Source organism: Zosterops lateralis (assembly GCF_965231275.1).
Source record: "Zosterops lateralis genome assembly, chromosome: W".
NCBI lineage: Eukaryota > Metazoa > Chordata > Aves > Passeriformes > Zosteropidae > Zosterops > Zosterops lateralis.
This window is the reverse complement of record NC_139801.1, coordinates 21,077,151-21,221,329: the sequence shown is the minus strand read 5'-3', so window position 1 is coordinate 21,221,329 and position 144,179 is coordinate 21,077,151. Positions and strand designations below refer to the sequence as shown.

The following is a 144,179-nucleotide window of genomic DNA, read 5'->3' as shown; positions in this document are numbered from 1 at the left end:
CTTTTGGACCTTTTTGCCAATTGTAAACCCCCTACACCTTCGACTTGCTCCACTACGGTTTGCAGAGGCCACTGTGCTGGCCACATGTGCTCAGGGACAATCGTGATGTCTGCCCCTGTGTCTAGGAGACCCGTGATGGTCTTGGTCTCCTTGCCCACCTTTAGTTGGCATTCTTCCTCAGGCCTGTTTTCATCGATAACAATGACTGGGTTTACCTGTGGGCCTGAGTTGTGTTTCCTTGTTCGCTAAGGCTGTGGGTCAGGAATTAATTGTGCCACAATTTGCCCCTTAACGAGAAAAACCGGTGGGCGTGTGCAGTGCAGCCAGAGAACAAACCACTCCGGGTCAGAGTTCATCTTTCCAGGAGCGATTTCTATCTCTGGTGGGGTGTATTTACAATCCCCCACGACGACAGATTCAGAGCCAATTAGGTGCCAGGTACCTCTGTTCCTTGTGACCTTTGCAGTGTGCCACTCGGAATCTCGAATCCACAACGGGGAGACGAGGGCCAGGCGAAAGGGCACGTGCTGATTAGTTGTTGTCAGGGATGTACCTGGAGGAGGCAAAAATTGTTTATCAGTCACGTCAGGTGGTGGATCCTGCAATGGGGGATCCTGCGTCTTTTCTGGGAAATTTTCTTCCAGTTCGAGATCCTGTGCTGGACCTCGATCTCCTGCTGGAAGAGGAAAAATTTGGTTTGGTAAGTCATGTCTGGTAATGCTTTGTCCTTCATTCCCCATTCTCCCTCCCCCGGCTTGGGCCACCCAATTTTCATCTTCACGCTGGGTGGCCTCACGCTCACTCTCTAGTTTTTTGTTGTTTGTGAGGGTCTTGTCCCCTTTGCGCTCCCTTATTTGCACCCTCTTTGTCCTCCCTAAAGCGCTGGAACTCCTCCCTGAGAGGGCATGATTGCCACCAATGCCCTCTTTTCCCACACAACACACAGGGCTTGTCAGTGGACCCCTTAGAGGGTCGCATCGTTGGCCCTGGTGTGTGAGGGGTTTGTGTTGCAGGTAACGCCTCAATGGTCTCAGTGGCAGCGGCGACCGTCTGGTGGTGAGGATCCTTTTTTCCAGGGCGTACCGGTGTCATCATGGGCACTACTTCAGTCACGACCTGGATGTAGTCCTGCAGGGTGGGCTTTGGCTTTTTGAGCAAGGTCAGCATGGCTCTCTTGCAGACCTCATTCGCATGAGTGAAAGCCAGCGACCTCACCACTGACTTTCTGGCGATGTCTTCATCCACCTGTTGCTCCACTTCTGCAGTTAACCTCTCAATAAACTGGAGGTAGTGCTCACTGGGACCCTGGAAGATGTCTAAATAATATTGTAACGGCCCAGACGGCCGCATATCAAGGAAGGCTTTTTCTGCCAGGCTTGTTACTTTTTTTAACACTGGCCTCGGGATGTCAGAGGCTTGCTTTGCAGGGGTTTCCCAGTCACCCTCGCCCATTAGGTGTTGCATGGTAATTTTATTTTTGTGGATGTCCTCAGCAGTGTCAGGATTTAATAACATTTCTGGAAGGGCGTCCCTTAAAAGATCTCTCCAGGTAGCCTCCCAGAGTTGGTACTCTGCTCGCAAGTGGAGGCATCTGAATAGATGATTTAGATCAAATGGGACAACAACCGTTCTGGCTAGCTGGGTATTTAAAAGTCCCTGGAAGTATGGACTATCCCGCCCATACTCCTTGAGCACCTTCATTAAATCCTTAACAACCTGCTGGGGCATTGCCTGCCAGGTTATGTTTGTGGCTTGCCCACCGTTTGCACTCCGGTAGGTTACCGGAGCAACGGATGGGATACGGGGACTCTCACTCCCGGCGCTCTGCAGTTCCTCCTCTGAATCCCAATCGTGGGAACCGGGGGGGGGGGGGGGGGGGGGAAGCGTGGGAACTAGCTGGGGGAGCGTGGGAACCGATTGGGTGCGGGCGGGGTCTGGGGCGTTCCATGGGAGGGGTCCGATCGGGTGATGTAACTCTGGGGGCGCAGTTAGAGGCGGAGCGGCGGGCCGGGGTTTGGGAACGAGGCGGGGAGGGGAAAGGGTTTTCGCGGGGGTGGGGAGGATTATGGGCTAAAGAAGGAGAAACGGCGGGAAGGGAGGACGACTGCGCCACGTGGCATCCGCCATTTCCCAGCTGAGGGCTGGGGGTGCCATTCCAATAGAATTCCCTCCTCCCGCAAAACTGAAATGAACTCTTGGGCGTGAACTGGGAGAAGTGCGGGGAAGGGAGAGATCTCTGGCAGCCTGGCCAAGGCTGCACCGAGAATCCCAGACAGACTGCCTTTTCTGACTTGGGTTGGGGGATCTCGGCACCCTGAAGAGGCCAGGGCTGTCGGGCCGGGGTTTGCCCGCAGCACTCTTGAGGATGCCTTTGTGGGAGATGGGGGACCGGGGAGACACTTTGGGGGAACGGGGGAAACAGGAACTTTCTCTCTGGGACGGCTCTTTCTCCACCCCGTTTATTTTTCTGACTGCGGACTTAATTTTCTGAGACCAAAATAAATATTTTGCTGCTTTTTCATCTCCGGAGGTGGCCAATTCTGTGAATTTAGAAATTACTGAGTCCCAATGTTATGAATAAAAATGGGCGGAGAAAATATTAATCTCCATAAACGCCTTTATTAATCAGCTCTTATTAATATTTGCTCGAGGGGTTTTTGGCTGCCCGTGGTCGCCGTGGAGGAGGAGGGCTTTATCAGCTCTGCTGCAGGCAATTCAACAGAGCTGGAGGACTGGCCCTCGCTGGGAAGCAATCCCAGAGTCCTGACAGTTCTTTGTTTTCTCCTGTGGTCTCATCTCTGGTTTGGTCTTTTTAACTTACGGCTAGTAAGCAAAACCGGAGAAATTAGCTCTTCTGATTCTCTAGGGTCCACACGGCTGAGCATTAGTTCTTATCCGTTTTAATTTTACTTGGTTTTTATTTGATAAGGGTTTTTTTATGTTAGATTTCATCCCGAGACGCTCTCGGAGTTCTTAATTTGCATGCGGGATCACCGGGGCGGGCGCTTGAAGCTCTTTGCGGCCGCGTGGTAGTCTTTGCCGCAGCAATGGCGTTTCGGTCTCACGCTGCTTCACAGCGGCGGCAACGTTGTGGGGGTTTGGGCCGGGGCTTGTGCGGTGGGAGGTGGAACGTGGCACGTGGCAGGCGTGGGTTTCTTTCTTTTGAAACGGTGCAGCTGCGGCGGCCCGTACGGGGAGCATGGCAGCTGCGGGCAGACGGGGCGGCCGGGGCTCTTCTCCACGCCGAACCGGGGGGGGGCGCGGCCGGGGTTTCTCCACACCGAACCGGCGGCGGCTGACTGCGGGCGGCTCCGTGGGCTGGACGGCCGGGGAGCATGGCAGCTGCGGGCGGCTCCGCAGACCCTGGGTTTTCCCCCCCCGCCGGCTCCCGGCCGCGGACGGGGCTGGGGAGGGGCTTTTCCGCGGCGAACCGGGGTGGGGACGGGACGGCCGGCTCTCTCCTCTCTCCCTGTCGGTGGCAGAGCCGGCGGCTCCGCCGCGGCTCCCCCGCCCCGTCTCCGACCTGGGATGGGGGGGCGCGGCGCCCGAGAGTTTTTCTACGGGAACGGGCTCCCTGTTTTTAAGGTGGTCTGGGAGGAAAGGTGCCACGGATGTGGCTTTTAAACATTTTAAATTTCATTTTTATCACCAATATTGGGCTTCAGTTACTGTTTCTGTAGTAGTGTCTGGGAGATGAAGAAAGAGCTTTCTTACAAACCGTTTCAATTGTCCCTTTGAGAATCGAACTTTATTAACTGCCAAAACACCAACAAAACTCAAATAAACGTCTCTCTGAGCGACTGATAATTTAGCACCCATTATTGATGGTAAAATCAGTCACTCCTTCAGAAACCACCGTAAAAAAAACCCAAACTGAAACCGCGGAAACCGGCGCTTTAAAAAACCCGGGTCAAGCTTTCCCCTTCCCTGGTGCACTGTGGCACAACCAAAATCCTGCCTCTAAACACCACGACCCACGCCTGGGGAAGCGGCAGACAGGGAAACACAAAAACCTAAAGGAAAAATTCAACTTAAAATGCAGGAAGCCTTTCGAAACAAAGCGGAAGGGAGTTTTAAACAAGGAGTCCCCTCCCCAGGGACCGCGCGGCACGGCTTCCTAAAGCGGCAGCCTTAAGCCATCACCAAACAGCCCAAACCCGAATGGGACAAGCGTGTATCCCCCCGTGGGATACCTCCACTTACCCTGACCAGGCTCCTGCGTGGCAAAAGGACGGTGGCACTGGAAATCCACGCTTAAGAGGACCTCGTGGGTGTGACGAAGCTGTCCTCTTCTTCCCCTGGGAGCGCACCCAAAAGGCTGCTTCTACCAGGGGCACGAGACACACGAAAAGTCCACAAATTCCACAGGAGGAAGGACTTCTTCACGGAGCTCCTCGGAGGGGCTCTTCGTCAAGTGCCTCGCTGTAGCAACTTATGTCTGCTTCAGGCTGCCCCAGGCTGGGCACCACCCTACAGTGGTTCCTCCCAGGTGTCGCTGGCTCATCCAGCCCTGGCACCACTGCAACACAGGGGTCTTTGAGCCAGTGAAGCAGAGTCACTACTAAGGCGCAGATGAATTGAGAGACAGGACCCTCCTTTGAGACAGCAACTGAGGTTTATTCCACCTCAGGGCCGAGGCTCCGAATAACAGGGAGACAGACGGAGAGACCTCGAACACCTGAACGTTACAGTTTTAAAGAGGGGGAAGGAACACGTGGGACAGCAGAGCATGGGGACCAATGACAGGGATTCAGGGTGCATAATATAACTTGTAGGAGGGGGAAACTCTGACTCTAACCAATCACCCAGGACTCTTCCCAGAAGTTTCCAGACACTGGGAGAGGTCTCTGGTTGAATAGCAGGGCCAGGTGCCATGTAAACAACAAGATTGACAGGTAACTGCTTTATGGTCCTAAGAATAGGGAGAATAAGGGGTAACAGGGCATGAACTATGCAACATTAACACATAACATATCAGCAAAGGATAACCATTAGCACTCATCAACCCACTGCCACGCTACAGACTCTCTATCCTTAAAATAAAGCTGTGAAAATTGAAAGGCTAAAGAGATGAAAGTTATATTATGGATAATGTAGAAATATATGCTAATTACCCATGTATGCAGAACTTACAGTGCACTTTTGCAACCAGTGGTCTGCAGTCAGCCAGCAGTGACTGACATGAGGCATGATGCAATAAGCATGTGGGGAAAGCACTTGGCAATGTTTTAATACATATTTTCCTATCAAAGTATGATCCTGATTTTTAAAGTGATCTGACTAGTGCAATGAATCATATGCCAGAGAATCAGTCTGGGCTCATTCTCCTGATGTTCCTGGGGTACCCTGACCCTGTCCTGCCTCTGGGCCAAGGCAGGGATGCTGGTGCTTGGCAGAAAGTCTATTCCAAATTCCCTTCCCTTGCCTGGGATGCTTCTCACTTGTATTCACTAAAAGGTTGAGCTTTTAGAGATGGCACAGCCCAGTGCTGCGCTTTTTCTGGAGCACGCATTTTGTTTGTGCCCTGATGGGTCTGTGGAGCTGCAGATCCAGCTGATTGCCTGGAAGGTGAAGGCATTAATAGTGCTCTTCTCTGAAGCCTTGCCTGTGAGTTTGGGTCTCACAATGAGATGAGGCTTGCACAGAAAGCAGCAGTTACAGTGATTTATTAAAAAACTATGGATATTGATCTAATACCAATATCCAACTATGACGGACAAAGACTCTCTAACAGTTTAAAGTTAGAAAGTGTATGTTTATTACGACGCAGGGCAGCGTGCGGGATCGCTCCCAAATACACACGCGCAATTTACAGATGATCACAGGGTCTTTTATGTACAGGAGTATTGAATACACAAACTACAAATGCATATTCATAGCTCTGGTACCTCCCATTCCCCTCTTCGTATGGAAATTAGCCCAAAAAGCCATCAAGCATGCGTAGTTTGTTCTTTGAAATGGGTCGGTGGTCTTTTTTATAGGGTGGGGTCCCAAAATGATGAAGTAAGATGGGTCTTCCTCTCTTTGACTTTTTAACCTTTAGTGTTCGTGACAGCTAAATCCTGTTTTTTCCAGGACTGTTTGATTTATGATTGTATTGTATTCATGGGGTCTATTGATTATTCAGGATGCAAAAGCCTAGTTTGACAGCTTCCCTGATTTATTAGTTCCTTCTAAGATTTATCAGTTCCTTCAGTCTGGCTTCTGTTAGCAAAAGGGAAGTCCTAGCTACATTATCTCAGCACTATCTATTTTGACTACAGTCTTTAATTCTTCTAAATCAATGCCTCATTTTCCCCACTTCTCTTTTTTAAAGTGAGTATATTCTTTTACTCAAAAGAGTCTTCCTCATCAATCCAATCTGTACAGCTAGTGTCTCTCAAGACCAAGCCACACGCTTTTGATAATGAGGTTAAGGCTGCTATTCGTCGTAGCATCCTCCAATTCCAAACAAGCATCACAACAGATAAAACTAAACTTATACTAACCAGAATAAGCAACACAACTATAGGGTGGATTAAGGCATTTAGTATACCAGTTGCTGTTGGAGACCACCCAAAAAGCACATCCCACCAATGATGGGATAAATGTTCCTCAAGCCTCTTAAATACTCCTTTGATGCTTTCTGTGTCATGGTGAATTGTAATTAATGTCCTTCTTCCCTCTTCCTTAATTTCCTTTAAGATTTCTTTCAATCTGGGATGTTTCATCAATTGAGCAACTAAAGTCAAATTCATTCCTATGGGTACAGGCAGTATCTTCTGCACGGTAGTTAGGTTAGCCTTTATATATTGATGTGATATTACAGGTGCTTGATAGGAAAAATCACATCCCTTAATTCTGACAAAATTGCAAATACACAAATTGAATTGGGTCTCATTTATAATTTGGTTGTCTATTTTTATGATGCGGCATGCTGTCCTTAGACAGACACAACCTTGCCCTGTATACACCAGTGAAGTTTTCTGTTTGCCTGGATGCGTTTCAAAATGACAGATATTCTGGTCTGTATCCAAGCAAGTGTCTTTGTCACCTTCTAATGTCCCTTCACATATGTATCCTAACTGTCTTCTCGCAGTACAGGGCTCTAGATTAACAGTTTGCCATTTTCCTTCAATTTCTCGTGCCCACATCCTGTGTTCAGAAGGGTACAATACAGTTCCCTCATGGTTTAATCCTAAGGAGACTATTGGATGTATTAGGTCCACTGAGGCATCATGTATAGTTTAAACAAAGGCTGTCACTACACTAGTCACAGGGTTATAGGTGAAATTGACCAGCACCCACCAAGACTGGAGTTCCCTCTCCATATCAAAGGCATTATCCCAAACAATTTTGCGAATTTCATCAGGGAATGTTCCCTCTCCGCCTTCCCTGATAACTGTGGCAGCCACTGATTGCATCCACAATTGTGCCTGAGTACATCCTAGAGCCAGTGAAATGTTTTCACTAGCTGTACCTAGTGCATTAATTATTACCTCATGATCTCGCTCTTCTGTGTTTTCCCATTCTGGTAGTATTTGGGTCAATTTCCAATGATTGTTACCCAATGCAAGTAGAGAGGATTGCAAAGGTTGCTGTAGTTGGACTAGATCATTCCCTACTGAGGCTAATTTATTCATCAGTACCTCTGAATCTATTGTATTTAGTACTCCCAACCCTGTTCCTAACACCCCAGTGAGATCTCTCTTACTTCTAAAATTAGGAGGCATACTTTTTTGGAGCCAAGTGGTCCAGTCCATAAAGGGGTTTTTGAGAAATGGAGCACATTCTGGACGAATGTGAGAAGCATTTACCTGTACTCCCATTTCTACTCGTTTTAAAGACCACTTTGGGTTAATTATCAGCCTCTGAACTCCTGTCTTTTTAATAGCATATGGCCCAATTTTGGTAATTACAGGAGTTATGTGTTCCTCTACTTTTCGGATAGATGGCACCTGGGGGATCACAGCCTTTCTTGGCACTGGTGGAATCATCTTGGTTTGGTTCTTATGGAGCTCAGTACATACTTGAGTAATGTTAAAGTTGATGTCATACCCTCTTATTGCACACCCCTCTATTTTGAGTCTAAATTGAGGACATTTACTCAAGCATTTGTCACAGCATTCAGGACTAATCCGGATGGGTCTCATGGGCGGGTGGTAAGCCTCGTGGAACCCATCCTGTACGAATGCATACTTACACCCCCAAACATTTCTTCCTTCCCATAAGCTTGCATTCGTAACTCTTAGCATCTTATTCAAAGCCTTACGAGAGTAAGCAGCATAAGCTTTTCCTTGACATCTGTTTATCTCAGTCACATTGTACCTACATGGTATTGCGTTGACCCTTGCTATAATTATTACTGCAATAATTACAACTTTCCACATGATGTCCATAATAATTATTAGTCCTTCTATTTGTGGTTCCGAATGAGCTTCAGTTTCAGTTCGTCATCACCTGGTGTGATCTTCCAGATTCCTTCTGGGGCTTTTTTCACTCGGGAGTGATGGATCCAGGCCTTTTGTTCTTTAATTTTGATTGCAGTGAAGGTGGTGAGAAGCACCTGGAATGGTCCTTCCCACTGTGGTTCCAAGGTCTTTTCTGCAAAAGACGTCCAGACCACACATGTCTCCTGGGTCTGTGTGGCTATCAGCAGGTCATCCACGTACTGGAGTAGCTGTCCTTCTCCTGGTGGGGGTTCCCAAGACTCCAAATCCTTTGCAAGCTGTTCCCCAAATATGGTGGGGGAGTTCTTGTAACCTTGGGGAAGAACGCACCATGTGAGCTGAGTTCTTCGTCCAGTTTTGGGGTTTTCCCACTCAAATGCGAAAATTTTCTGGCTGGCTTCATGGAGAAGGAGGCAAAAGAAGGCATCCTTCAAATCTAAAACGGTAAACCAGGATAACTCAGGTGTTAAGTGAGTCAGCAGTGTATAAGGATTGGCAACTACTGGGTACAGATCTTCAGTTATTTTGCTGACAGCTCTTAAGTCCTGTACTAGCCTGTATGACCCGTCAGGCTTCTTCACTGGCAAGATAGGAGTGTTGAAATCAGACTGACACTCCCTCAATAGTCCTATCTTCAAAAAATGTTCAATAATTGGACTAATCCCTCTCCTATCTTCTTTTTGTAGGGGATATTGTTTAACCCTTACTGGCTGTCCTCCTTCCGTAAGTTTGATCTGTACTGGTAGTGCATTCTTTGCCTGGCCTGGTATGTCAGAGGCCCACACTCCCGGAAACACCTGATTTATTATTTTACTGAAATTCTTTTCTTTATTTGCAACTTTTATTTCCTTGGTTATCATCATTAAACTTAATAGTTTTACATATTGTTGATCCTTTACCTCCAAAATAATTTCCCCATTCTTAAATATTATTTTTGCTTCCAGCTGCTCTAGCAGATCTCTGCCCAAAAGTGCAGATGGAGCATTAGGCATATATAAAAATCGATGGATTCCCCATTGTTTCCCCAATTTAAACTTCAATGGTTTGCAAAAGTAAGCCCTCTCAGGTTGGCCAGTCGCTCCTTTTACCATAACATAGTCATTGGTTACAGGTATTTGGGCCTTATTCAGCACTGAAAATGTTGCCCCTGTGTCTATTAAGAACTTCACCTCCTTTTCTCTGTCCCCTAGTTTGACTATAACCAGAGGGTCCCCTAGGGTGGGGCCCTCCGGTCCTCCTCAGTCCTCTTTGACATGAGCAATCACCTTTTCCCCTTTTTGACCACCTTTTCTATGTTCATCACCCTTTCTTAATTCTGGGCACTGGTTCTTCCAGTGCCCAGTTTTCCTGCAGAAGGCACACTGGTTCTTTCCCAGTCGGGATGGTCCCTGTTTCGGTGGACCATGTCCATGCTTTCCTTTTTCCCTCTCTTTTGCTTCTGCTACTAATTTCTTCATCCCTTGTTTATATCCTTCTTCCTGATTACTAAAAACTCTCCAGGCCTCATCCAGTAAAGCTTCTAAATTCTGGCTGTCTGGACCCCGGATCTTCTGGAGTTTCCACCTGATGTCTCCTGTAGACTGTCCTAAAAATAAATTTATTAATTGCTGTGTTCCTTCATTAGATCCAGGATCCAGGGTGGTGTGTCGGTGCATTGCGTCTCGCAGGTGATCTAGAAATTCAGAAGGTGTTTGGGAGGGGCCTTGTTTGACAGCATATAGGGCTGACCAATTTATGGTTTTGGGGATGGCTCTTTCTAGCCCTTCTACTATCAATTCCTGGTATCTCCTTAACTGTCCCAGCTCCTCATCCTCATTAGGATCCCAGCCTGGGTCCTGCAGGGGAAATACATCTTTGACATCTTCCTGTGTTGTTCTACAATCATCCTCGGCTAGATCCTTAGCTACTTTCAAAACTAATTGCTTTTCAGTCTCTGTTAAGGCATCAAACAGCAATTGGAGGTCTGCCCAATCAGCTTAATGCTGCTTGATTATAAACTTCATTTTCTTAGCAACCCCTATTGGATCACTTCGATAGCCCTTAGCACTCTTTTCCCAAATCTCTAAATCAATTGAGGAAAAGGGGACCTTAATCAGTTTTGTCTCTCCCTCAGAGGTCATTGCTTATCTTAGAGGTGCTTGTATGACTCCTCTGGTTTGTTTTCGGGTTCTTGATGCTATAGGCCCTTGTGGGGGAAGTTTGGGAGCTGACGGGGGAGGTTCAGGTTCATCCCACTCACTGTCACTACTAGGTAGTGGTGGATATAGTTTAGTTGCTGTGGAAGATGAAGTGGGGGAGGTTGGAGTCAATGGTGGTCCTGAATCTGCATTTTCCACCACTATCCTCCTTTCCTGTCTTTTTGGGGGTGGTTTATGTATGTCTGCTGTCTCTTGTTCCAAAGCCTCTACTTGGTATACCTTGTCGGGATGTGTGCGCCTCTGATTTATCGAGCAGGTGCTGCAACAACGTTTTGGTTTCCCTTTAGTAGCTTTATTGTCCTTTTCAAGGGCCAATACTAAAGGATCAGATGGTGGTCTCATTCCACAATCCCTTTGCCACTCAGGGTGATTTCGGAGGCTGAAAAACATATCTGCATAAGTCACCTCTGAACACTTTTGTTCCCGCCGCAGGAAAAGCATTAACTGTAATAGTGTCTCATAGTCCAGTGTACCATTCGCTGGCCACTTCACTCCCTCATCAAGTTTATACAGTGGCCACCACTGTGTACATAACTTAACCAGCTCTCTCTTGGTTTCTGCACCATCATAGCCTGCCAGCTCTTTCCAGTGTGTTAAAATGCACCCCAAAGGGCTCCCTTTAGGGACCTCTTTACTCTCATTTGCCCCTATGCTTAGAGGTTTTTTTGGTTTTTTTTTTTTTTTTTTTTTTTTTTTTTTTTCTTTTCTTTTTTTAAAGTTTCTGAAATTCTGTCCCTGGGCAGGGGGAGCTCTCCTGAACCAGCTTTTCACTTCTAGTGCTTCCTATTCCTGGGCATATAGTTTAACCAGAAAAAAGGAAAAAAAAAAACAAAAAACAGCTTGTTACTCTTAAAACAAAAAGTTAGCAATATGTATTCTTTAAAACAAGGCCCGAAGCACCAGCTGTTGAAGAAAGAATTGTTTTAAAAAGGAAAAAATCTTTTTATTTAAAAGCAAAACCCCATACAATTGCCTAGACACTTAATCCAAATTACTGGTTCTTAATTTTTAGGGTTTCTGAAATTCCGTCCCTGGGCAGGGGAACTCTTTGAACCAGCTTTTCAATTCTTGTGGTTCCTATTCCTGGGCATATAGTTTAACCAGAAAAAGGGAAAAAAAACAGCTTGTTAATCTTAAAAAAAAATAGCAATATGTAAACAAGGCTCGAAGCACCAGCTGTTGAAGAAAGAATTTATGTTTACATAAAAAAGAAAAATTATTTTTATTTAAAAGAAAAACCCTACACAATTACCCAGACACTTAATTCAAATTACTGGTTATTAATGTTACAGAACGCAGCATGAACTATTTCGCCTGCGTTTCTCAGCAGCAAAAATCTTTCATCTTCTTCTGCTGGCATTAGACATAAGTTCTGGGTTCTCTGCTTTTCTTGCACAAAACTACCAGACAAAGTCCTTTCCCCCTTCACCAAAACCTGTTTATGTGACAGCAATTTTTTTAAGCTCACAAAACAATGGGTTCTGACGACTTCAAACTCACTTAGTTAAAGATTTTAACACAGCGTCTCCGATCAAAAACACTCCACAAATTTTCTGCACTGAGGAAAAAAAAAGGAGGGTTTTTTCCCCGATCAGGCAGTTCTGGCTCTTTTTACAATTAAAACTGCATTCCACAAACAAACAACAGTTAAAACAAACACATCAAGCTTTTTCAGAATTTCAAAGACAGCCTGAGGCTACAAATCCCGGCTCCCTGCTGGTCTCCAGGACAACTCAGATTCCTGCCCGATCACTGTGATATGTCAGGAATAGGCTTGCAAAAAGCACAAAAGAACACCCAAAACTCTTTTACACTTGCTTGTTTTTCTAATAAACAATAAACAGTTTATTCACCCACAGATGTTTTTCTACTGAACAACACACTGATTAAAATCACTCTATCAGTTATGCAGTCAGAACTTACAGCGCTCTCCATGACACCCTCCAGCCATGGCGTAAGCACCCCGAATCCCTCCACTTTTTCAGACAGAGATATCCTTCCGCGGATTGGCGGGGGTTTTAAAATCTCTTACAACTTTAAATTTGTAACACTTACAAGGGTTAGTAACACACTTTAAAAACAAAAACACTTACAACACAAACTTTCACAATTCACACACACACGGTACACAAATTATTCTCTTCGTAAGCACGCAATCACAAAGAAAACCCAAACAGACACGAATACACACACATCCAGTGCTCGCGACCGCAACTCAGAACGGGACCCTGTTCGCCTCAAAAATTCAGGCTAGCCTCTCAGATTATGAATTCCCAAAGTGCACCTTTAAACTACAAGCCAAATTGGAGCCACTTTGCTCCTATAACCAAAACCGGCAGCTTTGTGCCGCCGCTGCTCCCCTCCCCGGGATGCAGCCAACAGTGACCAGCTTTACCTGGACAAGCCAAAATTGGAGCCACTACGCTCCCAATACCAGCAGCTCTGTGCCGCTGCTGCCTCCCCCACTCGGGATGCAGCCAACAAGTGACCAGCTTTACCTGGAACACAACAACCATACAACACTCCTCGGAGATTCCAAAACCCAGTCAGGCCTCTGCTTTGCATAAGACGTCTCTTATGAGTTATAAGCCGCCTCTATTCAAAGGTACCTGCATTCAATATGTTTTTCTTTAAACATACCTTTTGTCCGTAGTTCCAGGAGGTTCTGGTCTTTCCCCGGGTGGACGAGAAGGTCTGAGGAGCCCTCACCCCGAAAACTCCGGGTGGGCGCCCTGAGGGGTCCCAGACCCCATCGGCCCCACGGCCAGAGAGAGCAGTTCTCCTGCCTGGCTGGCCAAAATGATTTATTAAAAAACTATGGATATTGATCTATTACCAATATCCAGCTATGACGGACAAAGACTCTCTAACAGTTTAAAGTTAGAAAGTGTATGTTTATTACGACGCCGGGCAGCGTGCGGGATAGCTCCCAGAAACACACGTGCAATTTACAGATCATCACAGGGTCTTTTATGTACAGGAGTATTGAATACACAAACTACAAATGCATATTCATAGCTCTGGTACCTCCCATTCCCCGCTTCGTATGGAAATTAGCCCAAAAAAGCCATCAAGCATGCGTAGTTTGTTCTTTAAAATGGGTCGGTGGTCTTTTTTATAGGGTGGGGTCCCAAAATGATGAAGTAAGATGGGTCTTCCTCCCTTGACTTTTTAACCTTTAGTGTTCGTGACAGCTAAATCCTGTTTTTTCCAGGACTGTTTGATTTATGATTGTATTGTATTCATGGGGTCTATTGATTATTCAGGATGCAAAAGCCTAGTTTGACAGCTTCTCTGATTTATCAGTTCCTTCCAAGATTTATCAATTCCTTCAGTCTGGCTTCTGTTAGCAAAAGGGAAGTCCTAGCTACATTATCTCAGCACTATCTATTTTGACTACAGTCTTTAATTCTTCTAAATCAATGCCTCAACAGCACATCATCTGCCTGTTTCCACAGCAGCCCTTGGTAGACAGCCTTGGCTTGGCTTTTTACAGGATTATGAAAAAATGTTAAGGATTCACCTTTCCCAAGGTATAAAATTCACAACTCCAAGTCCTTGCCTACAGCTTCAAACCTTTCCCCAACCACGTGTTCATCATAGCTGGAAGAGTTGATGTTTCCATTTCTCTGGAACAGGGAAAGAAGGCTAAAGAAAAGCTAAAGGAACACAGAATGCACTCCGAGCCTGTCAGATCCTAAAAGGGATTTAGGAGCCTAATTAGCAGCACTCCCACTTCACACAGCCTCCAGTGACTACAGCAAAGGAGTCCTCAACTCAGGACACCTGCAGGGCTGTGTGGAGACCAAAGCCACATGGCAGAAGGCTCCAGCCATTTCCACCACCTACAGAGTTCCCCTTCCAGCTTAATATTTTCACCACTCTAGGAAGAAGAAAATTGGGGAATTTTGCCTAGAGAATTTTTCCAAAAATCAGTCTAACTGTAGTAGCTAACCCCTAGAATTATTTTCCTCCTCAACCTTGGTTTTGGACCAGGACCATTCAAGTTTGATGTCTTAGAGGACTTTCCATGCATTTTTCTGACAGACATTAGCTGAGCCTTGTATTTCCTTCTCCTGTCTATGCTGGCTGGAGGAGCCAAAGGTTGAGTCTGTGGCCATCACTACATGATTTTTTACATCTGGAAGTACTGAGCTGAACAACCACATTCAGAGGTGTTGAAATGAGATGCACAGAAGCATTTGCCTAATGAGTTTGATGGACCAAGTATGAGACAGGCAGATGGGTTTTGAAGTCTGCTCCTCTAATGGATGAAAAGGTGCTGGAATCTGGCTGGTTTGAATCAGAGAGAATAAAACAGACTGTAAAAATGAGTGTGAATGAGTGATTGGCCTGTCTCTTTCCTACATAAAAATACCATTAGCTCATTTCATGTGCCACATGTTATTTACTGAGTAGGTCACTGGAAAGCCTGTGTTCTCCACTCAAAATGCTGCCACTAATGCACAAATACTTTTTTCCAGAGGGTAGATTGAGGCAGGAGTGGCTCTCCCCAGCATGGCTAACACTCTTATGGGGCAAACATCTGTTTCATCTGCAGTGGCAGCAGGCAAACAGCTTCTACCAGCACCTGAAACTTCTCAAAGCAGCAGCAGATCCGAAGCCAGCAGAGGTATTGGTGGCTCTGAGCCCGACTGTGCCCTGTGCATGCAGCAGGAGTTGTTCCACCAGCCCTGGGAGAATGAACGTGGGCAGAGCTGCAGGTCTCAGTGCTCTGCCCCTCACAGACCCACCCTGCCACGAGCAGTCAGTCAAACAGGGAGCCTGGTGCACATGTCAGACACATGATGGCTTCTGCAGGACCCAGAGCAGCACCAGGAGCTGCTGTGGCCACTGGATTCATTCCCAGCTAAGCTGTGTTGTGAACAAAACCAGCCCCCCAAGACGAGGTCTCTGCTCTGCCCACTGCTCACAGGCAGGCTAGGAGGGATGGACAGGCAGGATCCTGCTCAGTAAACAGGGCCTTAGGTTCCAGTGCATGATAAGGGAACATAAGGAATAGGTAGAGAGCTCTCAGGTAAAGGAAGAAAAGTGAACATTAAACCTGTTTGTGAAAATGGTTTTGCTGTAAAATAATCTCTTTCGAGCACATTGGCAGCCGTTTGTTCAGCAAAAATTCCCCAGCAACCTTAAGGAATGGACAATTTTTGGAAAGATAATTAAACAAGAGGTCAAAACATGTCTTGGGAAGCAGGATGGCAATTACTTAGCCTCGATGCTTGAGAACAGCCTTGAGACAAATTTATACAGCATCCTTTTGGGCAGTTTGAGCTTTCCTTTTCCCATTCCAGCGGCTCCTGTCCATCCCTCCCCAGGCCAGCCACGAACAGAGGAGGCTGACCAAGGAGCAAAGAGGAGAATGGGAAAGAGGAACCAGCACAAAACCTGTAGTCACGCTGCTGTAACCACTCGTTAATTAGTCCTGCTACCCTGAGATATCATTGGAGTCATTGAAATCATTACAATATTGGGGATGGTGGTGCATTTTGGATCCCATTTGGAGGCCTCGAGGCTGGGTGTTGTGGCTCTATGTGGAAGTGAAACAATCCAACACCCTTCTATATTGTACAGAGAAATCTACATGAATCACCCCAAGATATCAAGCCAGAGCTGAGCCCTCACATTTGTCTTATTCTCAAGGAAGATTCAGCTTCCCCCTGCAACAGACACACACATCACAGCTTTGATCTCGAGGGGAAGGAGTGCAAGAGAGATGCTCCCCTGACAGTGAATGCTGAGGGCTGAGGAGGGAACATGGGCAGCAGGTAGGGAGTGTTCTGTGCCAGATGGGCTGAGGCAGCCCCAGAACCTCTCCTGTGCTCCCCAGGCCCCTCCAGCAGCCCCCAAGCTCGGCTCACTGGTGCTGCCAGTCAGAAAGAAAGTTGTGAACCCCAGCCTCTGCAGGGCAGCACGGGGAAGTGCTGTTAGGCCAAGAAAAGCAGGCAGGATGATTCAGAGTTGCTTTTAAACTACAGGCTTCCTTCAAAGTGCCAGCCATCTGCAGTCACACGGGCTGCAAGACAAGCGCCTAGGGGAGACGACTCAGTTTCTTTACTAAATGAAGTGGAAGAGGCACCTTACTCATTCTCACCCACTCTAATTGCTGCTGTTTTCATCAACTTTCAGGCCTGAATGTTGAATAAGAAATAGCGTTCCTATGTCAAAAGCATCCTTGGTTCTTCACTCAGTGCAAAGACAATGCAATACAGAAAAAAATCTAAAGCTTTGGGCAGATTGCTGAAGATGCTGATTGCCTCTCACAGAGACCACAGGGCAGGATGAGTTTCTGTCTCCAGGACACTGCTGAAAACACACAATCTCCCCCAGACTGTTACATTTCAGGTGTTCAGACAGATTAGTGGGACTAATTCAGAGGAGTCTTGGGACTCTTCCCCTGGCATGGAATAAACTAATTGCTATGAAATAATTGCTTTGAAACTCTGACCTGAACTGCACAGCAGGAGCCACAGGTCATCCCAATGCATCATTTTTTAATTCCACATCAATGCTAAATGCATCTAGAATTCTGCAGCAATGGTACTTGACCATGACCTCTGTTATTGTCCCAGTGACCATTCACTCATATTTCTTGAGTGAAGAGGCTTCTTTTCAACTTCCAGGATGTGATTAGAGCTTTATCTGCTCTATTGAAAGGGCTCCCTTTATAACCTTTTGTTCCAAATGTGGAGAGTTCAGACTCACCTTGGTTAACACAAAACTGTTATTTTAATAGCTAAGCAAATTGTTCGGGTTCCTCACAACAAGGCATGTTAATGAATCTTGCTATTATTTTCGTAAACCTTCTTAGAGGGGACCCCGATTAAATCCAAAGCTTTTTGAACTGCTGGCCTAGACAGACTCTTCATACAGCAATTATTGCACAGAGGCTCTGTTCCTTCTCCAAAGGGCATGCGATCAAGGACCACACTCACGTGTTGGCTATAGGTGAGCTCATATTCAGTATTTTTTCCCAGTGGCCATCCTTTGCCCTCTCTCCCTGTGGCACTGCCCTGATTTGTGGGCTGGAATCTCCTGCCAGTGCCATTTGCAGCCAGCTGATTTGCATCATGCAAAGGGAGAAAAGGTGAACTTTGGAGAGCACCCACTGTGCCAGCAGCTGACAATGGTCATTCTGAGGATCATTAGTTAGACAATTTTAAATCCCTCTAACACACACTTTATTCATTTTTGTGCTCTCTAGTTACTTAATATGAAGGGCTCTGAGATATAAAATTATCTGTCTTGCTGAAGTCTATATATATTCTGCTGTATCAACCCAAGTGTTTTCATCAACTAAACTTGTAAATTCACCTGAAAATACTACACTGAGCTCCTTCAAATAGATTACATTTCCCTTAACCCGCAGTGGTAGGAAGGAAGGATTTTTTTTCCTTCTCTAATTCACTACTCGATCTAATTCTTTGAGATTTCTTTCAGATAACATAAACAATCCATAAAATTTTTGATTCTCTGCATACGTTCAAAACCCAGCAGGTTTAGTCACTGTTCTATTTGCATTAGCTTGAAGCATAAACACCAAAGACTTAAAAGAATCTCTATTCGGAGCAGGTAAAAAAAAAAAGGCAGAAAAAGAAAACAGCAACAAAAATAACTCCTTTCCTCTGCATCCTAATGCAAACCTAAATTCATTTTTAGTTTAAGGCACTGCTTGTTTTCTGCTGTTAAATGTACCACAGAGGCTATAGTGAAGCATTGGTTTAGAAGAATTAAGGACTTTAGTTAAAATAGATTGTGGGGGTGCTGAAATTGTCTCATAGGTATTTTAGTTGTAAGTTTGATGTGATTTGGACTTTAACCCTAGCCAGGTAAAGTTCTTGTCTTGGATTGTTCTTATCAGAAGTTGATAAGAGTTACTAAGGCAACCTAATCCTCTGCCCAGAGTTTCGGTCATCCTATTGTATTTTCCCCCATCCTATTGTATTCTCCCCCCCATGCCCATCATACCCCAGGCCCCAAAACCTTCAGGAGAGGTGTCTGACAGTGATTGGTGGGTCTCCCAGGACCACATCCCAAATTCACCTGATTTGTTAATGTTGTGTATTGCATTTTGGCCTTACCCACCTGGCTTTGTTTCATTGGTCTTGTAACTTGTGTCCACCCCCGAGATTTTGGGGGAACAAAAACCCCCTGCAATAGAGGCCGGGGGTCACTCCCCAGAGGCACAGGCCTGGAACCAGGGGCTGCCCCTGAGTTACCCGAATAAAACCTTTCTCCCTGAGCCTGGAGTGTCCCCTCTTTCGAACCACGGCCGAGACAGCTAAGGCAAAAGCACTGCGGAGCCAAAGACCCACGCAAAGGTACTGTTGGGCGTATCAGAGCTAGCAGGGTGGTCCAGCCGAAAGCTGGGCTGACCTGAGAGACAGATACGCGAAGCAACAATAGATATTGCTGAGGTAAGGTAGCTAAGCTTCCCTTTTTTTAACAGAAGCTGGATTGAAGGAACTGATACATCATGGAACCTGTCAAACTAGGCTTTTGCATCCTGAATAATCAATAGACTCCATAAATACAATACAATCATAAATCAAACAGTCCTGGAAAAAACAGGATTCAGTTGTCATGTAACACTAAAGGTTAAAAAGTCAAAGAGAGGAAGACCCATCTTTCTTCATCATTTTGCGACCCCACCCCATAAAAAAGACCACTGACCCATTTCAAAGAACAAACTACCCATGCTTAATGGCTTTTTGGGCTAATTACCATACAAAGCGGGGAATGGGATGCACCAGAGTTATGAATATGCATTTGTGTTTTGGGTATTCAATACTCCTGTACATAAAAGACCCTGTGATCATCTGTAAATTGCACGTGTGTATTTGGGAGGCGTCATAATAAACATACACTTTCTAACTTTAAACTGTTAGAGAGTCTTTGTCCGTCATAGTTGGATATTGGTATTAGATCAATATCCATATTTTTTTTAATAATTCATTAGGACAGAAGATTACAGAGATCTGCCATATTCTATGTAATGGAAAAGAGAGAAGCGTTCAAAGCTCTTGACAGATTATTCACACATTTAAGCACCAGCAGAACCAAGATGCATCAAATTTGCAGGATGGGAAAAACAATGGCTCCTTTTCAGAAGGGCTTGTTTCAGTTCAAAGTTTCCTCTCATCTGCAATAATTAACCAGCAATGAGATTGATCATGTCATTCAGACTGTACAGAACATTTGCATCTCAAGTGTGTGAGAAAGTGCTCCAGGAAGACCCCTACTAGAATAAATCTTTTATCAGACTCTAGTGCTGTTTCTGCTCCTAGAGGTGAATCAGCAACCAGCTCAGCTCACCGAGCTTTTATTCCTAAAGCTGAGGAGCAAAGGCCTGAAGAACATGCAGTCAGCTCCTTTTAAAGATCAAAAGTAAGAGACTGGGGTGCTCTGGGGCTTTGGCAAAGTCAATGAGCTGTTTTCCCATTTTTTGCTTCATTCTGTGTGTTGCCTGCAAGGACTTGGACCACTGCTCCAGCTGGGAGTGGGTCTTTCCACCCAAAAAACTCTTCCCTTAATGGGCACAGGGCAGTAGCCCAGATAAACTTTGCACTTTGTGATCAGAGGTACAGCTTTGGCCCCTTCCACCCCAGTCCCAGATTGCCTGCTGTCCCCTCCAGTTGCTTTTAGCAGGTTTTGCTTTTTTTAAACCACTTTTTCCTCACCTGCCTCCCATCCCTGCTACTACTGGGCAGTTTCCAAACTCTTCTCTTACTCTCAGGTGAGGAACTTGCCTTTAAATCCTAGCCCCTGTTTATTTTTTACTACTTTATACTCTTCTGCTCTTAAATCACTGTTCCCTTCCTCCTGTAGGATGCAAAATTTGGATTTAAAAAAGCCAAACCACAACAAAACCCCCAACAAGATCTTGTCTCAGTTTTGTAGAATGTCTCCAACCTGCAAGCTACACACACAATGGCAAGATGTAGATTTACTCTTTTCTGTAGTTAGGTATTATGTAAATTTTAAGATGAATTGAGAAGGAAAAACTGAATGGACATGAAAAATAAAGATCTGCACCAGCTCATCTTGCTTAGGCTTCTACAGAGCCTATGCTGGGGCAAAGGTGTTACTCAGATTTAACTCTGAATAAATTGCCTTCTGGATGGCTCAAACTCCTTCTCCAGATAAAGACAAAGCTTCCCTCATCCCCAGGCAGGATGGTGGTGGTGGCTTTGCAGGAAGCTGCCTGCAGAGGAAATCCACTGCCAGATCTTTCCCCACTGGAGCACACTGGGAGAGGTGAAACACAGGACTGGGAAGGTGGGGAGGGTGTCTGCAGGAGTGCTCAGGCTGTCTGACTGGGAGCAAGTACAAATCCCAGTAAAAATCCCAGTGGTATTTAAAGCCCTCAAAGGTGGGATGTGTTACATGAACCTCAGGGCTACAGAAGGTTTCCCACAATTAAATTCTTTCCCAAATTACTCCACTTCTGGTATATTTTAGCTTTAGTGGCACACATTGCAATTTTTTTGTCTCTGATGAGTTTGTCACTGTTTAGAGCAAAAATGAAGGCACAAATGGCATTTAGAACTTTCACTAGACAGATTAGAAGCATTAATTAAAACACGTTTGATTTCAGGCATGATAATTTGTTTTCTTTGCCATCAGCAATTTGCTGCCACCTTATCTTTTCCATGAAGCCTGACTGCAGCAGCCCCTCTAGCAGAGAGCTCAGTTCCCAGAATCCAGGGTCTTCTGGCACCAGAGAGGAGGGAGCTGGGCCCTTCAGATGGGAGGAGAACGTGACTTCACGAGCTGAAATAGCAGATTTTGGAGGGGGAACATTGTGCAGTTTGAAATCCTATTCAATAATCACATCTTGCTTCTGTTCACTACTGTATAGAGAACTCTTCAAAAGTTTTAAAGCTTTTTTTTTTTTTTTAAAGAAAGAAAAAGTACAGGTATTTGGGGAGAAAAAGTTTCCTCAGATTTCCCAAACCTTAAGTTATTGTCCTGTGAGATTACAGCAGGCTGTTTCCTACCCAGCTAAAGGGAAAAACAGAACCCAAAATAGAACAATAAGCCCCTAAAAGTCCCACATTTACAAATGAAGAGCATGAAGCACATGAAGAACTTAATGTGGGGAGCAACTTGGTGGATCTGCCCAGAGAAATGCCAGCACTGCTCCAACAGGGGCAAGTCATGAGAAAGAACCACAAAATTTTGTAAAGCAAAGGAGGTTTAAAGGAGGAAACAAACCCAAACCCTATTTCTGGCTGTACTACAGAGAAGACAAAAGTGCCGATCATTTTTCCAAATCCTGTAATCTGAAGTGGCACTTTCTGTTCATTTTTAATCAATGGATTGTTCCCCTCCTTAGAATGGTGCTGAGCCTTTTAACATCGCTTCAGAACCGAGACACTGCTAATAAATATTTAAAGTCTCAGAGCTTTAAGTGAAAGGAAGGATTTGTTGGGTAATATTTCATTTCCCTTAAACTGTTTATTCACCATTAAAACTGAAAATTTTAATTTTATGGGGATTGCTCAGAGAGCACAAAAACCCCAAGAGTCAGGAAGACAGTCTATAAACAACCACCTTGGAAATAAACTTCTGTGAATTGGACATAACTCAGATGAGATTTTTCAGGTGAGTTGTAAATTACCCACAGCCAGGGCACAGGTCAAAAGTATTTACTAGCATTGAGCTTCATTCCTCACATTTACCTGGCAGCAGTGTTTTAAACCTGGAGCAGAGAATACAGAGGCCTGAGGGTCAGTTTTGCTCATCTACAGCCCTGGGGAGGTAATTTATTTTATTTTATTTATTTATTTTTATTCTCTGTGCTGACAGAGCAGTTTTGTCTCCTGGCCTTGTACTAGTGCGAATGATTAAATCCAGGAGCATGAACCCAAACTTTGGTGCCTGCTTTGCACCAGAGAATGGAACACTCCCCTGCAAAGGGCCATGACAGATCTTCACATCAGCAAGTCCCTTCCAGCAGCAGGGAGGTGCTTGCCCTGTATACCAGTGAAAATCACCCCTCTGAAGCTCCCCTGGGTACCCAGCTGCCATCCTGCCTGAATTTTCAAAGCACTGCCCAAGCAGTGCAGAGGAGTTTAGCTGCCTCTCCTGGTGAATTTGGCTGCAAATTATTCTTCAGAGCAGAGCTCTGCTGGCTCTGAGAACTGGCAAGTCAGAGCATCCATTAGTGAACACTGCTAGCAGGAAAAGCACTCCAGGGCACTGGGTCAGGGAACAGAAGAGAAAACCCAAGTAGGTCACATTCACTAAAAACACCATTCTTAACTGTTCATCATATCACACACCTCTGACAGGCCGGGGATTTCAGGAGAAAAATTGTCTCCCTCTGGAACCAGAGCTGTGGGCTCATTCATCACGTGTGTTGATGTGAGTGGACAGTGGAGACTGTGTAGTCCCTCTCTGAATTTCCACTGTCACTGCCTCTTGGGAGGGCTCTCAGTGTCTCCAGCTGCCTCTGAAGTCCATCAGCTGGAAGGGATGTTCTAAGATCACATTTATTAAGCATAGAACAAGCTTTGAGTGCCACTGCTTCGAGTACCTGTGACTCAGGGAGCTGTTTGGTGTTGTCAATTAGGAATGCACAGCTTAGAAATATCCCTCTCTCTCCTCTGCACATCCTCCCCTTGGATTTTAGCGCTGATACCACAGATAGTTTTGTTCCTAAAAGGCAAGAAGGCAAACTAGAAAGAGCAGGAAGAGAGAGAGGTGGGAAAAGTGAATAGGACATAAGGGTGCCCTGAGACAAGAAGATAAAAACTACAGATGAAACATGATTAAGGCAAAGAAAAGGAACAAGGGAATAGCCACAAATGTTGACTTAGAAAATGGGCAGAACAAGAACACAAAGTTATTACTTGAAGCTCAGTGTTAGGTGCAAGAGCTTTGGCTATGGTGGGTTTGGATGTGCTGGTTGAGACTCATTTCATCCCAGTTTGAACTATCCAAAAAATAAAGTTTGACGTATAATGTGATCTGTCAATTGAGGCTGCTTTTCTAGTCAACAGAAAAGGAGAGAGAGACATCTCCCTCCTCCAACAACAGGCATCAGAGCAAGGCACAATGAACCCTCCCCTGTCAGAGAAGAAGGAATCAAGCTCAGCTGGATGCAAGGCTGGGGCAGGACAAGCCTCTATCTCACACACATGCCTGGCCTGACAGGGGTTGTGTCATCTCATGCCAAGACACAGCAGCAAGCCACATTTTCAGCTTATATTTAATTCAGCTCTTGCTCTGTACACTGATGTTTGAACCTGGTGATCTACCTGACCCATCAAAACCTGCAAGAGCTGAGCTTTCTTTCATTGCTTTATCCAGAGTTTGAAGTGGAGATGGTGAATTCTAAATTTAGAGTGCCTTCAGCAGCACACTGTGTCTACACGTGCTTGCACTCTGCTTTCTGAAAAGATGACAAAACCAAATCCAGATTTCCTTTTAATCTGGCCTATTTAAAATCAAACTGCAAAGAAAGATACAAAAGCTGCTACTGTGAAACGTGCTGCTCCATGAATTAGTAATTGTGTTTATCTTCTACATTGGGTTTTTTTGCCTGTTGCTGTTTTCTTACTGCCACTCAACGTGAAGAGCTTTCATTTGAATGAGACTATTTCAAAAACTTTTACACTCATGAAGAGTCAGGCACTTATTTACTTCCTGTAAATATTTCAGAGCCACAGGACCTCCCAGATGAAAGCAGAGTTTGCTCTGTGCTCCTGTTCAGGAGTCTAAAATCGGGATAAAATGGGAAGAATGGAGCTATGTGCTAACTGCAATGGATGGATCTAGAGGGAATTCAGCAAGGAAGCCTTTTCTTGGCACAATTATTTAATCATAAAAGCAGAGGAAAAGTGCCCAACTCAAAACTGAAAGCCCTGAGATTGATAAGGAGAGGAGAGGCTTTGAGAGATGGCAGAGCCAACACTGCTCCTGTATCGACTCTGCTACCAGCACTGAAAAGTTGATCCTTGATGCTATTTCCCATCACTGAGCCCAGACATCTCCTTTGGCCTAAATCCCCTCCCACAGCACAGAACTGAAGTCAGCAGCAGCATCTCAGCATGTCTGTGATCCCACCAACCCAGAAGCATGGGGAGGAGGGCTCCTAAAGCCTGCCTGGAAAGCTCAGGGCATAGCCTCACCTGGAGCAGGTCACTGCTGCCTCTGATGGCCAAACACACCTGAGTGTCTCTGGGGCTATGGGACTTTTACCAGAGCTGGAACTTTCTCCAGGCCGTTAATCATTACAGCAGTGACAGCACTGTGAGGGATCCCATGGCTGTGCTGCCTTCAGATTTGCATCATTTCCCACAATCAGAGCTGCAGAAAAAGCCAATGACTCCAAAGTAATCACATAAAGAATAAGAAAAAATAAAGATCAAGCATTACTTCCCCTGTTATGGTGTTGTTTGTTTTTTTGTGGTTTTTTTTTTTTTTTTTTTGGTTTTTTTTTTTTTTAGAAATAGCTTGTTTGCTCTTGGTTAAGGAAAGATTACTTACCACAGCTGTCTAGAGGGCAAGGTCAAATTGCTTCAGGTTTTGAGTGAGGATTTTTCACTTAAAAGAGTGTATGTGGAGACTAGAGATTATGAACAATCCTTTAACAAGATCCTCAAGCCATCAGGCAGTTTAACATTATTGATCAGTGCAGCCAGAGCACATTTTTAAAAAAATCTATCAGATTAAAATGGAAATAGATTTCTGGTTCTGACCTCACAAGCTTCAGTTCACTTGGCAGCAGAGAGTTCCTCTGAAGGAGGGGCAGCCCCCAGGTCAGAGAAGGTGACCCTGCCAGGAACCAGCTGCCCTGCAGCCCTGCCAGCTCCCTCTGCCTTGGGCACAAGCACAGGCCCAGAAATCATGTGTGGGATGTTTCTGTCCCAACAAAAAAGGGAATATTTCAATTAAAAAGCCCAAACCACATCAAACCAGAAGAGATCTCCTAACAGCTCGATGCTACTGCAAGCTCATTTAATAGGAAGGAACATCACTTGGGTGTTATTTTAAACACTTTTCTTTTGAGAACATTGAACACTAAGTCAAAATACATCCAGCTCTGATCAATGTCACCCACCTAAACAAAGCTTTCATCTCCAAAGGGCCTGTGCTGGGGATCACAATTCTGAGGATTTGTTTGAAAAATAAATGAAAAGAAGCACTTTGCTTTCAAATTAGTGCCCCAGAAGTTGACAGCAATAGTAGTAAACAATAGAAATTATTTGTATTAATAGCCATGTTTATTCCAATTATGTTGGCATTCTCTGTGAAGATTAACTGGCAATAATGTTGCAAAAACTATTACACGTGAAATATGCACCATAAACCTAAAATAATTTGACTGACCTATGTTCTAAAGTAAAATATTTACAGTAATGAGATTCTAATTAGCCTTTGTTATGGCAGGCCATTCTCTGCACTCATCTTTATTGATAGGACATGTATTGTTTCAGCATTTTAGCTCAATTTATTTTCGCATATTTGCATATCCTTATGCACAGAAAATGAGAGGTGATCATTACCTTCTTCACTTTGCATTCAGTTTACATCAACAGCACATTACCTCATCCTAACTCATTTATCAACCACAGAAATTTGATAACAAAAGCTACTGTCAGTGATGAATAAAGATCATTTCAAATGGAACAAGAAGAAACAAGATGAATTATAGGTTTCAGGACCTTTTGTTTGCTCAATAAAAGGAAGATAAAGGATTTTTTCCACCTAGATAAGACAGATCTCATGAGGCTGTAACTCATATTCAGCCTCTCCTCTTTACCTGCAGCTGCTGGGTCTGTGCTGCACACAGAGGTAACTCCAAACACCATGAACCAGAAATGTCTGTGCCCCTTGCCTCACAAAGGAATGTTCCTAATTTTCTGGACTGAGTGCACAGAATTTATGGTTCATAAGCTCAAGCAAAAGCTTTAACACCCACCCAAGGGCTATGGTAGCCTCAGAGCAATTAATGGTGCTGCAGCCTGCGAGACACCGGCACATCCAGCAGGGCACATCCCCGTCCCTGTGGATGGCGTTTGCCAGCCTGTGAGCACTCCCAGTGCCACAGAACATACCATGGGATTCCCGTGCATTGATGGCGGCAGAACATCCAGCTGGCTTTGCTGGGCACTGGAACATCTGAGGACGTTAAATTCAAGGGTTACCCAGAGTCAGTAAACAAGCACTTGCACTTTGGAACTATTGACTGTGTTACCCCAGCCTTTAGAGGGGCAACACGGTGTGACGTGGGAGTGGACCTTGACAGAGGACAGCAGGCAGCAGCTTGGTGAATCATGGAAAGCTCTTTATTATCTGACTCCAATAGTCTTATATACATTTTGTACAGAGGGCCAAGATTGGCCCAAGGAGGTTACAACCTCCTGACTCCATTGGAATGCAAAACATAGAGATAAATTCTAAGAATATAATATTGTTTACATGAAGCAGCGTGAGAAGCTGCTGCAAAGACTCAAACACTTGAAAGCAAGAAATTCAGGGACGACATTTACTGAGCTCCGCCGCCCAAACCAGCTGTCAGCGAGAGGTGTGGGCAGTGGGGAGTAGATGGCAAATATCTCCCTCATACTCTCCATATGTCTTCTAGGAGCTTGTCTTGGTGGTGAAAATACAGGTGAGTTCATTTAAAACCGAGCACACCTTTCACTTTTGGGTACAGGGTGTTACAGACACTGGCAAAGGGACAGTTTGTCACTTGGTAGTGCAACAGCTTGTGCAGTCTTGTGCAAGACAACAGCTCAGAGGCATTGCTGCATTTTATAGCACCTCTTTAAAGCTTTGGCTCTTTTCTGGGGGAATGAAATAATAGCTTTTATGCTGATTTTACACAGCATGTGTCACAGGGATTAATTTTAAGAATGGAATTTTTCTTAGGTTTTTTGCATCTTTAATATTTCAGAGCTCGATTCAGCCATTTTAGAAGGCTCACACAGAAGGGGAAAAGGACAGAGTGCTGCTGGTGGAGTGACAGTCACACCTCTTTGTGTGCCATCACTTTGTCCTGATGAACAAACAAATGCTCACCTCTATAAAACACTCATTGGATTTGCCACTGCAAGGATTATTTAAAGCCAAACCCAGCGGGATTTTAACAAAGTCTGTAGGATGCAGCCAAAGCTGGAGACAAGATAGAGCAGTTGATGGATGTGGGCAATCACACACAGTAATGCAGGCTGTTGCTTGATTTATCCGTAGCAGCAACAGTTCCAGCAGAGGCTGGTTCACATCCAGTGTGAGTTCCTGTTTGCTGCAAGGCTGCCCTTTCTTCTTTCATTAAAACATTGCTGGAAACAGGTTAAAAAAAAAGGCTCTTTCCAAAATGTTTGCTCAGCAATGAAAAGTGAGCAGAACCTCATATTTTTGCTACCACCCACCCAGGTGTACCCCTATAAAACAGAGTGGACAGGACAGGTGTGCCCTGCCAGCACCTGGCCCAGAGACCTGTCTCACTCTCTCAGACTCTGGTTCAGAAGTTGGTAAATGGTGTGTGAGTGTATTCTCAGTGTGAGGATGGTTTCCGGCCCAGTGAGTGCCATTCCTGTCACCCCATAGGGCCTGCAGCCTTCAGTCCAAATCAAGTTTTGCTTGTAAAAGCAGCATGTGGGATCTGTAAGCAACGGAGAAAGCCTAGAGGGATCTGAAGGGAGGTAAAGCTGAATTCATTAAAATGAGTTCTCTCCATTAAATGGGTTAATTGGGGCAGGTGCCTGGCACATCCCACCGGGAGGAGCTGAAGGAGCATTTTCAGTCTCTTGCAGAGACACCTGTCAGTGAAGGGGCTCCTTCCACTGAGGATGGCCTGGTATCAACCAGACCAACCTACCTAGGGCTCATTAGAGCTCCACTAACTCATCTTCTGCAGGCTCAGCAAGGCTGATCTCTGCTCTGAATTGGGAGCAGGACTCTCAGGGTTTAATCTGGTTGTTTCCTCACCCGAGATTCCAAGGCTGGCTGGTGGTTTGTGTGGGCACAAACGGAGTGATTTCCCCTCTTGACCTCTGAAGGATTTAGGGTCTGCTGTCTGACTCTGTGTCTCTGTGTTCTGTGCTGAGCTCGGTGCTCGGTGTTCCGCGCGAGAATGAAGTGGAGTCTCAAGGTCTTGGTTTTCTGGTTTCTCGCGTTGTTTATTAGTTCTTATCTTACAATTCTCTGTGTCCGGCTAAGATGTTCTCAGCTGCCTGGACACGAGGCGACTCCCCTCCTGTGTCCGGCCATGGTGTTCACAGCAGCTCGGACACGAGGGGACTCCCCTTCCCCTGTGTCCGGCCAAGATGTTCTCAACAGCTCGGACACAAGGCGACTCCCCCTGTGATGGGAGGTCGCTACCTCTTATACAGATAACTACGTACCCACTGTTTACAATTCTGTGCCAATGTCTATCACCTATACTAACAGGGTCATGTCTACTTTGATCCAATCCACTGAAACTACTTTGTGCCCACGTCACTGCAGAAGATGGATGCCAAGGGAGAAGTAGAAGAACCCAGGGCACCGCCCTAAAACCACCATCTTGTCCCTTTGCATCTACATTCTAAAAACCCAAAACTACAAAATCTTCTGCACAGTGATAACTACACTACTCTCTGTCACACATTTGTGACTTGCAATTCTTCTCTGTGTTAGATGTTTTTCTCATGGACTAAAATCAAAGATTGTGTCTTCCTGGGCTCTGTGCCAGGCAAACCCCCCTGCACAGACCCCAGACCCTCTTTTTTGGGTCCCAGGCCTCTCTACCGAGGTCTGTGACTTCCCAGGGCACCCAGAGGAATGCCCTGGACTCCAACACAGGACCTAGCTGTGAGAAGGGATGAGTGGCTGGTGCTTGTCCCTCATTCTCCTCTCTCCCTGCCTGGCCAAGATCATGCTGCCCCTAACCCTCAGTGGGGTCAGTCTGACAGGTGCCCAAGCCCTTCCTGCAGAGCCCCCAGATGAGGGTCCATGTCCCAGGTGGCCACCATGGCTCTGAGAGTTTCTCTACCTTGCCATCTGGTGACAAAAAGGGACATGCTAAGCATGCTGCAGGACTGTGGAGAGAAAGGAGAGGCTGGGCAAGCAAAGCAGGGACATCCCCTGGGTGAATGATGTGTTTTAGGGAGGTGAAGAAGAACCCTCAGCAGAGGTGGGTCAGGAACAAACCCTGCCAGGGGCTGCCACAGGACAGTCACTGCTGCTGCCCCTGCTGCTGGGACCATGGCTCTGCTAGGACAACACCCTTGGTAGCACCATGATGGCACTGCCCCTCACCAGGCTGCCACCACGGCAAGGCTGGTGGCCACTGTGGCCATCCCACCTGCACTGGGGTCCCTGTAGTGCCAGCAGCTCTTGCTGGTGGCCCTGACCAGGAGCATGGCCACTGCTTAAGGTGGATACAACCACCCCACTGCCAGGAGGTGGCCCAGGGGATGAGGAAGGCTCATGTCACCCCTCGTCCCTGCAGGAGATGCTGGGACCCAGGGCCATGGGCAAGGATGAGGAGTAGGGAGAGGAGGAAATGGCCCCTTGCTTCCAAGGGCCATAGCTGCTTGCAGAGGCAAATGGCCTTTCACAGTGTCCTGGGTTGCAGTGTAGGATGTACACAAAGTATTTATTCTATCACCATCTTCATGAACTGTTGAAACCAGGTGGGCTAGTGTTTTCCCAAGCCCCTGCCTCTTCTGCTAATGGCCTTTGGAGTGTCTTCTGCTAATGGCCCATTAACGCCTTTGGGGTGTCTTCTGCTAGTGACTTTTGGGGTGTCTTCTGCTAATGGCCCATGAGTCACAGGTAATTCCCTCCAGGGGTTATCTCTGTTTAATGGGCCATCAAGGACCCATTTCACACTTCTCATGCTATTGTGAGATGCTCTGCCCAGGGGGAGGAGCCAAGCATTCTCACCTGGATATAAGCTGGTATGTGGGACAATGCAGGGGCACTTATCCACTGGATTCCCAGAGGAGCAGAGCTACCAGACCTTTCTACAGGATCACTGCTTCAGGAAGAGCATCTCACCTGGACTGCTTCCACCATCCTGCTCAGGTTGTATTCTGACTCTGTCAGTGATCCTTTGTGTTATTGCATTTATTTTATTTTACTTTTACCTTTTTACCTTTCTTTTTTATTAAATTATATCTCTGACTTGGAGCCTCTCATTCATTTTGCTTTCAAACCACAACACACAGCCAATACAGGCAGACAAAGTAGGACAATTTCTGTGTCCAAACAAGATCTCACCAAGCAGCAGCATGAAAAAGCCTATTATTTTCCCCTCTCAAACAGCTTATTCCAGTCTGTGCATCTATGATGGGAGGTTCTCACACCATCTGCTTTAGGGTATTATAAGCATCAAACTTCAGCACTCCCAATCACCCTCTTGCCATCAGTCATTTTTGCTAATTGACTATTTTGACATTTGGCTCTGCAGATTTGATCCTTCCGATTGTGCTTAAGTTTGGCAATAAAGAAAGCTCAGGTCCACAATAACAGTCCTGAAATGTCTCTGGCCACAGGGCAATGGAGGGTGCACACCTGGAAAGGGCTTGTTTTCTGGGAGAAGAGAGCCCTGACAGCCCATCCCAGCTGCTCTGGCCCAGCCTCTGTTCCTGTCCCAATTTCAGTGTTCATTGAGAACAAAGAGGTGAGCTCGGTTCTGCAGAGGCAAAGGCGAGCCAACTCCAACAGGCTGGAAGAGGTTATTCCTGGGAACCTCGAGAGGGAATGCATAGAAGAAAAATGCAGCTATGAAGAAGCCCAAGAAGTGTTTGAAAACGAAGAGAAAACAGTATAGATGCTGTTGCAAAATGGCAGCACCTTGTTCCCTCCAGCCCACACCTCTCCACCCTTCAAGTGGGGCACAGAGGGGCAAGAGGAGGGAACAGCAAGGAAAAAACTTACAGGGCCATGGGCAGCATCTGGCATAGTTAATTCTAATTTGTGCCACATCATTTGGGCTGGGGAACTGCTTTGAAAGCTTTATCAGTCACCACTGGGATTATGGAGGTGGTGGTTTCCCTGCAAGTCTTTTCCTTCAGCTTTGGAGCCACCCAGGTACTACTTCAGTCAGACAACACCCAGAAATTAGAAAACAAAGGAAACTTTTTCTTTTTTTCCTTTGCAGATGCAGTTTTGGCAAACATACATTGGTAAGAGCTGCTTTCTTCATGTTCTAATGCTTGATATTCCTCTCTCAGTGCATAAAGACCTGATGTTTCCGTAACAAATGTATTTCAGCATCCAGAAACTGTACTGACAGAGCCAGTCAGAGCCTTGCACTCCAAATCCTGCAGCATCCAGCCTGGGTCTATCCTGTTGGTGTAGAAATGGCAAGCACAAAAAAAAAAAAAAAAAAAAAAAAAAAAAGGCTTAGCATTTTATTTGTTCAAGCAGGGTTTTCCTGAACAAATTTCAAAAACCTCACGGAACAAAACCAGTTCAGGCAGACTACTGGATCTCATTGAGCCCAGGGCGTGCTCTGGGCTTCAGTTTCAGCTGTGTCACAGAGTAAAATACCACAGCAATAATTAACATCCCTTCAGCAAACAGCAAATGCTCAGTTCTCAAGCAGAGATCTCCAGATAAGGCACAGCCTTGTGAAGGCACAGCGTGAATCCCTAGAAATCCCATATTAAAGTGGAGACTCAACATGATCATAGCAAACAACTGTTTGCAATTCACACCCTTACTTCACTGTTTTCTTTCCACATCTACTTCTTCCTTTTCAGCCTCCATCTCCAACAACTCCTTGGTCCCTTAAAAAGATTTCAATGCCCACTACACTATCTGAAACTAATTTTAAGGACATTTCAATAAATGAACTGTTTTGTAGCTTGGCAAAGTGCCCAGAACATCTCACTAAAAAGCCTTAAATAATTCAGATTACTCAGTCTAGACTATAAAATAAAAACATTACATTTGCATTGTAGGGCTGTCCTCTGAAAAAACAACTGATGAAACTCAACACTGCATTTGTCTCCCTGCCACTGTAACAAATTAGCTCATCAAAAATAAGAAATGCCATCTATTCCTCTGTCATCCGAGGTGCCTGTTTTGCTGTTCAGAGTGCAAGCTGCTATTCCCAGCATGTAGCCCACAGGAGCTCACCCTTGCACAGCAACAGAGCCCCAGCTGCCCTCACCAGGCAGTAACAACAGCTGCAATCCTCACCCTACCTGCAAACCTCCACACCAGGACTCAGACAAGCTCAAACCATTCTGTTCCTGTTTGCATTCTGCATTTCAGCCCATTCCTGAACACCCCATTAACTGCCACACTGTACTGCCACTTTACAGGACACAAACACAGCAAGGCCTTGCCCTTTCTCCTTGCCTTGGTACAACCATTTCAAAGGGCATCCCCTGTCACTTAACATCACTGATTTACTTTTCCAAAGTTTTAGATAACAAATTTTGCAATACTGGGTATTTTCATTAAAGTCTCAGGTTCTCAGCTGGAGGCAGCTGTGAAAATAAAAGCCCTGGCACATGAGAAAAAATCTAGACCAGGCAATAGTAGTACAGGACTGAGAAAGAAGGAGCAACATGAAGGTTCTCAATCCTAACACACAGACAGGTCTGCACACCCAGACCCAATCTTTCACAGAACAGCGTTAGTGTTAAAACAACCCAGATTAGGATACTTAAAGCACTCTTGAAGTAGCAAACCTTCTAAACTTGTCTAATTTGGCCAAGACATGAGGTCCTGCTGAGGTGTTGCATGAGGGAGACTGAGGAGGGTTTCTGCCGAAAGGAGCAGAATTAACCCACAGGGGACACAGTTGGGACTCCAGTAAAGCCCTGCTGCTGCTGTTGCCCCCGTGCTGACATTGTCTGTTGCACACTTGGCTATCTGGATCTGACCTCTCCATGACAAAGAAGGAGGCTGTGCTCTCTCTTGTTTGGCTCACACAGTGAGGCTCCAGTGTGTGGTGGGCACCAGGCATGGAGGAGCCTCGTGTTTGTTAACTCCCCTGTCTTCTCTCCAAGATGGGGACCAGTGCAACCCCAATCCATGCAAAAATGGAGCTGTTTGCAAGGATGAAATCAATTCCTATGTGTGCCGGTGCCCATCTGGGTACAAAGGCAAGAACGGTGAGATAGGTATGTACCAGGGCTCCTCCAGGGCCATGCTGCTCTGCTGGAAACCCCATGGGATCAAAGTGGGGTCAGAGTGGCACCCTTTTGGGGGCTGTTGGAGACATAGTGTGCTTTGTCGTAAGGCACTGTAGGAAGGTGTAAATTCAGCCTGTTGGCACTGGGGATGGCAGAGGGACATGCTTGAGGATATACCACTAGATATACCCAGCCTCAGTGGAGCCTCAGATCCCCCTCTGCTGAGCACCTGCTCTTAGGGAGGGCTCAATGGAGACTCAGGCTCAAGGTCTTGTGTCCAGCTGTGGCTGCCAGGGCAAATGTTGACATAGAGCCCTTCCTTTATGTCCTACGAGAAGCCTTCCTGGGACTGCTCAATCAGGGACAACCTGCTCACCTGCTGAAAGCAGAGTTTCCCACAGACCTCCCATGGAATTGCCATTCTCCCACTCCCCTTTCTCATGCCAGGCTGAGCAGCAGGTGCTGGGCAGGATTATCCTGACTTCCTCTCAATGGCACTCTGCTTAATTCATAATTATAATTATCAGCAGTAACTTTGATTCTGGAGGCAAATAAAAGGCAAATATTTTCCTGATGGGTTGAGGAGTTTATGAAAACCAAACAGCTGATAATTTAAGCAAGAGGGATATTCAGCTCTTATAATCAGGGGCTGTGCAACTCGCATAATGTGCTAGACTCACTGCACTAATAAAAGATTCTTTCCAGTTGTATTTCTGCTCTGGCAAGAGAGGAGTGTACATTAAAAAGAGCATTTCAAAGTTGCATCAAATTTAAATAGTCTCATTGCAGATTTCTTGGGGAAGTGAGGAGCAAAAATAGAGCTGGAAGTGAGGCGTGAAGAAGAGCTCTGCAAAAATAGTAAATGATGGGATTAAAATGGCTACAGGAGGGGAGGTGTCCTTGAGGAAGTAGGAGTGGAATTAATCTGCTGTGAAGTTATTTGAAAACTCACTGAGAATTGCAAGGGCCTCTGCAGATTTGTAGTTTCCCACCTCCAAGGTGTTGCCAGCACAGAGGAGTGAGGGGTGGGGTGGGAAAAGACAGGTGCAAGTCAGGGAAATCTCGCTCTGCCTCAGGCTGGGACTTGTTTCATCCCACATCCTGCTGAAATGGGTCTTTGAGCCAGGCTGTGCCGACTGATTGGTACATCAGGAAGAACATAAGGCTTGTCTTGAAGTTTAGAGCTCAGCAATAATCCCAGTACAAAGCCCCGCTTGGGTGCAGGGTTTGCTCCAATCTGATACAGTGTGTTCTCCCCCACTGCCAAAAGCATGAAAGTGGGGAAATCACGTGGCTTGTTACCAAATATTTGCAGGAGTCCTTTAGGGTCAGGCTGCCAAATTTCAGCCAGCATGCAGCTGCTGGAGGCAGGAGGCTGTGACAGGGCTCTGTGGGGCTCTATAAGCTCCTCAACCTGCCTGCTCAAAGAAGTGCTCACTGCTCCTTCATTATAAGCAGGGATAGGATTGCCCTTCTTTCCCATCATGTTTTCCATAGTCTGGATCAACCACAGGGGGTCACTGAGCCCAAACCCACAAGTCTCAACAAATCTCTGACCAGCTGCGTTTCAAAAGGGCTCTCACAATTTCATTTTAATTTCTTTCAGACTTCACTTGTGCTATTAAAAATGGAGGCTGCAAGCACTTTTGCAGTCATCAGCCCTCACAGAAGGTTGTGTGTTCCTGTGCTGCTGGCTATAAACTGCATGAGGATGGGAAGTACTGCGAACCTACAGCTTAACTTTTAAACTGTTTTTAAGAGATTTGGGTTAAAGTTTTTGTGATAAATTTTGGGTAAAAATTCGGGTATAAAATAATAACCTGATGTGTAATAAGGAATAAGGTTAATAAAATTGTGAAATCCAGTATAGGGCTAATCGTTTCCCCCCCAGCCTGCCAGTCTCAGTTGCAAAGACAGGATGAACATCATCAAGCTAGACAAAGACACTGGCCAACCTCGATAAGAATCACTTCCTTGTCAATGCAAGGAAGAAATTCCTTTGTGACAACGATGCCAATCTCATCAACCCGCTGGCAATCTCATCAACTCTCCGGCGAAACAAGCAAAATGAAATCAGCATAAGACTAACACATGAAATTGACATAAGAAAGAGTTTTTCCCGGAATGAGACAATGAGACCTGACGAGATCCGGGAAGGCCATCGAGAAGAAATTCGGACTATTCAGCCCATCCTGGACACCTGGACTGCCTAAGGGCAGAAAAACCCTATAAAATGCTGGACTGAAAGCTGCATCGGCATGGATTTGGGAGTCTTGTGCCCCGGTGCGGACCCCTATCCACCCAGCGCGGCGCTGACCATTTCCTATTTTTGTGGTTTTCTCATCTTTCTTGTGCTTGATATTTTGTTATTAATAAATTGTCTTTTATTTATCCGATATTTGCCATTGCATTTATAACAGATTTGGTGCCGTGACTCGGATTCGGAGGAAGCTGCGGGGACCTGCGACCAAGGAGGGTACCCCTGCCGAGTTCGGCGGCCTGGTGAGTGAGGAAACCCCGCGGCTCCACCCGAACCTCCGAACCAAATTTAGGAACGAGAAAGCCACAAAATTAGGACAGGGGAGAGAACGGATCCGGGGGCAAAAGAGAGCTTGGGAAGGCAAAGGGCCTTCGGAAAAGCTGCTGCTTGCAATTGCTCGTAAAACGTCTACGTGCACGAAGACATCCACGCAGGAAAAAGAGCTGTAAGTACTGCTGGTTGAGCGGGTGATCGGGCGAGTGTGTGAGACGTGATCTGATCACGAAGCGAGTGTGGACTTCAAGGTCGCATTTCCGTCTTCCCGCGAGGGGAACGGTCGGCCGCGAAGGAAGCGATTTCGTGTGAAACTCTCTTACATTGCTTGTCAAAACCGGGACGAAGGAAGTCTCGGGGACCGATCACAGAGTGGGCAAAAAGGGGAAGGGTACGTCCTGTTGAGCTCGGGAATTGGTAAACCCTTTTTGCCAGCGGACCAAGGTAAGGGTCCAAAAAGGAATCCGAAAGGATTGAGAACCGATCAGGAACCCCCGGCACAGCTCGCTGGAGGGGTGAGTGATCGAAAAAGCCCCATCCCCTGAAGAAGGAAAAAACACAACGCACAGGCAGAAAAAGTCGACTCGCAGGGAAATTTGATGATTTGGTAAGGAGAACTTGCAAAAACATGGAACAGAGAAAGAGTAAGCCCCAGAAAAAGACCTCAGAAAAGTGCCCCTCTGGTAAGGGAAAGGGAACCATGAAAATCCCTCGAAATAGTCCCTTGGGGTGGATGTTGGAACATTGGGGAGATTGTCCACAAAGAAAAGAGAAATCCAAGGAAAAAATTATTTATTATTGCATGGATGTGTGGGGTGGTGAAGAATTGAGGAACCACCTTACGTGGCCAGTAATGGGAACATTTGAAAGTTGGGTATGTAGTGAGTTAAATCGCTATGTGGAAAATAAGAGCCCCTCGGACCCGGAGGAGAAGGAATACGCCCAGCTCTGGTAAACACCCGAGCGGGCCTGTTTCCGATGAAACAGAAAGGGCGGCCCGGAACTGGGACCGAGCCCTGGGAACCCCTGGACCACCTACCACCTCCCTACAATGGGTTAAATTCCCCACCCTCTCCGGAGCAAGTGGTGCCCACGGCTCCTTTGGATCCTCCGAGCCAACTCTTGGGGGCACCGGCATCCCAGGTGGGGAGCCATGTCTCTCCTCCATTGTCCCCACTGGCAGCTTCCTTGCTGCCCTCCCCACTCTTGCCTCTTCCGTCCGGTTTGGGTCCGTCGGCGGCGCCCCCGCCGATAGACGCTATAGCCGCGGGAGCCCCTTCTGAGGTCCTTCCTGCACAAGCTTGGGAGCACTCTCATTCACTTTTGCCGCCGCCACCAGGGTTGGTCCGAGCGGAGGAGAGACTCCCTTTTGCCGCACAGGCGGCAATCCCGCCCCCGCAATCTGGGAGGGGGAGACAACCCACTGCTACCAGTTCTCCCCCTGCTAGCAGAACCCGACTGAAAGCAAGGATGGTGGGTGATGAATGGGGAGAGAGTGAGAATGAGGGACACAACCTACTTCCACTGAGGGAGGTACCCACGGCCCCTGGGGTAATTGGGTTTGTTAACGTACCCCTCAACACGGGAGATGTAAGGGCATTTAAGAAGGAAATGGGACGATTGTTAGACGATCCTTTTGGGGTGGCAGATAGGTTGGATGAGTTCCTGGGAAGCAGTATTTATACATATGAAGACCTGATGGCAATCCTAAGGTCTTTATTCAACAACGAGGAAAGGGAAATGATAAAACAGGTGGGTATCAGAGATTGGGACAGAAGAAACCCACAAGGGACACCAGGGGACCAGAAGTGGCCCAGCTCCAGCCCGAGCTGGAATGCACAAACAGAGGACGGGAGGAGGAGCATGGTAGACCTGAGAAATATCATAATCCAGAGCATTCAGGAAGCCGTCCCAAGGGGTCAGAACATTAGCAAAGCTTTCAATGAATGTCAGGGGAAAGATGAGTCCCCCACTGAATGGATTGAGCGACTAAGGCGAAGTCTACAGATATATTCTGGGACGGACCCCAATTCCCCCGTGGGGGAGGTGTTGCTCAAAACACAGTTTGTAGCGAAATCCTGGGAGGACATTCGAAGAAAGCTTGAGAAGATAGATGGCTGGCAAGACAAAAGCTTGCAAGAGTTGCTGAGGGAAGCGCAGAAAGTTTACATGAAAAGGGAGGACGAGAAGCAGAAGGTGCAAGCCAAGGTTTTGGTAGCGGCAGTGAAGGAGGTTCAGAGACAGGAACAGGCTTCGGGTAAGTATAAGACCTTACCCCGAAAGCCTTCAGGCCCCCGCAAGGCAACCCCAGGCACCAGAAGGGAATTGCCTGAGTGTTACTATTGTAAAAAGGCAGGACACCTACGGAGCGATTGCAAGAAAAGGATAAGAGATGAAAAGCTGTTCCAGGAGGATTAGGGGTGTCAGGGGCTCTTCACTTTGGGGACCAGGACATCTAACGAGCCCCTGGTAAAATTGAAAGTAGGTCCCCAGCGTCAAGAGATCATTTTTCTGGTGGATACCAGGGCAGAAAGGAGCACCTTGCAGCATTTACCAGAGGGATGCACGGTCAGTGAAGAGAAAGTTGTGGTGGTGGGGGCAAAGGGGGATCCTTTTAAAGTGCCAGTGATAAAAAGCGTAGAAATTGAATCAGAGAATAAAGTTTGCTTGGGAAATTTGTTGTTGGTGGAGGAAGCTGATTACAACTTGCTAGGGAGAGATATGATTATCGCCCTTGAAATTAGCATAGTTGTAAGAAGCTCCGATCTCGTGGTAAGAATGTTTAAGCTCACCGAGAAGGATGAGGCAGACATCAATCCAGAGGTATGGCACTCAAAAGGGGAGGTTGGGAAGCTAGAAATAGACCCCATTCACATCATAATCGAGAATCCCGAGGACCCTATACGGGTCAAACAATATCCCATTCCTCTGGAAGGAAGAAAGGGATTGAAGCGGGTAATCGATGACCTTTTGAAAGGAGGAACAATAGAACCATGCTGTCGCTATGTCGGACACACAAAGACACGCAGGCCACAGCAGGTCAAGCAGCTATGACTAAATTTTAATGTCTGACTCCATCCTTATATACATTTTGTACAGAAGGCCAAAGATTGGCCAAAAGGGTCACCACCTTATGAACATCATTGGTGGGCTTGACCATCAATCTCATTCCTCCTCCTAGAGAAGAAATATGTAAACACATAGATAAAGTTCTAATAATATAATATTGTTTATGTGAAGCAGCGTGAGAAAGCCGCTGCAAAGGCACAAAATTTCACTAGCAAGAAATTCAGGGCGACATCTCACCCTTTTACCATTAAAAAAGAAAAAACAAAAAAAAAGAAAATGAACAATGTTCAATTTCTGGTTGTGGAAGGGCCATCAGAGTGATCACTTGCGACCTCGACATCAGAGTCGTCACTCAGTGGTTCCTCCGCTTGTTGACCTTCATGTTGGTCACGGTCTCCTGGCTGTCTGTTGGCCAAATTCTGTCTCTGCGGTCTCAGGTCAGGACGAACACACTTTGCAGGTACCCAGCGAGCTCCAGTATCTGTGGAGACACAAGCATACCCTCGCCCCGAAGCGATAAGGTCATAGGGACCTTCCCATTGCTTGGTGACTAGATTTCGCACCCAGACCTTCGCTCGGGGCTGATGCGTCTCGTCCGAAGCCTGCAATGAAAGGTGGTGATTCAGGAAAACAGGGTTACTTGAGTTCTGCGGCACCGTAAGGTGATTAATTGTATACAAAGCCTTTTGCAACCGACTGTGTGGGGTTTCACCCTGCATTCCCCGCTTTTGCTTCTGGAGAACACGCTTGAGTGTACCATGAGCGCGTTCTACAATTGCCTGGCCGGTGGGGGAATGAGGGATACCCAACTTATGTGAAACACCCCACAACTGCAGGAACTGCCGCACCCTCTGTGAGGTGTAAGCAGGACCATTGTCGGTTTTGACAGCAGAAGGTATGCCTAAAACAGCAAAGGCCTGCCTCCAGTGGGCAATGACATCACGGGCCTTTTCTCCTGCATGAGCTGAAGCCCACATAGCAGATGAGAATGTGTCCACCGTGACATGCACATACTTGAGCCGGCCGAACTCGGCAACCTGGGTAACATCTGTCTGCCAAAGTTCCAAGGCCTTAAGGCCCCTGGGGTTTACCCCTGCCGGCAAAGGTGCAGCGACCGCGTGACAGTCATCACAGGACTCGACGATGTCACGGGCCTCAGTTGGTGTCAACTGAAACTGCTTCTGCAGCGTATGCGCGTTCTGGTGGAAGAACCCATGTGATGCCTTGGCCTGCGCGAGTGTATCAGGCTGAGGTGCTACCCACGCTGGGTTAGCCAACTTGTCAGCCCTCGCGTTACCTTCCGCTACGAATCCAGGCAAATTCGTGTGGCTTCGAACGTGCAGAACATAGTAGGGATGAACCCTGTCCTGAAGTGCACACCACAGGGTCTCCAGTAAATGAAACAAGGCAGGATTACTGACCTCTCTCAATACCGAATGACCCAACCGCTGAGCAATGTCGGCCACATAAGCGGAATCCGTGACCAAATTGAAGGGTTGCTGGGAAAATTTCTGAAAAGCCATGACGGCAGCCCTTAACTCAACCAACTGGGCTGACCCGTCCTCATGGCCTTCCAGGACCTTCCACTCAGATCCATCCTTCCAAGTGACAATGGCCTTCCCTGTTTTTCCCGATCCGTCAGTGAAGACGGTGGGTCCTTGCACTGGTTCCTGGCTATGTTTGGGCCTCAATGAAATTTGTGTGGATTTGGCCACCTGCAGTAGCTTGTGGCTGGGCAGATGATAAGTGATCTGCCCTGTGAAATTCTCCAGAGCACTTTGCAGTGACACACTGTTTGCAAAGCTCCAGTCGAAATCTTCCCGTGGTACCGGGAGCACAATCTGTGCAGGATCCACACCCATCAATTGAAAACACCGTTGTCGGCATTTGGTTATCAAACGAGCAATAAGCTCGAACAATGCCGTTGCCGTCTTCTGCGGCTGATGGGGCAAGAAAACCCATTCCAGGACATGCAAGGGGTCAGACCACTTGTCACTCCATTGGCCAATTATGGCTGTGGGATGTAGATCTGGAGTGGTGATGAACACAGTGACATCAATGGAGGGATCAATGCGATGAACCTGTCGAGCCGAAACAGCTCGCTGAACCTCCTCCAGCACCTGACGTGCCTCTGGGGTCAGTGTCCGAGGTGATTTCAGATCAGTGTCCCCCTTCAACAGATCAAACAGAGGAGACAACTGTCCTGTGGTCAGTCCTAAATACGGACGCAACCAGGTGATGACACCCACCAATTTCTGGGCATCATTCAATGTGCGCACTGAATTTTCAAATTGCACCTCTTGATGCTGGATCATACGCTCCAGTATCTTGACACCCAGATACTTCCAGGGAGGTTGCTTCTGAACCTTTTTTGGAGCCACCTGCAGCCCATTAGAATGCAAAGCATGGATCAGCTGAGGTTGAATCCTCTGCAACTCATCCTGGCTGGATGCAGCCACCAGGATATCATCCATGTAATGAAAGATTTTTGCATTAGGAAACTGCCTGCGAACTCCAGACAAGGCTCGGGCCACATACCATTGGCACAGGCTTGGGGAATTTCGCATGCCTTGCGGCAAAACTCTCCATTGATATCGTTTTGCAGGCTCAGCATTATTAATTGCTGGCACTGAAAAGGCAAATTTCGGTTTGTCATCAGGATGCAAAGGAATTGTAAAAAAACAATCCTTCAGATCCACAACAAGGACCGGCCATTCTGCTGGAAGCATGGTGGGCGATGGCATACCAGCCTGCAGCGTCCCCATGCTTTCCATCACTGCATTCACCTTTGGGAGGTCTTGCAACAGCCTCCATTTCCCAGACTTCTTTTTGATGCAGAACACAGGGGTGTTCCAGGGACTGGTAGAAGGCTCCAAGTGACCCTGGTCCAACTGGTCCTGCACCAATTCACGAAGGGCGACCAATTTATCTTGGGGAAGGGGCCACTGAGGATCCCAAATGGGTTTGTCCGTCAGCCACCGTATAGGAGGCGTCGGACACACTGCGCCCTTCGACACAGTGGCCCCAATTAAAAATCCGTCCCCATGCGCACCCCCCACGCGGCCAGAGCATCCCTCCCCCATAAATTGGCAGGGGTGTCGGTGACATGGGGCCGGACAACAGCTGCCTGACCCTCTGGATTCGTGATTGTCACCGGCTTCTGGCTCACGTAGCAATGCTTCGTCCCTTCCAGTCCTGCAACAGGCGTCCGCACTGGGTCCAAAGGCCAATCCGGGGGCCATGCAGCAATGGACACAATCGTGATGTCTGCGCCCGTGTCAAGGGTTCCGCGGAGATGAATTTCTGATGGCGTTGCACCAGGAAGGGACAGGGTGCATGTCTTCTCAGGACGTCTCTTCTTGGACAGGACGTCCGTCCAGAAGACCTGAGGTGGTCCAGTGGATCCGAATCCGCCATCTTCTCTCACCTGACTCTCTGCCCTGGGAACAGAGGACTTAAAAGGCACAAGTTGAGCAATTCTTGTTTTCTCAGGGATAGTGAGGGGAGGAGTGGACGTGGAGACCATGGCATAAATCCTTCCCGTGTAATCTGCATCCACGAGACCCAGACGCACAATGATACCCTGAATGGTGGTACTAGATCTGCCCATAAGAAGGGCACTCAAACCATCACCCAGAGGACCAAAGGCGTCCAGGGGGATTTTATGCACTGTGGTGTCCCTCAGGACAACCGTTTCAGCAGTGCAGACATCTACGCCTGCTGAACCGCAGGTGCTGGCTGTGAGCTTGCCCAGCAGATCTCCATCGGCTCTGGGGATTGGGAAGACACTTGTGTCTGAGCGCGCTTCCCCTTCGCGCTCCGCCGCCCGTTTCCCGAGCTTGACAGAGACTGACCATTCACATGAACCGTTGCCTTACAAGCATCGGCCACGTGATTTGGTCGTCCACAATAAAATGAAACAGTGGTCCCCTTTTTCCCTTTCTTTCCTTTCTTCTTGCCACTTTGAGCATTTGCCCATTTCTGCTTCCCACCCCGCTGCCCCTTCCAAATTGGCTGCTGGGTGGTAGCCCAGGCAACCACCTTACCACCAGTGGTGCCCGTCTTCGAACAGGCCTCAACCATCTGCATAAATGAAGGCTTGCCTGGCAAGGCCTCAATGATCTTCCGGCATTCTGCATTGCAATTGCTCCTTGCCACAGTGGTGAGCAACACACCTCTGGCAGTGAAATCATCCACCTGTCGCTCAACTGAAGCCGTCAGCCTATCTGCAAACCTCAAGAAAGGTTCATCTGGTCCCTGAAAAATCGTGGTGAATGTCTGTTTCGGTGCAGCCACCTCCATTGTCTGTACCAATGCTGCCATGCCAAGTCTTTGACTCTGCTCCAGCACCAAGGGCTCATAGGTAATCTGCTTATTCACATCAGCAAATTCACCTACACCCGTCAACACGTCTGGCCCGACCCCATACCTAGGGTCATCCTGACGAGCCATCCGATTCTGTGCTGCAGCAGTTTCAGCCAATTGAGTCCATTTAGACTCAAACATGTCATATTCGACCGGCTGAAAAAGAACCTTGGCCAAACACCGAATGTCATAGGGAGGTAACACGTCTGTGTCTATCAGTCGTAGTGTGTGCATCATCTCCGGAGACCCCAGACCGTGTTTACCAATCCTATCGCGAAGATCAACCAGTGCCTGCCACGACAAATGGGCATGTTTCTTTCGGCCGGCATCTTTCACCACAGGGAAAGCTTGCAGCCTGGCTGGCGAACCATCATCGTCCTCTGAATCATGTCCCGCGTGTTCCACATGGACAGGGGCGAGAGCCCGTCTCGCAGCCTTTGCAGAGCTAGAGGATTCATCCTTGCCCTGCAGGGGGCGCCGTGCCGAACCACGGCCGCTCAGAGCTTCAGCCTTGGCGCGGACATCCTCCCAAAACCGTGCGCGGTCTCGCGGCCGGACCGTCACCCGGCATGGGGGCAGGGTCCAATGACCACCTGAAGGGGACTCAGCGTCTCGAGACCCCGCGCCACGGGAGAGCACCCGTCTATCATCGGCTGCGCCATCCCGTCCTTTAAAAGTGAACACCGCGGGGCTGGTTGCAGCCTCAGGGTCAGAGGCGGCGGCGCGCGAAGCGCTGCCCCGGCTCACGGGTGGGGGGGAGCGCAGCACTGGGCGGAGCGTGTCCCGCTTTGCCGCGGCACTGTCCCGCACTGCCTTCACAGGCGCGGGCGATTCGGGGGGAGAAGAAACCACGGGGGAGCGGCTGCGATCCCCACGAGAACGGGGGGGGCTTGGGGAGGGCGACAAGCTCTTCGGCGAAACCGCCCGAAGACAACCCGAACGCCGCCCCATCCCGGGATTCCTGTCCGGCGGAGCCGCAGCCGCGGGAGGGGGTATTGGAACCGCCCCCAACAAGGTCCCTTCGGCTGCACGGACTCCAATGGTGGTGGTCCGGCGCCGCTGCGGGGTGGACGTCTCGCTCTCCGAGGCTGCGCCCCCCTGCGCGGACCGCGGCTGCGCTCCAGGCTGCCTGGAGCTGCGCGTGCTTTGCCGATCCCTGCCGCGCGCCTCCGGGGCCGCGCCGTCCTCCTCCACCGGGTATCTCGTAGAGATACCACAATGCGGACAGTCCGCAGTCACCATCCCGTTTTCCCGGTCCAAGCACGCCTTCGGCGCCTCCAGCGCCGGGAACGCACGGGGGGAGGAAGTGGAGGGATCAGCCCCCCGCCGCCTCCGCGGCTCAGAACTCAGGTGCGTCGGTTCCGCAGGGCGTCCACGAGCCCCGGAATCTCCCGCACCCAAACGCCTACGAGGCGCGGGTACAGGTGGAGTCCGCACCGGAGACTCCAAGCCCACCTCAGCAGCTACACTGACAGAGGGCAAGCTGCCCTCACTGCTGCGCCTGCGTGGAGCGGGAATCGGTTTTCCCGCTAACTTCGCAGGGGCGCAGGAGGTATCCAGTAAAGCCTCCGCACTCCAGCACCGCCTGCGAGGAGCAGGAACAGGAGAAACAGCCTCACCGTTTCCCCTGGCCTCCAGCCCGGAAGAAAAATTCAGGCTGGAGTCATCCTCTGAGGCCTCAGAACCGGGAGGTTGCAAAATGCCCAGCGCCCCTCCCAGCTTTTTCCAAGTAATCCACAACCTCACAGACTCCCTGCCCCCCTCTTCAGTAAAAACCTGAAGCAGCTCGTCTCCCAGGGACTGCCATTCTGCTGTCAAAAAAGCGACCTCAGGATTCCAAAAGAAACCATGGGTTCTAGCATAAAAAAACAACCCGCAAACGTCCTCTTGGGGTACATAGATTCCCTTCTTCCGCAGGACCTCAAACCAAAGGTCCAGCACGAGGGCATCGTCCTCTGAGGACATCTCTCTTACCACTCGTTACCTCAACCACACAGGAAATGCAGTCTCCACACTGGAAACAAGCGCAGTCTGGACACGGAAGGGTCCACCCGACGTGCAGTTCACACGCGAGGTCACCAGATGTCGCTATGTCAGACACACAAAGACACGCAGGCCACAGCAGGTCAAGCAGCTATGAATATATTTTAATGTCTGACTGAATCCTTATATACATTTTGTACAGAAGGCCAAAGATTGGCCAAAAGGGTCACCACCTTATGAACATCATTGGTGGGCTTGACCATCAATCTCATTCCTCCTCCTAGAGAAGAAATATGTAAACACATAGATAAAGTTCTAATAATATAATATTGTTTATGTGAAGCAGCGTGAGAAAGCCGCTGCAAAGGCACAAAATTTCACTAGCAAGAAATTCAGGGCGACACCATGCATGTCCCCCCATAACACCCCTATACTGGCTGTGAAAAAGGCAGATGGAAGCTATCGGCTAGTTCAGGATTTGAGGGCAGTAAATGCTCGAACCAGGACTAGGTTTCCGGTGGTGGCCAATCCATATACTTTACTGAACCGGCTCACGCCTGAGGATGTATGGTATAGTGTGATTGACCTGAAGGATGCATTCTGGACTTGTCCCTTGGATGAGAAAAGCAGGGATTACTTTGCTTTCCAATGGGAGGACCCCGATACCAATAGAAAACAGCAGTTGAGATGGACAGTGCTTCCCCAAGGGTTTGTAGAATCTCCTAACCTGTTAGGGCAGGCCCTGGAACACCTCTTGACTCAATTTACCCCGGAGGCAGGGACGAAACTGTTACAATATGTGGATGACCTGTTAATAGCTGGACCTTCTGAGGGAAGTGTGAGGAAATGCACAGTGAAATTACTAAATTTTATTGGAGGTAAGGGATTGAAAGTTTCAAAATCCAAACTACAGTTCACGGAGCCTGAAGTGAAATATTTGGGTCATTGGCTGTCCCAAGGGAAAAAGAAATTAGACCCTGAGAGGGTCGCGGGAATCATTACATTACCCGCTCCAAAAACTAAGAGACAAATACGCCAAGTGTTAGGGCTCCTGGGATACTGTAGACAGTGGATTGAAGGTTTCAGTGAGAAAGTGAGATTTCTGTATGAAAGATTGAACACCGACAGGGTGAAGTGGACTGAGCAGGATGAATTGGATTTCCAAAAATTGAAAGAGGTTCTCATGACAGCCCCAGTACTGACCCTTCCAGACGTGAACAAAGAGTTCCAATTGTTTGTAGATGTCAGTGGACAGACTGCACAGGGAGTCCTGACTCAGGAATGGGCCAGCAAAAGGAAACCTATAGGATTTTTATCTAAAATCCTGGATCCCGTGAGTCGGGGATGGCCTACGTGCCTGCAGGCCATCGTCGCAGTAGCACTCCTGGTGGAAGAGGCGACGAAAATCACCTTTGGAGCCTCACTGGTAGTTTACACCCCCCACAATGTGAGAAACATTCTATAACAAAAGGCAGAAAAGTGGTTGACCGACTCCAGGCTTCTGAAATATGAAGCCATTCTGATCAGCTCCCCGGGATTGGAGTTAAAAACCACCTCAGCACAGAACCCGGCACAGTTCATGTTTGGAGACCCCTCCGAGGAACTGCTGCACGATTGTGCTGAGATCGTGGAACTCCACACAAAAGTAAGACCAGATTTGGAGGATCAGGAATTGGAAGGGGGAGAAAAATGGTTTGTGGATGGGTCGGCGAGAGTAGTGGAAGGGAAAAGGAAATCAGGGTATGCAGTGGTGGACGGCAGAACGGGAAAGGTGGTGGAATCAAGCCCCCTGAGGCCCGAATGGTCGGCCCAGGCTTGTGAGCTTTACGCTCTCCTGAGGGCTCTCAAAAGGCCAAAGGGAAAAAGGGGGACCATATTCACCGATTCCCGATATGCGTTTGGGGTGGTTCACACTTTCGGAAAGATTTGGGAAGAAAGAGGTTTAATAAACACAAAGGGGAAAGGCTTGGTACACGGGGAGATGAGTCGACAAATCTTGGAGGCAATCAGAGAACCAAGAGAGATTGCGGTGGTACATGTGAAAGGGCATCAGACCGGATTGCAATTTCAAACGCGCGGCAATAATCTGGCTGATCAGGAAGCGAAAAGGGCAGCTTTGCTCACAGTAAGCATTCCTGAGGTAGTCGGGGAGGAGAACTCCGAAATCCAAATATGTCCCTCTGAAAAGGACATTGAAGGATTCAAGGAGATGGGAGGAGCTTTGGAAATGGGAAAATGGAAGTTGCCTGACGGAAGGGAACTGGTCCCAAAAAGTGCAGCCAGAGGGATCCTGAGACGTCTGCATGAGCAGACCCATTGGGGAACACGGGCACTGGCTGACCAGTTTCTGAAGTTCTTTGGGTGCAAGGGTATCTTTGAATTGGCAAAACAGGAGGTACAAGGGTGCGTGACTTGCCAGAAAGTGAACCGGTCCAGATCCAGACAAACGGCTTGGGGAGGTCGTCCTCTTTCATATCGGCCGTTTGAAAGGATCCAGGTGGATTTCACTGATTTACCAAAGGTCGGAAGGTATAGGTATTTATTGGTTATTGTGGACAAATTGACACACTGGGTAGAGGCATACCCAAGGGTGAAAGCCACAGCTCAAACGGTTTCTAAAGTATTGTTAGAAGAAATAGTCCCCAGGTACGGAATCGTGGATTGCATAGATTCAGACCAAGGGACTCATTTCACCTCAAAAATCATAAAACAATTAACCGAGGCCTTGGGAATCAGATGGCAATATCACACCCCCTGGCACCCCCAGAGTTCAGGGCAAGTAGAAAGAATAAATCAAACTTTAAAATCGCAATTGGCAAAACTCATGTTGGAAACAAAAATGTGCTGGGTGAAATGCCTTCCCCTTGCTTTGCTGAATGTAAGAACTATGCCTCACTCTGATACGGGGCTGTCCCCCTTTGAAATGTTGTATGGGATGCCATACAAACACGGAATGCCAGTGGGACATCCCCGGGTCGAGGATGTGCAATTGCAACCTTATTTCATCACTATAAACAAAAATTTACAGGAGCTTTGAAGGCGCGGACTCATTCCCCAAAGCGCTCCTCTTGGGTTTCCAATCCACCAGATTCAGCCGGGAGACAAAGTGTTAATCAGAACTTGGAAAGAAACCCCTCTCGCTCCACAGTGGGAAGGACCGTTCCTAGTGCTGCTCACGACCGACACTGCAGTTCGAACCGCTGAGAAGGGCTGGACTCATTCATCAAGGGTGAAGAAGATCGAGGACCCAAAAACCTCGGACTGGAAGGTTACCACCCCTCCTGGAGAACTCAAAATCAAACTCAGACGACAAACTAGATGAACAATCAGATAAGTTGCATTACCCCAGGTTGTGAATGTTTTCCCTTTATTCATTTTAAATGTGCATACTGTAACCAGGTTTGGGTCACCCACTGTCGGGGAGGGAATCGACCGAAGGGTTTGTGTACTAACTGTCTGACTGAGGAGCAGGATAACACAGACTGTCTCTTAGTACTTGCCACCAGGGCCGGACTTTTGGAACTTTGCTCTCCTGAGTGGTTCCATATTTTCAAAAAGGGGATTAAAGGGAAATTGGACGCTAAAGCAGTACCTTTAGCCGTTGAGTGCCAAAGGACCATCAAAGTACCCTGCCAAGGGGATACGATCAAATTATCCCGGTGGGCAACCTACAAGAGGAGGTTTGCCATTAGGACCACACGGGCCCCTGAAGCACACCCTTGCTGCCAAGAAGATGGTTTACCCCGCCGTATGTACACGTACGGGCGAAGGGCAAGGCAGAGGGGTTTTCCGGTGGGGTTTCCTGATGGTCCTGAGCCTAGCCGTGTGCTGGGTCAAGGGGGCCCTATCAGGGGCGCTCCTGGGGGGGAGTCCTCCCACTAAGTGCGAATGGTGCTTAACAGCTCCAGAAACCGGGCAGATAATGGATTGTCCCCCGGAAAGGCAGTTGGGCGATTGTTGGGCCAATGGCACTCGATTTCACCTTTGTGGATCAGAAGAAAGAGTCCGGTGCCAACGCTCGGGGGCAAGTCCTAAGGGTAGACTGTTCAGGGATTCTGCTCGCTCACTCGTCAGACAAAGGCGCGAAACTGAGATTCCTTACTCGGTGCAAGCGTGTCAACAATGTAATAAAACTGTATGGGTGGGAGGAAAAAGGCAATCTACTTTCCTTGCCCACTACAAGGTGAATCCCCTGTGTTACGACAAAACGAAACTAAAAATATGTAATATGGGTGGAAAATTGTATTGGGAAGGGAAGAACCTCAAACATGAGGAAATAGGTTCCTTGGATTCAGAACCCATCATCTTTGATTTATTGCCTCTGGGTGATAACCGTGTGTGCTTGCAATTTGACCAGGCCTTTTGTTTCTCAAAGAACGAGGAGGGGATGGATCCTGAAAGTAAAATGAAACAGGTAATGCTGGAACTCAGGAGACAGGAAGCCGAGGCCAGAAAGAGGAGGATTGAGCAAGAAAGATTAAGGTCGCTCAGTGAAGAAGGTAGTGTTTTTCATAACATGCTCCATCGCAGGCATCATTTTCCTCCCGTGTCTAATCCCCTGTTTCATTCGACTGATACATTCAGTCGTCCAAGGGATGCAAATAGCCGCCCTTCCTATGGATCCAGAGGCAGCCAAAGGGGGAACCGTGTCCAAAATAATGAAGCTCGAGGAAGAGAAGGGTAAAGGGAGGGCTGCTGAGGCCCTAAGGAGATTTGAAGAGGAGCGGAAGCTCCAACAGGAGGACGAATCCTCTCAGGAGGGATGGGAAGAGTACAATCTTAACTGGAATTAAGGTCAATAAAAGGAACTAATTTTTAATTTGATGAATTATTAGGCGGGGGACTGTGATAAATTTTGGGTAAAAATTCGGGTATAAAATAATAACCTGATGTGTAATAAGGAATAATGTTAATAAAATTGTGAAATCCAGTATAGGGCTAATCGTTTCCCCCCCAGCCTGCCAGTCTCAGTTGCAAAGACAGGATGAACATCATCAAGCTAGACAAAGACACTGGCCAACCTCGATAAGAATCACTTCCTTGCCAATGCAAGGAAGAAATTCCTTCGTGACAACGATGCCAATCTCATCAACCCGCTGGCAATCTCATCAACTCTCCGGCGAAACAAGCAAAATGAAATCAGCATAAGACTAACCCATGAAATTGACATAAGAAAGAGTTTTTCCCGGAATGAGACAATGAGACCTGACGAGATCCGGGAAGGCCATCGAGAAGAAATTCGGACTATTCAGCCCATCCTGGACACCTGGACTGCCTAAGGGCAGAAAAACCCTATAAAATGCTGGACTGAAAGCTGCATCGGCGTGGATTTGGGAGTCTTGTGCCCCGGTGCGGACCCCTATCCACCCAGCGCGGCGCTGACCATTTCCTATTTTTGTGGTTTTCTCATCTTTCTTGTGCTTGATATTTTGTTATTAATAAATTGTCTTTTATTTATCCGATATTTGCCATTGCATTTATAACAGTTTTCAAGGTCTTGTCCTGGATTTAGTTACATGAATTTCATAGATGCAATATCCTGTTGGAAACCTTGTTGCTTGTTTTCCTGCTTAGCAAAGGTAGAGCCTGACCCTGTACTTTCCCAAGGGTAGATGTGGGGTCTGGCTGGAAGGGTTGAATGTAAACATCCCCTTTTTAGCCTGGGTGAGTGGAGAGGGAGGGTAGTTGTCCAGGAATTTGTTCAAAGGCAAATGATCATTTCAGATGGCTGCTCAGACAGGCTCCAGCCATCTTACAGTTCTAAATATGGATCATAAATTTTCTGAAGGCAGAAAGGTGATGTTCAGCTCCACCAGCACCCAGCTAGGGCTCACTCCTGTGTTCTTCCAGTAGGAGCTAATAGTTAGTTACTGATTCTACACTGAGGATGCTCTGAACTTTTCAGAACCAAAGAAGATTTTGCTTACTGTAAATCCTCCTGAGGGTCTATTTCATGGCTGGTCATGACCCAGTGCCTTATAATCTGAGTTGAGTGGGTACAATGAAGCTTTGTGCTGGTGCTGTCCTCCCAGCAGTGTGTATCTGCAGAGACCCTCAATTAGAACTGCCTCTGGCTTAGCTGTTATATTGGGTGAGGTGGAAGGAAAATGCAGTGCTTGAGGCTGCAGCTTCACAAAGGGCTAAAGAATAGCTGGTTCTCATTGTATTTCCCAGCTTTACCCTGCTCCTAGACCATTACAATACCTATAACTACACTGACACATGCAGACCCAACCCATCACAATACAGCAAATTAATTGGGCATGAACATCTCAGAAGCACATCTGGCAGAGAAGAGATTGAGCAGATAAATATTTTGTCCTCTAAAGTCAGTTTAACATTCGATGCTATCACATTACTAACACCTGACTGCAGCGGGTTTGCACATCCAAGCTTGCATGCAGGTACCTGCATAGGGGAGCTCTGTCAGCTGCAGCACAGAACATTGACCTCCTGAATGTGTTGGCTGTCAGCAATCAGTTTAGGAAGCATCTGAGGTTGGGAATCCTGTTAACAAAGGATCTCATCAAGAGCTCAGGCCTGTGTTGCCCAGCATGCTGTATCACTTTCACTGGACCAGAAAGGTTTAGTTAGCAAGATCATAATCTTTCAGGTTGAGTGATTGCCCTTCCTGCAAAAGCTTAGCTTTTGTTGGCTCTGAAACCTTCATTTCATAGGCTAAGCTTGCAGGTACCACTTTCCATCACTCAACACTCAGTTGAGTCCTGTTCCTAAAGTGAACTGTTTAAAAATAAAGGATGAAGTCTCAGTAGGCCACACATGCAATAAGTGAAAAGCTAGACTTGCCAATGCACCAAGCAATATAGCCAATTTATTAATTTGTTCGATAAAAGAGTGAGCAATTACAGTGCCGGGTGCGTGGGGGTCATCACCCCAATCAATGCACAAATTCAGCTCTTGAGTGGTGGTCTTCTAATACCATTCTTGGCACTTCACTTCCCCAAGTTTTTAGTTATTTTCTGCTTGCTTTTCTTCATAATCAGCAGTTGCAGTTTTCAAAGGTCTGTTGGGAAGGTGGTCTGAGATGGTCTTCTGATGCCTCTCCAGCTCCCTCATTCTTCTTTTAAAATATCTTTTTCCACTAGCATTATTTTTGGTTATATAGTTTGCTTAAACAAGCATATATATTCTGTTAGTCAGCATACATTTTGCAAGCCTCCTTTCAGTCATTACACAACCCAAAGCTAGCAGGGCCCCAACACTTGTCTGCATGAGGCCCCTCTCTCTGTTACAAAACCTCAAAATCAGCATGTTTCAAAATATCTCTGTAAAGTCTCTCAGTTTATGTTAGTCCCAGTTCCCCTTTACAAATTCTTCTATACTTATACTAAGGACAGTTTAAAACCTATACAAGGTAATCAAACAATTACAATTTTGTCGTTAAAACAAACTGTTAGCTAAAAGTCTACTGTTATATAGTTGCCTTGTTAAACCCCACTTCCATGCCTTACTTAGCTGATTTAAAACTCTTCTTTATAATAATCCCATGGTTTCTGTTGACACAAATCACAACCAGATTTCTCACACACACATCTGATTTTACACTAATGTTTGTTTGCTCAGTGCTTCTGAAAGCTTTTCAAATGAAAGAATGCCTGGTGCTATTTACTATTTTGACTGCCACTACCAGCAGGAATTCGGCACACATTGCATGGGAGAGGAATGGGAAGAGCTCGTCTGAAACGAGCCTACAGATGAGATCTTCATTAACAGAGAAAATATACAACTCTAGGAAGAGTTTATTGTTTTCCTCACCTTGGTGCCAAGCAGGATTATCTGTACAATTAATTGGCAGACATTATTTCCTGCCCTCTCCCAGCTGGCTGTTTATTGTTCTGGAGTCGCTGCTGTAGAAATGCCGGCCAAGCGCCCGGCTGCCCAGCACAGGATTCCCAGGTATGCAGCACACATCCTGCCAAGAGCAGGCACAGCTGCCCCAGCCCATCAGGCACATGGGCTCAACACAAGCTTTTTTCACTTTTAAAGCTGTTCAGAAGTCATTTCCAAAGCCCAGAAACAATCTATGCTTTTGCTACTTTTACATATCACTCACACTGCAGCTCCAAGGCACAGGCACATGTGCACAGGGTACACGTGGTCAGCTGTGGTGGTTTTACGTTCACTGAATTTTATTTATTAACTATGAAATAGAATTTTGGGAGAAAAAGGCAAAACAGACTCAACTTAAAAGTAAACAGTTTATTAACACACAGTAAGGAAAAGGAAGGAAAAAAATTGAAACTGTGATAAATGTGACATTGGGGTAAAAATTCGTGATGAAAAATATAGAAATATATGTTAGATTGGTGTTAATATAAAAATGTGAAAAGGTATAGGCTTTTTTAAAAATTCTTCCCGAGTCAGGCGGCTGCCCATACAGTAACCGCCTCTCAGCCTGAGACAAAGAGCAGGACAGGGACCATCAGGATGGACAAAGAAACTGGCCAACCAAGATAAGAATCGGCATCATACCCAGAGGGAGAAATTCCTCTCCGAATGAAGAGGAATTCCTCGCCGGAGACTACACATCAATGTAATCGTGGACCAGTGAGCCTGATCCGCATGTGAAAAGAACCTTCCCCGAATACAATTTGCAAAGTTCGATGGATCCGGGAAATCCATTCAAAGATGTATTTGGACTATTTGTTGGACTATGCCCCACACCTGTTTTGCCTCGGGATACAAAAAGCCCTATAAAACCCCAAGCTGCAGTCCGCTCCGTGTGGATTTGGGAGAATCTGTACCTTAGGGTGTAGATCCCTGTCCACCCAGTGCTGCGCTGCCTGTCCTATTTGTGGTTTTTTTCTTTGTCGGTGATTGGGATCGTTTTTCTAATAAATTGGTTTTTTATTAATCCGATTTTTGCCATTGCATTTATAACAAAACTTAAAACTTTTCTCCTTTCCTCACAATGTTCACTTTTTTACAAACAACATAGAGACAAAACTTGTGACATTCAATCAGTTTCACCATTTAAATACAGTCTTTCATTCGTTTTTCAGGAGAGGAGTCTCTTGTTTATTATGGAATGTTATAAATGCAAAGGCAAATTTCAGGTTAATAAATGACAATTTATTAATAACAGAATATCGAGCACCTGAAAAAGAGAAAAACCACAAAAATAGGAAATTGTCAGCGCGCGCTGGGTGGATAGAGGTCCGCACCGATGTACCAGACGCCCTAGTCCACGCCAGTGCAGCTCTCAGTCCACCGTTTTATAGGAATTTTCTGCCCTTAGGCAGTCCAGGTGTCCAAGGTGGGTTGAATAGTCCGGATTTCTTTTCGATGGCCCTCCCGGACCTCATCAAGTTTAGTTGTCTCATTCCGGGAAGGCTCCTTTCTTATGTCAATTCCAAGGGTCTGTCTTATGTTGATTTCATTCCGCTCGTGGCACCAGAAAGTTGATGAAATTGGCATCGACGTCAGGAAGGAATTTCTCCTTGCCTTGGCGAGGAAGCGATTCTTATCAGGGTTGGCCAGTGTCTTTTGTCTAAGTTGATGACCTTCGTCCTGTCTTTTCAACTGAGATTAGCAGGCTGAGAGAGAACGGTTACCCTTCTATTGGATTTTACAATTTTACTTTAGCTTTGTTTCATTATACATCGAATTATTATTTTATACACGAATTTTTACCCTATTTTTATCACAGTCCCTCACCTAATAATTCATCAAATTAAAAATTCGTTTTTCTCCCTTTATTGACCTTAATTTTAGTTTAAAAAGTCACATTCTTCCCAGTCCTCTTGAGAGGATTCATCACCTTGTTGGAGCTTCCGCTCCTTTTCGAATTCCTTTAGGGCCTCTGCCGCCCTTCTTTTACCTTTTTCTTCCTTAAGTTTCATTATTTTGGACACAGTTTTTCCTTGTGCTGCCTCTGGATCCATGGGAAGGGATGCTATTTGCATCCCTTGGACGACTGAATGTATCAGTCGAATGAAACAAGGGATCAGACACGGGAGGAAGACAATGCCTGCAATGGAGCATGTTATAAAGAATATTACTTTCTTCCACCATTCCCTCTGTCCGAACAGCTGGTCCCACCATGAAGCCTGAAGAATTGAATTCCACTTCTGGACTGGCACATGTGCCACCTTTTTGATTTTTTGTGCTAACCCTTTTATAGTCTCCCCATAGTCATCGATTTCGATGCAGCATTCTGATTCATTGAATCTGCCGCAGACCCCTCCTTCCTCTGCTAGCAGGTAGTCTAGGGCAAGCCGATTTTGATACACAAAAGCCCTCATTTGTGAATGCTGCTTTGCCAGGAGTTCCAAGGCCTCTGAGGTGTGGTTAGAAACCACTTCTACCACTGCTTGCAACCGAATTAGCCTATTCAGGAGGTAAATAGGTGTTCGATATCCCCAACTGCCATCGTTAGCCCAGGTGGCTGGCCCATAATACTCAATGATTCTTTCAGCGGGCCACTCCTCCTCCCCCTATTTCTGGTTGCCTCTGGCTATGGGTAGCACCCGTCTTATCTCTCTTCTCTGTCGGTTTAATGTTTCGAACAGAGGAGCTCCTAACAAACTGCTTTCAGCTCTAGGCAAGGTGAAAAAGAAGGGTCTTATCATTCCTAGGGTACAGGACCCCTTCCATTTTCGGGGAAGTTCGCTATAAGCCTTCTTTCCACAAATCCAATATATCCCATCTGGAGCTTTCCAGCCTATATTGGTTCTCCCCGGCTCGTCCCAGTACTCTTTTAGTCCCGCTAGTGCCTGAAATGGATTAGCCCCGGGACTTTTGTGCCAACAAAGTCCCATAGTCTCAAACCACTCACAATCTTTTTCTCGAATTTGGCTCCAATATCCGGAGGGTGGTTCAGGTTGCCAGACCCGTGTTTTGTCATTCACCGTTAGGGTATTTATGCAAGGAGTATAACCCACCAGGTCGGTGAACTCCTTCCCCTCTTGGCTGATGCAGATAGTTCCCACTATCCTTTTTTCCAAAATCCATCCCTCCGGTCTCTTTACTATTTTTGACAATTTAGAGCTTTCTCATTTTAGAAGTTGTTCCGGGGCTAATCCTTCTCCTTTCCAGGGCCACCTTTCGGCTGACTTTAATCCCCCACAAATCCAGCAATCCGTCAGCCCCAATTCAGTGGCTATCTCTTGCATTAGTTCTACAAAGAGGTTTTGGTTAGGGGCCGGAAATCCCCTATCCTCGTATTGCCTTTCCAATTGCTCGTACTGTTCACTGAGCGATTTCAACCTTTTTTGCTCAATTCTCCTCTTTCTGGCCTCAGCTTTCTTTTTCCTGAGTTCCAATGTTACCTGTTTCATTTTACTTTCAGGGTCCATCCCTTCCTCGTCCCTTGAAAAACAAAAAACTTGGTCAAACTGCAAACATACACGCTTATCTCCCGGAGGCAATAACTCGAAAATGATGGGTTCTGAGTCCAAGAAACTCGTTTCCTCATGTTTGAGATTTCTCCCTTCCCAATACAATTTTCCACCCATATTACATATTTTTAGTTTCGCTTTGTCGTAGCACAGGGGGTTCACCTTATAGTAGGCAAGGAAGGTAGATTGCCTTTTTCCTCCCATCCATACAGTTTTGTTACATTGTTGACATGTTGGTACCGGGTAAGTAGTTTTGAGTTCTCGCCTTCGTCTAACGAGTGAGTGAGCAGGATCCTTGAACAGCCCGCCCTTAGGACTTGCCCTTGAGCGTTGGCACCGGACCCTTCCTTCCAATTCACAAAGGTGAAATCGAGTGCCATTAGCCCAACAATCACCCAACTGCCTTTTTAGAGGACAATCCATTATCGGCTCGGTTTCTGGTGCTGTTAAGCACCATTCACACTTCGCGGGAGGATTCTCCCCTAGGAGCGCCCTTGGAAGGGCCCCCTTGGCCCAGCACACGGCTAGGCTCAGGACCGTCAGGATTCCCCACCGAAAAACCCCTCTGCCTTGCCCATCGCCCGTATGGGAACATACGGCGGGGTAAACCATCTTCCCGACAGCAAGGGTTTGCTTCAGGGGCCCGTGTGGTCCTGATGGCAAACCTTCTCTTATAGGTTGCTCACCGGGATAATTTGATTGTATCTCCTCGGCAAGGTACCTTGATGGTCCTCCGGCACTCAATTGCTAAGGGTTCTGCTTTAGCGTCCAATTTTCTCTTTATTCCCTTTTTGAAAATCTGATACCACTCAGGAGAATCTAATTCAAAAAGTCCGGCCCGAGTGGCAAGTACTAAGAGGCGGTCTGTGTTAACCTGCTCCTCGATTAGACAGTTAGTGCACAGACCTTTAGGTCGACTCCTTCTCCAACAATGGGTGACTCAAACCTGTTTACAGTACACGCATTCAAAGTGAATGAAAGGAAAGCACTCACAACCTGGGGTATTACAACTTATCTGGTCGGTCATCTAGGTTGACGCCTGAGTTTGATTTTGAGCTCTCCAGGAGGGGTGGTGACCTTCCAGTCCGAGGCTTTTGGGTCCCCGATCTTTTTCACTCTTGAGGAATGAGTCCAACCCTTCTCAGCGGTTCGAACTGCGGTGTCAGTCGTGAGTAGTACCAGGAACGGCCCTTCCCACTGCGGGGCGAGAGGAATCTCTTTCCAAGTCCTGATTAACACTTTATCTCTGGGCCGAATCTGATGAATTGCAAATCCGAGAGGGCCACTTTGGGGGATGAGTCCACGCCTTCTGAGCTCTTGTAAATTTTTGTTTACAGTGATGAGATAAGGTTGTAACTGCACATCCTCGACTCGGGGATGTCCCACAGGCATTCCATGTTTGTATGGCATCCCATACAACATTTCAAAGGGGGACAGTCCCGTATCAGAATGAGGCATGGTTTTTATGTTCAACAAAGCAAGGGGAAGGCATTTTACCCAACACATCTTAGTTTCCAGCATGAGTTTTGCCAACTGAGTTTTTAAGGTCTGATTCATTCTTTCTACTTGCCCTGAACTTTGAGGGTGCCAGGGGGTGTGATATTGCCATCTGATTCTCAAGGCCTCGGTTAATTGTTTTATGATTTTCGAGGTAAAATGAGTCCCTTGATCTGAATCTATGCAATCCACTATTCCATACCTGGGGACTATTTCTTCTAATAATACTTTGGAAACCGTTTGAGCCGTGGCTTTTGCCCTTGGGTACGCCTCTACCCAATGTGTCAATTTGTCCACAATAACCAATAAGTACCTATACCTTTCGACCTTTGGTAATTTAGTGAAATCCACCTGGATCCTTTCAAACGGCCGGTATGAAATCGGACGACCTCCCCAAGCCGCTTGTCTGGATCTGGATCGATTCACTTTCTGGCAAGTCACGCACCTTTGTACCTCTTGTTTTGCCAACTCAAAGATCCCCTTGCACCCAAAGAATTTCAGAAACTGGTCAGCCAATGCCCGTGTTCCCCAGTGGGTCTGTTCGTGCAGGCGTCTCAGGATCCCTCTGGCCACTCCTTTCGGGACCAATTCCCTTCCATCTGGTAATTTCCATTTTCCCATCTCCAATGCCCCTCCCATCTCCTTGAATCCTTCAATGTCCCTTTCAGAGGGACATATTTGGATTCCGGAGTTTTCCTCCCCAATCACCTCGGGGATTTTTACTGTGAGTAATGCTGCCCTTTTTGCCTCTTGGTCAGCCAGGTTATTCCCACGCGTCTGAAATTGCAACTCGACCTGATGCCCTTTTACATGCACCACCGCAATCTCTTTTGGTTCCCTGATTGCCTCCAAGATTTGTCGAATCATTTCGCCGTGGACCAAACCTTTTCCTTTTGTGTTTATCAAGCCCCTTTCTTCCCAAATTTTCCCAAAAGTGTGAACCACCCCAAACGCATACCGAGAATCAGTGAATATGGTCCCCTTCTTTCCCTTTAACCCTTTGAGAGCTTTCAGGAGAGCATAAAGTTCACAAGCCTGGGCCGACCATTCGGGTCTTAGGGGACCCGATTCCACCACTCTTCCTGTTCTGCCATCCACCACTGCATATCCTGATTTTCTTTTCCCCTCGACTACTCTTGCCGACTTATCCACAAACCATTTCTCTCCCCCCTCCAATTCCTGATCCTCCAAATCTGATCTTACTTTTGTCTGAAGTTCCACGATCTCAGCACAATTATGCAACAGTTCCTCAGAAAGGTCTCCAAACATGAACTGTGCAGGGTTTTGTGCCGAGGTGGTTTTCAACTCCAATCCTGGGGAGCTGATTAGGATGGCTTCATATTTTAGAAGCCTGGAATCGGTCAGCCACTTTTCCGCTTTTTGTTGCAGAATGTTTCTCACATTGTGAGGGGTGTAAACTACCAGAGAGGCTCCGAAGGTAATCTTTTTCGCCTCTTCCACCAGGAGTGCCACTGCAACTATAGCCTGCAAACACGTAGGCCAACCTCGACTCACAGGATCCAGGATTTTTGATAAAAATCCTATGGGTTTCTTTTTGTTGGCCCATTCCTGAGTCAGGACTCCCTGTGCAGTTTGCCCACTAACATCTACAAACAACTGGAATTCTTTATTCACATCTGGAAGGGTCAGTACTGGGGCTGTCATGAGAACCTCTTTTAATTTTTGAAAATCTAATTCATCCTGTTCGGTCCACTTCACTCTGTCGGTGTTTAATCTTTCATACAGAAATTTTACCTTTTCACTGAAACCCTCAATCCACTGCCTGCAGTATCCCAGGAGCCCTAACAATTGGCGTATTTGCCTTTTAGTTTTTGGCGCGGGCAATGCTATAATTCCCGCGACTCTCTCAGGGTCCAATTTCTTTTTCCCTTGGGACAGCCAATGCCCCAGGTACTTCACTTCGGGCTCCGTGAACTGCAGTTTGGATTTTGAAACTTTCAGACCCTTAGCTCCAATAAAGTTTAACAATTCCACTGTACATTCCCTCACCCGCTCCTTTGAAGATCCTGCTATTAGCAGATCATCCACATACTGCAACAATTTCGTCTCTGCCTTTGGGGTAAACTGAGTCAAGAGGTGCTCCAGGGCCTGCCCGAATAGATTAGGGGATTCTACAAATCCTTGCGGAAGCACCGTCCATCTCAACTGCTGTTTTCTGTTGGTATCGGGGTCCTCCCACTGAAAAGCAAAGTAATCCCTGCTTTTCTCATCCAAAGGGCAAGTCCAAAATGCATCCTTCAGGTCAATCACACTATACCACACATCCTCAGGCGTAAGCCGATTCAACAAAGTATACGGATTGGCCACTACCGGAAACCTAGTCCTGGTTCGGGCATTCACTGCCCTCAAATCCTGAACTAACCGATAGCTTCCATCTGCCTTCTTTACAGCCAGTATAGGGGTGTTATGGGGGGACATGCATGGCTCTATTGTTCCTCCCCTCAAGAGGTCATCGATAACCTGCTTCAATCCCTTTCTCCCTTCCAGGGGAATGGGATACTGTTTGACCCGTATAGGGTCCCCGGGGTTCTCGATTATAATATGAATAGGGTCTATTTCTAGCTTCCCCACCTCCCCTTTAGAGTGCCATACCTCTGGATTGATGTCTGCCTCATCCTTCTCAGTGAGTTTAAACATTTTCACCACAAGATTGGAACTTCTTACAACTATGCTAATTCCAAGAGCTATGATCATATCTCTCCCTAGCAAGTTGTAATCAGCTTCCTCTACCAACAACAAATTCCCTAGGCAGACTTTATTTTCTGATTCAATCTCCACGCTTTCTATCACAGGTACTTTAAAGGGATCCCCTTTTGCACCCACCACTACAACTTTCTCCTTACCGACCGTGCACCCTATTGGTAGATTTTGTAAAGTGCTCCTTTCTGCCCCGGTATCCACCAGAAAAACGGTTTCTTGACGCTGGGGACCCACTTTCAGTTTTACCAGGGGCTCGTTAGATGTCCTGGTCCCCAAGGTGAAGAGCCCCTGACACCCCTAATCTTCCTGAAATACTTTTTCATCTTTAATTCTCTTTTTGCAGTCCCTTCGAAGGTGTCCTACCCTTTTGCAATAGTAGCACTCGGGCAGTTCCCTTCTCGTGTCTGGGGCTGCTTTTCGGGGGCCTTGAGACTTTCGGGGTAAGGTTTTATATTTCCCCGAAGCCTGTTCCTGTCTCTGGACCTCCTTCACCGCAGCTACCAAAACCTTAGCTTGTACTTTCTGCTTTTCATCCTCCCTCCTCATGTATATTTTCTGGGCTTCCCGCAACAATTTCTGCAAGCTTTTGTCCTGCCAACCCTCTATCTTTTCCAATTTTTTCCGAATGTCCTCCCATGACCTTGCCACAAACTGAGTTTTGAGCAGAACTTCCCCCACAGGGGAATTAGGGTCCGTCCCAGAATATATCTGTAGACTTCGCCTTAATCGCTCAATCCATTCAGTGGGGGATTCATCTTTCCCCTGACATTCATTGAAAACCTTGCTAATGTTCTGACCCCTTGGGACAGCTTCCCGGATGCCCTGAATTATGATGTTCCTTAGATCTACCATGCTCCTTCTCCCGTCCTCTGTTTGTGCATTCCAGTTTGGGCTAGAGCTGGGCCACTTTTGATCCCCAGGTGTCCCCTGTGGGTTCCTCCGGTCCCAGTCTCTGATACCCGCTTGTTTTATCATCTCTCTTTCCTCACTATTGAATAAAGACCTCAGGATTGCCATCAGGTCCTCATATGTATAAATGCTGCTCCCTAGGAACTCATCCAACCTGTCCGCAACACCAAAAGGATCATCCAACAATCGCCCCATTTCCTTTTTGAACGCTCTTACGTCTCCTGTATTGAGAGGCACATTTACAAATCCAATGATCCCTGGGGCCGTTGGTACTTCCCTTAATGGAAGTAAACTGTGTCCCACATTCTCATTCTCTCCCCATTCATCACTCATCCTCCTTGCTTTCAATCGGGTTCTGCTAGCAGGGGGAGAACTGGTAGCAGTGGGTTGTCTCCCTTTCCCGGACTGCGGGGGCGGGACTGCCGCCTGTGCAGCCGAGGGGGGTCTCTCCTCCGCTCGGAGCAACCCTGGTGGCGGCGGAAAAGGTGACCGAGAGTGCCCCCAAGCTGGCGCAGACGGGATCTCAGAGGGGGCTCCCGCGGTCATGGCATCTATCGGCGGGGGCGCCGCCGACGGACCCAGGCCAGACGGGAGAGGCAGGAGCGGGGGTGGCAGGGAGGGAGCTGCCAGTGGGGACAATGGAGGGGAGGCATGACTCCCCACCTGAGATGCCTGTACCCCCAAAAGCTGGTTTGGAGGATCGGAAGGGGCTGTGGGCACCACTTGCTCTGGAGAGGGTGGGGAATTCAGCCCAATGTAGGGAGGTGGGAGGTGATCTAGGGGCTCCCAGGGCTCGGTCCCAGTTCCGGGCCGCCCTTTCTGTTTTATCGGGAATAAACCAGCTCGGGTGTTTAACCAAAGCCGGGCATATTCCCTCTCCTCGGGGTTCGAGGGGCTCTTGTTTTTCACATAGCGATTTAACTTACTACATGTCCAGCTTTCAAATGATCCCATTACCGGCCATGTAAGGTGTTCCCCCAATTTCTCTCCACCCCACACATCCATGCAATAGTAAATCATTCTTTCCTTAGATTTCTCTTTCCTCTGTGGACAATCTCCCCAGTGCTCCAACATCCACCCCAAGGGACTATTTCGAGGGATTTTCATGGTTCCCTTTCCCTTACCAGAGGGGGGGCTTTCTGAGGTTTTTTTCTGGGGCTTACTCTTTTTCTGTCCCATATTTCGCGAATTTCCTTACCAAATCTTCGAAATTCCCTGCAAGTCGACTTTTCTGCCTGTGCGTTGTGTCTTTGGTTGTTTCTCAGGGGATGGGGCTTTTTCGATCACTCCCCCTCCAGCGAGCTGTGCCGAGGGTTCCTGATCGGCTCTCAATCCTTTCGGATTCTCTTTGGACCCTTACCTTGGTCCGCTGGCAAAAAGGGTTTACCGATTCCCGAGCTCAACAGGACGTACCCTTCCCCTTTTTGCCCACTCCGTGATTGGTCCCCGAGACTTCCTTCGTCCCGGTTTTGACAAGCAATGTAAGAGAGTTTCACACGAAATCGCTTCCTTCGCGGCCGACCGCTCCCCTCGCGGGAAAAGACGGAACTGCGACCTTGAAGTCCGCACTCGCTCCGTGATCAGATCACGTCTCACACACTCGCCCAATCACCCGCTCAACCAGCAGTACTTACAGCTCCTTTTCCTGCGTGGATGTCTTCGTGCACGTAGACGTTTTACGAGCAATTGCAAGCCGCGGCTTTTCCGAAGGCCCTTTGCCTTCCCGAGCTCTCCTTGCCCCCGGATCCGTTCTTTCCCCTGTCCTATTTTTGTGGTTTTCTCGCTCCTAAATTTGGTTCGGAGGTTCGGGTGGAGCCGCGGGGTCTCCTCACTCACCAGGCCGCCGAAATCAGCGGGGGTACCCTCCTGGATCGCAGGTCCCCGCAGCTTCCTCCGAATCCGAGTCACGGCACCAAATCTGTTATAAATGCAAAGGCAAATTTCAGGTTAATAAATGACAACTTATTAATAACAGAATATCGAGCACCTGAAAAAGAGAAAAACCACAAAAATAGGAAATTGTCAGCGCGCGCTGGGTGGATAGAGGTCCGCACCGATGTACCAGACGCCCTAGTCCACGCCAGTGCAGCTCTCAGTCCACCGTTTTATAGGAATTTTCTGCCCTTAGGCAGTCCAGGTGTCCAAGGTGGGTTGAATAGTCCGGATTTCTTTTCGATGGCCCTCCCGGACCTCATCAAGTTTAGTTGTCTCATTCCGGGAAGGCTCCTTTCTTATGTCAATTCCAAGGGTCTGTCTTATGTTGATTTCATTCCGCTCGTGGCACCAGAAAGTTGATGAAATTGGCATCGACGTCAGGAAGGAATTTCTCCTTGCCTTGGCGAGGAAGCGATTCTTATCAGGGTTGGCCAGTGTCTTTTGTCTAAGTTGATGACCTTCGTCCTGTCTTTTCAACTGAGATTAGCAGGCTGAGAGAGAACGGTTACCCTTCTATTGGATTTTACAATTTTACTTTAGCTTTGTTTCATTATACATCGAATTATTATTTTATACACGAATTTTTACCCTATTTTTATCACATGGAATTCTCTCACTGACAATTTAGAAAAGTTTTCTTGTGGGTCGAAACTCTCAGAAACAGCCACCCGGGGAAAACTTGCTTCTATGTGGTCTCCTCCCATTAGCAGTTTCCCAAGCTGCTTATGGGTTGTGGAACTCAGGCATCTGGGGTGTCACCTTTTAAAGATAAACAACTTCAAAGCAAAGGATTTCTCATCTCAAGGAACAGAGATGTCTTCTCACTCCTTTCACTAGTGGGGGAGCTTCTCATACAGTTTATTACAAACACTTTTGCTTAAATCATCTCTTCAAATGCATATTTTTCCATGATTTAAAGAACAATCTACCAACAGAGTTCATTTCCATAGCTCAAACTAGAAAGTCCAGCCAGCAGGCAACTCCTTCATCCTTCCTCTAATTAATCTTTCACTCACTCTCTCAATCTGACTGTTATGCTGGGTCCTCTCTATGTTCACTCTGTCTCTCTTCTCTCTCTCTGGGAAGAGTTAAGTCTTAAAAGCTTCGTGTTGGCAGGAAAGAGTTAAAGCTTGCCCAGGCCTGCGGTGGTCACGTGATTTCTGCCAGTGGCAGCCAGGATTTTCAAAAGCCGCGGGAATGGGGGAAAAACTCAGATTTCAGAGCAGTCTGGCTGGTGAAAGGCTCCTTGCCCCCACCCCTCCATCTCCTTCAGGGTGGGCCCAGCTTGGAGTGGGCGAAGGCTGCAGGTTCCCCTCTCCCTGCTGGGGGAAGGGCTCAGGCCCACGGCCAGGCCTCGGGCCAGCTCCCCCCCATAGGGGAGCAGCAGGGTGTTTCCAGCTGCTAAAAAACCGATTCGTTCCGGGATGGGGGCACATCATCCCCTCCCCTGGCCTGGGAGTCACCGGGCCAGGCAGGCCTCCCGTGAAGGCCCGGGCAGGCCAGGCCGCCCCAGCCCTCTCCAAAGGAGAGAGCCAAGACTGCCTTGCCTTACCTCCTGTGAAGGCAGAAGCAAAAAAGAGAGAGATCCCAGGCTCCCTTCTAAGGCTGTGTGTTTCCCAGAGGTGTATCCCTGCATGCAATTAGCTATTTTGGTTGTCAATTCAAAAGAAACTACTTATTGCACTTCACTATCTGTGCTAAACCAACACATCAGCCCACAGCCCTGTGCTGGTCCAAAACCGTGCTGAGGTGAGGCAGCATTTCCCTCCTTGCCTGCTCGTTTGGTCACCATAGCTCGGTGTGACACAGTCAGTGACAGCTGTGACTGTTCCTCTCCTAGTGCCATATCCCTGTGGGAGGATCACGGCTCCTGAAGCCAAGAGGAAGCTCACCCGATCCATGAACACCTTTGAGCACTGCAAGATCACGGGTGATGACCTTGACGATACCCCTGACGAGGTGCTGGACAACACCACGGAAAGCAGCACCGCTGCCACCATGAGGATCACACCTGTGCTCAGGATGGGCACGCGCATTGTCGGCGGGTCAAACAGCATGAAAGGAGAGGTGCCCTGGCAGGTACCAGCTCTTTCTGCAAACCTGTAACTCCAGCAGTTACTTTCTGAGTACAGGATCATCTTACTTTTAAATACCCAAAGCCTGTCTCTGAGGTTAGACTGGCAATAGTCTCGAGCCTAACAGGAACACAGCTTCTTTCTGTACACAGTTTTATGCCACAGCAACCAAACTTGCCTGCATGGGGCTCTCCTCTGGCAAAGAAAGCCAGAAGTCAGTCACAGCAGCTTTACCTGGTGGGCCACAAAGGGTTGAGCTACAGCAACAGATTGCTCAATGTCCATGAATGTACCAAAAGTAAGCTGAAGGCTGAGGGAAGGGAGTTTTGCAAGGAGCAATGCAACTCATTTTATGGCTCCATCAGTTTCAGCAGATCATAGAATCATCCAACAGTTTGGGTTGGAAGGGACCTTAAAGATCAGCTACTTCCAACCTCCTGCTGTGACCAGGGTCACCTTCCACTGGTCCAAGCTTACACAAACCTAAGAGTGTGATTTCCCCCTGCTCCCACAGGTTCTGCTGGTGAACAGTGAAGGCTTGGGCTTCTGCGGCGCATCCATCATCAACGAGAAGTGGGTGGTGACAGCAGCACACTGCCTGAAGCCGGGCTACACCCACAACCTCACTGCTGTGGCAGGTGAGCACCTGGGCAGGAGGGGAGGGACACAGGGCTTGCACTGGCTGGACAAGGCATAGCACAGGACACCGTGACCGCAGTGATGGGCAGCAGCAGGACACGAGCTGCTGCGCGGCACGGAGGCCCCAGATGAAGTTGCAGCATTTCATCAGCCCGGTCCCTGCAGGTACCACCACCTCTGGTAGGAGCAGTGAGCTAGGTCTGCCTTGGTCCTAAAGCCACAGAGCTGCTGGACTGCAGTGTAAACACAGATCAACCTGGCCATGGGCGAGCTCATCTGAGCCAGAGGCTCATCCAGGCAGCTTTAAAGCCCAGTGGAAGAAGCATTCCCCTCCCCTACGCTTCTTTGCTTCTCCACTTTCATCCCTGAATCACATTTTCAGGTCCACAGCAATAGCAAGCATCTCTAACGTGAGAAAAGCCACCTGAAAGTCTGCCCCACGTTTGTCTTGCGTTTACACTGTAGAAACAGCCTGGGAGGGAGCTGACATTCCCACTCTGCCCAGAAAAAAGCCCTCTCTGAGCCTGCCGCACCCGTTCACCTCTGGCTGGCTCCGCGCCGCTCCGCGCCGGCTCTGCAGCAGCGCACGGCCGGGCCCGAGTGCCGTAGATGTTGCTCAGAGGCGATGGTGCGTTCTGGAGAGCTCGGCAGAGCGAGCAAAAACCCCGCAGCAGGGGCCAAACGCACCCCTCGCCCCGGGGGCTGTGGGAGAGCGGTCAGGAAAAGTCATCCTGCTCTCAGCCTTCAGCGCAGGCGGGCGGCACCAGCTGCTGCCCCTTCACCGAGCTGGGAGCACGGAACACACCCTTCCCTCTCCCTACCTGTTACACAAGGCGGGGGAAGGTAACAGGCTGACGGCACCTCGATCACAGCGACTGTGAGCAGCTGAGCCTCGGGCGGGGGCATAGGGGCTCGGGGGCACCTGTGAGCATCGGGCATGTCATTGTGCCCTCCTGCGCCCCATCCTGCCCCGTGGCTCTGGGGGTTCAGAAAGGGGAAGGTAAGGTTTCTTTTCACTAATAAATTATTTATTTTAAACCAAGGTTTTTTTCATCAGTGAGTTCTGCCCCCTTTGCTGCAAGGGCGACATCCCCTTACATCTCTCTGAGGGTGCTAAATCCCCAAAACGGCCACATTGCTGTTGACTCTGGCAAAAACATCTGCATCTTTGGTGCCTGATTGGGTGATGTGTGCCCAGTGTCACACCTGGGTTTTACCGGGGGCCTGAGATGTGAGGGAACCTGCAGCTGCCTTTGACAAGGAGCCAGCAGCCTGGCCAGGAGCAATCTGAGGGCTGAGCCCTTGGCAGCCACTGGGCTGGGCTGGAATCACACCAGGATGGCACCACCAGGGCACAGTCCCTGGTCCTGCCATGGAGGGATGCAGCCCCAGTCACATTTGTCTCTGCAGGTGAACACGATGCCAGGAGCGACGACCACATGGAGCAGTGGCGTAAGGTGGTGAGACTGCTCCCCCACCCCACATACAACGCCTCCATCAACGAGTACCACAACGACATTGCCCTCCTGGAGCTGGACCAGCCCCTCACCTTCAACAGCTACGTCACCCCCATCTGCCTGGGCAGCCACGAGTTCACCAATGCTCTGCTGAAGCAAGGCATTGGCACAGTCAGCGGCTGGGGCAAGCAGCTTTTCCATGGCCACAAGGCCACCACCCTCCAGGTCCTCAAGGTGCCCTTTGTTGACCGGCCCACTTGCTTCAAGAGCACCTCCACCACCATCCTGAAGAACATGTTCTGTGCAGGCTTCCCATCCGGGGGCAGGGACATCTGCGAGGGGGACAGGGGGGGGCCCTACACCACGGAGATTGAGGGCACCTGGTTTCTCACAGGCATCACCAGCTGAGGAGAGGAATGTGCCCTGCCAGGCAAATATGGCATCTACACCAGGGTCTCAAAGTATGTGAAGTGGATAAAGCAGACCACGAGGCTCTCCTGATCCCAGGGAGTGCTGTGCCCTGCTGGGATAGCTGCACCACTCCAGAGGATGGACTGAGGAGTTGGAGAGGGACCACAGCAATCTCTGTGGTTTTGAGATAACATTGCATTTCAATAAACATTTCTAAAAGAAATAACTTTTGCTCTTGTAAGGCAAAAGTTGAGAGAATGCAACGAAAATGTGGTAATAAGGAAATAAAAAGCTCTTTTAATGACTCATGGATGCATTTCTGAATGCACTGGTGCTGCTGTGGTGGTGTAAGTCCCCAAATCCCAAATGCAGAGGTTGGTGGGATCAGCAGAGGAATGGTTCACATGTGTCCCAGGCCAGTATGCCACCAGCATTGCCCACAGCTGGCACACAGCAGTGTGGGCAAGGGAAGCCCAGCAGGCACTGGTGCCTCAGCAGCATCCCAGGAGCAGGAGCCCACGAGGGAGGTGAACACACACAGCAGTGCACCCACAGTGCTCCCAAATAGACGTTTTCACATCAGTCAGGCTGAGGTACATCATGGGCAGCAGCCATGGTCCTCATCTCAGAGGTGGCTCCTGGCAGCACTGCCCAGTGCTGGAAGGGAGGTGGGGACACCCTGAGCTGTGCTGGGATGGATGCAGGGGAGGCTGGGGCTGGGGACACCCTGAGCCAGGGCAGGGTGTCAACAGCTGCTGGTTCAGCCTTCAGTATGAGTGCTAAGGTGCCTTTCCCACTTTCACTGCCGCTGCATCCAGCAAGAAACTAATTGGATCATCTGCCACTACTTACCTTAAAATCAAAATGCATGTAAGGTTTTAAGTTGTTCCAAGGAAATGGAATAAAACCAACACTGTGAGCACTTTTTTTTTCTCTAGAATTATAGCAGATGTGTCTTTGAAGAGAATTGCATATTCTCAGATGGATTTATTTAACCAGTTTTTAATCTTTAAATATAGATTTAACACATTTTTTACAGGTGCATATACAATACGGTTCATTTAAACTTGCAGTCAGATAAAATTCTCTACTGTAATTTATACATATACATGAAGAGCTTAGTTCAACTGCATACTTGGGAACATACCATGTCATGTGCAAAGTTTTAAATGTTAAAAACCTCGGACTGTACATTCATCTGCAGAACTTATCAACCTCATAAATTAATAAAAGGTTAGATTTGAAACTATGTAAGAAAAAAAATAAAATAATTTAATATGCAATGTGTGCTATGTTTCAGAAAAATATTTACAGTCGTACCTCAAAATGTGTAGTTACCACAAGAATTGTTACCACTATAAACAGCCCCAACAGTAACTTAAGACACTCCTACTTTCCCACCTAATTAGTGCATTGTGATTGATTTGGAAGCAGATGAGAAGAACCTTCAGTGGCTTAACGCCTCTGCACTGTGATTGCCAGTGGCTGAAGGACAGCTAGATCCTGCTGGGTCTGTGGTGTTGCTCAGTCCAGACTCAGCTGGTCCCAGCTCTAAGGGTGCACAAGGGTCACCCCCAATCCTGGAGACCCAGAGTGGAGAAACAGCCACTGAGAGGTGGGGAACCCCCAGGCAACCACAGCCAGCGAGCAGCTCAACAATTCCTCCACACAAAAATGGTCACAAAACAAACCCAGTATGTTTTAACTTAACTTGGGACTGTGTCTAAGGACCGGTTCACAAATAAAAGTCAGATCATAAAGGTCCCCCTTTAGCCCATGGTATAAGCATTTCATTTGGCTGGGGCAGAGCAAATTCACTACTGCATGCACACTATTAACCCTGCTCTCCACACACTCAAGTGCTTTTTGCATACATCTGCTTAAAAGTTCAAACCACCTGTATCTACCTATGTTCTACAAAAGCAAAACTAGACAAAGAAACACAAAATTAAATTATGAGTCTTCAACATTCTTTTTCCTTTCTCAAAAATTCAATAGATACATTATTGTTAAAGATGCTGGAAAAGTCTTATCACAAGAATATCCTTAGTGCAAACATGGACATTTAGCTTGGATTTATGGCACATGTTCCAAAAGTATATATATAAATGTAAACTTCAACACTTGCTAGATACAGGTTTCAGCCCTGGGATGCTTTGGGACCCTAAGTGATTAGTGACAATCTTGAGTTGTCAGTTTGACCTGATCCAGACCTCACTGAAATCAAGGAGGCTGACTGCAATGGGCTGGAGTCAGACCCTAAGTACAAAAAGAGGATCTTTAGTGTTATTGCATCCTCACATATGAGTCAGCCAGATGATGCTCTTACAGAACATAACATTCACATAGTTGAAGCAGATATTTAAGAAAAATCCACCCATAAAATCAATTAAGCAGGACATACAGCTTTGTGGTTTTTTTTTTGTTTGTTTGTTTTTTGTTTTTTTTTTTTTTTTTGTTTTTTTTTTCTTTTTTGGTTGGTTTACCAAAACTCAATTCTTGTTTGCAACTTCAACAGTTGTCAGCTAATAAGTAGGCAAAACCTACTTCAACCTGTAGAGGAAATTTCAAGCATCTAAACAAAGTGTCAGGAAACTGTAGTGTACTTCTCTGATGAAACATGATGTATGTCATGGAAAAACAGCAGGAAAAATTAATAAAATACCATCATTTCCACAGGCGAAAAAAACCAGAGCAGAGAATGGCTTCCTTTATGAGCATGAGAAGCTGTATAGGACCCCGGTCCCACTCAGTGCAGATGGAGCTGTGGAGGTCTGTGAATGTGATGAATAGTACAGGACAACTCCAACTACTGTGCTATTTCTCTGTAACACTTAGTTGAAAGCTTCCAAAGAGCATCAAAAATAGGATGCTACTAGTTCACCCTTAATTCAAGGGGAACTAAACTTTCTCGTGTTACACAGGACAGCATCTATAAAGTAATGGAGAATGATGTTAATATTAAAGCATTTTATTCTAAGAAATACATTGTCCCCTGTAATCATGTAACATTTGTATAACAGAAAAAAAAAAATAAATGCACTTGTGCATTTCTCCCTAAAAGCTGAACTCCCACTGGCTTCAGTGAGAGCCTTGACTAAGGCAGGACCACAGGGTTTGACTCATTTCCATCATCTATCACTTCATTATCACAGCAAGGCCAGCTGATATCTTCTCTAGGCTCCTTATTTTGTCAGGCTGGAAATGGTTTTCTGGTGCTACTAAATAGTTGTTCTGTGAAGATGGCTGGCACTGCAGGTCATAGGAGGAGACCCTGCTTTATGTTTCAAAGGCCAAAAAGAAATCAGCATTGCCTCTAAGGGACGCTGTATGGACACAAAAGCCTGTGGCGGCAATCATTAAATTGCGTGAGGGACAGTGCAAACAGCTGTGCTGCAGCTGCAAACTGCAAGTGGCATTTGAACCAGAACGTGGAAAAAGCTTGCACATTTCAGCCAATATGCTTACAGCAGCCTGCAAAAGCTCAAGCTACAGACAATAAATACCCTGATCAGGCAGATGGGAGCCACAAAAGGGGACGATCCCCAGCGCCCTGTCCAGAGGGGGCACAGGACATGCGAGCTGGGTCCTTCAGGCACTGCCAGCAGGGGGAAACCTTTGCTCAGCTTTATGGCATGGAGAGCAGGCACAGGGGATCCCCCTAAGGCTTGGAAGAGAGAATTTGGCAAGCGGGATGTTAAATAAACTAGGAGAGGGTCTGGCATGTAGAACAGGAGCCTGTGCCCACCTTAAATCACCAGAATGGCTTGGGTAGGAAGAGACTTCAACAATAATGTGGTTCCAACCCCTCCCATGGGTGCTGCAGTGCAGCTGAGAGGTGAGATGCCTTTCTCTTCACTGACGCAGACCTGCCAGTGCTGCAAAGTGTGATCCCTGACACACTGGCCACCAAGGGACATGCAGAAATGTTTTGTCTCCTGCTCCAGTGCAGAAGAGGAGTTGGGATTGTAATGCTGGAGCCCCAACCTTCCCTGAAGTGAAGAGAGAATCTTGCATCTCCGTGTTAATTAATGGAAAAACCAAGTCAGTTAACCAGGCAATGCCTGACCACTTGCAAGGCAGCTGAAACTACCAACACATGGGTGAGCCTCAGCAGTAGTTACATTCTGAGTATTGCTCTTTCTGAGCACAGTTCTCTCCAAATATTTTTCATTTTGAGCTCTGCATGCTACCACCTGCAATACAAAACTGTTCCTTCATCATGCACATTAAAAAAATCCACCATGAGCTTGCACAGCAGAGAGAAAAAAATCTGTTTGGAACAAAGCAGCAAGGACTAATAATCTCAGAACGTACAGCTAGAGGCACACTAGAAGGAAAACTCATTTTCAAAATGATCTACAAGTCAGCCATCTTCCTCCCAGAGAACCTCATGGCTTATATCCAGGCAAAGATTTACAAGAGATCTGTGGATTTGCAAAGCTGGAATGGCTGGGGAGTGAAGCATTTACCAAATACCCCTCTGGTAACTTAAAATGGACAGCAAAAAGTTCCCTGTAATTTCATTATGATTTGTATTGGTTCAACACTGGAATAATTAGCAGGAGGGGAGAGGAACAACTTGTAGGCATGCAGGTATCTGCTATCCTATGGTGGGGCACAGTATAAATCTAAGAAGAAATGTGAAGGTAAGGGAACCATTTATTCTATTCAGCTAAAGGCTTTGCCCTAAAAGAAATCCCAAGCCCCAGATTTGTATGAATTCTGCTATGAAATTCTGTGACTGGACATGGAGTTTTAATTAGGGAAACCTGGAGCTGAGCAATAAGACAGGCACTGCCCCCACAAAATGTCAGAACTGCCTCTCCCCCAGCAATGAAGTGACTCCAACACTCTCTAAGCCCTTGGGGACCCCACAACATGTTAGTCAAGTTTACCTTGCTGACATGCAAACCAGCATTTCAGCACAAGCAGTTCATAATCTGTGAGGGTTCTGATGCTCCTTCCTGCCCCTATTTTGCTCCACGAGCTTGGCTGCCTAATTCTGCTCTGCTATACTGGAGCAAGAGCTCCATCTTCTGAAGAAGCAGGAAAGAGCCCAGTCCAGACCATTCCCAAGGAGTCAGTGGTACAGTGTCACCTGCAGGGTGAAGTGACCAGCCCCCAGAGTAAAGGGAATTGCTGAATGCAGAAGCACTGTATGAAAATCAATTTTCAGAGTGCAAGCTGCTTATGGCTGGAAGGACACATTGCTGAAGAGCACTAGGAATAGCTCTAGGAAATAGCAAGAGAACCTCCTACATCATCCCCCAATATTTCCTGGAGTGTGTATAAGATTAGAATCATGCCTCAGGACTGCAGGCACGATCAGAAACAGCAAAAGAGAACAGTCACAAGGAAAACAGAGCCTCAGTGTTCTCAGACCCTGAGACACAGCTCTGGAGTACCTGGGCAGTGGTGTGGGACTCACAGGAGGCATTTTCTGTGGTTTCACCCCATGCAATTCCCCTTAGTTTGTATTCAGCAACTTTATAAACCAGTCTAGAGCTGACAGTCTCTAGGTCTTTGGGGATATGACCACTGACAATGCAAACCAGGGTTCAAAGTTTCCCAGCACTCTTTTTTTGAGATGCATTCACAGCTGGAAAACCCTTCTGCATAGGACCTGGTGAGATGGGGTAGCTATACATGGAGAGAAGATCAAGGGGGCCATAACTGCATCTTGAAAACAGGCTGTCAGTAAACTCTGAACATTGGCTAGCAATCTACTCCTTACAGAAAATCAGCAAACCTTCAACCTGTGAGATTTGACTGCCCTGCAACAAAGGGGATAAAAAATACCTTCCTATATAGAAAGGATTTCACTGAAATATACAAAAAAACCCATCAAGAGCTGACTGGAATTTTAAGCCTTTCAGATGTCTTCCTTCACATTCATCAAAACAATAGATTCTGACAGAAAGAAGTATTTAAAGAGAAATCACTTTGCAAAATTTGCTTCATACGGTCATAACTAGTATTTTTTTTTTTTTTTTAATGCACTTAGTCTATGTGGGCTTCCTGAGCTGTTCCATCTCCAACCCTGGTCTGCCATTTGCAGAGGAGAGCATGGTGATGAGGCAACACATGGAGCAGTGATGCTGTGGACATGGCAAGGGCAACAGGCTGCTCTTAAGGCATTTTCTTGTGTCATCTCTTATGCTTCCCTATCTATTTCTATGTACAGTTACAGCTAGAAAATGAGAAATACGGGTTTGGAGACTAAGCTTTTGGCTGAAACCTGGTAACCTGTTTATAATAAACTTTATCTAAGGATGGATTAACCAGCAGGCAGCAGTGAGGGCAGGAGTGAGGCAGCAGGGAGGAAGTAGTGTCTTTAGAGTGCTGGGGTCAGGCCATGATGTCTTTTGCAGCAGGAGGAGATTTTGCTTAGGTACCTCCTGTTCACACGGGGTTTGAGCTACAGCAGGAGGCAAAACAGTCACAGCAGTCCCTGGTCAGACTCTGTCTCTTCTACCCGGTCTTCTACCCAGTGCTCTTGCAATGAAATCTATGTTTTTAAATGCTTGGTTTTAATTTACTAGTGCCTAAATCTCAGAAATGTCTTAACGTGTTAAACAAACAGAAAGAAAAAGCTTAATTTACTACTTTTGCAGGCTTTTTGGAATAGCTGCTTGCTTTTCTATTTTTCCAGCAGAGGCATATGCAGCCAGATTTAATACATCAAGTGTAATGCAAATAGCTTAAAAGACCTGATTTGAGATATGAAATATTTCTGCTAGGCATGCTATCAAATACCTGCAACTTTGGCATTCCGAAATCTGCAGTCACTGACTATCTGCAGACTGTGGACAGGAATCCAGCCTTCTTTTCTTCTGTTTTGGTTTTTCACCAACCTTTGAATGACAACAGCATTAGGAACAGAAGCCACCCAACCCAGAAGCATTTTGGTGAGGGCACACTCTACACATCTGGGGGTGCAAGCAACAATTTGTTCAAACCAGGGAAGCATTTTAACAGGACCTGGCCATGCATTTAAAGTATTCTTCCCATCTAAAGTTAGGAACCTAATTAAAAAGCCTACACCTATCTCTAGACAATGGAGAAGAACAAGACTCCCTCTCAAGTCATCCTGCCTGAGACCTCCAGAGATGCCAGATGAGGAAAACTGGCTACTGAAGGAGTCAAGGGCAATTATTTTTCTCATTCCTCTGCTATTTAGGCTGGTAGGATGATTTTAGTCAGGGTACTATAAGTAAATTCAAGCCCAGATTTAGGCAGCTAGAAATACTCATACTCATAAGTGACAACCCTCTGTCTCACTCATGCAGTGAAATTTGTGCTAACAAAAAAGCTTAGTGTGAGAAATCTTTGACTGGCTCTGGCTGAAGCCCCCAGGAGTGGTGAACTTTCAGCAAACCTGAGATGCTTTACATCTGCTTTTGCTAACAACAAACTGAATTTTTCAAAATGCAATGGGACTAGATGATCCTTGCAGATCCCTTGCAATTGAAATATTCTATTTTATCCTATTCTGATTTCCCTTGAAGTGCAAGGGCTGTAGCTGTCAGCCAGGAATCCTGCACAGGGCATTGACATCTGTGCATTTACAGGCTGGTGCCTGCACAAATCTGACCCAGGTTCCTGTTAACATCACCCTTCCCACACCCCAAACAAGGCATTAGCACACTGGGCTCTCTCCGACTGAGACCCTGGGCTGGCTGATGAGAGCTGTTCAGAATCATCCTGGAAAGGAAAGAGCCAGAAACGTCAGCCAAATGGCTGTAGATCTCAGGAGGGGCATGCTGCCCTTCCAGACAAGGACACAATGGCCCAACAGGCAGCAGGCCCAGGGGTGTTCCCAGGGGATGCTCCCAGCCAAGGAGAGAAGCAGCTGTGAGGTGTTCTCTTGTGAACCACAGCTTTACACGCAACAAAAACAGTCTGAAGCCACCCCCAGGTAACACTCCTACAGCTATGTGAGAGAGGAAAATGCCTTGCAATTGCTCACTATGGCTGGTAATAAGCCCAGAGGAACAAAGCCTGGAGCTGAGCTAGGATGGGCAAAGGAAAGCACCATCTGCAGTGGGAAGAGCATGGCAAGAGGGGCTGTGAAGGTGTTGGTAAAACCCAGCTCACACAGAGACCCATGGCAAGGGAAGTCCTGACTTGTTTCTCCAGGCCAAGCCAGTGCGGATGGCATCTAGGCTTGGCAATAAAACAAATTCTCCGGTTTTCTGGAATGGTCTAGAGCTCAGTCAGGAGCTGCAAGGAGTGTATCACCAGGCAAGTGACATTTCAAGGGACTGCCCTGCAGGCTCTTAGAGAAAAAGCAAAGTAATCCTAAAATACCTACCACTGTCCCTCACCATCTTCATGCAACAGTTGAATTTCATCCCCATTTTTCACCAGCAGGTCCTCTGATCCTCTCCTCTTGCAGTCTGCAAGGGCTTTGTATTTTCCTGGAGACTGCAGTAGAGAAAAAAACTTATTTAGCTGCATTTGGTATCATGCAGCTGTGATTTCTGACTGCTGCAGGGAATGTGACAGAGCCCTATCAGCTACCTTGATTAAAATTATTTCAAGAAACTGTGGCTGAGACATCTTCTTATTCCCCAAACTGAGATGTGGAAATACTGAGAGATATGGACAAGATACATCCATTATCCAGTAAGGAAAGCAAGGCAGGATAACTGGCCATGGCAGCCCCCCAGATTCTGAGGCTATCACATCTCCACCTACCAGCTGGTTCCCATCCTCCTCCTCAGTGTCCGAGCAGTTGGAGAGGTACTGGTGACCCGACCACTCCTCCAGCCCCTCGCAGATTTCCAGGGACTGGGACATTCCTGGCCAGCCTGCAAGACAGAGTGGGGCTCAGGCTGGGGACCCCAGCAGCCACAGAAATACCCCAGAGGGAGGGGAAGGGGCCATACTTCTGTGAGGCTTGTTCTGGGGGTACACGAGCCCACTGTCCAGCATCACCGGGCTGGTGCACTCCGAGTCATTCTCTTCAGAGCTGATGGAGGCTCTCTGATGCTTCCTGAATAGTTCAAAACACAACAACATCAACAACAAAAAATCTTAGCTTTACTTCATGAATTAACACAAAGTCCACAAGGTTTTGTTAAACAGGGTCAGAAATAATACTGGTAGCTCTTATTGTATGTTCCTGTAAAGATTAAGGACTTAGTGCCTGGTTCTTGATCTTTTTGGGAGGGGAAAGGAAGTTGCTGCAGTGTCTCTACCCTGAATTAGAGCCCTGTCTTTGCTCTGTCTCCATCTGCAGAGGAGCTGCAGCTCAGGCTGAGCTGCCAGGCTCAAGGGTGCCCCTCGCAGACCCTGTCCCCAAAGGGTGAGCAGCAGCACGGCCCTCCTGTCCCCTCCCCAGAGACAGGAATGGGGCCAGCACAGAGCCAGCAGGCACTGGGTGCCCACTGATGGGAGGGCACCCCAGAGAGCCCCAGCCTGGCACTCACCTGTCACCCAGCTGGGAGGAGAGCGAGAGCTGCACCAAGCATGAGCCAGGCTGCTGCTTCTCCACTGCTGAGAAGGCAAACACAGCTTAAAATCCAGGTTTTTATTAGCAACTGTCACACTTGAAGCATTACTTTTAAAATTAGACCTTTTGTACAACCCTACTGATTTCTGTTCAGAGAAAAACAGACCTATGGACTCTTGCAAAGCACAGACTTAATTATGATTAAGGCGGCATGTTAGCACAAATCCAAAACTGAGCATGCTACTGAGGACCATGATATGCTTAAAATTAGGCATCTGTTATGTATCTTGTTGAATTAAACCTATGACAACAAATGTGAAATAATCCCCAAGGTAATGACAACCAAAAAAAAGTACTTCTGTGATTCATTTTCACATGAGCACACAGTTTTTACTGCTCCAAGTTATGTTATTTCCTTGCAATGTAAGGCCTCACTCTGGCATTTTGCTACCAGGCTTCTAAAAATCAGTTCTCCAGTGAGAATTAGTGGACTTGAAGATCAGCAATGTGACAATAGGAAAGCTTCTGCTGCAGTGAAAGGCACAGAGAAGTTGTTTAAATGTACCTTTTATAAACTCTTGCTGCTTGAACAAAATTTTTCTTATTTCATTCAACCATGCCATCTTCAGATCTACTGTTTGGGCCTGGAAGTAGAGAAAATTGTCTGAACTTTGAATTAAGAGTCATCCATTATAATGTAGGAATAAAATCTTACTTTTCTATGCTGTAATTATCTGAAATCCCCCTTCCCCCCCCCCCCCCCCCAAAGCTACTACTAAATTTTAAACAGTCTTGATCTTTTTAAAATTGACAATTCCCATTACATTCAGGCAAGGCACAGTGGAAATTGTAGAGCTATCACTACAACCATGAAGATCAATGAGACACATTTTCTTCTCACTGCTCTGAGGATGTGCAAATACCCAGATTTCTGAAGCTACAAACCTGCACCACATACACCTCTTCTCGCCCACTGTACCAGATCTCAAATTTCCGATGATCTCCTTTCACATTCTCAGTTATTCCAACTGCATTCATCTGCAAACCCAAACAAACAAAAAATTAAACATAATACAAAGCTCCCTCTTCCCTAGGAATCCAGACTTTTGACAGCAAGTTAAACCTGTTTTCACTGAATTGAACATGTTGCATCAATTTTAAGTAGCAACTGAAAGTCATTATCTGTCTCATCCCTCCTGACTTTCTATCAGCTGCAGTTTGGATAAGCTTTCCAAAACAAATCAATGGACCTTTGGAAACTTTTCATTTGGGAATCTGTGGAACTAACTGAAGCATCATCTCAGCTGCCTCTTAGCATAGAATTTCTCAGATTTGGCATATGAAGATTTATAATTATGTGACATGTTGTTTGTCCACATACATTATTTCTGCCATATTATTCTTTATTCACTCACTAAATTCTTTGTTTCTCTCTGTTAGTGCTGTTTAAAACCCATTTGTGAAGTCCTTAGCTCCTTTAGGAGTTTGAGTTCAATGCCTTTTGGTTCCTGGCCATCCCTGTAGTGGTGACAGTACCCCAAGAAGAATTAATCTTTCTTGCCAAAAGAAGGGTTATTTTTTGGGATACAGCCTGAGCTGCCCCAAGCCTGGCTTCCAGGACATGTGCAGGCTTGAAGCTGAATGCTGCTTTACTCATTATCACCCACCACTTTTGATAGTTTGGATGAAAACACCAAAGGCCCAAATCCTTCAGGAGCTGCTCAATGTGACTCACCTGAATCAAGCTTAAACCATGATTAGAGACAAGAAACTCTTCAGCAACAGGAGACCTCTGACCTCCTTTCTAAACAGGCCATGAAGCTGAAAACTTCTCTAATATCTGATACCACATGAACCATCCTATCCCTTAAAGCAGCGTTTGCTGGTAGTCATCCACTGATTAAAGGACGGTCAAAAATAGCTCAAGTATCCCACCTGCATGTTTTGGAACAGATGTAATAATAAAGGTATCATCTATCATAAATTATTCACGCAGACTGGATTAGACAAATCATTATAAACACAAACAAAACCTTAGAAATAACATCTGTTCAACACTGCTGTTCCTCCTTGAAAAAATGTGCATGCCCAGAGCTTTTGGTCTGAAAGACTTTGATGATTTACAGAACAGGTCCCATGGACAAATGTTCTGTTCCAACTGTTTCACATATTGGTGCCCCTTTTCAGTGACATGAACAGCCTCAGGGAGCAGGAACCAAGTTGCTCTTGACATCACAGAAATATTTAGGCTTGAAAAGACCCCTGAAAGCATCAAGCCCAACCATTCCCTCAGCACTGCCAAGGCCACCACTAACCCCTGTCCCCTAGTGCCACATCCACATGGCTTTAAATCTCTCAAGGGATGGGGACCCCCCCACTGCCCTGGGCAGCTGTGCCAGTGTCTCATATCCAAGCTGAACCCCCCTGGCACAACTTGAGGCCATTTCCCCTTTAGAAAGCTGGCTGAGGCTCCATTTTGATTTTATAAAAACTTAAAATTTATGAAAGCTGTTACAAGGGCAGCCTAGAGAGCACCTCATTGAGTTGTTGCGATTCCCAGTTCTGTGCATCTTGTTTACCTTGGCAATTTATAGAGCCTCCTACAAAACTGCCCAGGCATCAAGATATTAGAAATTTTAGATGATCTACTATGATGATGCAAAGAACAAGTGCCAGGAAGAGACAGATTTAAGGTCTGTTCATTCAGGTTAGTGGATTTTAAAATTCCATCTCCTCCTCCTGCCCGGGATTTACTGTCAGCTGTTGGATCACTGCAGTGCAGACCAAGCTGGGTTAGTGCAAAGCTCTGGGATGGTGTTCATCTGCATCAGCTTCCATGTGGCACCAGGCAGATTTACCTGGCACTGCAGTCACCTGCATCCTCTAGGTTACTGAATCTCAGCTGAAGAGGTATTTACCACTCTTTATTTCACATAGGATGCAGAATATTATCCTGAGGGTTTCTTTGGTTCGTTTTATGGATGATCTGTTACACAGCATCTACCTAACAGCTCATTTCAATCCCGAATCCCCAAAAAACATTGCTGCAAAGAAAAATAATTTTCTGATACTTAGGGACATGGTTTAATGGTGGATTTGGCAGTGCTGGTTTAACAGTTGGACTCGGTGATCTTAGAGGTCTTTTCTAGTATCAGTGTCTGTGATTACAAATCAAATAAATGTCAAGCCCAAGGATTTTGCCCTCAGTACAGCAATTCTCAAAACATATGTGTGCAGATGTAATCCTGTCATATCCATGGATTCTCTAACTCCAACCTCTGTGTGTCAACACAAACAACTGGAAAATGAGTCCTCTCGAGGAAGAGAAAAACTGTGGACACATTGCCTGGACACCTGAGTGCAGGATTTTCTCCTCTGAGCTGCATTTCCCCCTGCCACATCTTCAGTCCTTTCAAGAGCATGTATGGTAAAACAAGCACTGCAGGGGAAACAAGCTCTCCAGAAAGAAAATTCTGCTGTTTGGGGAAAACACTGGGTACCGAAACATATGGCCCGAGACTTGATTTTATTACATAATTTGTAACGTGCACCAGAGCTGAACAGACTTCTCTGCTGTCACCTTGTTTTCTGACTACTTATGGCAAATCCCTCCCCAGACCCCACTGAGACCAGGGACCTGCAGCAGGGATCTGCTCTGCCTCCAAGTTCTCAGTTTTCTCCAATCTAACATATACCCCCATGGGTTTTCATTTTTCAAGAAAAACAAGGCAGAGCACTGAGAAAAAAAAATGCTGATATTAGAACTGCTCATCACACGCAGTATGCCAGAAGGTCTCTTTTAGAGCAGCACTTTGGGAATTTTATTGATAATAGCATTTATAGGGTTGGGACAGTTGTTTACATCCCTCATATTTTGCCATAGGCTACCCTTATAATCTGATAATTGTCCTTTCAGTTGCAGTTGGAGCCTGCTAAAGGAGAAAGAAATGAGGAGGAAGAGTTAACCCTGCATCCTCCTGCAGGATGGAAAATAGGGCTCAGGAGCAGCCAGGCAGAGTCTGCCCCAGGGGCCTCCCTGGGGCAGTAGGAGCCCCCCTGCTCTCCCAGGTGGGCTGGGGAAGACACAAAACGCACATCCATGGCCTCACCCACTCCTGGAACACGGGCTGGAGCAGGGGGCCAGGCACATCTGTACCCCTGGCACAGGCCCATTTCCCTGGCAGAGTCACAGGTATGACTCCAAGTCCAGGGGCTCTCCTGGCTGCTGCCTCAAGTTCATTCAACCAACACCCTTCCATGGACATGGCACATCCCTGTGAGGCATCACAGCCCTCAGTAGCAGAAAACAAGCCACCATGTCAGAGAAAAAAATCCCCTCTGGCTTTGCAGAATTACTGGTCTGCAACATACATGGCTGTGTAAAACACCCTCACTTTCATAAATAAAAATAAAAACTCCTTACTTTCAGAAAGTGCTTAAAGCTGTAAGATGAGGTTTTGTCATATCCATCTCCATGCTCCTCTCGCTTCTTGCAGAAGACCAAGGCTTTCTCATACAGAAACAGGTGCCTCTGCATGGGCTTGAACCTGGCCAGATCCTTCATTTTTGTTGGCCCTTTTCGGTGTCCTGTCCAAACACTGAAAGATCCCTGCATCAATACTTTCCCCAGTTCGCTCAGGTCACCCTGGGTAGAGCATGACAAATAAAAAAAGAAAGAGAAAGACGTCAATGAAAATATGAGAGGACTCTCCAAACAATGATGGCACACAGGGCCAGCTCTGTTCCAAGGCACTTCCCTCTAAGAACAGTCTTCCTGGAAGGATCAGAGGATCTTTTGGGAGTGATGACCTGGTGCCAGGGGGGAAGCACAGCTCTTATGCAGGGCTGCAGCTAGTCCAGAAACTCAGAAACTGGAAGAACTAAAAAGAACAGAAAAGCATCCAGCTCCTATGGAAGAGCATGCCAAGAGCTCTGGCTACTTTAGTGGGACAGGGAAGTGAGATTTGAGCCTGAACTGAGGTATCAGAAGATGGAATTCACCGTGAGGCCAGGCCTGGGATCAGCAGCTTCCCTGAAACCCTAGGAAAGACAACCACTCCAATGGGAAAGGTTCAAAATCAGCCTCAGAGAGTCATTTGATAAATGCTGAATGGGAAATGCTACAAAAACACCCCAGGTGAGTTATTAGGTTAGCCATGTGTCCTGGGTTGTAGTGTAGGATGTACACAAAGTATTTATTCTATCACCATCTTCATGAACTGTTAAACCAAGTGGGGCAGTGTTCTTCCCAGGCCCCCTTCCTTTGGGCTGTCTTCTGCTAATGGCCCATCAATGCCTTGCCCATGACTCACAGGTAACTCCCTCCAGTGGTTATCTCTGTTTAATGGGCCATCAAGGACCCACTTCACAACTCATCATCCCATTGTGAGATGCTCTGCCCAGGGGGAGGAGCCAAGCATTCTCACCTGGATATAATCTGGGATTTGGGACAGTACAAGCAGCCCTTACTCACTGGATTCCTAGAGGACCAGAGCTACCAGACCTTTCTACAGGATCACTGCTTCAGGAAGACCACCTCATCTGGACTGCTTCCACCACCCTGCTCAGGTTGTATTCTGACTCTGTCAGTGGTCCTTTGTGTTATTGCATTTATTTTATTTTATTTTTACCTTTTTACCTTTCTTCTTATTAAATTGTATTTCTGACTTGGAGCCTCTCACTCGTTTTGCTTTCAAGCCACGACACCATGAGAACACAAAGGGACACACTGGAAAAATACTCTAGAAAACCACAAGGTAGCAAGTGTGGACACTGTGCAGCTCTGGATATTCCCAAACCCCTGAAATCAGATGGAAGATTGTCACCTGTGAGGGCTCCCTGATCCCATTCACTTTGTAGCTATTCTCAGCTCACACATTCTGGGCATCATCTATTCCCAGTGCATCACCTGGCCTTGTGCAAGGGCTCTCATTGCTCAGACCTACTCACATCATATCCTGTGATTGAAATCTGATGCATGGAGTCGTTGACTGACTTCAGCAAATCCAACATTGCAACCAGAGCTTCTTGAAGTTCCTGAACTCCATCACAGCTCGTGCTGTACTTTAGCAGCTCCTGAAAATAGAAATAGGAGAGCACGTGTTTGCTCTTGAACAAAGCAGATTTTTCCACCTTGCCCAAAGTTTCCAATGCCCAGAAGTGACCTATACTGAGTTTCTTTTTGTATGTCACTGGAAAAAAGCCTCCCTCTGAAGCACAGTCAGTATGAGGTGTGGAACAGGTCAATGAGGGATGGCCTATTTTTAATGTGTTTCCTTAAGGATAGTGTCAGCATAGAGCAGCATCACATTCTTCTGATGCCTTTGTGTTGTGTTTTCTTGCTTGGTAAGATATGGCAAATAAGGCTCGGGTCTTTCATTAACTACCAATATGCCCTCAAATGAGCTTGCAGCAGATGACTGTCTTCAGACTGGCAGACACAAGGAACAGAATTTATAAAATCCAGAGCCTTCAAGTCAGTAAATGGAAGACAGAATTTTGCCACTGAGATAAAATTAGTTAAATTTCAAATCTCCTGTGCCCACCTAGAGCTGCATGTATACTAATTCCAGAGGCTAGAAGGTGGTTCAGAAGCTACTGCCCAAGTGTTACTCCTGCCTTACAAAGTGAGAATAACAGCACTGCTCTGCCTCAGATGGGGGACACAAGAATAAATGCATTAAAGATTACAGGTGCTATCAATACCTGAGGAGAAGAGATGCAACAATATATTTCATTCATCAGATTCTCATGATCATCTCTGGCTTAGCTTTCTTACAAGTGCTTCTGCAATTTTGCATCTCTGAACAGATTCAAACAGTCTCTTGTTAAAAAATGGCCTGTTAAAAGCACTTGTTCCTTTTTCAGGTATGTGAACATTCATCTTCACTGGAAGTCACTTCAGGAGAGGCCAAGATAAGCAATATGTCATCCAAAGCTTGGTGCTGTGTCCTGGATTTGTGAGATAAGAATGTATTCTATTTGCCATCTGTTGGAGGTGGGGGGCAGTTATCTTATCTCTTCCAAGAACAATGTCTCCCTCCGGGGAGATGTCTCCTGCTAATGGGCCATTAAGTGACTCACTGCATGACTGATAAGGTACATCATCCCATTGTGAGATGCTCCACCCAGAAGGAGGAACCAAGCATTCCTACCTGCATAAAATAAGCTTGGTCTAAGCCATCGGCCCCAGTTTTCTTCACTGGATTCCCAGAGGAGCAGCCATCTTCGCTGGATTCCCAGAGAAGCAGCTTCTTCCCTGCTGGATTCCCAAAGGAGGACCAGGCCCATCTACTCTATCACCAGACCTTCACAGAGAACTATACCCTTCTACAGGATCTCTGCTTCAGCAGCATTTCATCTGCCACTGCAGGAGGCACAGCCACCATCCAACTGGACTTTTACCAACACCCTGACTCCTCAGGGTGTCAGGTTTTCTGACTGTATCAGTAGTTTTGTTTGTACTAATTACATTTGTTGTTCTTTTTTTTCTATTTTAGTTTTTCTAGTAAATAACTATTATTCCCATTCCCATACCTTTGCCTGAGAGCTGTTTTTTTTTTATTTTGAAATTGTGGTAATTCGGAGGGAGGGAGGGGGTTTACCTTTCCCACTTCACAGGAGGCTTTTGCCTTCCTTTACAGACTCCTGTCTTTTCAAACTAAGACAGATCTTGGCGCCCAATGTGGGGCTCGAGGGCATTGAAAGGAAAAAGGGAATAATAGTTCTTAAGTAATCTAATTGTGTGTACTGATATAGAAACATCTTTGAGTGTCACCATGTGGTCTAGCTTACCTTGGTTTGGGTGGCACGTGATCGTGGCTGTATTTCTCCCATTTGCAGGCCCTTATCTAGATATGGGTCCTATAACTAAGGCTACTGTGGCTGTTATCCAGTTTGGCTTATGGGTTAATAAGGTGAGGAATTCATGGATCTTTAACTTCCTCTGGAAGGCAGGTACATGAATTCAGAGCTATCATACACTAACTGTGTGTTTTTGGGGTTACCTTAATAATGGTACCTATTGTGAAGAAATGACACCAGGGGAGATTTTCTCCCAACCTTTTAACCATCTTTTTGGGTCTGCTCCACCAGTTTTTGAAGGGTTAAGATCCACTCTGAATGCTAATGATGTCATACAATGGGTGGTGTTGTTGATATGCCTGTTATATTTAGCACTCAGAGATAAGGGAAGATTAACATAGAGAACTACCCTGACACCTGCCCCAGAGACTAGAGATGCTGCTGTTCCAAAGCCTGACCCTGCCCCACAGTCTGTCTCAGAAATGAACCACCCAGATTGGGTGGGGGTTCTGGTTAAGGAGATGCGTAAGATGAGTCAGATGCTGAAGGAGTGCATTTCCCCAGCTATTGAGAAACCCTCACTTTGCCTTCAAGAGGGACAGCCAAATAGTACAGCAGTGAAACCCACAGGTGTTACAACTGTCCAGAGTCCAGCCGAACCACAAAGGCAGTCACAGCCAGCAGCAGTTGCCCCGGTAGAAACAAGGAGGTCTAAGATGAAAGCTGAGCACCCAGATAAGGATAAGAATGGAGGAACCTCACAACCCACAGGGGAGCCAGAGGTTGCAATCATCACCGAGTCCCTGAGGTACGAAAGTCTCCGTAACCTGCACAAAGACATTGTGCGACGGGGACGTGAGGCTTATACTACCTGGTTACTCCGGGTCTGGGATCTTATGGGTACAGGCGTGCAGCTGAATGGTGGTGAGGCAAGGAACTTGGGACCCTTGACCCAGGACTCAGGTATGAATCAGATTTTTGTAAGGGAGCCAGGGTCTCTTTCTCTCTGGGAGCGGCTTTTAATGAGTGTCAGAGAGAGGTTTGTCCACAAGGAAAGAATGCAAGAGCACCACCATAGGATGCGCTGGAAGACCCTTGAGGAAGGGATCCAACAGCTGAGGGAAGTAGCAATATTGGAGGTACTCTTCAGGAGGGATGGACAGCATGACAATGACCCCGACAAAGTCAGGTGCACAGGGCAAATGCTGTGGAGCCTAGCAAACCTTGGGCCATCTCAATACACCACTTTTATTGCAACAATTGATGCAGATACTAACCGAGAGACCGTGGGTTCTGTTGCCAACAAGCTGAGGAATTATGAGAGCATGATCAATGGCCCAATGCAGGCTCATATCTCAGCTGTGATTAAGGAGTTCAAAGAGGAGATGAGGGAGATGAGGGAGGAGATGAAGAAAGTTAATGCAGCCCCTGTGCGAGTTACAGGCCCCAAATTCAGTGCCCAACATTCCCCAGCTAGAGACAGAGGGTACACCCCAAGGGCCAATTTGTGGTTCTTCCTGCGTGACCATGGGGAAGACATGGGTAGGTGGGATGGGAAACCCACTTCTGTCCTGGCAGCACGGGTGCGTCAGCTCAAAGAGGGAAACTCTAACCGAAGAACTTCCACCAAGGTGAAGGTAGCCTCGACCTCCCATGACCGAGCTGCCGGGTATGATGTGTCAGATCCCCTTGAAGGAACCTCTAGTATGTATGCCCAGGAAGGGAATAATAACCAGTGTTAGAGGTGCCCTGTCTCTAGCCAGAGAGAGGCACGGGAAAACCGGATCTTCTGGACAGTGTAGATCCGATGGCCTGGCACATCAGAGCCACAAAAATATGATGCTTTAGTTGATACTGGTGCGCAGTGTACTTTAATACCATCGGGACAGGTGGGGGCAGAGGCTGTTTCCATTGCTGGTGTGACAGGGGGATCTCAGCAACTAACCCTGGTGGAGGCCGAGGTGAGCCTGACCAGGAAGGAGTGGAAGAAACATTCTATTGTGACCGGCCCAGACGCTCCATGTATTCTAGGCATAGACTTTCTCCGGAACGGCTATTACAAAGACCCAAAGGGACTCAGGTGGGCTTTTGGAATAGCTGCTGTAGAGGCAGAGAACATTAAGCAGTTGAACACCTTGCCTGGATTATCAGAGAACCCGTCTGCAGTAAAACTCCTGAGAGTAGAAGAGCAACGTGTGCCAATTGCGACCTCGACAGTGCACCGCCGGCAATATCGGACAGATCAAGATGCTGTGATCCCCATCCACCGGATGATTCGTGAGCTAAAGAGCCAAGGGGTGGTCAGCAAAACTCACTCACCCTTCAACAGCCCCATCTGGCCTGTGCGCAAATCCGACAGAGAATGGAGATTGACTGTGGACTACCGTGGCTTGAATGAAGTGACTCCACCGCTGAGCGCTGCCGTGCCAGACATGCTAGAACTCCAGTACGAGCTGGAGTCCAAAGCAGCAAAGTGGTATGCCACTATTGACATTGCTAACGCGTTTTTCTCCATTCCTCTGGCAGCAGAATGCAGGCCTCAGTTTGCTTTCACGTGGAGACGTGTGCAGTACACCTGGAACCGACTGCCCCAGGGGTGGAAACACAGCCCCACCATCTGCCATGGACTGATCCAAACTGCACTAGAAAAAGGTGAGGCTCCAGAACACCTGCAATACATCGATGACATCATTGTGTGGGGGAGCACAGTGGCAGAAGTGTTTGGGAAAGGAGAAAAAATCATCCAGATTCTCCTGAAAGCCGGTTTCGCCATTAAGAAGAGCAAAGTCAAAGGACCTGCCCGAGAGATCCAGTTCCTTAGAGTGAAATGGCAAGATGGACGCCGCCAGATTCCCACTGAGGTCATCAACAAGATCACGGCGATGTCTCCACCGACCAGCAAAAAGGAAACACAAGCTTTCCTAGGTACCATAGGATTTTGGAGAATGCACATTCCCGAGTATAGCCAGATTGTGAGCCCTCTCTACCTGGTTACCCGCAAGAAGAACAATTTCCACTGGGGCCCTGAACAGCAGCAAGCCTTCACCCAGATCAAGCAGGAGATTGCTCATGCGGTAGCCCTTGGCCCAGTCAGGACGGGACCAGAGGTGAAGAACGTGCTCTACTCTGCAGCCGGGAACAATGGCTTGTCCTGGAGCCTGTGGCAGAAGGTGCCTGGTGAGACTCGAGGCCGACCCTTGGGATTCTGGAGCCGAGGTTACAAAGGGTCCGAAGCCAACTACACCCCAACAGAGAAAGAAATCTTGGCTGCCTATGAAAGAGTTCAAGCCGCCTCGGAGGTGATTGGCACGGAAGCACAACTCCTCCTGGCACCCCGACTCCCGGTGCTGGGCTGGATGTTCAAAGGAAAGGTTCCCACTACCCACCATGCCACTGATGCTACATGGAGCAAATGGATTGCCCTTATCACCCAGCGTGCCCGTATTGGAAATCCGAATCGCCCTGGGATTTTGGAGATAATTACGAACTGGCCAGAAGGTGAAAACTTCGGTCTCACTGATGATGAGGAACAAGAACAAGTGACAAGGGCTAAAGAAGCGCCACCATATAACCAACTACCAGCAGAGGAAACATGCTACGCTCTTTTCACTGACAGTTCTTGTCGCATCGTAGGGATAAACCGAAAGTAGAAAGCAGCCGTATGGAGCCCCACACGACAAGTTGCACAGGCTACCGAAGGAGAAGGTGGATCGAGCCAACTCGCTGAGCTCAAGGCTGTTCAGCTAGCCCTGAACATTGCTGAAAAGGAGAAGTGGCCAAGGCTCTACCTTTACACCGATTTGTGGATGGTAGCCAATGCTCTGTGGGGGTGGCTGAGAAGGTGGAAAAAGGCCAACTGGCAGCGCAGAAGAAAACCCATCTGGGCTGCTGATATATGGAAAGACATTGCCTCTCGGGTAGAGAAACTAACAGTGAAAGTCCGTCATGTAGATGCCCATGTCCCCAAAAGTCGGGCTGATGAGGAGCACCAAAACAACGAGCAAGTAGATCAGGCAGCAAGAATAGAGGTGTCAAAGATAAACCTAGATTGGCACCATAAGGGGGAGTTGTTCCTGGCTCGATGAGCCCATGATGCATCAGGTCATCAGGGCAGAGATGCCACCTACAAGTGGGCACGAGACCGAGGGGTAGACCTAACCATGGACAGCATTTCTCAGGTTATCCATGACTGTGAGACGTGTGCTGCCATCAAACAGGCCAAGCGGGTGAAGCCCCTATGGTATGGTGGACGGTGGTCCAAGTACAAGTATGGAGAGGCCTGGCAGATAGACTACATCACACTGCCCCAGACACGCCAAGGCAAGCGCTACGTGCTGACCATGGTGGAAGCCACCACTAGATGGCTGGAGACCTACCCTGTGCCTCATGCCACCGCCCGGAACACCATCTTAGGCCTAAAAAAGCAAGTCCTGTGGAGACATGGCACCCCTGAGAGAATAAAGTCGGACAACGGAACCCATTTCAAAAACAGCCTTATCAACACCTAGGCCAGAGAACATGGTATCGAATAGATATATCATATTCCCTATCATGCTCCAGCTGCCGGCAAAGTTGAACGGTGCAACGGACTCCTTAAGACCACCCTGAAGGCACTTGGTGGTGGAACTTTTAAAAACTGAGAAATGAACCTAGCAAAAGCAACCTGGATGGTCAACACCCGAGAGTCCATCAATCAAGCTGGTCCTGCCCAGTCTGAACCCGTGCACACAGTAGATGGAGATAAAGTCCCTGTGGTACATATGAAAGGTATTTTAGGAAAAACTGTTTGGATTAATCCCACCTCAGGCAAAGACAAACCCATCCGTGAGATTGTTTTTGCTCAAGGACCTGGTTATACTTGGTGGGTAATGCAGAAAGATGGAGAAACCCGTTGTGTACCACAAGGAAACCTAGTCTTAAGTGAGAAATGGGTGTAAGATTTCATTGTGATGCAGATGGAAATAGAATAAGGGGTGGATAATGTCCTGGATTTGTGAGATAAGAATGTATTCTATTTGCCATCTGTTGGAAGTGGGGGGCAGTTATCTTATCTCTTCCAAGAACAATGTCTCCCTCCGGGGAGATGTCTCCTGCTAATGAGCCATTAAGTGACTCACTGCATGACTGATAAGGTACATCATCCCATTGTGAGATGCTCCACCCAGAAGGAGGAACCAAGCATTCCTACCTGCATAAAATAAGCTTGGTCTAAGCCATCGGCCTCAGTTTTCTTCACTGGATTCCCAGAGGAGCAGCCATCTTCGCTGGATTCCCAGAGAAGCAGCTTCTTCCCTGCTGGATTCCCAAAGGAGGACCAGGCCCATCTACTCTATCACCAGACCTTCACAGAGAACTATACCCTTCTACAGGATCTCTGCTTCAGCAGCATTTCATCTGCCACTGCAGGAGGCACAGCCACCATCCAACTGGACTTTTACCAACACCCTGACTCCTCAGGGTGTCAGGTTTTCTGACTGTATCAGTAGTTTTGTTTGTACTAATTACATTTGTTGTTCTTTTTTTTCTATTTTAGTTTTTCTAGTAAATAACTATTATTCCCATTCCCATACCTTTGCCTGAGAGCTGTTTTTTTTTATTTTGAAATTGTGGTAATTCAGAAGGAGGGAGGGGGTTTACCTTTCCCACTTCACAGGAGGCTTTTGCCTTCCTTTACAGACTCCTGTCTTTTCAAACTAAGACATGCTGATTTACAGGTAACCTTTAATTGAAAAATAAAACAAATCTAATGTATCTGCTGATGCCCTTTGAAAGCAGAACATGAAATACCTTCAGAAGTAACTGGTACTTTGTCAGGCGCTGCACTGGTTTGAGCAGATAGGAATCCAGCCCGAGTTTGTGTTCTAATTTTCTTTGGCATTCCTGGAACACAGAATTCAGACTAAGTAAGTTTTGCATCATCTGTAAGTAGTTATTCCAACAGCACGACCGTGGGGTTTGATGGCTTCAAAGGTTTCATGTCAAAGTGCTGAATGGTACCCACAACTAAAGAAATATTATAACAACATGCAAAATAGCACAGTGGATCTGCCTTGTACTCCTGGGGTACAAGAAGAAACTCCAACATCTCTTTTTGCGAGCATTTTGTGCACATTTTTCACACAACACTAAACAAAATGCAGGAGAACTGTGGGCTGTTGAGGAGGGTGTTTAGAACAAGGGAGTGTGTCATGGTGGTGCCTGCCTGGGTAGGAGAAGCAGCTCACCTGGAAGAAGGAGCTTTCGGAGCACTGCCTCCACAGGGACTCCGAACGGGGCTTGTTTTGGCAGTACTTCTCATACATCTGGAAATCCTCCCGCTGCAAGGCAAGCCGAGAGGCAAGTCACCCTCAGGGACCCAACCCTGGTGGGCACCAAATGAGGCCAACACCCAGACTGTGTGTGCTTTTATCTCTGCTGCCAACTTTAAGGTCTAAAAGTGACAGAGTTTGGGTGAAAAAAGCACAGCTGGGGATCACAAGCTGTGGTCATGATGGCTGCTCTGCCCCATCTCTGCTGGCCACACATGGCCACTGCTGGTCCTGAGGGTCAGGAGCCTCTCACTCAACCAACATAACTGAGGTGTTGCAGAGTGCGACAAGCCAGGAAAAGCATTGGCCTTTGAGTCTGCTTTTTACGTGAAAATGATTCACCCACCCTGTCTAGGAAACAACATCCTACTCTCTCGGGTGCTCCCAGGCAGTTTTCCAAACTGTGCAGGAAAATTCTGCAAGAGATGGGAGAAGGCACAAAAACACAGCAGTGAGCAAGGTGAGGTGTGGGTATTCCAGCATTTCAAGAGATCAGTCCAGTGAAAGGGGAACAGAGCAATACCATACTTGTTGTGGAAGTCATAGATCTCGGGCATGTTTCCGAAGAGGATGTCCTTCCTGTTCCTCAGCATGGGGGGCAGGAGGATGAGCATGGCAGGATTATCCATCTCAGCTCTGTAGCCCTGCCAGATGAAAAAGGGCTCATCACTCAGCTGCCATCTCCTCAAAGGCAGATGAAAAGGTGACATGAACAGACTTTCAATATGATCTTTGTTTCTAAGTGCAATATCCCTTTTATTCCCTGTTTTTTGGTCTCTAAATCCCTGTCTTTCAGCACACAGGGTTGTGCTCCAGAAAGGAATGGTGTGAGACAGCTCCCGTAGGGCTGGCAGCACTGCAGAAATGCTCCAAATTCTCCAAAGGCAAATCAGCTTGGCTGCAGGAGAGGACCCACAGGAATACTTGTGTGGGGAGAACACATCTTGTCCGTGACCACAGGACACAGGAGTGGCAGTGTGTGTGTGAAGAGTGCAGTTCCACACAGCCTCACCAGAACCATGGCAGGAGGCAAGCCACAAACCAGAGACAGCTTGAGATCAAATCAGAAATCCATGGGCTTTTTGCCCTTGTACAAGATGTGCTGAGCACTCAGGTCTTGCTCTCCTCAATGTTTCAGGAATTCTGGGCTCTGTGGCTCCACTTGCCCCTTGAAATCTCCCAAACTGGGGAGGAGCTGGAAGGGACAACACTGAAATTCAAATTGTTGGGTGGAACTAGGAAATAATGTAAAGCTCCACAAAGTAATGGCCCATCATTGCACCAGATATGGCAAATTTCTGAACTGCAGGGCAGGGAGAAGGCATGGCCAGAGCTCAGCACCATCAGTGCAGAGGCCCCCAAGAATGCCACTAGCCACAGCTCAGGCTGGCCCTGCTGGTCACCAAGGACTGCACAGAACTGAGGCCCTTTTAACAAGAGAACAAGAGCAGCAAAAATGTGTTCAATATGTACAGCACATCTCCTTTGGCTTTCCAAACTAATTTCCCACACTCACTGTGGCTGGAATCAATATTCCTTATACTAAGCAGGCATTTTATAGTTGAATAGGGATGCAATAGATGATAATTATCTGGAAAATTAGTCATTTTTAAGGCCAGCAAGCAGGCTTGCTTCTTTAAAGGAAGTACTATTTTCAGAAAACTGAAGTCTATCTGTCCATTTTTCTCTATCTAGACTCGATGCGCACAGCAATAAATCTTGTGTACCTGCCAACTGCTTCATCACAGAGAATGTGGTTTAACAAAAAACCCAATCAGTGCAGGGAAATTACATGTAACTACCTGCAGTCCAACAGATTTATATCCTGCTTGCTCCTGGGTGAGAGAAATGTGTGTGTGTGTGTGTGTGTGTGGGGAAGCTATTTAACAGCCAACTTGTTTTGGCTATCAGCAAGAGTTATTTTAGAATAAAGTAGTAATGTCTAAAATGACAGTATGAGAAATCATTATCTGCTTTCTAAAGTAATGTGCTTCATACAGTCATGAACTTCACAGTATTGAGACAGAATTCTCCCAAGGATAAAACACAAGCTGCTTCCTTTTGTCTCCTAAAGGTAAAGGAAATCAGGGAACAGTAAAAAGAAACAACTTTCTGTATATTTTGCAGGCACTGCTAAGGCTAATTACCAGTGCTTTTGTGTACAAACAGAAGGATTTGCCTTCACTGTAGATGAAAAGCTCATCCTGACTCCAATTGTTCCTGCGGATGTCTCCAACAAAGAAAACCTAAGGAGCAAACTTGAGCATTTATGACTAGATTGGGATCTGACAGTCTGGTGGAAGCCTGCCCTGTCACATTTCAGCTCAGTTTGACAGAGTGGCAGGTGCCGTTTTGTATAAGTCACCAGGGAACAGTAATGAGCAACCTGGAGAAGTCACTCACCATCAAAACAGTGAAGAGTTCCTCCACATACACTCTCTCTGTTTCTATAAGCTCATTTATGACATGGCTAAAAAAAAAAAAAAAAAAAAAAAAAGAAGTGTATTATTTTCATGTCTATAAAAAGCCTCACAGGTGATCAGTGCAGTTCAAGAGCAAAACATTGTGTGATCTCATTAATAACTGAGAGATAAAAGCACAAGAGATGACATCTGGCTCAGACTGAGGGAACGCAGAGATGGGGTGAGGATTGGTCAGAAATAAGCATCATTTTAGGTGATGTAAATGGGGGGAGTGCTTACCCTTTCAGTATATCTAAGCTGTCATCACTGTCTGAAATAAAATATTGCAAGGAATTCTGCTTCTCCTGATAGTTGTGCATGACTTCGATCTGCAAGAGAAATGGGATGCACTGGGAAGAGCTGCAGGAAGGGCCCTGCAGGGGCAGGAGGAGCCCAGCCCCCGGTGCCAGCCAGGAAACTCTTTGGGAAAGGATTAAATGTGTCCCCTTACAAGAACCCTCGGGCAGTAAACCTTAAAATGGAATAACATGTAATGGGTAGCCAAATATTCCCAGAAATTACTCTGCTACATAAAATCTGAAAATACTGGTAACATAATTCATTAGTGAAGAGGCCAGAGAACAGTTTCCACAGGGGAAATATCTGTGGATGGGGATATTTTCTAATACACACCTCTGTTATGTAAGAAATAAGCTCAGGGAATAACACACAGGAAATAGGCATCCGGATATTGGAAAATCAATCCAAGATAGAGCTCAGGTGTTGGACTAATCCAACTAAACCACATGGATATATGAGGGTTTGGGGTTTTTTGATTCTTTTAAAAGGAAAAAGAAAATAAAGAGAGCATCTCCAAATCCAAAGTACACTCAATCTTTAGAGCAGTTTCAGTTCATTGGTGTATAAAACTAACTCAGATTTCATGAATGATTTTTACCTTGCAAGAACTTGGAGTTTTTCTTGAAGTTTTCTTCCCAGGGAAAGAGAGATCAAATGAAAATTTCAAACTGGAATTAAAATCCACACCTTGGGTAGAAAAAAGCAGAATTACATAATGTACATGTATAGCAAAGGAGATTCTTCAGACAGAAACTAATAAGTCAGGAAGAAAAATGGGATACACTTTAAGAATAAATAATTAGTTAGCTAGTACTAATAGCAAGCTGACAAAATAAAGGATATTTATCCCAAACAATACTGATTCCACATAGCACGTGTCCTGGTTTAGGGCAAATTTGGGAGGAAACCTCCGAATGGGGTTCCTCAGGAGAGCAAACCCAAATGGCCCCTCCCCCCAGCCGGTCGGGGAAAAGAATTTCCTCGGAGAAAAGTGGAAAAAACTGAAGCCAGGGATACTGATAATAAGAGAGGGTTGAACTGAAACAAACTGTTGTGGTTTGAAAGCAAAATGAATGTGAGGCTCCAAGTGAGAGATATAATTTAATAAGAAGAAAGGTAAAAAGGTAAAAGTAAAATAAAATAAATACAATAACACAAGGGATCACTGACAGAGTCAGAATACAACCTGAGCAGGATGGTGGTAGCAGTCTAGGTGAGGTGCTCTTCCTGAAGCAGTGATCCTGTAGAAAGGTCTGGTAGCTCTGCTCCTCTGGGAATCCAGTGGATAAGTGCTACTTGCACTGTCCCAAATCCCAGCTTATATCCAGGTGGGAATGCTTGGCTCCTCCCCCTGGGCAGAGCATCTCACAATAGCATGGGAAGTGTGAAATGGGTCTTTGATGGCCCATTAACAGAGATAACCCCTGGAGGGAGTTACCTGTGACTCATGGGCCATTAGCAGGAGACACCCCAAAAGTTATTAGCAGAAAACACCCCAAAGGCGTTAATGGGCCATTAGCAGAAAAGGCAGGGGGCTTGGGAAAACACTAGCCCACCTGGTTTCAACAGTTCATGAAGATGGTGATAGAATAAATACTTTGTGTACATCCTACACTGCAACCCAGGACATAATCCACCCCTTATTCTATTACCATCTACATCATATCCAAATCAATACATTCTTACAAAGATATGCATACACATAGAGAATAAAATGTTACACACTGTTCTCACTTAAAATTAAGTCTCCCTGTGGTACACAATGGGTTTCCCCATCTTTCTGCATTACCCACCAAGTGTGACCAGGTCCTTGAGCAAAGACAATTCCACGGATGGGTTTGCCTTTTCCTGAGGCAGGATTAATCCAAACAGTCTTCCCTAAAATCCCTTTCATATGTACTGCAGGGACTTTATCTCCATCCACTGTGTGCAAGGGTTCAGACTGGGCAGGACCATCTCGATTAATAGACCCTCGGGTGTTGACCATCCAGGTCGCTTTGGCTAAGTTCATTTCCCAATTCTTGAAGGTCTCCCCGCCAAGTGCCTTCAGGGCAGTCTTTAGTAGTCCATTGCACCGTTCAACTTTTCCAGCAGCTGGTGCGTGATAAGGAATGTGATATATCCATTCAATAACATGTTCTCTAGCCCAGGTGTTTATAAGGCTGTTTTTGAAATGGGTCCCATTGTCCAACTCAATTCTCTCAGGGGTGCCGTGTCTCCACAGGACTTGTTTTTCCAGGCCCAGGATGGTGTTCCGGGCAGTGGCATGAGGCACAGGGTAGGTTTCCAGCCATCCAGTGGTGGCTTCCACCATGGTCAGCACGTAGCGCTTTCCTTGGCGGGTTTGGGGAAGGGTGATGTAGTCAATTTGCCAGGCTTCCCCATACCTGTACTTCAGCCATCGTCCACCATATCACAGAGGCTTCACTCGCTTGGCCTGTGATTGCAGCGCAGGTCTCACAGTTGTGGATGACCTGGGAGATGCTGTCCATAGTAAGGTCCACCCCTCGGTCACGGGCCCATCGGTATGTCGCATCTCTTCCTTGATGACCAGAGGCATCATGGGCCCAACAAGCTAAGAACAGTTCTCCCTTGTGCTGCCAGTCCAGATCCACCTGTGATACTTTCACCTTGGCAGCTTTGTCCACCTGCTCGTTGTTGTGATGCTCCTCATTAGCCCGGCTCTTGGATACGTGTGCATCCACATGTCGAACTTTCACGGTCAGTATCTCTACTCGGGCAGCGATGTCCTGCCAAATGTCAGCGGCCCAGATGGGTTTTCCTCTGCGCTGCCAGTTGGCCTTTTTCCAGCGATTCAGCCATCCCCACAGAGCATTAGCTACCATCCATGAGTCAGTGTAGAGATAGAGCCTCGGCCATTTCTCTCGTTCAGCAATATCCAAAGCCAGCTGGACAGCTTTAAGCTCTGCAACCTGACTCGACCCACCTTGTCCCTCGGTAGCCTGTGCAACTCGTCGTGTGGGGCTCCAAACTGCAGCTTTCCATTTCTGGTTAGCGCCTACAATTCGACAGGAGCCATCAGTGAAGAGAGCATATTGTCTTTCAGCCTCCGGTAGCTCATTGTATGGTGGGGCTTCCTCGGCACGCGTTACTTGCTTTTCTTCTTCTTCAGACGATAATCCAAAATTCTCACCTTCTGGCCAGTTTGTTATAACTTCCAGAATCCCAGGGCGATTTGGGTTTCCAATACGGGCGCGCTGTGTGATAAGAGCAATCCATTTGCTCCATGTGGTGTCAGTGGCGTGATGTGTGGAGGGAACCTTTCCCTTAAACATCCACCCCAGCACTGGTAATCGGGGTGCCAGAAGCAGCTGTGTTTCAGTGCCAATCACTTCTGAGGCAGCTTGAACTCCTTCATAGGCGGCCAAGATCTCCTTCTCTGTGGGAGTGTAGTTGGCTTCGGAGCCTCTGTAACTTCGGCTCCAGAATCCCAATGGTCGGCCTCGAGTCTCCCCAGGCACCTTCTGCCACAGGCTCCAGGACAGACCGTTGTTCCCGGCTGCAGAGTAAAGGACATTCTTCACATCTGGTCCTGTCCTGACTGGGCCAAGGGCTACTGCGTGAGCAATCTCTTGTTTGATCTGAACAAAGGCTTGTTGCTGTTCAGGGCCCCAGTGGAAATCGTTCTTCTTGTGGGTAACCAGATAGAGAGGGCTCACGATCTGACTGTACTCAGGAATGTGCATCCTCCAGAAGCCTATGGCACCTAGGAAAGCTTGTGTTTCCTTCTTGTTGGTAGGTGGGGACATGGCAGTGATCTTGTTTATTATCTCTGTGGGGATTTGGCGACGTCCATCTTGCCACTTGACTCCCAGGAACTGGATTTCTTGAGCCGGTCCCTTAACCTTACTTTGTTTAATGGCAAAACCAGCTTTCAACAGAATTTGGATAATCTTCTTTCTCAAAGACCTCCCCTGGGGCGTTCCCCCATACGATGATGTCGTCGATGTACTGCAGATGTTCCGGAGCCTCACCCTTCTCCAGTGCAGCCTGGATCAGCCCATGGCAAATGGTGGGGCTGTGTTTCCACCCCTGGGGCAGTCGGTTCCAGGTGTACTGCACACCCCTCCAGGTGAAAGCAAACTGGGGCCTGCACTGTGCTGCCAAAGGAATGGAGAAGAAGGCATTGGCAATATCAATGGTCGCATACCACTTTGCTGCCTTGGACTCCAGCTCATATTGAAGCTCTAACATGTCTGGCACAGCAGCACTCAGTGGTGGCGTGACTTCATTCAGAGCACGGTAATCCACCGTCAGTCTCCATTCTCCACTGGACTTATGCACAGGCCATATTGGGCTGTTGAAAGGTGAATGAGTCTTACTGACCACCCCTTGGCTCTCCAGTTTACGAATCATCTCATGTATGGGAATCACAGAGTCGCTGTTAGTGCGGTATTGGCGGCGGTGTACTGTTGTTGTGGCAGTTGGTACCTGTTGTTCTTCGATTCTCAGCAGTCCCACAGCAGAGGGGTCATCTGAGAGACCAGGCAAAGTATTCAACTGTCTGATGTTTTCTTTCTCAACTGCAGCTATTCCAAAAGCCCAACGATATCCTTTCGGGTCTTTGAAATATCCATTCCTGAGATAGTCTATGCCAAGAATGCATGGGGCCTCTGGACCAGTTGCGATGGGGTGTTTTTGCCACTCGTTCCCAGTTAAACTCACTTCAGCCTCTAATACAGTCAGTTCCTGGGACCCTCCTGTCACCCCAGAAATAGAGATGGATTCTGTTCCTACATACCTTGATGGCATCATGGTACATTGGGCCCCAGTGTCAACCAACGCCGTATATTCTTGTGGGTCAGATGTGCCAGGCCATCGGATCCACACAGTCCAGTAGATCCGATTATCCCTTTCCTCTTCCTGGCTAGAGGCAGGGCACCCCTATTCCTGGTCATGGCATACATTGTTCTCCTCCTGTACGTATGTTTCTGAGGTCCCTTCAAGAGGATCAGTCATATCATCATTCTTGTACCGTCTGGAGTTCTGAGAGACTGGGGCAACCTTGATTCTAGATGGGCTTCTTGTGGTAGGTGTTCCTCTTTTCAGTTCACGTACCCGGGCTGCTAAAGCGGAAGTGGGTTTTCCATCCCACTTCTTCATATCTTCTCCATGCTCTCTAAGAAAAGACCAGAGGTTACCCCGTGGTGTGTATCCTCTCTCCCTGGCTGGGGGACGCCTGCTCCTAATGGCAGAGACTCTCATCGGCTCTGGTGAGATATGGTAAATTTCTTCCTTAAGTTCTTTTAATTTCTGATGGCCTTCTTCAATCAAGCTCCGGACTTGCTCAGCCAGTCTTGTTTCCACAGACGAGACATGGGTGCGAACTGGGGCGATGACAGTGTCCTCGTAAATTCTTAATTTATTAGCCAAGACACCCACCTTGTCCTCACCTTCCCTCCATTGCAGTGTTGCCAGGTAACGTGAGTGCATCTCTGGTCCAAGCCGTGCAAGTCTCAGCCACATCCGTGATGTGCACTGAACATCATCTGGGTTTTTAGGAAATCTCTCGTTTTCTGAAAAAATGATCTCCAGCACAGCCAATTCCCTCAGGCGTTGGATACCTTGTTCTATTGTGCTCCATTTGCCTTGGTGCACTTGGAGGTCTTCTTTACAAAGGTATCTGTCTTTCACACTTGTCAGCAGTCGCTGCCAGAGGCTGAGAGGTTCTTGGGTTTTCCCAATCCCCTGGTCAATGACCACATCCCAGGACAGCGATCCCAGTTGCCTGGCCTCAATTCCATCCAGAAGGGTGTCATTGGCTGCAGCGTCCCAGATGCGGAGCAGCCAGGTCAGGATGGACTCGTTGGTCTGGCGGGTGAATTCCCTTCGCAGGTCACGCAACTCACCCAGGGATAGAGAGCGAGTGATGATCTCTATCTCTGTCTCCTCTGCTGGCTGCGAAGGTCCTGCTGCATCCTCGTCAGTTACTACGCGGACTGATTTGCTCCTTGACTTCTTCTTCTGAGTGGTGGCAACTGCTACTGGTTTAGGTTGTTCCAGTTCAGTAACGGTTTGTGTGGAGATGCTGACGGCACCTTTGGTTCCTTTCTCCTCTGTGACAGTCTGCATAGATGTGGACACTGTTGCCTCACCTTTGGCTTCTTTCTCCTCTGTGGTGGTCTGTGTAGATGAGGACACTGTTGCCTTGCCTTTGGTTCCCTTTTCCTCTGTGACAGTCTGTGTAGACACGGACACTGTTGATTCATTTTTGGCTTCTTTCTCCTCTGCGATGGTCTGTGTAGATGCTGATGATGTTGCTTTGCTTCTCTTTCCCTCTTCCTTAGGAACACGCTGTATCACACCAGGTAGTGTTTTGTTCCTAAGTATGGTGCAGAAAAAACAAAGGGCTGTGCAGAGAAGAGAAAGCAGGGATGACAATAACATAATACTGTCCTTGGCATCCAGAGGGTACTCAATATTTTCAAAAACTGCTGTGTGGTGCCTAAAAAGCTGGAAAAAAATCATTCTTTACTCCTCCCCACAGGGGCTGAGTGAGATTGTTGAGGCCCCAGATGTAGCATCCTAGACCAGGACACGAATCCAAAACTGGGTATATATTCTGAATGCTGTTCATTGCCTTGGAGTTTATCAAGCAAAGGACATAGAAGACCAATAAGGCAATTTTAGTACCATACCCTGGTCTACGCAGGAGCATTACGACCGGCAGATAGTACCCCATGTGTGGAAAAATATAGAGAGATAGGTATAAGACACATGTAAGCATGTTGAGCATCATAGCAAACAGGTGTCTTCTCAAATACAAAACTGTAGTTCTGACTTTTCTCAGTGCCTCTGCCCCACGTTGGGCACCAAAAAATGTTGTGGTTTGAAAGCAAAATGAATGTGAGGCTCCAAGTGAGAGATATAATTTAATAAGAAGAAAGGTAAAAAGGTAAAAGTAAAATAAAATAAATACAATAACACAAGGGATCACTGACAGAGTCAGAATACAACCTGAGCAGGATGGTGGTAGCAGTCCAGGTGAGGTGCTCTTCCTGAAGCAGTGATCCTGTAGAAAGGTCTGGTAGCTCTGCTCCTCTGGGAATCCAGTGGATAAGTGCTACTTGCACTGTCCCAAATCCCAGCTTATATCCAGGTGGGAATGCTTGGCTCCTCCCCCTGGGCAGAGCATCTCACAATAGCATGGGAAGTGTGAAATGGGTCCTTGATGGCCCATTAACAGAGATAACCCCTGGAGGGAGTTACCTGTGACTCATGGGCCATTAGCAGGAGACACCCCAAAAGTTATTAGCAGAAAACACCCCAAAGGCGTTAATGGGCCATTAGCAGAAAAGGCAGGGGGCTTGGGAAAACACTAGCCCACCTGGTTTCAACAGTTCATGAAGATGGTGATAGAATAAATACTTTGTGTACATCCTACACTGCAACCCAGGACACAAACGTAGGTCCGACCAGTATGGTTAATCCTACGAAGTCCGTCTATTTCACCTAATATATAGGTTATATACTCTTCTACATAGTTTACAAATGCAGACACATTTTCATTGGCACACAGCAGAGGAAAGAATGTAAACACACATTGTTTGGTTTACCCTTAAGGTGGCTAACACCTGCATACTAACAATTCTATTCAATGACCTTCAACACCCTATTATCTTTCCCAAACACCTTAATATCTAATTCTAGCTGTGCTACGGCTAACTAAGAATTTTTTGCTGCATCACAGGCCTTGGGCCCCCAACTAGGCCTCAGCCAGGGTAGTTCAATATCTAAATATAAATCATGTTTTCTTTCCCTAAGAAATTTAGCAACAAAAAACTATTTAACAAACAAACTGTCCACAAGCATAAGGAATGAATAATATGAAACAATAAAACCTCTCGCCGCTCCGAAGAGAGATGGCAAAACTGAGAGTCCTTGCTGTGAGTTAACTCAGCTCTCTCAGTGTCTTATCAGTCCCAGTCCCTTCGGCGCTGGAAAATGCTGAGGTCCAGGCCCGGTGGGCCACAGGTGCAGCTCCTGGTGCTCCTCTGGGCTTTTCAGTCCAGAGCAGATTTAAACAGTCCCAAGAAAAAGGAAAAAAAAAAAAAAAAAACAGTCTAGGAAGTTTTTTTGCCCCAGCTAGCTAGACTAACTTAAAGGGAAAAAAACTCTGACCACTGTCCGTGTGTTCGATGAACACACAGTCCAAGGACGAAAAAGAAGTGCAGAGGAGTGAATAGTTTTCAAAACAAACTGTGCGCTTCTTCTCTCTCTGCTCACTTCCAGAACCAGTCTTAAAGGTACAGAACACACAGAACAGACGACTGGGGATACAAGCATCATAGTCACCCTAGGACAGCATGTCACATGGTCATAAAGGCCATAAAGTACAAATATTTAGAAAAAACAAAATTTCCACTAAGGGAACACAGTAATCAAAATCTAAGTCTCTGAAGCCTGAGTATATGATAACAGCAAAAACAATAAAAGCAAATAAACTACAAAAACAACATCCCCTACTAGGACACTGTTTTAAAGTCCTTTTATGAACAGAGGGCAAGATGCTTAGCTGTAATAAACTGTTCCTCCATCTTGCATAAATTTATTGATATTGCCAGTAAATAATTACAAGTTGTAATTGAGTTACAGAGGTGAACTGGAAGCTTCAAAATAAAGCATCAATCTCTCCAGTGAGTTGTATGACATCATTCAAATACTTTGTAAGAAGAATGTGGACATGCTGGAGAGAGTCCAGAGGAGGCCATAGAGATGCTCTGAGGGCAAACTGGTGTGGAGAGTCCATCTTCAGCTGGGGCAGCTGTGAGATCCAGCTGTTGCAGGTTATCACAGCCAGGCCTTGCAGCTTCTGGTGTAATCAGAGAGCTCTGGATGCTGCAGACAGACCAGAAGTGTGCATGGGGTAGGGCCCATCACACATGGGAAGACCCAAAAGAGGTGAAGACTTGCCAGTGGTCCTGCTCAGGGACTGCCCCAGGAGGAAGGGAACACGGATGCGGAGCTGGATGGGATTTGGGCAGCAGCTTCTCTTGCAAGAGTGACTCTACTCCAGCACTTGGGCTCTGTCTCAGCCACATCTCACTACACCTGAGGGCTCAGGGTGGGATAGGTTTACTCTTCCCTCCTCCACACCCCTCCAAAAAAAATGGTTTAAAAATTAAAACCACATTTCTCAGACGGGCTTCAAATCCAGGGCAAAGATAAAAGAGGAAGCATCTATCCTCAGACAGAGACAGAAGGGGGGGAAAAGGGGCAAGAAACATAATAAAGAAAGGAATAGAGGACAAAAGTGATGTGCTCAGAGTTGGTTTGGTTTCAATCCACACCATAAAACCCATCCATCTCAAAGCACTCCCAGCAGAGCTCAGCGTGTACCTTTGGCACTGCCCATCACGCCAGCAGGCCTGCTGCAGTTTGATGTTTGGTATCAAACAGACTTTATTAAAAAGCTCTCTTGTCATGATCTATCCAAAGAGGAGCCTTTTGTCTTTCCCACACTTGATCATTGCTTTCAGGCAGAGGATTAATGGAGGATACCTGTGCTTTGCGGGTGACCGAGTGTCTCTGCTAGAAAAACTTGCATCCCATAAAGGCATGAAATAAGTCCAGCTGAGTGATGATGATCTCAAAACATCCCACAGAGGTGGCCACCCATTTACCCTACTCTTTAGGTCAATAATTTGTCTTTAACCATTTCCTCTTTATAGAAAACTAGAAAAGCTGTGTTAGGTAAAATGGGCAATGCTCTAGTTTAAACACTCAGAGCTTTTTTTACTGATTGGGGAAAGGGTTTCAGAAGGTAATGTGCTTTAGAGAGGGTGGCAACAGCCTGGGAAGAGGAAATCTGGGATTTATTTGCTGCACTGGCCTGCATCTTGAGTAGTTTAATTTCCCTCATTGCATCCAGTTTCATTCCCACCTGTCCACTTGGCTATTTACATTTCCCATTCCCTGAATTGCTTTTGCTACAACTTACCATAACCAATATTTGTTAATTCATCATAAAAACCTTGTGTTAAAACACAAATGTTTAATTGCTTTTATGTAGTCATATCACTGAATTTAATATTCTGACATAATTTAGCATGTCTCTGGTTGAAAATGCATGGACGCTACTTTGGAATCTCTTTTAATTCTGCCTGATACACTCATTGCTGCCAAGGATAAAAGTTTTAATGTTATCATGTAAAGCTAACACGGTGCCACATCCCGTTACCAAAACTAAGGCAGAACATTCAGTGACCTCAGTTCAATGAGAATTTGTACCTTTATGGGCATTAATTATTCCACAACTGGGATTTAGGGAAGACACCCTGAAGGAATCAAAAGGAGTTAAGCATCCAGCTCATTTCTGTTCATGAGATTTGAGTTCCTCATTTCTCCAAGCTCCTTTGCAAACAGTCTAACTTTGTTAGTCCCAGCTCAAGACAGCCATAGAGAATAGGCAAGCTAATAAATTTATAAACCCTGCCTTTTTTCCCCTGTAATATTAATTCACCAGTTTCCAGCCTAGCAGGATGCCAGTAAAGCAGAACTGGAGGTGTGCACTACTTACAGCTCTTTTTCACGGAGTAGGAAGTGGAAATAGATAACAAGCAACCAGCTTCATCCTTCACACAGGTATGGGAACATTGACACAAACATTGGAAAGTTAATAAAGCACCTGCTATATATTTAACACTACCCAATAACTCTGTATCTGCCAGCAAGATTTAGTTACCTTCTCAAAACCATCTTAAGCCTTACTCTTCCTGCCTCAAAGCAAAATTATCAGCTGAAAATGCCATAATTCCACAACATTTTACCATGTTTAGGAGAGAACAAGGATGACTTTGATCTCGGTGGATTTTCTGGCCGAGGAGCTACCAACTGGATGGGCCGCATGTGTTTATCCAGCAGCTTCCTGAAGCAGGACTGCCGGTTCACAAGCATGCTGTGAATGTTCTCCAGCTTCACCTGTATGGACTGGATCTGGCACTGCAGAGAGTGAAGAAAGACTCACATTATCACCATCAATTTGCACTTTGACTCAAAGCAGAGGACTATAAAGGTGACAGCACTGCCACATGGTCCAACCCTGCTTTTCACTTCTGTAACAAGGAACTGGAGGCATTGTTTACCTTCAACTCAGATGTTAAGACTGACTCAAAATTGTAGTGTAGGGCTTGGGGATCATAGTTTAAGTAGGCTGAAGAGCTTTCAAGAAATCTTTCTATGTCCTGGAGTGCTTTCTGAGCGCCTTCCTTAGACTGGCACTTATCCATCTGCTGGTTGGCGAGCAGGTAGGCACCTTCGTCACAGCAATGCAGAGCCTGGGGACAGCACAGGGAGTGAGATCTCAGTGGTACCTCCATTGCAACGAGGTTCTTATGAGGAATATCCCTGACTGGATCTGGATGCAGCTAAACAGCACCCCCAAAGACCTCAGCACTTACTGTGGTTTGATTAGAAAGCAGAAAGGCCACATTTTTTCTGTAAGGTAACTGCAGTCCTCAACAGACCCAGCCAAGTTGTTCCTACTTGTACCTGGCTAAAATCAGAGGTGTACCTTACATGGAAGTACTAGTGCACAGTTGACCCCAGTGATAAGCAGATATTTATGTCTCCAACTGGGAAAGCTGAAGTGGGCACTTTGGAGCTTACAGGGAGGCTAGCAGGTTTCTTGAGGCTCAGTGCAGACCTGAACTGGGGCTCATTGGCACTCACACACTGTGGTGTGCACAGGGGTGAGAAGATGCTCCAGCCCAGGACAACAGAGAATCTTCAGTGCTGTGAATGGGAAAGGAGACATGGAGAGCAGGACCATGCTGTGCTCCAAGCTAGACCCTGGGCACCATCCAGGCCTGCAAGGAGCCCAGGAGAGGCCCCTGTCCTGCAGATGAGAAGCTGCCAAGGAACTGTCTGTCCCCACAGATCAGGACAATGCTGAAGTGGAGCACAGAGAGAAGAAAAATTAGCTCCCCAGTTCCCCAAAACAGGGAAATGGAACAGGGTCAAAATTCACTGTTTCTCTTAATTGGCCTCGAGCACATTACAGCCATGTGCCTTCTGGCCTAATTAGCATGAATTTCATTAAATGAATATTAATGCTGATTAAGATATCAAAGAGCATTGGAGCCACATGACTCTACTTCCATGCTAGCACACAGCAGCTGTGCCTATCTACCAATCTGTCACCTTATTTTACACTCAGCTATGTTAATTCTTAATAAATCACTCAGAAAAAAAGGGCTGGAGTTTATGTGAAAGTGTTACCTCTGTCGCACTGGGCATGAAAAACTCCAAAGTCGATTAATACATGGATGCAGCATGAAAGCACGACCAAGAGCAGCAGCTGAACTTGGTGTTCTGTGGAGATGCTCACCTCTTTCTGCTGCCCTCACAGCACCAGCAGATACCTCTTTGCTGACTTCTCAGCTAAGGGATGGGTGTGGCACTCCTCCAGCCTCTGGGGAACACCTCCCTACCATTAACTGCTGAAGAAAAGCTGCAAATTTCAGATGCTTCCAGCTAAGAAAAGAGGCTAACCCCATGGAGGAGCTAACCAACTATCTCCTCAGAGCACTGTCTCTGAACTCTACCTGCTGAAGGTGGGTATGAAGCTCCAAGGTCTTCTGCAGGCGCATCTGCTTCCTTTTGATCTCATGCGACAGGAGGTCGGAGTGGTGCCGCAGCTCATTGCACTGCTGGCAGATCAGGTTGAGTGCATAATGATGGTTGGCTGCAAGCTGGTGTCCGTGCAGTATCACCACCTGAGCCTTCCCTATCAGATCCTTCAGGGGAAGGGAGAGAACACATTGCACACTCACAGAAATAATGCCAGTGTCCACATGTACCAACGTGCGCTCTCTCGCCTTACCAGATTTCAGGCACACATGGAGATGACTGCCATTAGGGATAGCCAGCATGGGTGGCTGATGCAGGATAAAATGGTACCCACCATCTGGGAAGAAAAACCTTTGCTATCCATGAAGAGGATGAAGAAGAAAACAGTATTTCACCAAACTGGCAACACTGTGTGTGCCTGCTGGCAATGCATCACTGCCTCCTCCAAGAACTGCACCCTGAATAAACTGCAGCTGATGTCCAGTCTAGGCCTACTATGCTCCCAAGCATCAAAGGGAATTGAAGTAGTTAAGGTTTATCTTGATGCCAAGAACACACAATCTTTTCTGCACACCTTAGTATAATGGTCATGGTTTCTCCAGGGTTGGCTTTCCTGCTGCACCCTGCCTGCCTGGCGTTTTGATCCTCCTCCCTCTCTCCATAAACATTTCTTCCAAATGGCCAGAAAGTCTCAGACCTTTTTCTAGAACTCTTCTCTTGTGTGTCCAGATACCTCAGGATTTCTCTGCTGACCCTGGCCCACGTGCCCAGCACATCCCTTTGCAAAGGTCACATCCTTAGCTAGGCTTCTGTGAATCATTCCTCCAGTCTTCTTTCCCTTACATCTCTTAGTCTTCGCCCATGTTATGTTCAAGTCACAGACATGTCAGGATACAACTTTTTTTGCAACTCCATGTGCCTGGTAACAAGTTTCTGCCTATTAGCATAGCTAAAGCACTTAAAATATAAATAATTCTTCTTCCAGCTCATTAAATCCCACGCCTCCCCCACGTTCAGGCATTTATTTGTTCTGGATTTTCATGGTGGCTCAGCAATTTATTTTAACAGTGATAATTAAATATCCTGTTTCTGGCTTTCAGAGTGATCACAGCATTGCTGCTCAGAGCAGAGACATGAAATTGATCCTTTCATGTAGCACTTACCAACAAATTACACCAGAACCAGGTAATTTCAGCAAACACCTCCTACCACAAATACTGAATGTGGCTCTTGTGTTTCATTAGTGCTTCTTCTGTGCAAGGTTATCTCACCTGAGCCATGCCATCAAAATGATCCAAGTCCTTGAGCCTCTGTTTCACTTGGGGGTAGCTGTCACCAGTGTCGGGCAGCTCCACTTGCTGACCCATTAAAAATTCAATGGCATTCTTGACCTAGACACAAAGAAGAAAACTGCTGCGAAAGGATACAAAGCACAGGCAGGAAATCATTCTGAGCCCAAAATTAATCACACTTGAGCTAAGATTGCTAAATCCAATAATACAACTAGTGCCCAAGAACTAATTTCTAAATTCAAAGATGCTTCCATCAGCAAAATACACATGACTGCAGGGCAATGATACCTAAATTAGCTATCAATGAGGAAGCACAGCTATCTCCCCAAGCTAGCTAGCCCTGCCACAGTCAAGGAACAGCAGCATAAATTAAACACTCTCAAAATAAAAAGCAAAAAAACTTCTCTCCATCAGATCTCCAACTCTCCCTTTTGCCAATGGAAGCACATCTGATCCTACCTCTTGAAAACTTTGCTCAAACTTCCAGAGTTGTAAATATTGTTCCATTTTTAACTGGTGTTTTTCCCAGAAGCCATCAAAAGCAGTCTCCATCTCATGCAGCTGACCAAGCAACCTTGGGCACAGAAAAAGGACAGGATTGGAACAGTTTGCAAACAGAGGACAAGCAGAGATGGACAAGACCTAGAGATCACTTACACAGGTCTTCTGAACCCAAGGTCTCAGAAGTCAACAGACACGTACATATGACTTGAGATGATCTCAGAGAGAGATTTAATGAAATCATCACTGCAGAGGACGGCATCTGTGTGAAGTAGCTTTTGCTATCTCCATTTATCTGGGTAAAACCTGGGAGCCTGGCATGGGAGCACCCTGCATCTGCTCCACAGCCTCAACATAACAGTGGGAATAAAGATCAGAGCAGTTCAAAATCATGAGAGAAATCACCCAGAAATTTGATGGGCTGGAGCAAAATTCTGGTATCTTTGTCTTTGATAGGTGACCTAAACAACACATCCACACCTAAATAATTTGAGTGTTTCCACTGAAAAAACAGGGAAATTAGGAACATAATGCACTCACCGATTCACAGTCTCCCAGTCCCCAGGCCTCTCTTGCTGCTGGCCCTGACTGCATTCCCCAGAGTCAAGCTCTTCAAAACTGCTCAAAAGCAAGTTTCCCTCTTTTGTGACTGCTGTAATATCTTCCTGTATAACACAAAACATTTCTCATTCAGGCTACTTATTGTGAGGGAAGGATAAGTCATTTTGTGTTTCTCCTGCCTTAGTTTCCATGTGTGAAATGAAGCACCAATACCCAATAGACCAAAGGACTCACAGATGTTTTAGTCCTCTTAACATGGAACTAGCCCCTGGAGCTGCACAAGCCATGGACTGGTCACCAGGCTGGGTGGAAACTGGCACACATGAATACATCAGGCCACAAAATGATGCAGGAGGCAGGAGGCCAGCACTGCCCCAGCTCTCTCCTGATGAGCAGATGGTGGTGCTGTGAGACATCTGTCCACAAACTCATGTCTTCAAGCAAGACTTTCCACAGCTTGAAGGCTATGCTTCTCCATCCAGGTCAGGAGAGGAGGTTGTAAGAGAAGCACCCCATGAGGGAACAAAGCCAGGACTGAGCCCACATAGTACCACTCACTACAACCTCTAAACATAAAACCAACTCTGCCAACACAACCTCTGCTTAGGGAAAATTTAAACCCTTGGTGTCATCATTAGCATCAGCTGAGGTGCCTTGTGCTGGCTGGGCTCAGCCCCAAAGCAAACGTGCATTGAGTCAAGTATTTCCAGGAAAAAGAGGACAAACACAGAAATGAGGAGGGAGAAAACACATGTAGCTGATGAACTGAGGTGGAAGAGGCCCTGAAGGAGTGACCTGTTGTAGAGGTTTCACATTTGCCGAATTTCTATTTTGACAAATTTAGTGTCTGCTCTTTTTTACCTCTGGGAGATAGCATTTTGGAGAAAAAGGCAAAACAGGCCCCAACTTAAGGTAATCAGATTTATTAACACACACTAACAAGAAGAAAATAAGAAAAGAAAAAAACACAAATGAAATTTCTAAACCAACCCTTTCTCGCACCACAAACTGTTCATTTTCTACAAACAATGTAAAGAGGCAAAACTCAGAACTCCAGGTCAGTACCACTTATAAAATAGTCCTTCATTCAGTCTTTGAGAGAGAGAAGTCTCTCCTGTTGTTTGGTAACTTTTCCACAAGAGAAACAGTCTGTTTGTGGCTTCTAACTCACACAAAAGCAGCCCGCCCAGGAAATTCTGCAATTGTGGAACCTCCCATATTCACATAGCCATTCCCATGAACACATGTGGGTCATAGATTCACAGACTGGGGTGGCACTTTTAAAGATAAACAACTTTGAAGGCAAAGAATTCTTCATCCTAGAGAACAGAGATATTTTCTCACTTCTTCACTGGCAGAGGGCTTCTTCTCATCTCTCTCTGTTCAAACATCTTATGGGATCACCAAACCACACCTTCTAATTCAATATTCACTCAGGAAATCAGATACCTTTGCTCAAAAAATCCACAAACCATCTCCCCAATTCATATTGTCCACGATTTAAAGGATTATTCTAGCATATTCATATTACAGTCTGTTACCATAACTCATAGGAGGTTTTTCAGCCTAGAACCAAGACAACTTGTCATCTCTTCTACCTAAGAGGTCACTCTTCCTTTACTGACTTTGAGATCTCCATATTGTCCTTTTACATGTCTCCAATTTGGCCATCTCTCTCACTATGGAAAAAGTTAGGGCTTTGGAAATTTCATTTGTGCCAAGAAAGAGTTAAATTTTGCCAGGTCTTCTTCTCCAAGGCTGCACCGATGGGGGAAGCGAGGAGAAACTCATGACTAGAGATCATAGCATCTCGGGCAGTCAGGGATCTCAGCTGCAGCCTCCACCCCCGGCAGCCTGGAGGCATGGCCAGACCAGGGCCAGCTCCCCCCCCTGCAGGGGAGGAGCAGCGGGGCCTGGCCAGCCCAGGCCGCCCCTCAGAGCTGTGTTACCTTCTCCTCCGTCTGGAAGTAAATAAAAGGGTTGGCTTGGGCACACTCAGCTTTATATGGGTATTACCAAACGTTGCCTTCAGCTTTCTCAGTGGTCAAACTACATGCCAGTCCAAGAACAGGCCCCTGATAGGTCCCTGTCCTTTCCAAAGAATTCTAAGATCCTAGCAGAGCAATATTCTATTAACCAAAAAACCAAACTGTATTAACCTATGACACCTGTGTATGGTTCCATTGGAGAGCCAGGTACTGGAGGAGTAAGAGCCCATCCTTGGACATGGCCAGGTTTCTGTTGCAAGAGAAATAATGGCAAAATCTCTTCAGGGAGAAAATTCAGAAAGCTCAGACTTGCTTGAATGTCTGCCTGCCCCAGACAGCTCACAGCAACCTAAACATAAACATCAGCTTCAGGGCAGCAGCCCAGGAGCAGGACACAGCTGCAGGAACTTCCCCTCTCCCACACAGTGTCCCCTGCAAGTCTGCATCCCTGTCACTAAAACACCCTGGAAGATGACCACAAGGCAAAGACCCTGTCTCCTTTTGATACTGCCACAGGCAGGGGACTCAGAAGAGAAGAGGAATGATGCAGCATGTTTTAGACTACGGGGGGCTGTTATTTCATCCTCTTACTCCTCACTCTCCAGACACCCATGTTCCTCTTTTGATTCAAAGCCATTCATTATCCATAAAGCAAAGTGGCCCGAATGTCAAACAGGTGGTAACTTGACCTTTTCTGTTCAGTATATCAATGGGGTAAATTTCTCACTCTGTTTAATTAATTTCTGTCATTTTTTCATTGTGCTTGTCGCCAGTTTCTGTTCAGTATCACAGATACATAAATTATTCTGATTGACTAATTATTTGAATTCAGGAATCAACTGTACCAGTCTTGGGGCTGTCATGAGAGAGCTTGCTGTCACCACAATCTGGGCACAATATCTCATCTGCTTTTGTGTTTCATGGTCTTAGAAGGAACAAAAGAAAGAAGCCAACAGACCTCCTTTCAGACAAAAGCCAATGAGTGGTTTTGATATATGAAATTAATAGATGAGGAATTAAAAGCAACAGATGGCTTGTACTGAGTGCTGCTGTGCTTTCTACGCAAATGAAAACACGTGACGTTTTTTATTTCTCCATAGAGAAAAGTGGGCACTGCTGACTGGTTTATACAGACCTACACTGTGGAGCTGATATTTGCCCCCTACACTGTGGCCACGGTCCTGAGCACAAAGCTGAAGTCCCTGAATCATGTTGCAATAGATGTAGCTGCTATTTTATATTACTCTCTTAATTTTCAAAGAAGAGATGGAGGCCCATTGACAGTATCTATAATGATACTTTCTAAACATGCACACATGTATTTATGCCTACACACAGCATAACTTGGATGACATTTTCAGTATTTCTTAGAGGCAGCTTTCTGGGAACTCGCTGTCACATGAATGACAAATGATTATAAATTAAAATAGATACAATTCTTTGACAGGTAAATGAAACCTGTCACAAAGCAAAGGAGCTCATTCTTCAGCCACACAGAACAACTATTAACACAGTGATTACTTCTGAAGGAAGGGTTTGAGGCCAGGCCTGTGCTGCTCCCTGAAAGATGCAGGAGCACCAAAGACAACAGGCTGACAAAGCAGCAGCTGGCTGCACTAAACCTTCCATTGACTCCTATAATTATATTAATCACAATCACAAAGAGTTGAAAAAAAAATTAAAATATTCAAGAAACAAATGTTGTTTAAGACAAAACCTGAAGGCTCTCATGAAGACAGGGATCACATTGTGGATGCTCTGTACCGTGTGCTCACACAGAAATCTTTGCCTTGGATGCTCTCCAGCACAGCTCCCTTAAGTGCCCCCAAGGAAGATCCACCAGGCAGAGGGACCTGGGGACAAACCACCCCTCCAGATCTGCTGATGAACTCTGCGTGCAGCTTTTTGCAGCCAAGGGGGTGAGGCAGAGGGGATCCCAGCTGTGGACATGACCATGCAGCTGATAGAGCCTCCCACGGCCCTCCTGGGAGCCAGATGTGCAAAGCACACTGGAGGAGCAGGCTCCAGACAGCGACTGCTGCAGGCAGGAGGGAGCTGGCAGCTCAGACCGTTTGCTGGTTGCTGGCAGGGTGATCTGCTCGATACACGGCAAACATACGGGGAACACAGAAATGGCCATGCTGTGTTCCACCTCATCTGACAACATGCACACACGCACGGCAGGGAGGAAGGAGTGGGCACCAAACAAATCAAGCACCAGAAAGCCTAGCTGGTTGTGCAGACAGCAGAGCTCTGCTGAGCCATACCTTGAGCTGGCAGTACCTCTCAGTGCGCAGGGCCAGGATGCGCTCGATGGAGTACATGTCCTCTGGCAGCTCTGTCTCTGCCAGCTCCGTGCCAAAGCACTGCAACATCTGGGCAATTTCCTTCACAGTTAGTGCAAAACTCTCTATGGCCTGGTGGGACACAGTGACTGCAATCAGCTTGGCATTCACCATAGTCCTACAGCTCATTAAGAGTGCGTGAAGAGCCAGGGCTGAGGTGTACCAGGAGAGCCCAAGAGCTTGCTCTGAGAGAGCTGGGTGGGATGTCCATGGCAGACAGAGAGAACATCCCACTGGGAATCCAACCTGTCATTCATCTGGGAGACAATATCCCAGGGAAAATTGAGAGTGTACAGGGCATATAAAAACATACAGCAAAGCGCAACTGATTCCTGGCAATAGGAAAGGAAAGTTCTTGCAAAGGGAAAGAAACAAACCAAAAAGGAAATTTTTTAATTCTCTGCATTTGGTCAGTATGCAGTAGGCAGTCTCATTACCCCGCTTCCCAAACACAGTTCTGATATTAATCACATTAAGCAACCATTATTAACAAAAAAAGCCTATTTGGTATCTCCCATTAAGGGAATTTTAATAAAGATTTACAAAGACACATCTTTTGGGAGCAGTTTCAAAAGGAGCCTGAGAGAGTCAATCATCCAATTCCCCTGCAAACCCATCAGTCTAACACCCCTTGGCTCCTTTGCACGTCTGATCTAGGAGGTGCAGAGGCTTTGGGGATTACTTTCAGCCCCCCAGTGCTCACTGCCTGACTGAAAACCTTCCCCAGGGAATCCCAGTTGGCTGAGAGCCTGTGGGCAGCCTGCACTCACCGTCCTGAAGATGACCCACTCGCTGTGGCAGTACTCCAGGGTGCCCCCAAGCTCCAGGGTCAGCTGCTGCTCATCGATGTATGTCAGGAGGTCACTCACCGAGCTCAGCATCACCACCTGCACACACACAGGGCACTGCTGTCAGCTGGGGATCACCATTCCTGCCCATCATACAGATCTTTTATGGACCTCAAAGTTGAGTTTGCTCTGCATCTTGTTCTGGAGCAGGGCTTCTTTCATATACTTATGGCTTAACACAGCATTTATTTTGTGTAACTGACCATTGCTCTAAGCCACCCCTCATCTCCAGGTGCTTTCTTTCTGAAATACAAAGCACAGTAAGATGCTACAGAACAGGGCTGAAAGCAAAGTCATGCAGGTTTAAGCAAGGCATGACTAGTAAACTGGAAAGAACACATACATTTTAATAAGTTATGAAGCACAGACCAATTTCACATAAATATGTACTCATGATTTTTTTGTGTGTCTTGATCTGCCATGGGATATGTCAGGAATGTTCAAAATTGTGCAAAGAACAGCCATTTTAGAGTGAAAAATGTAAATTTTGTGAAAATCATGCTATTTCCCAAAGGAAATCATTAATTTGTTTTCTGTGTTTGTAATAGTATCAACCTTAGATTCTATGAATATACTTTTCTTCTCTTAATTATTCTCATTATGTCCTATAATCAAGGTGGTTTAAAAGTCTGGAAATTTTGAGCTGAGAATATAAACTCATTTCAGTTGCTATTTTAGGAACAAATACCAACATGATGTTGGTATGGAGTCTACACTTAGATGAATATGGGTAAAATTCATAGCCAAAGCTCCACTAGACATGTCGTTTGTCTTTTCAGACATTAAACAAATTCCTGGCTACTCTTCACATAGAATGGTTTGGGTTGGAAGGGACCATAAGGATCATGAAGTTTCCAGCCCCACTCCTATGGGCAGGGACACCTTCCACTGTCCCAGGCTGCTCCAAGCCCTGTCTAACATGGCCTTGTCTTGTATTTCGAGTCCAAGATCCCCCTAATTAAGGTTTTTTTCCTTTCAAAGTTCTGTACCAGGGTTTAAAAGATGAGCGGAACTTGCAGCTCAGTCTTAGAAGGTGTTTATTCATTTTCTTATCTCAAAGTCCACGCACCGCCTAACACCAGGCTTAATGTGCTGGAAGACACCACTGCCAAGAACCTGAGACCTGGTGTTCAGGTCTTTTAAAGGTTTCGAATCCAATTAACTCTTAAAACGTACTATGTTTACAGTTTTGTGCCAATAATCACTATCGATTCTAGACACGCAATTTTCAACATCATATACATTCTACCAATGTCTTTGTGCCACCGTCACAGCAGAAGATGGAGTAGAAGAAGGAGAAGAAGAACTTAAGACACTGCCCAAAATTCTCCATCTTGCTCTTATCTATTCCATTCTAAAAACCCAAAACTACAAATTTTCACCTTGTGACAAACTAAACTACTATCTATTTTAAATTTTTGTTATTTTCATTTCATCCATAAGTGTTGGGAGTTTTTCCCATGGACTAAGGTCAAAGGTGATGCTTTCCTGGGGTCCCAGCAAGGGTCTCAGAGCCCCCAGGGCAATTTGAGGGGTTTTCCCCATTCCCTGGACTCCAACAGCCTTGGACACTTCCAGGGATCCAGGGGCAGTCACAGCTGTTCTGGGCACCCTGTGCCAGGGCCTCCCCACCCTCACAGGGAAGAATTTCTTCCTAATATCTAATCTATATCTACCCTTTTTCAGTGGGAAGCCATTCCCTGTGTCCTGTCCCTCCATCACTTGTCCCCAGTCCCTCTCCAGTTCTCCTGGAGCCCCTTTAGTCCCTGGAAGGGCTCTGAGCTCTCCCTGGAGCCCTCTCCTCTCCAGCCTGAACAGCCTCAGCTCTCCCAGCCTGGCTCCAGAGCCACTGAAGGGGCTGAGCCCTCTCAGCCTCCTCTGGATGTGCTCCATGTCCTCCTCTTGGGGACACCAGCAGAGTGGGACAGTGTCACCCCTGAGCCGAGATGCATGGGCAGCCTCTGAGCACACACAAAAGCTCTGCACAGCCAGCTCTGTACCGGTAACTTGAGCAAGAAATCCTCCTGACTGAACCGAAATCCAATGTCAGTGAAGGTGCGCTGGAAAAACCCCGTAGGACGGAGAACCATCACCAAGTGCAGATTCCCTGGGAAGGATGCCTGCAAGGAAACACAGATGACACTCACTGGGCACATGGCAGGTCCAACAACAGCTTTCAATGCACTGAAAAGAGGGGGAATCATTCAATTTTAGTTTTTTTTTTTTTTTTCTCATTGCTCCTGATAGCCTTTTCTTATTTTTAAAACAGGAGGGAGATGTTGGGAGTGGTTTAGAGATGTGGGACATAACTGCAGCAGGGTTGTGCAGCCCCACTTCCCTTTGGAACAGGCAGGAGTTCAGCCATGCCCCTTGGAGGCACACTTATTAAAAACTTTAATAATATAGATACTGTTTGTCATTATAACTTAGGGAATGAAATTACAACTTAGCAGGGAACAGAGGGCTAGAACATTGAGAGGAATGACAGATTGAGGAAGCAAAATTTACCGCCAACCTTGCTAATCATCCCATAGCTGCATCAAGCACACTCGTCTTGTCCTTGGTAATTACCAGGCAACATTTAATTTGTGGCAAGAATTTGGAATTTCCTGTCTACGCTCCTGGAGCCTTTTTTAAGCATATGGTTGGCAGGTGCATTTTTAAATAGATCTGTGGAAAGGGTTCTTGAGAATGACAAAGAATTTTTAAGAAAGTAGGAATTGCATCATTAAATTATGGATAAGCACTTGATGAAAAGACTTGAGTTAATTAAGGCATGATTTACTCTGAGATCCTGCCAGGCCAGGTTACATTTCTCTCCTCATATTGAGGCATTGAAGACTGTAGTCAAAATAGATAGTGCTGAGATAATGTAGCTAGGACTTCCCTTTTGCTAACAGAAGCCAGACTGAAGGAACTGATAAGGAATTGATAAATCATGGGAGCTGTCAAACTAGGCTTCTGCATCCTGAATAATCAATAGACCCCATGAACACAATACAATCATAAATCAAACAGTCCTGGGAAAAACAGGATTTAGCTGTCACGAACACTAAAGGTTAAAAAGTCAGAGCTGAGGAAGACAATCTTACTTCATCATTTTGGGACCCCACCCTATAAAAAGACCACTGACCCATTTCAAAGAACAAACTACGCATGCTTGATGGCTTTTTGGGCTAATTACCATACGAAGCGGGGAATGGGATGTACCAGAGTTATGAATATGCATTTATAGTTTGTGTATTCAATACTCCTGTACATAAAAGGCCCTGTGATGATCTGTAAATTGCGCGTGTGTATTTGGGAGCTATCCCGCACGCTGCCCGGCGTCGTAATAAACATACACTTTCTAACTTTAAACTGTTAGAGAGTCTTTGTCCCTCATAGTTGGATATTGGTATTAGATCAATGTCCATAGTTTTTTAATAAATCATTTGGCAAGCCAGGCAGGAGAACTGCTTTTTCTGGCCGCGTGGCCGGTGGGTCTAGGACCCCCTCCAGGCGCCTGCCTGAAGTTTTCGGGGTGAGGGCTCCTCAGACCTTCTCGTCCACCCAGGGAAAGACCAGAACCTCCTGGAACTACGGACAAAAGGTGTGTTTAAAGAAAAATGTATTGAATGTAGGTACCTTTAAATAGAGGCGGCTTATAAGTCATAAGAGACATCTTATGCAAAGCAGAGGCCTGGGTTTTGGAATCTCCGAGGAGTATTGTAACAGTTGTTGTGTTCCAGGTAAAGCTGGTCACTTGTTGGCTGCATTCCAGGGGGGAAAGCAGCGGCGGCACAAAGCTGCTGTATTGGTTATAGGAGCAAAGTGGCTCCAATTTGGCTTGTAGTTTAAAGGTGCACTTTGGTAATTCATAATCTGAGAGGCTAGCCTGAATTTTTGAGGTGAACAGAGTCCCATTCTGAGTTGCAGTCGCGAACGCTGGATGTGTGTGTATTCGTGTCTGTTTGGGTTTTCTTTGTGATTACGTGCTTACAAAGAGAATAATTTGTGTACCGTGTGTGTGTGAATTGTGAAAGTTTGTGTTGTAAGTGTTTTTGTTTTGAAAGTGTGTTACTAACCCTTGTAAGTGTTACAAATTTAAAGTTGTAAGAGATTTTAAAACCCCCGCCAATCCGCGGAAGGATATCTCTGCTGAAAATTAAATTGGGGAAACAATAGAGAATCCATCGATTTTTATATATGCCTAATGCTCCATCTGCACTTTTAGGCAGAGATCTGCTAGAGCAGCTGGAGGCAAAAGTAATATTTAAAAATAGAAAAATTATTTTGGAGATAAAGAATCAACAATATGTAAAACTGTTAAGTTTAATGTAGATAACAAAAAAAAAAAAATTGAGAAAAAAAATAATAATAAAAATTAGATTAGGTGTTTCCTGGAGTGTAGGCTCCTGACATGCCGGCAGGGCAAAAAAAAACACTTTTTAAAGATAAAACTACTGAAGGAGTGTCAGTTTAATTTCAACACTCCTATTGTGCCAGTGAAGAAGCCTGACAAGTCATACAGGCTGGTACAAAACTTAGCTGTTAACAAGATAACTGAAGGCTTGTATTCAGTAGTTGCTAACCCTTATATCTTGTTAACTCATTTACTGTTTTAGATGAGCAGATGCTTTCTTTTGCCTCCCTCTCCATAAAGCCAGCCAGAAAATCTTTTCATTTGAGTCCTTTGAGGTGGTCCTTGCACAGGAGAACCTCAAACTAGATGGAAGATATTTGGGGAGCAGCTTGCAAACAGTTGCTCCAGTATGCAGAAGACCTCCTAATAGCTACCCAGATCCAGGAAACATGAGTGGACCGGACGGTAAGCCTCCTAAACTTTTTGGGCTTGCAGATCCCAGAAGAAAGCCCAGCTGATGAGGCAAACAGTCATTTACCTGGGTTAAGAAAGCTATTCAGGCCTTTGACCAGCTAAAGAAGGCCGTCATGTCAGCTCCAGCCCTGGGACTTCCAGACGTGAGTACACAGCTCCTAAAGGATGGCCAGAGTGCCTCAGAATTCACTCTAGGCCAGAAGATGCCTGTGCTAGTGTCCCATACAATGTCTGCAGTCCTTGAAGAAAAGGAGGACATTAGATCTCCCCACAGAGATTCCTAATGTACCAAGCTATACTGGTAGAACAAGATGATGTTAAGATTGTGGTAACTAACATTGTGAACCCAGCTTCCTTCCTCAGCGGGAGTATAGGAGAACCAGTGATCCACGACCGCCTGGAGATCATCGAAACCACCTACTCCAGTCACCTGGATCTGAAGGACACTCCGATTGAGAATGCTGAGACCTGGTTTACTGACAGAAGCAGCTACGTTGTCAGTGGAAAGAGGCATGCTGGGTATGCAGTTACCATCAGCAGAGAAGTAATAGAGTCTGGACCATTGCCCACCAACACCTCTGCACAGAAGGCTGGACATCTACTCAAGGTATGCCTTTGAGGTAGTCCTTGCACACGGAGCCATTTGGAAAAAATCCTAAAGCTGCTAGATGCTGTGCAGCTACTTGAGAGAATGGCACAGATTGCATCAAAAAGTGAGCTCTAATTGGAAGAAGAGAATATGCTGGCGGACAGAGAGGCAAAAGACACAGCTAAAGGTGAGGTACTCGATGAGACAATTGAGGCAGCACTTATCCAGATGAAAAAAAATTTCAATTAAAGGTAAGCCAGTATATAATATAAAGGGTAAGAAACTTATTAAAGCAGAAAAAGCAAATTATAATCAGGAAGGGTGGGCCATGACAGAGAAAGAGAAGCTTGTAGTACCCTCCTATTTGTTATGGTCATTAGTGCAAAGAGAACATGGGAAAACACACTGGGGAATAAACATCTTGTATAGTTATTTGAAGGAAAAGAATTGTGGCCAGAAAGTTGCAAGGTACAGTGATACAGGTAACCCGTCAGTGTAGTCTTTGCCTCCAAACTAATTCCAAAAATACACCAAAGCCTAAATGGGACAAATTGGGAAAGGCTGTAGACCTGGGCAACAATAGCAAATTGATTTTACAAAGCTGCCCAGGAAGGGAGGATATCGTTATCTATTGGTGTTAACTGATACCTTTTCAGGATGGCCAGAAGCCTTGCCTACTGGAACAGCTAAAGCCCGAGAAGTAACCAAAGCACGGTTGCAAAAATAATACCGGGGTTTGGAGTTCCAGCCACCATATCCCCAGATAGAGGGCCACAAGTATATGGTGGCCCTAAATAGACAACTTAGAGAAATTAAGAAATATGTGGCTGGAGCTCAAAACAAAAATTAGACAACCTAGAAATTAAGTCTTTTGCAGAAAAGTTCTTGGAACCACAGTGAGAAGGAGCATTCCAGATGCTTCTTACTACTTTCACTACAATCAAGATCAAAGAACAGAAGGCCTGGATCCATCACTCCCGAGTGAAGAAAGCTCCAGAAGGAATCTGGAAGATCACACCAGGCGACGATGAACTAAAACTGAAACTCACTCGGAACCACAAATAGATGGACTAATAGTTATTATAGACACTATGTGGAAAGTTGTAATTATTGCTGTAATAAGCTTAACCATAACAAGGGTCAACACAATACTGCGTAGGTACAATGTGACTGAGATAAACAGGTGCCAAAGAAAAGCTTATGATGCTTACTCTCGTAAGGCTTTAAATAAGATGCTACCTCTAATAGAAAGGCTGTGATCCCCAGGTGCCATCTAGAGATCTCTCACTGGGGTGCTAGGAACAGGGTTGGGAGTATTTCACCTATAACCCTGTGACTAGTACAGTGACAGCCTTTGTTTTAACTATACATGCCAATAGTCTCCTAAAGATTAAATCATGAGGGAACTGTATTGTACCCTTCTGAACACCGAATGTGAGCACAAGAAATTGAAGGAAAATGGCAAACTGTTAATCTAGAGTCCTGTACTGCAAGAAGACAGTTAGGATCTGTCACTTTGAGACAAACAGAAAACTTCACTGGTGTATACAGGGCAAGGTTGTGTCTGTCCAAAGACAGCATGCTGCATTATAGAAATAGACAACCAAGTTGTAACCCAATTCAATTTGTGTGTTTGCAATTTTGTTAGAATTAAGGGATGTGATTTTTCCTATCGGGCTCCTCTAAGATACTGCCTGTACCCATAGGAACATCCCAGATTGAAAGAAATCTTAAAGGAAATTAAGGAAGAAGGACATTAATTACAATTCACCCTAACACAGAAACCATCAAAGGAGTATTTAAGAGGCTTGAGGAACATTTATCCCATCATTAGTGGGATGTGCCTTTTGAGTAGTCTCCAACAGCAACTGGTATACTACATGCCTTAGTCCACCCTATAGTTGTGTTGCTTATTTTGGTTAGTATAAGTTTAGTTTTATCTGTTGTGATGCTTGTTTGGAACTGAAGGATGCTACGACGAATAGCAGCCTTAACCTCATTATCAAAAGTGTATGGCTTGGTCTTAAGAGACACTAGCTGTACAGATTGGATTGATGAGAAAGACTCTTTTGAGTAAAAGAATTTACTCACTTTAAAAAAGAGAAGTGGGGAAAATGAGGCATTGAAGACTGTAGTCAAAATAGATAGTGCTGAGATAATGTAGCTAGGACTTCCCTTTTGCTAACAGAAGCCAGACTGAAGGAACTGATAAGGAACTGATAAATCATGGGAGCTGTCAAACTAGGCTTCTGCATCCTGAATAATCAATAGACCCCATGAACACAATACAATCATAAATCAAACAGTCCTGGGAAAAACAGGATTTAGCTGTCACGAACACTAAAGGTTAAAAAGTCAGAGCTGAGGAAGACAATCTTACTTCATCATTTTGGGACCCCACCCTATAAAAAGACCACTGACCCATTTCAAAGAACAAACTACGCATGCTTGATGGCTTTTTGGGCTAATTACCATACGAAGCGGGGAATGGGAGGTATCAGAGCTATGAATATGCATTTATAGTTTGTGTATTCAATACTCCTGTAGATAAAAGATCCTGTGATCATCTGTAAATTGCGCGTGTGTATTTGGGAGCTATCCCGCACGCTGCCCGGCGTCGTAATAAACATACACTTTCTAACTTTAAACTGTTAGAGAGTCTTTGTCCGTCATAGTTGGATATTGGTATTAGATCAATGTCCATAGTTTTTTAATAAATCAATATTATCCTCCTCCATGAAGCATGATAACAACCTCTATACCAAGGGTGAGAATAATGAACATGTTTAGGTACTTTGCACTGCAGGGCACTTCATCTGTGCCTTCAGAACAAAGATCACTCCCACAAACATGCATTGGTGTTGTTAAAAACAGGCCTGATCTACACTTGAGATCTGGCATCCATGAACTGCACTGTCACTCATTTGCTCTCATTTGCTGTTTTCTTGGGTGGGAAGGGGCAGGTTGTGGCTTCCACTGCCCACAACTCCCCTTAGAAATGGACAGTGACTTTTAGGATGATATAAGCCACATAAATCAAATATATTGATCTGATATTATTTTAAGTACGAGCAGAAAAAAAAATAAGATTGTGAATGAAATTACAAACTCATACCCTTTGGAAGTCAACAAGAGTGGTGTCAGGGACAAAGACTTGGCATTGGAAACAATAGCAAACCATTAAATAACAGTGACATTGGTGCTGGCTCCAAGCCCCGGATGCTGTGCTCCTGCTCCAGCACCTGGGTAGCGCATAATGCTTCCTCTGTGAACTTTAGGCTCCTACCTTGACCCTCTCTTGAAAAATGCATCAGGAATATCTTTGAGAACAATCAGCCAGAAATTCATCCTTCCTTGGTCTGATATCATTATTCCCTTTCATCCCCTGTCCCCTTTAATCCTGCTTAGCACTTGGAGCTTTGGCCTCTCTTACTCCTTCAAGTCCTTTTTAACAGGCACCCTTTGGGTGCAGAGCAAACTTCCTGGAGGAAGAGTCTGGGTCTCCAAACCCTGTTCCCCCATGGGAAAGCCTGCAGGCTTTGAATGTCTGCTCCTAGGAGCCCTTGGGCAAGAAAGCCACACCTCCAGGAAGAGGGAGCAGTAGGCAGGAGACAAGCACAGCTGCCTGCCCAAACTGCACAGGGATAAAGTGTGAGATGCCTGTCTGAGAACAGGGGTGCCCCTGGACACCTCTGGGTGCAGGATGTCAACATGTTCCGCTCAACACACACAGAGAGACCACAGCACTCACATCCTTCCACCACAGGGACAACCTTATGGCCACACGCAATCCCTTTTGCTCTTTGATATTTCAACTCAAAATAGCTGAGTTTCCAGAGCAGATGATTTGATTTCCATTCAGCTTAGAAAGCATTTGGGGATTTTTCAGCTGATCTTATACACATAGGATCAAGGTCAGCACTTATGAGTAGCTACAAAACAAGAAACGCAGCTTTCCAAATGATACCTAATGGATTCCAAGCATGGGAAAAAAATGAACAAGACAAGAAATAAGCTTGTAGAAAGACAGACACCAACAAGCCATGTCCTGTGCCCTCTTAGAGACTTAAGGGAAAGGATGAAAAGTTAGAAAAAAAACCTACATAGACCAGTAAATCCTCAACATAACATTCCTGTAGGAACTGTATCTTTTTTAATCATTGTAACAATTTTAGTTTTTCTCAGGGCTGAAGTGTAGAAAAGTTTCCTGAAAACTAAACTCTAATGATACTGAAGGTACTGCTGCAAAAAAATCTTTCCCACAATATATTAAAGAAAGCAAAGACAAAAGGATCCTTAATCTGGCCTTATGCTTTATCTTATCATTTGTAAGACTAAAAAGAATCCTGTGCACTTGATAAACCTGGGGTTATGTAACAAAACACCTAAAAGAACCCTCTAAAGCCTTCGTGCTCTGCAGCACACCAGGAAAGACAGAAAACTACCAGCACGATTCCACTAAATCAGGCAGATCGCAACATTTCACTACTGTTAACTGTCTCACTGACCACAGCCCATGTTCACAACCTTCCTCCCCTTCCAAGGACACAGACATGGATACCTTAAGGCCAGTTCAGCAACTTTTTAAATGCACATTTAGCTATAACCACACAGAGAGCCCTGATTTAAATCAATATAGATGAACTGGGCTAATAAAGCACAAGAAAAGACATGCACTGAAAGCATCACAGTTACTGCCTCATTACTTAGTATCTCATTCTGACACAATTAGTGTGATTTTAACATTTTCTCCGATTTTAGGAACTCAGTTTTCAGAAACTATTCTTCCCTGCAGTTCACTGTCACTGGGGCATCCATGAGGTTGGTAATCAATACACATTAAAAAAAAAAAAAAAAGTAGTATCTGCCAGTAAGTTTCTTTCTGAGCACTGCAGACTGAGGCCAGGAGTCCTTATACAGGTGCTGAACTTAATGACTTTAAGGATAAGTCATGCAACAATCATGCAACAAAATGCCAGGTACTGCTAATTCGAGCCTTTAACTTCCCCCAGAGCCAGAATGAAACCCCGAAGTACTCTGCTACCTTTATTTCAGTCGGCTGCATGATTAACACCCCCCCCCCAAAATGCTGTCAGCATCACTGGGGCACAGATCTGTCCAGGGCCCCCTCCCTGCCAGCGGCTTTCCCTCCCTGGAGGAGCAATGACAGAGCCGTTCCTGTGGGTGGAGGGAGCCGGGAGCAGTACTGCGGGGCAGCGGTACCCAGTGATACCCAGTGGTACCCAGCGCCCTACCGCTCCCGAACGGAGGATCCCGCTAAAACTCCCCCCGCGCCGCTCGGCCCCGAGCGCTGCGGGCACTGTTCCCGCTGCCCCCGCCCTCCCCCGGGCCGGAGCGGTGCCGGTGGCCCCGTCCCCGTGCGCCGCAGCACGGCGGCCCGGAGCCTTACCGCATCCCAGGCGGGCCGCCCGCCCAGCCGCGGGCCCGCCTCTGCCATCGCCCTGCGCCGCCGGGGATGCGATGGGATGCGATGGATGGGGATGCTGCGGATGCTGCGGATGGCAGCCGGCGCTGCCCCAGCTCCCCCCGCTGCCAGAGGCCGGGCAGGCAGCGGTTCGGGCACGCAGGCATCCCTGCCGGCACCCGGCTCTCGGATGGCAACCCCACTCTCCTCCCCAGCCCCGGCTTTGCTTTTAAGGTGGAATGCCAAAAATCATCCTGCAGATGCTCTTTCCTGCGAGGATTGGGCTCAGCTCAGAGCTTTCACCCTTCCCTTTCCCCCCTGCCGTTATCACCAAGGTGCCTCTTCAAGCTGTTCAATGTTCTGGGAGCAAACTAAGGAAAGAGGCTCCGGCCAAAACCTGAGGCTTGCCCTGACATCGCTTCCCAGCAGTAGACTGGTTTGCCCAGGCAATTAGAGACATACATAAAGAGTTAAAACAAAAATCTGTACAGTGTGATAGAAAAATTTTCAAGATCAGATGCACAACTGCAAAGCTGCAATTGCATATACATATGCTGGAAAAAATAGGACACGCTCTGTATTTTAAATTCAGCTTCATGGTACTCCTTTACTCTAAAATTGAACAAAGATCAGAAAAAGATTAATTTTTTTTAAATTGCATCAGGGTTTATGGTGTGTGATTGGAAAAAAAATCACGATTTAAATTTTTGTCCTTACACTTTCTGGACACAGAGACAGCCATTTAGGACCAGACTGTTCTTAAGGCAATAAGATTTAGTGGACACTGGTTTCCTGCTTCTCATCCCTCTTTTGCACAGAGCACCTCCCATTTTTTGCCTGATACTGCAAGCAAAGTCACCTCTCCACATGGACACATGGCACACAAACAGGGTGCATGCTCAAATAATTAAATTTTCTTATTAAACACAAAATGAATGACACTTTTGTAGAAGCTGCAAATTAGAACAGGATTTTTTCCCATTTGCAACTTCCAGACTATGCAAAGCAAGTACATCATCCTTAAAGGATGCTCTTGGTATTAGCACCTGTTCAAATGCTGGCAGCAGAACTGAATTTTGATGATCACTTTAAAGAACTACTTTCTACATGCTGCTTCTTTAGTGGTATAGTAACAACACTTGCAAGTTCAATTTCTAACATTCAGAAAAATCAGAACCAAAAATACTTTTAGTGGTATCTCATTCACACTGCAAAAAGGGAACCCTCCCTGCCTCCTATGGGATGCTGACCAGCAAAATGCCAGCAAAGCCAGGTATTTTTAACACCAAGTTCAGCTGTACCAGTATTAACAATTTAAAATACCGTAAGATCTAACTTTTTTACAACCAGGTAAGCATTTTTTGTCTCAGTACATACCCTTTACCTCATCCTTTCTCAGATGGACTGATGTCTTTAACCATTCAATGATTATGAGCAGAAACAAACACAATAATAACACACCCAGAATATTTCCGCTGACCTACCCACATGGCATGGTGTGGTTGGGAAAGGATTTATCTGTTAGCTCCTACCTCCCATAAACATGACTTTTCTACAGCTGCATGCTCTGCTGCAAATCCAAGCTCTGATTCCAAGACACAATGCAGTGAAGAATTGCAGAACCCCACTTGTGAGCTATGTTCAGACCAGATATCTGCTAATGCTGTGTAGCACATGAACGTGTGTACCAGACCATTTAAAACACATGAATGTATCCATACACTTTTAAAATAGATTTTTCCACCCATGCCCACATACAAATGCTTGTGAAGCCTGTTTAAAGAACCTAAAACTTTCAGTCACCAACAATTACGTAAAATAAACTAATAACCAGTGTCAAGAAAGAACATGTATGAAGCCAAATTTTCCACTCATCAAAAGCATAGATCATGGCACAAAACACATTTGAACCACTGCAAAAGAGTATAAAACCCAGCAAATGGATCAAACAAGCAAATTAATACACAAACAGCTCATTTACACACTCAAATTAATTACAGGGCCATAAAGCAAACTACTGCCTAGGGAGAAAGCAGGAGCCTCATTGCTCCTGGTTCCCAAGATACATAAAGGCATGGTGACTTAGTACACTAAAAGCAATTAACATTAAAGAGGACTTACTGCTATTTTTTGAAGAGTTGTTTTGACTGACGTCCATGTGTCCAGTCTTCTATCCAGGATTAGGATAAATTTAGTGTCAGACTCATGTTGACTGCAAGATAAGAAAATACCAATAACCAGATAATGTTCCAAGAAAAGTGACTCTGTTCCCAAAAAAATCCCCAAATCCAAGAACTCAGAATGCAATCCACATTTTAGTATTTCTACAGTTCCTGAAATTCCCTTTGAAAAATTTTTCCTGAACACCCAAACTCTTTCCAGTGGTGCTTAGCAACAGGACAAGGGGCAACAGGCACAAACTGAAACACAGGGGATTCCATCTGAATATGAGGAAAAATGTCTTTCTCCTGAGGGTGACAGTGCACTGGAACAGGCTGTGAAGAGAGATTGTGAAATCTCCTTCTCTGGATATTTTAAAAACCCACCTAGGGCTTTTAATATCTCCAGATATTCCAGCACAACCTGCTCCAGGTGAAGCTGCTCTGGCTGGTGGGGTTGGACTAGATGATCTTTAAGATCCCTTCCAACCCAAACCATTCCCTATGATCTCCATAGCTCCTTTCCCAGCCCAATCTTTCTGTGATTCTGTGACTGTGGCAGCCCAGGGTTAAGCATCACCTGTGAATTGTGAGTGAGGTGGTGACAGCAGATTGCTGGAGACCAGATTGTTTTTGAAACCCAAACTGGTCTTGAGAAGGAGCCTGCAGAGCCAGAGGAGCTGTGCCCCTGCCCAGCAGCCTCCCCCAGCTGATGTCCCAAGACCCCCCTGCCTTCACTGCCCAGCTCTTCCTGCCAAGCTCACGTTACAGCAGCCAAGCAATGACTCCTGGCTTGTTCTGGCCGGAGACAGCAGAGGTGACACCAAGGCAGGGCAGGGCAGTGCCAGCCTGGCACAGGGGAAGGGGAGCTGGTGCTCTAACAGGCTGTGGTGGCTCTCCCAGCACATCCTGCTGGGGAGGCAGCGCTTGCTCGAAGGCGTTTTCCAGCACACTCCACTTGACTTGGCAAGCACAGGCTCCTGATATCCCTTTTAACACCCAAATCCTTTGAGTTGCTTTGAAATGCCCAGTCTGACCAAGCCAGCCAGCTGTACTGGGGGTGCCTTGTCTGGCAGGGGCCCCAACGCCCGGCTGCCCTGTCTGTAATTCAAATATTCCTCCCCAGGCTGGTGGGGAACAGCCCAGCCAGGCTCCAGTCGTGACGGCACACACTCCAGGCAGCTGGGTTACAACTGCACTCATGTTTGCACACAGCTACGAGCAGTCCAGCTTGTAATCAAGTCCTCCAACGTGAGTGTATTTACAGGATACTTAGGTAATATTTGCAATATTTATTTTGTGGATGCTGAAACAAGATAGCCACATCCCACACCACGCTATCTGGGCACCTCAGCACTGGGGAAAGGCTCCCAGGACGCATGCTGGCTCCCCAGAGGGGAGTCAGGTGTCTGCAGTGGGCACAGCCCTCTGCAAGCGGCTTCTTGTCAGCAGCAGTTCCACTAATTCCTGTGTTTGGCAAGGCAAACACATGGTGGATTACTCAGAAGTATCGCACGGCAGACAATACCTGGCAACTCACTATGGAAAAAAAAAAAACAAGATACTTGAAGCCAGTGCAGGAGCTTTCATTCAGTGCACATCTTGCTGCTCTAGTCTGTGGCAGCTACAACTCTGACAAATATATTTAATAGGAATTAGCAGTTGTGCTCAGAGGGATAAAAAATAAAATTCCCTTTGACTCATAACAATAACTGACTGAAGATATGTAGAGGCATCCAAGTTCCAAGCAATCCTATGACAGATCTCATGGAGCTGTAACATCACACCCAAAGTGCAAAGGTTTCATTTGAATTTATTCAATGGCCTTGAAGTGTAGAAAAAAAGAGCAGAGAAAATGAATATCAAATTTTACATTTAGATCATACACAGAACTTCTACATGTAATAAAGTCTGAAGTTGTGAGCATGGTGAGTGTGACTTTTAAGCCAAAACCTTTATTTGCTTAGAATAGTTTAGGCAATGTGAGACAATTCTGCAGGTTTCTGTTAGCTCTGTTAACCCCCACCATGATCCAGGTGGGTGGGAGTAAGCCAAAGGATCCTTTGGTTTGAGGCAAAAATAAAACCCTTTGGTTTTTGTCCCCCTAAGTTTTCTTGCCTTGTGAGTGTTTGGAATTTTGTAGTGGAGATTCTCACACAGCTTTGTGTAAACTATGTATATATTTAGAATTATCTACTTTGTTTACATATTTCTCCTCTCTGTCTGCCTCATCCTTTGTGTGTCTGATACTGCGACAGGTTTTCCAGCACACTCTAAAATTTCAAAAGGTATGTCTCTATGAGCTATAAGAAACAATTCCCCAACTCCCCAAGGTATTTCCCAAGAGTCTGAAATTGAAAAAAATAAATCCTGTTTACACTGAACTGCTGTAATTATAATAAAACATTGAAGAAAACCCCCAGAATTCAAGTAATTTAGAAAAGGCAGCCAGACTGTAATGCAGTGCTAGTTGAGAAAAGCTGAAGTACGCCATTAACTCAGGACAAGGTTATGCTCAGAGAGCAGCCTTTGAGCATGCTAATTTACTTTTATCAGTTCCCTTACAGAAACAAAGAGGAAAGTTCCCAGCAGTCTGACAGCCTTGACACCTACTGTGGGAAATTTATCATTTATTCTAGGGCCAGTGGAGAAAGTCTGTGACTATTTGCAACCCAGGCCTTGCAGGTCTATCAGATTTACAGACCTATGATGTACCTTTTTGACTGACAATAAAAATAAATCAATGCTTTCTACCAAGGCTCTGAGGGCTGTTTGTTTGCATCCAGCAGCAGAAAGATGGAGACAGATAACCAGGGCAAGGATTATTTCTCTCTGGGTGTTTCTTGTAACTTTTTTTCCCCTTATCCTTAACTTTGTATGTGTTGCAAGATGGACCAGACTAAAAATAAAGACCTGGGATGTTTTGCAGGACTTGAAATTAGATCCTGGAGTCTGCAGTTGTGAGATTTAGCATAGGACTGAGAGACTCCTTGCCGCTGGTCGGATCAGAGCATGCTGTCACGACCTGCCCAATATTGAAATTCAGAGGTATTTATAGCCACCAGCACCTTTCACTGTGCCACTACTCTGTGTTATCAGTCACAGCTCTAAACCACTCTGTACCTCACCTCCCAGTCTAAATGAAACAGGTGAAGCTTATCTAAATACCAAAAAGCTGGAGAGTCAAAGAATAGAACAGAACAGACTAGGATATGGTATTTCAGTAGGAAGGTGTAGCATCACGAGGCTAGAGTGTTCATCGTGTCTAGGGAGGTACAGGCACCAGCAGGGAAACAGACGAGACAAGTCTCTTTTGTTAAGCACAAGAGTCCATTTTATTTCTCCCCCGAACTGGGGAGGGAGAGGAAGGCAAAGAGGGCCAAGGCCAAGAGAGTGAACCCCACCTCCATCTCCCCTTAAGTAGAGGGTCCAGGGGTGGGGCAAAGGGCAGGTAAGGGCATTGACCTGAAGCCAATGGAGACACACCGAGGGGGAAGGAACCACAAGGCCAAGGTCATTGGGGGGGGGGGGGGGGGGGGGGGCAGAACCAACTAAACCATTGCGTACAGAGCACATTGGAAGTATCCCCTCAGGAAGGAGGGGTAGCTAGGGTCTGTCTTGCCAAGGCCAGACCCTGGGTATTCCATTGAGTGGCTGAAAGACTCCACAGGAAGGGACTCACAGTGATAATCTGTCCAAACATCTGACCATTTCAGGCTGACCAAAAGTTGGAAGATGTTGTTAAGGGCATTGTCCAAATGCTTCCTAAACACTGATAGCTTGGAGAATCAATAACATCTCTAGGGAAACTGTTCCAGTGTTTGACACCCCCTCAGCAAATAAATGCTTCCTAATGTCTGTCCTAAACCTGCTCTGGCACAGCTTTGAACCATTCCCACATATCCTATCCCTGGATCCTAGGGAGAAGAGCTCAGCACCTTGCTCTGCATGTGCCTTCCTCAGGAAGCTGCAGAGAGCAATGGGATCCCCCCTCAGCCTCCTCCTTTCCACTCCAGACAAGCCCATAGGCCTCAGTTGCTCCTCACAGTACATTCCTTCAAGCCCTCTCACCAGACTTGCTCCCTCTGGACACATTCAAGGACCTCCACATCCTTTTTAAATCTGGCATCCAGAACTGCACACAGTATTGAAGGCAATACCACACCGATGCTACACACAGAGGGATTTTTTTACTTTTCAAATTTTACTTTTGTAGTAATTAAGTCAGTTTTTTGTAATAACAATCTTACAGATACCATAACTGACTTCAATTGATTTTTATTTTTTTCTTTAAGCTTCTACTGAAATTCTGGCTTAACTTGGGAGAGAGAAATTCTTTCAGCCTAGAGAAAAGATCTGTATTTGCTGTAAAGACCACACTGTCACAGTCCTCAATCCAAGCCAGGATAAAGTGCTGCTTTATCACTCCTTGAGTCTCTTTTCTGCAAACACCAGGATCTGCCACACTTCCCTGTGCCTCTGCTTCAAGTACACTGCTGCAGGTGCTGCTCAGAACAGCCAGCCTGAAGGCAGGCAGGGCAGCATTTTGAGTTGGATGTGCATAGAACAGAAAGTGGGCACCTACTACTTATTTTCCCTGACAGCTCATGCACACAAGTACTTTCTGCAGCTGCCTCCTGCCTGCAGCACAGTTCCCAGGAATACCAAAAATTAACTTGCCTACAGGACTTGCCTTCCTCCAGGCTCTGCTATTAGTGCACTTGCCTTGAGGACTCAGGAGTAGCTTTCAGCATCCATCTCCTTCATCTAATAATTATTTCCAGGAGAAAAATGCCTCATGAAATTCAGCTTCTCAAAATACTACAAACTTGACACCTGTGAGGTTTTCTCGGACTGGTATAGGTAGGACACTGCAGTTCCTTTGCATGGGAAAGGCACAGGGTATGTGGTTTTGATCTGCCCCAGCACATCCACGGGTAAGGAGGTGTTGGTGCACCCACACCTAACCCTGATATGTGAGGAAATAAAATACCTCTGGCAGGTAAATATTGACCTCTTTTAGGGACTTTCTGGGCTGAAGTCTGCGCTCTAATTCCACAATGTGATGCTGCTGAGGGATGTGTACACAGGGGCACCAGAGCTGACACAGATTTGCCACCCTCACCTTGGTGATGCTTTGCCTGGAGCCTTTCAGCTCCAAAGTGTTGGGGAGCACATGTTTTTGAGGTGATCAGACATTGAGGCAGGCTGTTATGGTGGTAGGAGGAGCAGAGCAGGATGATTAAAGTGGTTTTACTAAAAACATGCTGAACATGTTTGAATCACCAGAAAGCTTGCAACTCTCATTAGTTTCTTGATTGAGTTGGACTTATTACAGGGACAGCAAGGCTGCTCATCATGCTAATGCCAGGGTGTTTACAGTCAGATGGAATAAGAAGCCTTGGAGGAACCAGACAAAGCTGGGAAGTGAAGATGCACAGACCAGGACTGCCTGCACAGGATGAAGGAGAAACCCCTCTGGCCAACACTTGACAGGGTCCTGATCCTGCTGGGCCAGTGCTCTGTGGCCCAGGAGCCCTTGAAACCTCAGAGTCCATCAAAAAGAGGACAGAATAACCAGAGGCTCTTTTTTTTTTTTTTTTCTTTTTTTTTTTTTTTTTTTTTTTTTTTTTAACAGAGGCGCCTAAACACTCCACATTTCTTCCAAAGCAGCTGCTAATGGAAAGCTCCCATCTAGCTGCTGTCAGCCTGCTCTCCCTGCAGGAAGAAATTTGACAAAACAGGCATTATTCAAGAAAATTAGGCATTCCAGGTAACTGAGTCACCAGGCTCAGCAGCAAGAACTAGGATGGCCATTAATCTAAATATACAGCCCTATATGAGGCACAGGCAGACTGTCAGCAGCTTAACCCTGACACACAGGCAGGTAATGGGAGCTGCTGCTCTCTGCTGAGCCATCACCTGTCACAGGGACCCCAAATGCTTTGTTCCTGTAATTAGTCTCTTCCTCTGGTTTAATTTCTCTTTTTCCACAGTAATGACTCTCTATTTGTACATGTCAAAATATTATTTTGCAGTGGCATGGCATATTTAAGCGGTGACACATGCCAAAGCTTGAGGAAAGCTTGTTGTTAATTAGAAACTTAATCGACTAAATGTGTGATACATTCCAGCTGACAGGTCACAGGGATGATGTCCACTTCTTACTCTGCAGTTCCTGGCACATAAAATACCTCACCTGGACACTGTAAGGGCTTGCATCCCTCTGTTGTGCTCTGAGAGCTGAAGAAGCCCCTCACCCCCACACATGGTTGTACCCTGAAGATCCCTGCCTAACCCAAGCAGGACCCACACCTCTGCCCACCACAGACAAGAGCTAACAGGGAGCCTCATACCTTGGGACTGACGTCAGGTATGTTAAGACTTTAGACACATTCTCCTCAGGCATCTCGTTGAAGCCAGCGTTGTCGGGGAGGGTGATAATCCAGGCCTTGTCCTTTCCTCTTCCACCTGGAAAAAAGACAAGGATGCTTCCCTGGCCATGCTTCTGAGGAGGGCCAACAGCAAAGCCCAGGTGCACCAGTCAGGTCAGAACACATACTGCTATTGGAAGAGGGGTTCTTCACATCACCAGAATAGCAAAACAAAGCCAAATCTGTTTCAGAGTCCAAGCACAACACACAAGTGCAGGTGCTAGAAACAAATGTATTAACTACCAGGTATTTCCTTTATTTTCTGAGTGTACTTTACACAGGTCAGCAAAAGAAATCAGAAATACAAGGGCAAATAAACACACTGGTCTGGAACCTACAGAAACACATTTCACAGCAAAGTGTTTGTTAATGCATTGAGTGCTGGGAGGTAAGAATATTTTACAGTGTGGCATGAGACAGAAACCTAATCTGCTCTGCCAAACTGCCTCCATGTTTTATTAACAACATTTCTAGTGGCACTGGATACTACCTGATGGACAATAGCCTGTGTGGAGTATCATTCTGACAAATAGCAAAGAAGTTTGTCTGGAGTATTTAATTACCACAGGGAGAGAGAGAGAGAGCCTGAAGATGTTCTTGTACTCACCAGACAGAAAAGCAAACTCTTTCATCAGATCATCACTGATATCCTTTGCACAGATGGGTATTGCAGTTTCTGGAGAAAGGGAAAAGCAGCAATCAAAATAAAGCACAAACCCAAAGCAAACACATTTATCAATGTGTTAATCCAAAGGCAGAACTTGAACCAAGTGCAGCTTCTTTTGGCTGGCACCAAAGAGAAAGTGCTAAAATCCCTGCTGAGCCAGCTTCTGGATGGTGTTGGACTAACCTGGACAGCTGGGTAAACCATGTAATTCCTTGTAATTCCAGGTAGTGCAGCCATTCCCCATACCAAGTGAGTGACACAAAAGACACATTAAAATATTTATGGCAGAAAGCTTCAATACCTGCAACTGCTGCAAGTCCCTTTGTCCCCACAGCCCACAGGGACAGCTCACACCTCTCTGTGGCCAGGGGCTCACGGGAGCCCTGGCTCAGCCTGCAGGCACCTGCTGCCTATCTACAGCCAGTCAAAACCAGACTTTCATCTTGAGGGAAAGCTCAGCAATTAGGTTTATAAATGCCAATTTTTCTGGAAGATATGATGCATTGATCCTGAGGAAGATGGCCTCTGCAAGGCCTGCATGTCCTGCACATGGCATGAAAGTCCCACCAGGATTAGTCCATTGCTAGGAGTGATGTCTTGGTCACCTGACCAGGTTCAAGGACTCCTTAAATTATCTTTTCTCAGACTGGGGAAGATTTTTAAGGAAAGGTTCACTCTATTTTCAAGCTCCTTCTTTTACTTCTCCCCAAGCACCTGCTCCAACACAGCATAGGAAACAGCACCATCTGTCCTCTCTTCTGACCCAGGGGTTGTGCTTCTCCTCTGAGGCCTTCCAGGGCTTATGTGCAGTCAATGCTTCAGTGCAGACACACATGTCCATCACCCAAACCTGGGGGTGTGCTCAGCTAAGAAACCATACAGCAAAAAATGGAAAGCTGAAAAACTAGAATGACCTTTTCGAAAGGCTTAGATTTAGACACACTGAGGATAAGAGAAAAAAAGGCAAAAAACAGTGCTGTGAAAGGAAAAGAAGATAAGAAATAGAAAATGTTAACTTGGTGCAATTCAGGTTTGAGGACTGTCATCCAGGCAGCACGACTGACCCATGGAAGAACGTCCTCATGGGACCAGCTGACTCTCCACCTTCCAGCAGGAGCTGATCCATGTGCTCAGAGGGGTGGGACCACCACATCCAGGCATGCACAGAGCCACCTGGGTCTGGATCCACAGCCAAGCTGCAAGACCCAGGGCAGGAGCAATCCCACTGCTAGGCATCCCTGCAGCAGCTGCAGTGGGGAAACACCAGCTGTGACAGAGCAGGAGCACCCAGGGCACCGGTGTGGCACAGCTGTAGTCACTCGCTGACACACAAAACAAGCACAGCCTCATTCTTGCTGACCACAGGCCATTGCTGCCAGCTGCCAGCAGGACAAGGCGCAGCCAGATAAAGATCCCACAGTCATGGAAATGTTATCCTTCGATGTTATCCTTCAACACAATTCTGGGAGCTGGAGTGAGAAGGAGGGTCTGCAGGAGCCATGGCTGAGCCATGCTGCCAGCGAGGAGGAAGAGAAGAATGTTCAGGGGATGTTAAAAGATCCCATGTGCTGGAGACCATGGAGTTTTGGGGCCGGGGTGGGGGGAGTAATCTCTTCCAATTTATATTTAGCAGCTGAGAAACTGTGGAAGCTTTGCTAAGAAAAGGTGAAGCAAAAGCAAATTAAGCAGCAACAAGGCTTACTTGTTACCTCCTGTTATGCTGTGATGTTTTCATGTCCAATCAGAAAAACTCTCTTCTCATATCACACCAAACTAAGCAAAAATTGGAAAAGATAAAAGCCAGCTCCACCATACATGAATTCATGTCTATTGCAAGAAATGTAATAAAAGATTCTCACCACTCGCTCTTTTGGATTCAACCACAATGTGGGAGTTGAGAAAATCTAGTTTCTTGCATTTCTAACATATAGGAGCTTCAATGTACTTTTAGTTTTCTCCTTTTTCCAGTTTCAGTCACTCTTCCCCTACCAAAGAGAGCAGTACAGGTGTTTGCACATCAGCACCAGGGCACATTTGCCAGCTGTGCAGGAGAAGCCACATTTAGCATCTGCCACCAGTAAACATCTTCCCAGCCCAAACCATCAGCCCCTAAACCAGAGCCCATTCAGCACAAAAGACTTCCAAAACCCAATAAAAATATACAGACATCAGTAACTTTCCCATCATCATTCAGTACCATGAAAACACTGAGTTTTCAAAGAGGAATTCTAACTTTGTGCACAAAGTAACTCCTGGGAGATATTTCAGCAGTAAATCCTGGGGCCCCACTACCTTCCTGGAGAACCTGGAATGAAGTTCACTGAGGACATGAGGACACTGGAACAACTTCTTTCACAGCTGATATAGCCAGGAAACTAAATCATGCAGCCAGGTTCCCACAATGTCATCACCTGGAAACTCTACTGTAAAGCAAGGGAAAATAAACACAATTTTTCCCAAACTGAAAGTGGAAATGCTCAATTCTGGCATTCCCCCACTGAGCAAAAGCATATTTCCAAATCCAGCTAACCATGTTGCTGCAGCAGGAGCAAGTCTGTGCAATGCAAAGTGAGATGGGGAGGATGTTGCTGGTGTTTGCTGGCTCTCATCACCCAGCCTCTGGACAAACATCCCTGCAGCAGCAGGATAACTGTGCTGTGTGCTGAGTCCCAGGGAACAGCTCTGCCCCAGGACATCCTGACTCACCTCTGCTCTAAAACCAAGTCCAGCAATGTCTGGGAGGAAAGAGGGATTCAGAAAACAAGGCAGCCCCATCCAGTCACTTCCACCAGCACTCCTCACACTCCAGTTCCTCTGCCCACCGATTTTCCAATGGCCTTGAATTTCCCTGCATTAGGGAAGGTGGCAGATAAGTTGGGCGAGGCTGTGGCAGCAGAGCAGGCTGAGGAGGGGCCTGCACTGTGCTCAGCACGTCCCCAAACAACCAGTCACAGCGACACGTGGCTGTCCACAGAGGACACTCGCTGGTTTGTGGCTCCAGGATTTCCCTGCAAGTCCTACCTGCCAAAACCAACACTAACAAAAGGCTCTCACGACAGCACAACCAGGGGCAATGTCCCAGCTCTAAACCCCCCATCTCCATGCACATGGGGGAAGCTCTGTGTCTCCAAGCATCCTCTGGTTCAGCGGCAAAGAGAGTGCTTTGGAAAACTCTTTCTCTCACCATGTTTTACATTTCAGTTGTTCCCTCCCACACAGCCCTGCTGTCACTTCACTTTTGTCCTCGTACATGAATGATAAGCCATTAAACTGGTTGTAGCAAATGCGATGTAGGGAGAGGAAGCACATATGGCCCACCCAGAGGGCCTGGGCTGATGCAAGCACAGAGCTTTTGGAGGCTGCTGTGGTTCTGCCATGCTCTGAGGGAGCTCAAGTCATTTTAGAGATGAGAATGGCCATAAAAGGCTTGGGATTTTTACAGCTTTTATCTCAGTCTAAGGCAGATATGGGCGAGTCACTTTCTACAAGAAACAACCAACAAGTTTCCAGTACTGCTGCATGTAGGGAAATGGTTAAAACATGGTCCCAGATCAGGCTGAATGCCCTGAAATCAGCAATAAGGGAAAAAACCTTCTGATTTATTTTTAATCTCATGATTTGGAGACCCTCACTCAACTTTGTCTCTTTCTCAATATTTTATTTTAAGAATCTGTGTAGATGCCAAATCATGGGTCCAGATCCTGCAGCCATAACCACACAAGCATGCCTTTGTGGGGATATTTTGGCTCTGTATGACCATTACACAAAGGTCATCTGCCAAAAGCTGGTTAGGAGAGAGGGCTCATGCTCAGAAGAAACACACTGCCTGCTTTCACCCGGTTCCCATTACATGGCTCATAGCAAACATGCACCATCTGTGTCCCCATTCCCATGTCACCAGCTCCTGCTCCAGCAGCATGGGTGTTCCATGCCGACAGCAGCACAAGGAGCATTTAATCACATCCATTCAAGCAGCATCCTTTGCTAATTGACCATGACCACCCCTACCTACATTTATCTACTCCATTTTAGGGCGCAGGGAAATGAGCAGGATCAGGTGGGCAGGACAGCCAGAGCAGAAGGTGCTGTTGGCACCACCTCAGAAGGGCATGGACACAAGCAGCTCCTGGGAAGCAGGTGACATCTTTGTCAAGTCCTCCCTTGTGACCTACCCCTTGACAAATTCTTCCTGTGCCTCCAATTGTGCCTTTCAAAGATGTCAAGAAAACTGGCATTAGACAGGAAGCTTTTTTTGGATTAGTGTGTCTTTTTTGTGCCCGGCACAGCTCCAAGCACTCTGCCAGCTGCAAACAGATGAGGAGTGATGACTTTGCCTGCTTTCAACTCCTGACAAGGTGTGCATCCTCCAGTGAGGCTGGAGTCACCCAAGGGGCCACTTCCCTTCCTGGTTTAGGAAAGACCTCACTGCAAAAATACCCGTAACTCCCCACAGGAAAACAGGAAAATAATGAAAAACTGAGAGCTCCACACGACTTCTGAGCAGATCACTGTCCATCAAAGGAAACATCTCTGAGGCAGCTACGGCCTGAGATAAGGGATCAGATTGCATTTGCTTCTCACATTCAGGGTGTGCGGCCATAGAACCACAGCCACTTGAGTACAATGCTACATTCCCGGCACAACCTGGCATTCCGAGGTGTTTGAGGACCAAGGGACACGGGAGGGATGACGAGGTGTCTAACAGAGATGAACACCTTACACACATCTGCCTCCCTACTTCAGACCCTGGGAACGGGCAGTCACGGCCAGCAGGCTGAGATACAACTTCCCAGGGAAGAGTTCTTTAGTTCTGGTCACGGGAATCCGCGCAGGAGGCTCGCATTGGCGAACATCCTCCTGTCACCGGGAGCACCTCCTGTCTTCACCTCGCACTTTGAGCCACGCATTCCGGTGACATGTCGGAGAATATCAGCAGCGCGGGGGACGCGGCTTCTCCTGAAAACCCGAGGCCGTTCCGCACCCATCGTGCCGTCCATTGAATAAATAACAGAACAGCAGCTCGAATCCTCAGCCACCCGCGAGCGACGAGCCCTCCCGAGGCTTCCGCGGGCAGCGGGACACGGGCGCGAATAATGCGCTCGGCACCGGGGAGGGATGGGGCACCTGCGGGCACAGCCGTGGGGCCGGGAGCGGTGCCGCTGCCCCCACGGGTGTCCGGGAAAAGCCACTGTCCCCCCGCCCGCTGCCCGCACACCTGCGAGCCCCGCCGGCCCGGCCGCTCGCACTCACCGGCGGCGGCCTCCAGCAGCGCGGCGGCGCGGAGCAGGCGGTAGTAGCGCTCCATGTCCCCCGCCGAGGGGCTTTCCGGCGGGCCCGGGGCCGGGGCCAGGGCCATGCCGCGGGCAGCGCTCCCCGCCGGCAGCGCCCGCTCCGCGCCCCGGGGCCGCCGGGCGGGGCCGCCGCCACCTCCTGCCCCCGCCCGCGCCCGCCCCGGCCTGGCACCGCCCCGGTACCGCCCTAGCCCCGGCACCAGCACCGGCACCGTCCCAGTCCAGGCACCGCTCCAGCACCGCCGCCCCTGGGCATTTTTTTCCTTTTTTTTTTTAAGCCCCTTCCCCCGCTTCTTCCTCCCTGGTTTGTTTGCTTGTTTCTTTTTTCCCCGTCTTTTTTTCCCCCCTTCCTTCCCCTGTTATACTTTCTCCCCTTTTCCTCTTTTCCCCCATTTTTTTCCTCTTTATGCCCTTTTCTCTTCCCCCTTTTTCCTTTTTCCCCCCACCTTTTTTTCTTATTTCTTTAGTTTATTCCCTTCCCCCCATTTCTCCATCCTTTTACCCTCTTTATTCCCTTTTTCTTTTCCCCCTTTCCTCCTTTTTTCCTTTCCCCTATTTTTCCTCTCTTGCCCCCTCTTTTTAGTCCTTTTTCTATTATTTCTTTCTATTCTCTCTTTTGCTTTTTTCCTCCTTCCCCCCCCTTTTTTCTTTCCTCCCCCTTTTCCCCTTTCTTTCCTTTCCCTCCCCATTTAGTCCTTTTTTTTTTTTCTTTAATTTACCACTATACCCAGTGCCCCCGAGCAAACCACCCTGCAGCTGGATTTACTCCTTGCCTTAGTGCCTATAGCACTTCCGTAGGAGAGAAAAAAAAATTCAATCCTCTGCAAGCAGCATTCTAGCAAATCCCTTGAACGATTTATGAGAACTACATTAAAGTGTACTACAGCCAGTGCTGGCCAGAGCTCAGCACTGGGCTGACCCATCATTCTCAGTTTTCCTGATGCTGAGGTTCAAATGATGCCAGCTCATTCTCAACAGGAGCCTGAGCTGCCCAGGAAGGCAGCATGGAGAACTAGATGTTCCTGTTTTTCCAAAACAACCTTTTAATTATGCTCTTTACTATAATAGCATCCTTTTTCCAACACTTCAGCAGTCCAGGCTATTAATTAAAGAACCATGGTCTAACAGTGGTAATATAAAACCCAGCATCTTTTGGTAGGCCTTTCTTACACTGATACAGAATTTTTCAAGGAAAAACAACACATTCAGTGCTCCTTGTTCGTGACACAGCAGGTTCTCACTACCAAACAGTTTGGATAGATGATATTCTGTCTGGTCATAAAGCACTTCTTGTGTGACAGGGAGAGTTCATGTGCAGTTACTCATGAAAAAATCAGCCTGATATGCAAGGCTACAAGTCAAGAAAGAGCCTTGCCACACTCCTGCAGTATTCTTATCTCAGGAATGCTGTTTGTCCTAAACTGCCATGGCTCATAGAGAAATGGGACCCATCCAAGTGCTGAAAGTCTCTGTTTTACTCTGCCACTGTGCAGGGGATGCTCTGCTGTAATTGGGACTCATCCCCACCGAGTGTCACACACCCACTTCTGACACAGGATTTTGGGAAAATGAAGCTACCCAGTAGAAGATGCAGCTGTCACCCCCAAGGTTTTGCAATCAATCCATTTCTTGCTCTCTGAACCGAAGGCAAAGTCATTAAGACAGGATCTGGATCAGGTCTCTGCAGCCAACACACCCTACTCAAGCCCCAGGTGGGCTGGGCTGGGCCACGGCCCTGGATGCTGGCAGGAATCCTGCACATCCCAAAGCTGCACCTCCTCCAGACAGTTCAGCTGACACAAGCCAACCTCAGCCAGCTCACAGTGTGGAAAAGCTGTGTTCACTCAGACTGGAGGGTAATTGCTCATGGCTTTTCCTTATGGCCACTAAGATTCATGGTTTGGAACCCTGGCTGCTCCAGACCCTCCTTTGGGGCATTTCACTATACATGCCCAGCTATCCCAGCAGGGCATTCTGCATTGTCCAGCTTCCCACATTTTACACTGCCAGAAGCTCCTTGGCATGTCCAGCTCCTCCAGAGCTATGTTACTCTCTGCCTGCCCAGGAGATGATAAACTGAGAGAGAAGGAGCAAGGAGACAGATTAAAAAGGAAACAATGACAGCCAGAAACATGGCTGTTTCTTTCTCAGGGATTTCCTGTCCAGGCCCCATAGCAAAGTTCAGCACTCTGAGGGTGGCACATACAAACTTGTGTGTAAAGGGCAAGAGCCCTTTGAAGCTGTGGAAAATCTTGACAGTACCTGCAGCACCTGTTTGCAGAGATTTAGTTCATGTGGGTGTAATGCCTCATCCTTAAATCTAATCTTAGGGAGAAGGTGTAGGAAGAATTCCAACTAATTTCATTAATTCCAGCTCAGAGGCTGAAAAAACCCACTTAAAATTAAAAATCTCTTGGAAAAACAAAACAAAACAAAACAAAACAAAACAAAACAAAACTTTTTTTTTCCCTTTCCCAGATTAAGGCTAGAAGGTTGGATTGAGACTGGAGCCATTATTTGGATTTGAGAAATCACCCTTCAAAAACACCTGTTCAGTCAAGTGCTGAGAACTGGAAAAACAGCTGGCTAAACACAGGTTAGAGTCAAGGTGACGTCCAAGGGAATTGCTTACCTCTGGAGTAAGCACAGCGACAGCAAACTACTTGTGCAGAAGAGTAATTAACCTTGGGTTGGTTTTCATGAATAGGGATTTTAGGAGTTCTTGTGCAGACAGCAGCATTGCCCTCATTCCAGGGCTACTGCCCAGTGTGGGTCTTTCCAAGCTGGTCCAGGTGGAGCAGACCCTCCATAACCTGGCAGAAATCCTGGCCAGCCACACCTGCACAGGTTTAATTAGGAGGAGGATTTCATGTCTCCTACTTGAATGTGAAAAAAAAAAAAAAAAAAAAAAAAAAAGGGCTCCACTCTGTTCTCCCACTCTCACTTTCCCCCTGCATCAGTCAGACCTGCCTTATTTGTTGTTACAGCTCCTGGTTTTGGACAGGAACTCTCACAGGTGCACACACACACCCTTTCTCCAGGCCACTGTATATTTTCCAGCTTAGCAGGTTATCCCCAGACATGTGGAAATTTAAGAAGCAAAGCCCAATCCCAACAGTGAGAACACTGTGGATGCATGTCCTGCAACAGCTGCAGGGGGACAGCGAGGGACAGGGACACCATGACCTCTCCATGTGCCAAGAGCCCTCACACCAACAGCCTGACCTTCAAAAAATTGGTGTTCTTGTTAAAAATCACCTTACATGACATTGCTTCTCCTTTCTAACAAGAAGTGCTACACGGGCGTTTTAAATGCTAATTTTGGTGCTTTCTGAAATACTTGGTGACCTGCGGTCGTCTCTCATTGCTTATATTTACAGCTTTTATCCTGTCAGCCTGGGTAGCCAGCTCAGAGTAAAATCTTCTCCAGCTCTTCAGACCATTTTCACTATCACTCACTGGCACTATTAAGATTCTCAACGTGTGTATCTGGTTTCCAATAGTAGGAGCTGCTTTGGAAAGGTTAGAGTTTGTTTTAAATAGCTCAGCCATTTGTCCTATGGTGCCTGATGGGAGCTGCAGGGATCAAAGCAGCCAAACCAGAATTTTTCAAACTGTCAGTTTCTCATTACAAACATTTCAGT

General features: G+C 46.6%; 2 protein-coding genes across 2 annotated transcripts; one reads left to right on the top strand and one right to left on the bottom strand.

The window, feature by feature from the left end:
* Positions 1-27,202: 27,202 nt before the first annotated feature.
* LOC310922042 (coagulation factor IX-like) lies at positions 27,203-68,689 on the top strand (the record flags this gene model as incomplete). Its single annotated transcript, XM_083882338.1, has 8 exons — positions 27,203-27,269; positions 31,249-31,412; positions 31,749-31,773; positions 33,613-33,726; positions 35,345-35,473; positions 65,951-66,189; positions 66,700-66,823; positions 68,235-68,689. 8 exons carry the CDS (start codon positions 27,203-27,205, stop codon positions 68,687-68,689), a joined length of 1,317 nt encoding a protein of 438 aa, XP_083738464.1.
* Positions 68,690-71,099: 2,410 nt separating this feature from the next.
* Positions 71,100-141,417, bottom strand: LOC310922047 (proto-oncogene DBL-like). Its single transcript, XM_083882346.1, has 30 exons — positions 140,495-141,417; positions 135,185-135,253; positions 134,500-134,614; positions 128,106-128,196; positions 117,152-117,271; positions 115,074-115,190; positions 114,226-114,375; positions 109,950-110,074; positions 109,368-109,482; positions 108,888-109,007; positions 107,592-107,783; positions 106,131-106,322; positions 105,816-105,987; positions 95,624-95,712; positions 94,966-95,054; positions 94,667-94,733; positions 92,792-92,907; positions 92,610-92,679; positions 92,180-92,272; positions 91,743-91,835; positions 84,102-84,227; positions 82,576-82,797; positions 79,098-79,190; positions 78,718-78,796; positions 78,130-78,193; positions 77,587-77,693; positions 77,396-77,508; positions 77,010-77,122; positions 75,452-75,549; positions 71,100-71,624 (listed from the first exon to the last, which is right to left on the bottom strand). The coding sequence occupies exons 1-30, from the start codon at positions 140,598-140,600 to the stop codon at positions 71,584-71,586; spliced, it is 3,357 nt and encodes a 1,118-aa protein (XP_083738472.1). The 5' UTR covers positions 140,601-141,417; the 3' UTR covers positions 71,100-71,583.
* Positions 141,418-144,179: the final 2,762 nt, after the last annotated feature.

What these genes read in the sequence shown, in the direction of transcription:
- LOC310922047 (XM_083882346.1), bottom strand. Translation starts at nt 140,600, where the DNA reads ATGGCCCTGGCCCCGGCCCCGGGCCCGCCGGAAAGCCCCTCGGCGGGG. An exon ending in GCTGCTGGAGGCCGCCGCCG is followed by an intron (nt 135,254 to 140,494) that starts GTGAGTGCGAGC and finishes CCCTTTCTCCAG; the next exon opens with AAACTGCAATACCCATCTGT. An exon ending in GCAGCAAGAGTTTATAAAAG is followed by an intron (nt 78,194 to 78,717) that starts GTACATTTAAAC and finishes CCTTCTCAGCAG; the next exon opens with TGGAGAAGCAGCAGCCTGGC.